This window comes from Sinohyriopsis cumingii, chromosome 6 (assembly GCF_028554795.1).
Source record: "Sinohyriopsis cumingii isolate HCF-2022 chromosome 6, ASM2855479v2, whole genome shotgun sequence".
In the NCBI taxonomy this organism is placed as follows: domain Eukaryota; kingdom Metazoa; phylum Mollusca; class Bivalvia; order Unionida; family Unionidae; genus Sinohyriopsis; species Sinohyriopsis cumingii.
Window position 1 is genome coordinate 109216838 of NC_142966.1, and position 144179 is coordinate 109361016.

General features: G+C 35.9%; 3 protein-coding genes across 7 annotated transcripts; 2 read left to right on the plus strand and 1 right to left on the minus strand.

Annotated features, from left to right (window-relative positions):
* Positions 1–5241: 5241 nt before the first annotated feature.
* LOC149797691 (uncharacterized) lies at positions 5242–58461 on the minus strand. 2 transcript variants are annotated; one of them, XM_089962613.1, is made up of 17 exons: positions 58395–58461; positions 54734–54770; positions 51489–51543; positions 46991–47112; positions 42759–42817; positions 38986–39129; positions 37565–37680; positions 33897–33954; positions 31107–31284; positions 29135–29262; positions 28444–28503; positions 26386–26431; positions 23314–23409; positions 18224–18298; positions 15953–16018; positions 8715–8849; positions 5242–7179 (listed from the first exon to the last, which is right to left on the minus strand). In XM_089962613.1, the coding sequence occupies exons 1-17, from the start codon at positions 58450–58452 to the stop codon at positions 7035–7037; spliced, it is 1578 nt and encodes a 525-aa protein (XP_089818739.1). In that variant the 5' UTR covers positions 58453–58461; the 3' UTR covers positions 5242–7034. The 2 variants fall into 2 exon arrangements, with proteins under 2 accessions (XP_089818739.1, XP_089818740.1); XM_089962614.1 differs by lacking the exon at positions 15953–16018.
* An 11052-nt stretch (positions 58462–69513) lies between these two features.
* LOC149797692 (uncharacterized) lies at positions 69514–90107 on the plus strand. Of its 3 annotated transcripts, none has more exons than XM_089962616.1 (5): positions 69514–69623; positions 76760–76918; positions 77625–77826; positions 79412–79557; positions 81697–90107. In XM_089962616.1, exons 1-5 carry the CDS (start codon positions 69612–69614, stop codon positions 81718–81720), a joined length of 543 nt encoding a protein of 180 aa, XP_089818742.1. In that variant the 5' UTR covers positions 69514–69611; the 3' UTR covers positions 81721–90107. The 3 variants fall into 3 exon arrangements, with proteins under 3 accessions (XP_089818742.1, XP_089818744.1, XP_089818743.1); XM_089962617.1 differs by having other exon boundaries at positions 69515–69623; positions 77667–77826; XM_089962618.1 differs by lacking the exon at positions 79412–79557.
* Positions 90108–99188: 9081 nt separating this feature from the next.
* LOC149797693 (uncharacterized) lies at positions 99189–111210 on the plus strand. 2 transcript variants are annotated; one of them, XM_089962620.1, is made up of 3 exons: positions 99189–99278; positions 104735–105353; positions 110940–111210. In XM_089962620.1, exons 1-3 carry the CDS (start codon positions 99268–99270, stop codon positions 111096–111098), a joined length of 789 nt encoding a protein of 262 aa, XP_089818746.1. In that variant the 5' UTR covers positions 99189–99267; the 3' UTR covers positions 111099–111210. The 2 variants fall into 2 exon arrangements, with proteins under 2 accessions (XP_089818746.1, XP_089818745.1); XM_089962619.1 differs by lacking the exon at positions 99189–99278 and adding an exon at positions 99327–99611.
* Positions 111211–144179: the final 32969 nt, after the last annotated feature.

Below are 144179 nucleotides of genomic sequence, written 5' to 3' on the forward strand. Positions count from 1 at the left end.
AGCTCACGCTGTAATTGATTGCGATCATAAACAGCTCCATACCTACCACTCATCAGCTCCTTTACTTCTATGAACATTTTAAATTCAGCCTTCAGACCATTCTACACACTATTCTATAAGTGGACTATATGATCATAAGCAATCTGACCATGTAATTGACATCATTCTTTGACAAGGGATTACTATGGTCTGACCATGTAATTTATATCATTCTTTGACAAGGGATTACTATGGTCTGACCATGTAATTTATATCATTCTTTGACAAGGGATTACTATGGTCTGACCATGTAATTTATATCATTCTTTGACAAGGGATTACTATGGTCTGACCATGTAATTTATATCATTCTTTGACAAGGGATTACTATGGTCTGACCATGTAATCATTCTTTGAACAAGGGATTACTATGGTCTGACCATGTAATTTATATCCTTCTTTGACAAGGGATTACTATGGTCTGACCATGTAATCATTCTTTGAACAAGGGATTACTATGGTCTGACCATGTAATTTATATCCTTCTTTGACAAGGGATTACTATGGTCTGACCATGTATTTATATCCTTCTTTGACAAGGGATTACTATGGTCTGACCATGCATTTATATCCTTCTTTGACAAGGGATTACTATGGTCAGATCATTTAATTTAGATCATACTTTAACTAGAGATTACTATGACCATGTAACTCGTGTCATACATTGACTAAGAGTTACTATGATCACAGTGAATGTATGTGATTAAGCTGAACATCTTATTACAAAACAGAAAAACACTTAACATCCACATTAATTCTCAACAATAAATTATTTTCATGATAACTCAGATGAGAAAGTGTTTAATGCAGATGTCACTAACTTCTGCATCTTACAGGTGGTGCATAATGTAGAAGTCACTACCCTTTGTAGCATACAGGTGGTGCATAATGTAGATATCACTACCCTTTCCATCTTACAGGTGGTGCATAATGTATATGTCACTATCCTTTGCAGCTCATAGGTGGTGCATTATGATGTCACTACCCTTTCCATCTTACAGGTGGTGCATAATGTAGATGTCACTATCCTTTGCAGTTTATAGGTGGTGCATTATGATGTCACTACCCTTTCCATCTTACAGGTGTGCATAATGTAGATGTCACCATCCTTTGCAGCTTATAGGTGGTGCATTATGATGTCACTACCCTTTCCATCTTACAGGTGGTGCATAATGTAGATGTCACTATCCTTTGCAGCTTATAGGTGGTGCATTATGATGTCACTACCTTTTCCATCTTACAGGTGGCGCATAATGTAGATGTCACCATCCTTTGCAGCTTATAGGTGGTGCATTATGATGTCACTACCCTTTCCATCTTACAGGTGGTGCATAATGTAGATGTCACCATCCTTTGCATCTTATATGTGGTGCATGATGTACATGTCACTATCCTTTGCATCTTATGGGTGGTGCATAATGTAGACATCACTATCATTTCCATCTTACAGGTGGTACATGGTGTATATGTCACTGCTCTTTGAGTCTTATAGATGTGCATAGTATGTCAATACCCTCTGAATCTTAGAGTATTGATGTGCTTTATATGTCACAGCCCTCTGGTTACTACAGGTGGAGTATAAGGTATGACACAATATCACCAACATCCTAGTCTTATATGTCGTGCATACTGCATCATACATCTCACTACCCTTCGTATCTTACAGGTGGTGCATAGTGCATTACATAAATCACTACCTTCACAGTCTTGCAGTTGGTGCATACCAGTAATGTTCATGTCACTACCTTTCAAGTCAATGGTGCTTAATATAGATGTCAATACCCTATAAGTCTTGCCGTTGGTGCATACTATATATGCCACTATCCAAAATCTTACAGTTGGTGCATAGTATATATACATCATACCCTCAGTCTTACAGTTGGTGCATAGTGTATATGTTACTACCCTCAGTCTTACAGTTGGTGCATAGTGTATATGTTACTACCCTCAGTCTTACAGTTGGTGCATAGTGTATGTCACTACCCTCAGTCTTACAGTTGGTGCACAGTGTATATGTCACTACCATCAGTCTTACAGCTGGTGCATAGTGTATATGTCACTACCATCAGTCTTACAGCTGCTGTAGTGTATATGTCACTACCCTCAGTCTTACAGTTGGTGCATAGTGCATGTCACTACCGGGGCCCCGAGTGGCCGAGTGGTCTAAAGCGCTCTCCGTTACGGATCACTGCCATCTCACCTCTGTCTGCGTGAGTTCGAGTCTCGGATTCAGCTAATGTGGGTATGTGAGAAAGCTTGCCAGTAGCTTCTCGTGGGTCGGTGGTTCTTTCCGGGGTTTTCCCGGGTTCTTCCTCCACCATTAATACTGGCCGCCATGTATAGCCAATCGCGTGCTGAAAAATGGCGTTAAGCCCTACAACAACAACAACAACAACAACATGTCACTACCCTCAGTCTTACAGTTGGTGCACAGTATGTGTCACTACCATCAGTCTTACAGCTGGTGCATAGTGTATATGTCACTACCCTCAGTCTTACAGTTGGTGCATAGTGTATATGTCACTACCCTCACTCTTACAGCTGGTGCATACAGCTGGTGCACAATGTATGTCACTACCATCAGTCTTACAGCTGGTGCACAGTGTATATGTCACTACCATCAGTCTTACAGCTGGTGCACAGTGTATATGTCACTACCATCAGTCTTACAGTTGGTGCACAGTGTATATGTCACTACCATCAGTCTTACAGTTGGTGCATAATATATATATCACTACCCTGTCTTACAGTTAGTGCATAGTATATGTCACTTTCCTCAGTCTTACAGCTAGTGCATAGTATATGTCACTACTTTTCAAGTCTTACTCAAAAGCATGATTTTAGTTCTCCTTGGAGAATCTGTTAACAAATATATATGGGGACTTGATGCAAGAGGCTGGCATAAACAAAAACTGAGGCTGTTTCTTATTGTTTACAAATGTGTGGAATGAGTGACATTGTAATCTTTTATAGAGATATACACAATCACTCAGAATGTAATCTTCCTTTTTTGAATTTTAATTTCACAAAATAAAGTAAATCTGCTCCAGTGGCCTAGTGGTTAGAATGTCTGTCTCAGATGAAGGGGGTTGCAGGTTCGAACCTTGGCCGAGTCATACCAAAGACTTATAAAAATGGTACTTAAGCTGTCTTGCTTGGCACTCAATATTAAGAGGTTAGTGTTAGGACTGGTTGGCCTGTTGTCAGTATAGTGTGACTGAGTGGGACATGTCTGTGGTGGTTAAACTGTTAAAGCTTCGTTAAAATCCAAATAGCACACACACACAAAATGAAGTACCCACATGTGCATTTTTCAACCCAACAAAAGAATGTTACACTCATGAAATTAAAGTGAATCACAGTAACAAGTTTGATCAAATTTGTATCAGAAATATAGTTACAAGGCTTGGTGAACATAGCCAACCACATGCAAGGTTTCATCATGTGAATGACTTATACTAAACCAAGATCTTGATTAATCGGACCTACTTATCAAGTTTAATCAAAATCAGATCAAGAACAGTCATTTGGGTTTTAATAAAAGACGATTTCATAAATATATACAAGTTTCATTCATAATAAAAATCATCCAATGTCTAGTGACATTAGCCCATGTACCAAATCAGAGTAAAACTCTATCAGAAATACAATCTCCCATGTGGTAATTAGCTCTACTAATTATATGCAAGATCACCATATTAATATGTGTAGATCATACTTAGAATAAAATGCATGTTGATGATATAAACATGCTTACTAGGTTGGATAAAAGAGATCAAAGAAAGAGTTTATAAAGTGCTGAATAGCTGGGCAAATCAAATGTAAGATCACTTCAACAGTGGCATACTAAGGGTAAAAGGATCCTCCTCCCACAAGCATGGGGATTTGGGAGATTGCTATGAGCTCCCCAAGTAAGGCTTAGGTGGAGCCTGGCCACCAATGATTTTCCTGCAATTTAATGTCATTTGGTGGCTTTTCCTGGCAACTAAATTCTAAGACCTCTGGCACCCGGGGCAACCACGCTGTTCACACATCCTCCCCCCACCCCCGTTAGTACACTACTGCACCTCCATGGATCTGGTTCATAACTGTACTCATCCAATATCTTGATAGTTTCAGCTTATTTACCAAGTCTGATCAAAACTGGATCAGAAATAGTTTCTAGATCAGTAACAATTTACACGTTACACGCAAGATCACCTGATACAAAATCTTAATCATGGCAACTATATCTGATGCCAGAGCAGAACACTGGTGCAGACTTCACAGACTTTATTCTAAGAAGCTTTCTTAGAAATTCTCTTTTTTTATTGAATGGCTTTGTGGAGTCATTTAATAAGAATGGCCATACTGAATAACGATTCAGCATCTTTTGTGCAAATATTGAATGTTGTTATGCCATGATGCTATCAGCCAAATTTTTGAAAATTATGTTGTACATTTCTTGAGAAGTCATTTTCTAAGTGGGTTTTTTTTAAAAGGAAATTTTCTGTAACTTGTCAAATGTAGTTATCATCAAACTTCTCTGTGTGTGGAGGGCTGAGTGGTCTAAAGCCCTTACCTTTACAGATCACTGCCATCTCAGCTTTGAGTGGGTGTTCTAGTGTTTACATGCCACTTGTCAAATTTGAATATCATCAAACTTTTCCATTATCTTGTTAAAATGAAGTTTCCTTGTTAAAATCAATGACAAGAATAAATGCTAGCGTTTACTGACAAGCCAATTCTACATCGACCAAATCTGTTCATCATTAACCTCATCCAAGATTTTTAGATGAAACTCTGATTGAAGATGAATGAAAATGCGAATGCAAGTGTTGACAGGTCACTGGGATGCCTATCATAATGGCAATAAATCTTGGACATACGAGTCGAATCTGCTCAACATCTGAACTCCTTCAGTGCTTCATGAGATGAAGCCTTGGAGCAAATATGGCTGAAATCAAATGATAAATGTGGATGCTAGAATGTTCACAAGCTTGTGCACAGATGGATGAATAGACAAATCGATGGATACTGACCACTTCCACATCTCCTTGCCTAAGTAGCCACATACAAGAAGGTTACTGAAATGTATGTACACAATAAACAGGTATACATAAGCATAGAAGAGGCCTAGCCATCTTTGTAGGGGCTTCAAAACTGTATATTTCAGACTGAAATATGACAGTACAAATTGGTACAAAAAACATGAGACATACACAGCTACTGATTTTTTTATATGTAGTCATGATGAAAATTACAGGTGTGGTTGATAACAATGATGACATTTATTCCTGCAAACTCACAAAGAGTAATAATACAAATGCTGTAATAAAATTATTGATCTCCATCAATTTTTCTGCAAAACAAATATTTTTCACAAAACATCTGATGAAATAATTAATGACCATTTAGTATGGCTGGTTAATTTTGTAATGATACTTCAGCACGATATAAGATTATTATCATGTTGATGAAACGGGAACTAAGTACATATCTCATGTACACACCAAGTCAGCTGATTCAGGGTAAATAAGCAGCAACCCTTGGATTACTAGTGTGGCACTCAATGGAATGTCGCTCCTATTGCTCTCTACATACAGAACATATAACAGATGGATGCTCATCTGGGAGAAAAATCTAACACAAATGTGGTTCCTGTTCAATACTGATACTGAGTGTGATCTATTCATAAGAATTCATTTTAAAACTTTTAAAATGCTGTCTGATAATTATAGCATTAAGCATTTTAATTAAATCAGATGAAGTTTAAATACCATACTCCATTCATTCGAAAAAGATTTAACACCCATACACACTTTTATATGTATCAAAAATTGATCATATCTCAATATTGTTTTAACCAAGTTTATTGAATGGACAAAACTCAACATCTACACAAGAAACATGCTTAAGTGCAGCTTCACTTCTTATTAAAGCTGACAGTACATACATGGCAAAAACATAGATCATTTTATTACAAGATATGCAAAGAGTTTGGATCCACAGTGTCCTCCAAATAAGACAAACATAAAACAAGCATACCTTGTACAAATAAATTCTCTTTTCTTTTGCACTATAATTAATTACATTTATATACAAGATTCTGGCAGAATTTACAGATTTCAAAATTTTAGTGCAATATATGTCAGACCATAGGAATACAAGAGTAACCAGAATTACCTGAACCTGAATTTTTCTGGAAATTTCACCCCGATCATTCTCATGTCCAAAACAAGTCAGGATAATTCAAGCTTTAATGTAATTAATCAAGTTACGCTTTTCTCTTTTAACAGGCTACAGTCTTCTGTTTTTAAAACTCTACAAGTTTTCATCATGGTCATGTTTCCCAATAAGACAGGATAATTCAAGCTTCAACAGGGTTCATACAGAATTCTGAATGATAAATTCAAAGACTTTTCCCAAACTTTTTAAGACCACAAACATAGATTTCCAAGACTTATTTTCGCTAACATTTGGATACAAGTTATATGATAAAACAACAAATGCAAAATCCTACAATATTGTTTAATGATGAAATTCAGACTAAATTAATCAAAAGAAAGAAACCAGGAAAACTTGACTACATCCAAATCTAACAAACTTGGACAATTTTATTTGTGATTATGGAAAGAAATTAAAATGTTTGGGTTTATTTCAGTTTACAAAGACTTTTAAAGACCTCTAGGGTAATCTGCTCGATTTTCCCAAACTTTCAAGACCTTGAAAATGCTACCTCATTTTACCCAAACTGTCAAAGAGCTTTAAAGACCGTAAGAACCCTGTTTAATGTAATTTATCCAGTTACGATATTCTGTTTTAACATGCTACAGCCTTCTGTTTTTAAAACTCTACAAGTTTTCATCATGGTCATGTTCCCCAACAAATTAAAATAACTAGTAGTCTTGTAATTTAACATATAACAACTTTCATTGTTGTAAAAGACTGTAAATATTTTAACAAAGTCACTATGTGTAGCAATTTAACTAAATAGAGATTTCAAAACAAATACATTAAGACCCAGTAGCTTCTGTGGCAGAGGAGGATTTGGCACCACTTTCTCTCTCATATGAATCATCCTCTTTTTCCTTCTTCACCTTCTTGCTCTTTTTGTGTTTTGACCTACGGTGATCAGAGTCCTCATCATCCTTATGTTTCCTAAAGAAAGAAATACAATATAATCAGTCACGTAAAAAATGTAAAAACCATACCTAGCTTCAAACTCCACGGACCCTTACTGAGTTTACACCATCAGTCAGTGTTTACTGAACAAAGAAATAACATTCACTCATGTAAAACATTCATCGAACTTCAAAACCCCACAAAACCCGAGTTTCCACTATCAGCCAGTGTTTATTAAACAAAGAAATAACATAATTATTCATGTAAAATCCACACCTGAGTTTCCACTATCAACAAAACAGAAATGGCCTAACAATAGCAACATTTGTGAAACAAAATCTCAAGTTCATGATTTTTATGATTTCCACACCATAAACAGATCTGATGAAGCAATGCCCTACATATCTACTGATCTGATGACATATTGATGTGTTCGTGTCTGCTGATATACTGATGCACTGATCTGCTCATGTATTGATTTGCTGATGTGTGCAAATATACTGATCTCCTGATGCACCGATTTGCTTATGTCTGTTGATATTCTGATCTCCTGATGCACTGATTTGCTTATGTCTGCTGATATACTGATCTCCTGATGCACCAATTTGCTTATGTCTGCTGATATACTGATCTCCTGATGCATCGATTTGCTTATGTCTGCTGATATACTGATCTCCTGATACACCAATTTGCTTATGTCTGCTGATATACTGATTGAATGATGCACCGATTTGCTTATGTCTGCTGATATACTGATCAAATGATACACCGATTTGCTTATGTCTGCTGATATATTGATCGTATGATGCACAGATTTACTTATGTCTGCTGATATACTGATCTCCTGATGCACCGATTTGCTTATGTCTGCTGATATACTGATCTCCTGATACACAGATTTGCTTATGTCTGCTGAAATACTGATCGAATGATGCACCGATTTGCTTATGTCTGCTGATATATTGATCTCCTGATGCACAGATTTGCTTATGTCTGCTGATATACTGATCTCCTGATGCACCGATTTGCTTATGTCTGCTGATATACTGATCTCCTGATACACCGATTTGCTTATGTCTGCTGAAATACTGATCGAATGATGCACAGATTTGCTTATATCTGCTGATCGCATGATGCAATGATCTCCTGATATACTGATCTCCTGATACACCGATCTGCTTATGTCTCCTGATATACTGATCTCCTGATACACCGATTTGCTTATGTTTGCTGATATACTGATCTCCTGATACACCGATTTGCTTATGTCTCCTGATATACTGCTCTATTGAAGCACTGACAAACTGATGCACTGATCTATTGATAAGCTCTGCTGATGCAATGGTCTCTACAGATAATCTCTGATAAGCAATCCATTAATTTCTGCACTACACTGGCTGAAGTCATGTATATGAACACCATATTTACAGTAAAGTGAGTACTTGTGGCAATATTTGAACTGTCCACCAAAATGGCCAAATTACTCACCTCTAACCCAAACTCTTGTTAAAAACAAGTGATATCTTGCCTCTTGAAATCATATGCATTATATTCTCTGACAAAATACTGACCTTCTTGAAGATTTATGTTTATCTTCTCGATGACGTCTCTCCCTGTCTCTGTCGCGGTCTCGATCTCTGTCTTCTCTAGAGTCTCTGGAGTCTTTGTCTCGATAATCCCTCTCTTTGTCTCTCCAATAATCACGGCTAGAAAATTAATAAAATACGGATCCTTTGTTATTTCATTGTGACAAGAACCATTAGCTGCAAGACACTGAAATTAATCAGAGGATTTCCTGTATCAAAACTAATTCATCAAAATTATTAGTCAGAATCCTGTGATTTTTTTGTTCTCCAATCCCAATGGTGTCTGAATAATTTATGGTGTACTGCACTGTTATTCCTTTGTACAGTAGTTACCCTAAGAACTAGTTTAATAAGTGGCCTTTTCAGAAAGAGTCACTTCACTAGAACACCTAATATGGGAACATCAATGCACTAAATTTTGTCAGAACATTTTTTACTGTAAAAAATTCAACCAAATTTGAACTTAATATATTAATTCCAACAAAAGTTAGAGAGTGGAAATAAAATTCACGATGTACACAAGTGAAACCTCAGACAGACACATTTAACACTAAATATCCCTCCACAGATATGATTAAGTATAAAAATCTCACAATGGTTTTCTAAAGATTTTTTTAATTCCACAATTCTTTAAGGCTTTAAATTCCCAACAAGACCTACAGAAATGAATGTGACTGTTATAAACGGGAAAGACATATATTTGGGACCATTTAAGATGGCCACTAACTACAATGAGCAAATATTATATAAAGGTTATTTCATTAGGGAGCGCTCACCATATAATATGTACTTTTGAGAGAGTGACGTATGTAAGGTGAAGTAGTTTGCATTTAAAACATGCACAATGGAGAGAATGTTGGCATACCTCTATGCTACATTAATGTAATGTGGATGATATTTCTTTTGGATATTGTACTTTTGGAAATTTTACATGATTTAAGCACACTGCTAACTAAAATGACTGCTCCCTTGTGTTACAAAATCAGCCTGAATTAGTCTAAAGTACACTATACATAGCAGCTAGTAAAATAGGGAAAATGAATTTTGCCAGACTAGAAAATACCAGCTTCTGAAAGTGCAATGAATGAAATACCAAATATATAAAATGTAAAAAATGTTATTGGCTCTTTTTTATACAATTTACCTCTGAAGTTCAGGAAGTGAAAATGACCAAGTAGAGCTAGCACTTTTTTGAAAGGTGCACATCTGAAGTAAGGCCAAGCTGTATACTCTATAATCCATAGTACACCCATCAATCATACACCAAAATAAAGGGAATTAAAGGTTCTTTGCATTATACCTAAGATATACAAGGTCTTTTTTAAATAGCCAGTATAACCAGTGAGGAAAGACAGGGAAATTCTTTTTCTTTAAAATCCTAACCCTATGCAAAATACGAAACTGTAGAGCGCCACCTTAGCAAAAATTTATGGGACCAAGTGAATCTGACCATTATCAGCAGACAATTCGGATATGGAAATGACTGCTTGTAGAAGTTTGACTGTACATACCTGACACCCTGCTACTTCTTTAGTATTACTATACTGTCATATGACACAATTATGTCATATGGTAATGCCCTTTGCCTTTTCCATCACAGGCAAGAAAAAGACCTCAGCTGTAAATAATAGCCACTCAGGTCGGTCAAGCCCATGATTGTTATTATGTTGCAACAACCTAAGCAACAATGCAACAACTCCATGATGAATCATCACTATTATTGATGTTGTAATGAGTTGATGTGTCATCATTAGTATCACTGATGTTGTGATCACCTGATGAAATTTCGTCAATAATATTATTGCTGTAATGATTTCATGTGTCCTCACTATTATTGACGTTGTAATGATTTGATGATGTTTCATCACTAGTGATGTAATGATTTGATGTTTCTTCACTGCTGACGTAATGATTTGATGTTTCATCACTAATGATGTAATGATTTGATGTGTCCTCACTATTATTGATGTTGTAATGATCTGATGATGTTTCATCACTACTGACGTAATGATTTGATGTTTCATCACTATTATTAATGTAATGATTTGATAATGTGCTAATGAATTAATGTTTCATCACTATTACTGATGCTGTAATGATCTGACGTGTCATCACTATTACTGATGTAATGATTTCATGATGTGTCATCACTAATATTGATGTAGTGAGTTGATGATGTGCCATCACTATTATTGATGCTGTAAGGAGTTAATGTGTTATCACTATTATTGATGCTGTAAGGAGTTAATGTGTTATCACTATTATTGATGCTGTAAGGAGTTAATGTGTTATCACTATTATTGATGTTGTACTGAGTTAATGTATTATCACTATTACTGATGTAATGATTTGATGATGTGTCATCACCATTATTAATGTTGTAATGATTTGATGATGTGTCATCACTATTATTAATGTTGTAATGATCTGATGATGTGCCATCACTATTATTAATGTTGTAATGATATGATGATGTGTCATCACTATTATTAATGTTGTAATGATATGATGATGTGTCATCACTATTATTAATGTTGTAATGATCTGATGATGTGCCATCACTATCATTAATGTTGTAATGATTTGATGATGTGTCATCACTAATACTGATGTAGTGAGTTGATGATGTGCCATCACTATTATTGATGCTGTAAGGAGTTAATGTGTTATCACTATTACTGATGTTGTACTGAGTTAATGTGTTATCACTATTACTGATGTAATGATTTGATGATGTGTCATCACTATTATTAATGTTGTAATGATTTGATGATATGCCATCACTATTATTAATGTAGTAATGATTTGATGATGTGCCATCACTATTATTAATGTTGTAATGATATGATGATGTGTCATCACTATTATTAATGTTGTAATGATATGATGATGTGTCATCACTATCACTGATGCTGCTGTAATGAGTTCATTATGTATTATCACTATTACTGATGCAACAATTTGATATCATCACTTTCATTGATGTTGTAAATATCTGACAATGTGTCATCACTATTATTAATGTTGTAATGATTTGATGATGTGCCATAACTATTATTAATGTTGTAATGATTTGATGATGTGTCATCACTATCACTGATGCTGCTGTAATGAGTTCATTATGTACCATCACTATTACTGATGTAACAATTTGATATCATCACTTTTATTGATGTTGTAAATATCTGACAATGTGTCATCACTATTATTAATGTTGTAATGATTTGATGATGTGCCATCACTATCACTGATGCTGCTGTAATGAGTTCATTATGTATTATCACTATTACTGATGTAACAATTTGATATCATCACTTTTATTGATGTTGTAAATATCTGACAATGTGTCATCACTATTATTAATGTTGTAATGATTTGATGATGTGCCATCACTATCACTGATGCTGCTGTAATGAGTTCATTATGTATTATCACTATTACTGATGTAACAATTTGATATCATCACTTTTATTGATGTTGTAAATATCTGACAATGTGTCATCACTATTATTAATGTTGTAATGATTTGATGATGTGCCATCACTATTATTAATGTTGTAATGATCTGATGATGTGCCATCACTATTATTAATGTTGTAATGATATGATGATGTGTCATCACTATCACTGATGCTGCTGTAATGAGTTCATTATGTATTATCACTATTACTGATGTAACAATTTGATATCATTACTTTTATTGATGTTGTAAATATCTGACAATGTGTCATCACTATTATTAATGTTGTAATGATTTGATGATGTGCCATCACTATTATTAATGTTGTAATGATCTGATGATGTGCCATCACTATTATTAATGTTGTAATGATTTGATGATGTGCCATCACTATTATTAATGTTGTAATGATCTGATGATGTGCCATCACTATTATTAATGTTGTAATGATATGATGATGTGTCATCACTATCACTGATGCTGCTGTAATGAGTTCATTATGTATTATCACTATTACTGATGTAACAATTTGATATCATCACTTTTATTGATGTTGTAAATATCTGACAATGTGTCATCACTATTATTAATGTTGTAATGATTTGATGATGTGTCATCACTATCACTGATGCTGCTGTAATGAGTTCATTATGTATTATCACTATTACTGATGTAACAATTTGATATCATCACTTTTATTAATGTTGTAATGATTTGATGATGTGCCATCACTATTATTAATGTTGTAATGATCTGATGATGTGCCATCACTATTATTAATGTTGTAATGATATGATGATGTGTCATCACTATTATTAATGTTGTAATGATTTGATGATGTGTCATCACTATTATTAATGTTGTAATGAACTGATGATGTGTCATCACTATTATTAATATTGTAATGATCTGATGATGTGTCATCACTATTATTAATGTTGTAATGATTTGATGATGTGTCATCACTATTATTAATGTTGTAATGATATGATGATGTGTCATCACTATTATTAATGTTGTAAAATGATATGATGATGTGTCATCACTATTATTAATGTTGTAATGATCTGATGATGTGCCATCACTATTATTAATGTTGTAATGATATGATGATGTGTCATCACTATTATTAATGTTGTAATGATTTGATGATGTGTCATCACTATTATTAATGTTGTAATGATCTGATGATGTGCCATCACTATTATTAATGTTGTAATGATCTGATGATGTGTCATCACTATTATTAATGTTGTAATGATATGATGATGTGCCATCACTATTATTAATGTTGTAATGATATGATGATGTGTCATCACTATCGCTGATGCTGCTGTAATGAGTTCATTATGTATTATCACTATTACTGATGTAACAATTTGATATCATCACTTTTATTGATGTTGTAAATATCTGACAATGTGTCATCACTATTACTAATGTTGTAATAATATGATGATGTGTCATCACTATTGGTAATGTAATCAATAGTTTGTGGATAAATAAACTGATTTTTTTTTTAAGGGGATGTAAAGTTAGTTAAAAGTTAAAACTTAATGAATGCTAAAACATTGTCAAATCTTATTTACAACACCTATCTATCATTAAGATAATCTATTCCTTGTGTATCCAGCCTGATATTCAACCACCAAAAACTTAGCAATCTGGGAAGAATCACAATGATTACCTATAAACCTCTTTCAAAGAGTCAAAATTAGTCAAACTGGTCTTAATGGTCACCTTTATATAACAGTCACCTGGTCACAGTGCACATTCTAGTTTCTCTCTGGCAAATTTCTTACATAAATGTATATAATGGACACCTGCTTTCCACTGTCAGTGCAAGATGTTTTTTCTAACCAAATTATGGCTTCTCTTCAATTACAATGAGTGCAACAACAGTGACTACTCTATCCAGGCAAATCAAACTTTTGTCCAATATGGAAGGCGTTGTTTTGATAAAGAAACATCAAGTGACTCAATATATAAATATTTTTTTATCTCTCCTGCAGTCATCATACTCCAGTAACAATGTCGTAATGTGTAACTTAAAGGCTTCACTAGGTCAAACTCGAAAAGCAAGGCTGCTTTTATCATTGTGAACTAACCATTTGATTTTATACTGGGGATGGGGTGAAAAGGAAATAGCTAAAAAAATTGTCTTCCTGTCACCCTAAATAGCTCAAAAACAAATATATACTACTGCTCTAATTTTAGGGGAAAAAAGGAACTATACCTACATCAGTTGAAAAAAACATCCATGTATCTTAAAACAAAACATATACATATATTCAGAGTGCGCATACAATCACAGGCCTACCCGTTCCCTTGAAAGTACAAGGGTCAGACCCATTGTTAAGATGGTAAAGCAAATCATCTGATGGAAGAGATATGCAGTCATGTAGTCACAGCAAAAACAGGAGTCACCTTTTGTGCCAGTGTGACAGATATAGTTTATCTCTTCATCTATTTTATTTGCTTGTGGCATGAAGCTATCTGTGATGAACAAAACATAATTTCTGGGAAGAAATGCAAGTTACATCCCTATTCATTGGGTCCGAGGTCATTCAACATTTATTAAACTTGCCTGTGAAGGAAATCAAAGTTTCAGTTCATGCATTACTAACATTAAGCTCCAGATTAATCACATAAGCCAACTCTCTTTTGATTTTGGCAAGTTGAGCAACTGGATAATCCAGACATTCTCTTAAGTGTGAGCAGTTGTTCTTAAGTCTATTTATATAAGTTGGCTGAACAAGTAGTGAGTCCACCTTTTTACAGTCATGTCTATTTTGTCGATTAGTTAATTAGTAGCAAAATTAGTATTCTGTCATGGTGTGCAGAAAAACTAAATTATCAGTGACTTTTCTTGCTGTTGTTGCAAGAGTCAGTGATGATCCCTCCCTATATTGGAAAGAGAACATATACATTTATTTTGTGACCCTGCTGAACAGTGCACTTTGCTAAATCTGCTGAAATAATAATAATAATAATAATAATACAGTCAAACCTGTCTGCATTAGCCACCTGTGGGAAAAGGTCTAAGTGGTCATTATAGACAGGTGATCTATGAAGGCTAGTTCAGTTCTCCAACTTAGTTTGTGGCAATGCATGTACTATGCACCAAACAGTATTAGCATTATCATTATTATTTTATATATATTATTACTTGCAGTAGATGCATGTATTCAGTGTAGCTATTTTACAAAAACAAAATAATAAAATAATAAATTGACTAAAGAAGATGGGTGACTGCTGATTTATGACATTTATATCTGAAATTTGCTGTCAGCAAATTAGAATGGCTGTTGTGACCAAATGACCATTAGGATAGGTTTGACTGAAAAATAATATTGGTTTATGTTGTTTGCTCAAAGAACAAGTCTGAATTGTGAGACTGCATACATGGGTGGCTGCTATTGACAGGTGAGACTAGGATGTTCCAACTGATAATACTGCACATCTGGAAAGCAATCATTGTTGAAGATAAGACATATCAACATTATTAGCAAAGTTATTAGACATTCCTGTCTATATAAATGTTATACAAGACTTTTACAAACAATTTTACTGTTATTCGTTGCCTATTGGATGCATGCAACACAAATCTAGTCCAAAGCGACTAAACTGTACTGCATTGAAAACTCCAAAATAATTGCATTTGTTTTACAATTTGATCCTAATGTACAGTATGTATCAGCTTTCTTCATGAAGAAAAAGAGAAGAAAAAAATGATCATTTTCAATCATAAGCAGTAACATACCTTTCATAATAATCCCTGCGTGAATCACGACTATCTCGAAATCTGTACCCTTTCTCACTGCCAGAGCTATACATAAACACAAAAGAAAGCCAAGTTCCACCTCAATCTATCATTCTAACACACATGCAAATGTAACATACTATCTGATTGGTCAACTGTGACATCATGATTTGTAGTGGTAAAATTCATGATAAACTGTCAGAAATTCTGAAGATAATATAAGCATATACATCTGCACACATACATCTGCACACATACACAGACACACACCATGACACTTTTGTTCATACAATGAAACAATGTCATTACCTAGCTAAAAATGCCAAATAAAGTGTTGAAATGACTAAATGATACAAGAAAGACTTACATCAATTTGACGTAAAATAATCAAGTTATTCTAACTTTTTAGCTTAGAGAGAAACAAAAAATGAGTCTCAGATCTGTTCAAAAGTTTAAGTTGAACTGGGACAATTTATCTTCCCAAATGACAGGGATTGTTGACAATAATGATTGCCTTAATTTCTGATAAATATTCCACACCAGGGTACAGGCTGCATTAGCTAAATTTTATAATTTTTTGCATATGAAGAATGTATTGTCCATAACATTAGTAGTACTGCACATGAAGGCTGGACAACTTTCACATTTAGGCCCAAGATGTCACCACCCTTCAGTGCCAAACTTACTTTAGCCAAGACAATCTTTGTTTGGTGCAGCAATGAGATTTGGCCCTATTTATGAATGTTTGTGATCTTGTGAAGTGCAAGCAAGGAGTCTAAATACAGTTCAAAATAAAAGTTTAAGAAATGGACACATCTGTTTCTTTACTAACCCTGGGTTGATAACACAGAATGTTGATACCTTTCATAATTTGTCATAACTATAAACTAATCAAAGGACATGCTTGATTAACTTGTCACCTAATCAAGACTTCAAGATGGGAGATAACTAAAAACCATTCAACACTGAAGAAGGGAAATAACTGTAAAGGCATGCTTTATTATCTTGTCACCTATTCAAGAGGGTATCATAAACTTATCAATACTGTTCCAAGAACTGAATAAGGAAAAGTTATTGAGATGTTTATTAAAGAAACATTTAATATCAGCTACCAGGCAAAACCCCATAATATCAGAGAATGTCATGAGACTGATGCAGTTATTTTAATCAAGTGGCTAGTGAAAAGATGTCTTCCTTTAGCCTCAGCCCAAAATTAAAGTGAAACTACAGAGTACCTGTGTTTAACTGTACAAACTAGTTGTTTAATTCAAGCCAATTTAATTAAATTTATGTCACCCCTATATGATGCAAATTAATTAATTTAAGTTTTTGCTAAAACGTATCTGGAAATAATCTTCGAAAAAAGAGTAATTTTCCTAAATGTGTAAGCTGCAAATGAGGATGCAGATGAACATGTGTGTACTGGTTGTTCCCAGAGCGTATACTGTACCACTTAAATCGTTTGTAAAATATATAGGCACATCTGGCAAAAATTAGGGCAATACAGATTTCATGTTGTACCCCTTAATCTCTTGTTAAAAAAAAATATTAGCATATTTTGCGCAAATTATGGTAATCCAGATTTCAACAATATCGAGATCTGTATCAAATTTGGTTTCAATCATCCAAATCTTTTCAAGTAACTGAGCATATATACTGACATACAAACAGACCAGAATATATCTGAAAACAAAAGATCCTACCACAGCATGTTATGGGCACAAGAAACTAACAGTTGTACAATAAAAGAATACCAATAATTTAACAGTACTTCATACACATGTCACAGTCTTAAGTAAACCCTAAGATGTAGAAGATTTGGTTTGGTTTGGTGCTTTATGGCACAGCAACACAAGTAGGTTATTTTAGTGCCAAGACCGTTGGAGTACAGTGCCTTGCCCAAAAGGACAAACAATGGTAGCTGACCCAGGATGGTCCAACGGTATCATTTGAACCCACACTCTTTACGTCACTAGTCCTACATGCTAACCACTGAGTCACCACAGCTTCCTAGAAGGAGGAGGAGAGGGATATTAATTTTTCTCCCTTCTTTTTTGGAGTCATTCAAACTTTTTAAGTGAACGTAGATTTTCCATGTCAACTGACTTATTACATTACTCTTATTGGACACAATGCTACCACAAACTGAAATGGGCTGACTAAATGAAGTACCTGTTTTATTCCACATGCATTCTACTGTGATACAGAAATGAAAATTCTGAATTGTTGTGTTGCTATATAGAAAGAATAAGTATTAATTCAAATACTCACCTGCTAAATTCAGATTCAGAGCGAGCAGGACTGCGCTCACGATTATAGTCCCATCTGTCCCTGTAGGAGTCACCCCTGTAAATACGCATCAAAATTAGATTTAGAACTATTCCAGAATTAAATGGAATGGTGGGTTTTACCACCTATCAAATTTTACTTGGACTCGTTAACATATCACACTTAGCACCCTTCTAAAAAACTCCAATACTACAAACTTAACTGAACAGTACTCCAACCCCATATCTGTAATAGCTAGAATATCTCTTACCAAAGATTTACACCTGTAAAATGTGTAACAACATAAAACTCAGGTGTTAGCAGTATCTAAAACTTAAAGGTACCTGCTACATGTAAGCAACTGCCATTTAGTCAAACTTACCTGCTACACATAAGAGACTGCTGTTTAACCCCAAATTTACCTGCTACACATTAGTGGCTGCTATTTAGTCAAACTTACTTGTGACACCTTAGTGATGGCTATTTATTCAAATCGATCCACACACAAGTGACTGCTATTTATTCAAATTTATCGGCTACATATAAGTGACTATATTCAAACTTACTTGCGTCGAAGTTAATGTCAGCTGTTACAGCTACTGGGGTTGGATTTTTATACATATATTTCAGATAATGGCCAATAAAGTCCTTTTATCATCTGAGGAAAACTGAGGCTTATCTAAGGTACATTACAACAAAAATATTCATAACAATACCATATTGAAATGTGTCCATGACATGGATTATCCATATCAACAAGATGTAATTCATGCACAAAGTTAAACGTAAATCACTTGCCATCAAATAATTTGCAAGAAAGTGTAAAAATTCTTACCTGACCTGGCTCTTATTAATGTAATACCTGATGCCAAATTTGGTTTCAGTCCTTCAAAAGCTATTAGCATAAATCCAGTATGGAAGAGAAGTGACAGAAATGATGGATATGGATAGCTCTATATATGATGCATAAAAAGCAACAATTGTTATGTATATCTATATTTTCTGTAACTTCTGATATATGATTTTAATTAATTTTCGTAATTTTTACTCATGGTCGTAAACTGTATAGAATATTTTTTGTTATAAATTGTGTGCAAAATTTGGCCCTACTGAAAACACAAAATTATGTAGGATCTATAAATAGATATTTATGTACATGTTGACAATTAGTTATAACTGTAACAATAAGACTTAAAATGGCACTTATGGTGTATTTTCTTAGTGACTGATGGGATATGGAAGTTTCAAGAAGCATTCTGTAGATCTGTAGATACCTACTGGTTGTGCAAGGTCATGCAAATATAGGTCATTTGTCATAAATCAATAGTGTATGTTGTCACATGGTGTCTATTGCAAACTACAGACACAATATATGGTGTATATAAGTAGAAAATTAAACATTTAGTTTCATTCCAATTTCTGAAGTCATTCACACTTTTAGTGTTCCTGTTGTAAGTCTGTGGATGTATTTTATGACGTACTTAAATATTTTCAAGAGTAAAAACATTTGTTTGGACTGTTCACTGGTGATAGACAGTTTCATTATTTGGAAAATAATATTATTCTGAACTGTTATAAATTATTCAAAAGAATTCTGGACAAAGCCATCTTGACGATGTCACGATTCTTGGAGGACCAGTTCATTTCCAGTACTGAAATTTACAAGGGACTTTTCTTTTGTTTAGGACTTTCATAAACCTTTATAAAAACAAATTTGGATTCACTTTATTACACTGTAAGTTCCTCTCACATTTTTCTTATATCATTTAATAACTAAATTGTTTGTTAAGTTATACAAAACTTGTTGGTTTTGCTTCTTTTCTGTTACTTAAGTTTATGACCACAGAGTCATAACATAGCAATCCAAATGACTTTTATTACTCTATCCTTTCAGTTAGAAATTTATCTCAACAGATGTTACAGGTTGACAATACTGTAATGGGACATGACAGGTGTATACCATAATGACAGTGAACTCCTAATTTTAGCTGATTCAAATGTCAAGTACATGCATTCCAACCTCTTGAAAGATACAAATGTAATTTAAATGGACAAACCCAAATCTGACATCCATACCTTTCAACTCAGTGTGATGTACAAGTGTAATCCATATGGACTGAACCAAATTTCAGATACCGTCCAACCCATACAAGTGTAATGTAAGTGGACTGATCCAAATGAGATCCATACCTTCCAACATAGATGTAAAAGCATTATCTAACTGGACAAAAAGCATAATCTAGCATAAGAACGTGTAATCTACATGTTATACTTCATAATTACAATAAACTGCATGAAAAATTTATATTTCATGTCTTTATTAATGTGACTCTGCAGCTGATTTAAATTTTCATCACAAATCAGCAAAATTCAAACACAAAACATGTACGTGTACAAGTCTATACACAATATACATACACTTTCTGTATGTAACTTCACACTGTGAATGTACATCATGTCAACTCCAGACACCTTGTTAGGTCCTAAACTTGAGTCATTGCATCCTTTATATATCCTTTTAAATTTCTGAGACACTCCTTTTCTAATCCATCACATTTTAAAAATATTTCAGTAATTTAATTTTAATGAGATAAAAACAAAAAAAAAATCACACATTTCCCGACATCTTGTGCCATTATCTATCTAACTGACTAATTCTCTAACCAATCATCTTCATTATGACAAATAATCTGAAGGACAGGTTTTCAGATAATAAAAAAAAAATTTTTCAAGGAAATTCATCATATTCAGCTATATATTTAGGAAAGTATATAAAAGATATGTTTAGTCTTTTAAATATGTAAGTGCTATTCAGGAACCTCTTTTTCTAGAATTGTCTAACATAAAAAATACATGAGGATAATAAATCAATAAATTACAAACAAATTCATTATATTTTGATCAATAAATAAATAAATCGCAAATTCACTTTATCTTTGATCACTATACCTAAAGTCTTAATGCATACACTGGGAAGTATAAGACAGCAATCAACATATAAAAACATGATGCTTACACCAAAATCATAATGGTTGGCAGGTATGGAGTTCCCAGATGTACCAAATTATCAAGTGTCTTTGAAAATATGTCATTACTGTATTTTTCATAATGTGCAAATGATGTTGACAATTCTCTACCTCAAACATCAACTATATATTGATTGTCAACAATCCTGTGTAATACATCAACTGTATATTGATTGTCAACAACCCTGTACCTCATATATCTACAGTATACTGATTGCCAACAATCCTCTACCTAATACATCAACTGTACACTGACTGTCAATAATCCTCTACCTAATACATCAACTGTACACTGACTTCAACAATCCTCTACCTAATACATCAACTGTATTCTGATTGTCAACAATTCTCTACCTAATACATCAACTGTATACTGAGTCTCAACAATCATCTACTTAATATATCAACTGTATATTATCAACAATTCTCTACTAATACATCAAGTGTATACTGATTGTCAACAATACTCTACCTACTACACCAACTGTATACTGACTGTCGACAATCCTCTATCTAATACATCAACTGTATACTGACTGTCAACAATTCTCTACCAAATACATCAACTGTATACTGATTGCCAACAATTCTAAACCTAATACGTCAACTGTATCCTGATTGTCAGCAATCCTCTACCTAATACATCAACTGTTTACTGTCAACAATCCTCTACCTAATAAATCAGCTGCTTACTGTCAACAATTCTCTACCTAATACATCAACTGTATACTGATTGTCAACAACTATGTACCTCATTTATCTACAGTATACTGATTGTCAACAATCCTCTACCTAATACATCAACTGTATATTGTCAACAATCCTCACCTAATAAATCAATTTTATAATGACTGTCAACAATTCTCTACCTAATACATCAACTGTATGTTGATTGTCAACAACTATGTACCTCATTTATCTACAGTATACTGATTGTCAACAATCCTCTACCTAATACATCAACTGTATATTGTCAACAATCCTCACCTAATAAATCAATTTTATACTGACTGTCAACAATTCTCTACCTAATAAATCAACTGTATACTGATTGTCAAAAATCCTGTATCTAATATATCAACTGTATACTATCAACAATTCTCTAATACATCGACCATATGCTGACTGTCAACAATCCTGTACCTAATACATCAACTGTATACTGATTGTCAACAATTCTCTACCTAATACATCACCTGCATATTGATTGTCAACAATTCTCTACCTAATATATCAACTGTATGTTGATTGTCAACAACCTTGTACCTCCTTTATCTACAGTATACTGATTGTCAACAATCCTCTACTTAATACATCAACTGTATATTGTCAACAATCCTCACCTAATAAATTAACTGTATACTGACTGTCAACAATCCTCTACCTGATACATCAACTGTATACTGACTGTCAACAATTCTCTACCTAATACATCACCTGCATACTGATTGTCAACAATTCTCTACCTAATACATCAACTGTATGTTGATTGTCAACAACCATGTACCTCATTTATCTACAGTATACTGATTGTCAACAATCCTCTACCTAATACATCAACTGTATATTGTCAACAATTCTCTACCTAATACATCAACCATATGCTGATTGTCAACAATTCTCTACCTAATACATCAACTGTATACTGTCAACAATCCTCTACCTAATACATCAACTGTATACTGATTGTCAACAATTCTCTACCTAATGCATCAACTGTATACTGATTATCAACAATCCTCTAATATATCAACTGTATGTTGTCACCCTCTACGTAATATATCCACTGCACTGTCAACAATCCTTTACCTCATACATCAACTGTATAATGATTGTCAACAATCCTCTGCCTATCAACTATATAATGATTGTCAACAATCCTGTGTAACACATCAACTGCATATTGTCAACAACCTGTACCTCGTATATCTTTAGCATACTGATTGTCAACAATCCTCTACCTAATACATCAAGTGTATATTAACTGTCTACAATCCTCTGCCTGATTCATTAATTATATAGCAACCTGTATGAAAATAGGTTAACTGAATAACCTGCCCAACTTACCTGGAATCCCATGGTGTGGTGTGAGGTTCTGAATAGTTGGAGCCATGTGTTGAATGTGTGGTGTCATAGCTGTATGTTGTACGGTTGTCATAGCCCCTGTCAAAGACATAACACTAATTTGAATAATGTACTGTATAATGCACAAACTATATTTTACTTATGTTGATCATAATATACTTACAAGGCACCAAATTTTGTGAACATTGTGGATGCTAGAACCCCAAACGTACTGACCAAAGAAATCCATGCAAGAAGATAAAAATGGCAGGTAAAAGAATTTAGAAAGCAACAAAAAGAAATATAATTTTATATCAAAATGCTAAATAATAATAAAACCCACAATAATAAATGAATTCACACTGGATCAATTGTACACTTATGCCAATAAATTTAAATATACTTTTGTAGAGTATTCTTTAATGTGATATGTAAACAAAATATATTCTAACCAAAGTCAAATACAAGCAAAAAGCAAAAGACTCCAGCTGTCTATTTTATTTTCATTTATACTGCAAATGTATTTAGTGGAAATTTATTATATTCATTATAAATTAATACTGTATTTATCTGTGACACAAGCAAACCACACCTGAATGCAGCAAAGACCTTTGCACTTTTTGGAAATTAGTAAGAAGAAACTAATTTTTTGTAGTCAAATATATTTTTTCAAGAATACTTACCCAATTATAATATGATAGGAGAATGCTCACTACCTCACATAATCCATTCCTCCTAAGTTAAATTTAGATTGAAAAAAGGCTAAAAGTTGTCTGCCCACACAGGTGGGAATCAGATGAGAGTGATTTTTCTTGGCACAGAGAGATTGGCACCAGAGTCACATCCATACTTCAGTATTACTGGAATGTGTACTCACTCCATACATGTTGTTGTTGTTGTAGGGTTTAATGCCATTTTTCAGCACATGATAGGCTATACATGGCAGCTAGTATTAATGGTGGAGGAAGAACCCAGAAAAACCCCGGAAAGAACCACCGACCGACAAGAAGCTACTGGCAAGCTTTCTCACATACCCACATCGGCTGAATCTGAGACTCAAACACACAGACAGAAGTGAGATGGCAGTGATCTGTAACGGAGAGCGCTTTAGACCACTCGGTCACTCGGGGCCCCACTCCATAGATGTGCGCATGTCTGATGTACAGCCTGAATCACACCCCCACATTCTGGACATGTAATATGATCATCTCCTGCCAGTTTGAAGCAAATGCCATCTCTACTGATAAAATTTAGTCCTGCCCATTGTGTTAACACCCACAAATCTACAGATGAAATAAGCAAAGTGTTATATGAACTTACATGAAATGGATGCAAAAAAAACCCCAATGCATTTGTCTCTAAAATTACATGTCACGGCTTCTAGTCTGTAAAATTAAACAGCAAGTTACAGAAATCATATGATAGGTCAAGTACACATTATTAGAATGGTAATACTTATAAACAAACCAGGCTGAAATAAGTCAAGCAACTTAATACCATGATAATGGAGATGCTAGCAAATAATATAAAAGTGTATAGATATAACCTGTATGACCATCTTGGTCTGTACAATTACATAGTCAGTAACCAAAAGTGTCACATAAGCATATTACATTGTTAGTGAACAAATAATTGTCACCAAAAATTATATGCACAGCCTTTCTGGTTTGTAATATTATCCAATCAGTGATAACAAACATATAATAGATCAAGCATACAATTTATTAAATGAACAAACTAGTGACCAGAGAAGGTATAACAAAATGGTACCAACCTGCAAGTTTTCTAATGTTATTAGAACAACAATAACAGTGTTGTATAATGTTATACAGCACAGTTGTTGTTCTAATAATGTTAGAAAACTTCATCTCAGACAATATGGACTGAGTACACTTTCCTTACTGGAAAAATTCTAACTTGTTCAGTAGTGAAAGAAATACTATTTGATCCAGTATTTTTGTGAGGTCTCTTAAGTGGAAGTAACAACTGCAGTTTGGATGGGATTTAGTACTAGTCTCTCCATCCAAGAGGAAATCACTCTTGTCTGACTTGCATCTATGTGGGCAGACAACTTTTAGTTTTATTGTAGCTAAAATTTACCTTGGGAGGACTGGATTTGCCAGGCAGTGGTCATACTGCTAAGGTACTATGATCATGCAACATATCTAAAGAAGCAACAATGGTGAATACCCTGATCTACATTATGTAAATGACAGATCTGGGTCTATGTTGATGTTCACAATAAGGTACTCATAAAACAGGCAGATAATGAACAACAGCAAAAAGCATTTCAACCTCTGCACTTTGTTATTTGATCAACTTATAATCTTCATACACAAATTTTTCACAAATCAATTAGATTTAATTATTTCCATTTATTAATCAAATTAAATTTTAATCTGCCAATTAATTTAATTATTAATTTTGACTTGTAGCTTTAATTCACAAATCTCCAAGGCACTACATGTATATATATTAAAGGGCATTTCAGTACCAATGAAGAACCTAAATGTACATGAAGAAACATACAAATATTTACAAAGTGGATCTCACAGAAGACCTCCCCCTTTTAAATTTACCAATGTGACATTCCATAATAATAAGAGAAGTTTACTGATTCAGTATAAAGTTACACAAGAGATGTTTGAATCTCTTAAAAGGTTAATTATACATCACAAAATCAGATTAAGTTTTTTGTTTGTTTGCTTTAAGGGCAGTTTACCATCTTATTCACTATATCATTTATAGGAAATGACATCTATTGCACATCAAAGTGCACAATTGCAAAAAAATTATGACAACATATAGCGTTTATTCTAGGTTGCCCATTTCATGATAATTTATAATTAATAATGTAAACAATTTAAATGATTGTGAGAAAATGACAATAGTATCTGTATCCATACATGTTTCTATTTTCTTAACTCTTTCATATAATACAAAGTTTTTCCCTTTTTCTTCAAATAGTTGTGGATGTGCTACCATACACTTTAAATTCTTCAATAGACCCTAAAATACTATTTAAAAAAAGAAAAAATTGGCATAAATTTTATAAAAGCAGAAGGCGACACTAACCTGTCTGGTGGAACACTGGTGTTGTGAGGTGGAGGATGATAGAAAGCTGAAATAAAAGGGAGATAAGTTATCTAAACTGACTAGATCTCTATATGACAGTAGCTGAACATAGCTGCCAACCCTCCAGGCTTGCAATTAGTGAAAATAGGGATACAAATTAGTTTTTGACATGAATTCATGAAGCAATCTTTGAGTATGGGAATATCTGTCGGAACAAATTTTGAGCATGGTCTCCAGCTGATAAAGGTAGATTGTGTTCAACAAACAAACAATGCTTCAGCGTTGGTAGCGTGCAGGTCTTCTGTCGATGTCTTAAAATATTCCAAAGCTGAAATCTGTTGTGAATTCTTAATTTGCATAACCTCTATGTACTTTTTGCTGTCAATATGCTTCCTCACATCGTCCCTGCTACCATGCCCAATACTAAAATTTGTAGCACACTGTGTGGAAAAAGCATGATGTATATTGGTGTTTGATGGCTGAAAGCACATCCGATTTTTGGTATATTCCGAACTAAACTTCAATTTTTGTGCAATACATTTCTTTTTCTTTGTTGGTGAAGACATTTTCTAGATGTGATGCCGAATGGTAATTCAAATCAGTGTTTGTGGCAAAAGCACGGAGCAAAATTCCCATTAGGCCCCAGTTTCTCTCAAAAGCATTTGTAAAACTACTCTTATACATATAAAAATACTCTAAAATGCTTGCTACTGGGCCAACTGTACCAATCAGCTATAGTTCCACTAATATTTCGACCAGCAGTACTGGACTGTTTTGGCAACTGCTGATATCACGACTAGCGCTTAACGGGAAATTGGTTATTTTATTTTTGCATGTGGTGTGAATCCATGAATCACTGACAAAGTTGTGAAATACATGCCAAAAATGTGGGGTTTGTGAAATTCATGCCAAAATTGTGAGGGTTGGCAGTTATGGTTAAACACTGCTGGAAACCATGTCTTGTATTCACTGATTTATCACTTTTATTCATATTCTTTTTTTTCTCTCTCTTCAAAACTAGAATTTAAAATTTACAAAAATTCAAACAATTAACAAATAATTATTTGTTTAACTGTTTTAAGTTTTACAAGTTGTATATATTTTACAAGTTACAATGGCAGTTCAATAAATCAGATTAGATAACTAGTGAGAAGAGATCAAAAGTAAAAAAAATATGGTGTTTGGTATTTTATGTTTTACAGCAAAGCAATACAATAGGTTCTTTATTAGGAAGGCAACTTGAGTAAACTGCCTTACACCACAGCAGCCAACCTGGGCTGACCCCATGGAAATTATCAACCACGTCCCTTTCCTATCCTTAATCCAACATGTTAAACCAATGAACCAATATGGTTTCTCCATGACTTGCCTTTTAGAATATGTATCTCTATACACAGTGCCTATTTTACATTTATCAAGCCTGCAGAAGGTTAAACAGATAATATTGTGTCTCCTCCATCACTTGCCTTTTAGGATGTGTATGAGGGTGGATAGTGCCTATTCTAATTTTACCAAGCCTGCAGAAGGTTAAGTACATAAGTGGCAGGCAAATCTTATCAGGTCATTTCGATATGCAAATAAACAGGCAAAATTTCTTTTTTCTAGGTCAATGGTTTCTGAGTTCCTGTGCTGACAAGGTTTTCACTAAATGCCCAAATAGTGCAAAAACCTTATTACAAATAGAAAACATTTTAAACAGCAATACAAATTAAAAGTAATGAACAAATATTTATAGCAATTCCTAGCCCAGATGAAGCTATTTGTAAGTAATTCTGATAACAAAGTTTTAAATGAAAAAGTATGAGTGAAAAATAAAATAACAACAATAAAATCAATAAAACAGCAAGAAATGTAATGCATTAATTTGATCCAAATACATTATTAAATTTTATTTGTCTAAATCAAATGAATAAGCTTCATTTTTAAATACATACATATTCCACTTCACCTTCTGAATGCACAATGTAAAACTGTTGCATCTAACCGTATAAAATTCAAAACAAGCTACACCAAAACCCTAAACTACCTGGATGATGTATCACATCTATGCATACTTACGATTGAAGTCAGGAGGTGGTGGATATGGAACTGGAGGAGGTACGCCAATTGGTGGAGGGGCTGAAAAACAATATAAGAAAAATACATGCACTGAATACAGAAAATTAAACATTAAATGCTGAAACTCTAAGTTTATTTCTAGCTGATTCAAAATATAACAATTAGTTTGATGGGATTTGAAAATTGAAATTTCTTGTTTGATAATACTGGTTATAACAGGAAACATCATGTGGCCCTTTCTAATGTAACGTGTTGAATGTTATGTATAATTATATGTAAGCTTAACTTTTGTCCATGGATGTAAACTGTAAACAACATAAAATCGATCCAAAAAGGTAAATCACAACATCAAAAAACAGATCCTGAGGAGACTAAATAATGGCATCCAATTAACTGCAAGGTTTGCAGAGCTATGGTGGTTACAAGATGCATGAATGTGAATGAGGGACTAACAAAGATGGATAAAAACCATGATTACTGTAGGATTCAGGGCCCCTAAAGAAAACCCAAAAACTTTTTAACTGACCTCAGACTCACTAAAGCGACACATAAAGGATAAAGACACTAATATACAAAGGTCTTTAATCAAACAGCCTTCATTTTCATAGTAATAACAGCATTTAGCCATTCTGATTACAGGATGGACATATCAATAGATGTAGGCAAATAATCCTTTGCCCACGGCACTGACCTCCATGTAATCCTGGTGGTGGTGGCATTCCTGGGGGAGGAATGCTGTAGTCAGGAGGTGGCACATGTGTAGGGAACCCTGGAGGGGGCAACCCTGGAGGTGGTGCTGAGGGGTAACGGTTCTTCCCACTGAAATTGCAAGATGAAAAAATGACAATCTATAAAGACAATTTATAATAAAGCATATCTATAAAGGACAGTCAAGAGACATGGCAAGTGATCTATCCAATTTGAAGTGAATGCTCTGCTATCTTCAGAGAACAACTACTTATTCTGAATCAACATTTTCTGCCTGAAAAAAATAAAATCATTTGTAATAACAAATTAAAGTGAATTGTAAAAGTTTCAAGAAAAGTAACAAATAACAGCAGACATGTAATTATTTGCACTTGTACGTTATACAGCCCAAAGTGATCCACTAAACTGGACAAACTCTTGTCTGACCAACAAACAAAACATGCTCAGACATGTTCAGGGCTTATGCCCCCTGGGCTACCTAAAATTGTGGGAACTTCTCCAATGAGTAAGAATTGCCTATGGAAGTAAGAGAGGGATACAACAGCAGAATCCGCCTGGAATCTCCAAAACCATTCAATGTGTCTGTAATATCTGTAATGTGTCTGTAAAATTGTGGGAATCTTCTCCAATGAGTAAGAATTGCCTATGAAAGTAAGAGACGGATACAACAGCAGAATCTGCCTGGAATCTCAAGAACCAGTCAATGTATATGTAATACAAAAGTAATGTGTTGCTAAGACAACACATGTTACTGATTGACTGAACTATATTCAGTGCAGACTAAAATGTGAATCACAACATGTATAATAACAGCATGTTGTACTGGGTGGTCTAAGTAGAAAAAGTCCAAAAATGTGTAAAATTCATGAAAATATTGACAAAATTCACAAATAAATATATACCACCTTTAGAGGAATGATTAATACACAAATCCAAATTTCTGGATGGATGGTTAAAATTCACATCAATACTGGCATGGATTTATAGGTGGTTTCTTGTACTATGTTCACTGTACAAAAGCAAAGCTCGAAAACTAGTGACACCTGATGGAAGGTTGAGGAGGTAAACTACAAGAGTTATTGCCCTTTCTGCGTGTGATATAGAAAAAACAAGTTGTTTTAGTAAGACTGGACATGTGAGGAAACAGGCTTATATTCCTATTGTTAATGTGATCGGGCAACATATTCAAAGAAGAAAGGTGTCTGTTACATGCAAGAGTCTTTCATTATGATGTTCAGATTATTCTGAGTGTCCATTATGAACAGATGTACTGTACTTTGAGATATCCTTGAATGCAGGCTTCATTGCATATTTCTCAAAAATAAGAATTACAACTGTACATATGTAGTTGACAAGATAATTTCACTGCAGTTAAATATGGAGGAATCTTCTAACCCTGCCAAGCAATAATTCCAAAACTGTCACATGTCTGCCAGATACATGGTTTGCTGACCACCTTCAATCAACAACTTGCCAGAATTTAGTAGTCAAGTTCCATTAATCAGCTTGCCTTCTTAATTAGTCTTTTTTTAATTATAATAAATTAGTGCTGTTCCAATTAAACACATATGGTACCAATGGAAGAAAAAAATGCATGCCAGGGTACTCTACCTGTTTAAAGAGTTTATATGAAAATACAAAATTCAAAATTTCATCTACAAGTAACTAATCCACATTAAAAGTGCTTTCCCTCTGTCCCAAGAATATTTTACTGGAACAGGCCTTAATCTCACTGGCAGATTCTATATCAATTATCCATTTACTAATGCAGTTGATGGACACTGTATTATAATTCATAGAGTGCCTCTTGAAAAAATTAAAAGTAATACTCTTGCTGCCCCAGATAAAAAATTATCATCATAAACACAAGATCAAAACCTTTCTTTAAAAAACACTCATCTTTTATCATAAGATTACGTTTCAAAATACAGCACTGAGATGATGTTCATACTCACTAGTCTGTACTGCCAGCTACTGGGATAGGTTGCTGATCCTGATCAGCAGTTGGTCGCCTAGAGTCACGAGCTGTACCACCAATCACATCTATAGTTCCACCCAATTTCCTTGGGGCTTGACTTGATGTTGTCACTGTCCTGTTAGTGAGAACCTTAACTGTCTGCGTTGGTTGAGTACCTAGGCAGAGTGGGCAAAATCGATCCTGATCAGCTGTTTTACTAAATTAAACTACAAATGACTATTTCAATTGGCATGTTCTCCAAAAAGTTAATGTAATGGCCAGAATCTGTGTTGTTCTAACATATCACATAATCCTTGTATGTCTCACCTAAGTCCATATGATTTTCAGTATAATCCTAGTATGTCTCACCTGTGCCCCATACAATTCTCAGTATAGCCCATGGATGTCTCACATGTATCTATATTATTGCCAGTATAATCTCTGAATGTTTCACCTGTGTCCATGATTTTCAGTATAATCCCTGTACACTCACCTGAGTCCATATGATTGTCAGGATAACCACTCTACATCTCATGTGTCCATACTGTTGTCACTAATAACTCCTGTATGTCTCACCTGTACCCATCTGATTATCAGTATAACCATTTATCAAATGTCCCAGGGAACCTACTGTCTTACCTGTGTCTGATTGTCAGTATAAACCCTCTATCTCAACTCTGTCCTATATGATTGTCAGTATAACCCCTGTATGTCTCACTGGTGTCAGTATAATTGTTATTACAACCCCTGTATGTCAGACTTGTATTACAACAATTGTCAGTATAAACCCTGTACATCTCAATGGTGTCTGTATGACTGTCAGTATAACCCGTCTATTCTTCACCTGTGTACATACTGTTGTCAGTATAACCCATTTATGTCTCACCTGTGTTGGTATGATCATCAGTATAAATCCTGTATCTGAATTTCATACATACAACTTTACAATGTTAACAACAGTGCAGATCTTCTCAGTGAGATGTCTGTTATTCTTCTATAAGCTGAACCAACTATCATTAAGCATAACAAAATATCCTAAACTCTAATTTTTGACTTGGAAAACATATTAGAAAAGCTTAAAGGTATGGCCTGATGCTACAAAGGCACAAAACATTAAACCAGAAAGTTCACTCCAGCCATAATAATTTCCACTTTAATTCATAACCCCACTCCATCCAATAAATGTAACTGTCACCATTCCTGCTTTTGCCAAGCATGGTCAAGTAAACAAATATTATTTTTATTCTTCTATGTTAAAGTTTGATTATTTGTGGTTTAAATGAACAATCATGGATCAAAGCATCTGCAGTAAGTTGTTGTTGTTGTTGTTGTTGTGGGGTTTAACGTCATTTTTCAGCACGATAGGCTATACATGGCAGCCAGTATTAATGGAGGAGGAAGAACTCGGAAAACCCCGGAAAGAACCAACGACCCACGAGAAGCTACTGGCAAGCTTTCTCACATGTTCTGCAGTAAGTAATGCAAACTTAGTTTTGGTTTCCTAACAACTCCACTGAGTCTAAAACCTGGATCTGGACCAAACAAAGACAAGCCAAGATTTTAGGTTCTGAATCACTTTCATATGATTTGCAAATGTTTCACAAGTAAAGAATTTAGGGGTCGTTTCAATAAGGCTTAAAATAAAATCATGGGGGATAACAGGTCTGATAATATTTAAGTAGGCAAGAAAAGCATAACAGTATCTCGCCACATATCTGGACCAACAGTAATATTATCCTATATTTTTAGCTGAATGCAACTGAGTTTTAATGCAAACTGGAATATATTATGTACAATGATGAAGAATGCTTTCTGTTTATGCAGGTCAGACAGGCATATCTGCATATATCCTTTAGGCTTACTGTAATATTATACCCAAATTTCAGTTAAATGCTGCAAAAAATGAAAAATAAATGTGACTTTCAAAAGCTTCAACACAATACTTGAATGCTGTTCACAATGACGAACAAAGTATTGCTTAAGCAGATGATCAAGAAAGGCAACAACTAAATTATAACATCTGATTGGCATCTTGTTTATTTCTCCACCCTTCTACATACATGAACCCCAACTACATCATTATAAGGAGGAAAAGCTGTATAAATCTTAACAAATGCAACATCAAACTTTAACATTGTTCACCATGATGCTGCAGGTAAGACTTGGTGTAACAGGATTTCCTAGTATGTTATGGCATAAATTATAGACCTATAGCAATATTATTAAGAGTTTTACTTGAATGAAGCAACTTGTGTAGAAAAGATCTGGCTTTAAAAAAACATTAAGATGTAAAACTTGAACATTGTTGTCACTGCTGCTGGAATAGTGATTACTGTATCTCACAATACTTATTATACAGGTGAAAGAGCAAACCTGTCCTGTCTCTCAGATATATTAGTTCTTAGCTTCTTGATATACCACTCCCAATGTCTGGTATATATTTATCATGTTGATATTTCTGCTATTTCACAAGAAGATCCATGGAATTATTTTGTCTTTTTAAGAAATTTGTCAAAAACATTTGGAAATGAAGCTGTGGTCAGATGTAACATGTAGCTTTGGGAAAATCAATTAATGAGGTAAGGGTCATACTCCTAAGGTATTATGATCAGGTAACATATCTGAAGAAAAAAGCATGGATACCTCATACAATTACATGAAAACAACCAAAAACACAAAACCTTAAAAAGGTATGATGAACAGACAGACAAAGGTAAGACTACATGGCCCTAATACTACCATGGTTGGGCTCCTAACTCAGCTATCTAAGCCAATGTTAATCACTAACCTGGTGGATGAAGTTCAGATTTGGTATCAGCAGTTGTTACTCTAGGAACTGTGGAAGTCTGGATAAAAAAAAGAAAGCTTATGGTTACAAATTGGCATATATCAATATTGTATATCAAATACTGGAATAAAGTATATATTTGTACACTTTTGAAGAAAAATGCATTTGTCAGTTCATCCTGGAGAGGCATCTGATGAGGAATGCTATTTATTTCCTTCACATATGAATCACTTTTATGCTGGATCTACATCAGTGGTTAGTAGCAACACTGAAATCCATACAAATTGGTATGCCAATTGTACAACTAAAGATAAAGTATTATTTTCATAAAGCCAAGAAACAGCATTAATTTTGAGTTGGAATATGTACCACTGCCAGATACATCCTTATTTAAAAAGTCCCAGAGGGTAATAATTTATGACGTGGCATAATGTTTGTTCTTGCTTTTAGGGTTTAACACCATTTTTCATCACAAGAGAGGCTATACATGGCAGACAGTATTAACAGTGGAGGAAGAACCCGGGAAAACACCAGAAAGAACCACCGACCTAAGAGAAGCTACCAACAAGCTTTCTCACATATCCACATTGGCTGAGCCTGAGACTCGAACCCACGCAGACAGAATGATGTGGCATAATAATTACTAAACAAGGTCACCAAACTTGTCATGCTGTCCAATCTAGAATAATTTTCATATTTGCCCTGAAATACAAATTTAAAGACCCAAAGAAAAATGAGCTGCACAGGCTAAATAACCATTCCAACTAACCCCGATTTCTTACTGTATTTTATTCCATGACATGAACAAACCTATTTCTGTAATCTGGGAATAAAATCTTAGCCTTTACATGTGTTCATTTTATTTTAACCATCTGACTAAAAAAGAATTATAATTAATTTTTATAATTTCAGTGCACACATATCAATACAGTGTCTGGTAGCTTTAACTTTTATTCACGATACTCTCTCCTTAAAACTGATATGTTGTGAATAACTAAGGATACAGAGAATACAAAAAAGCATTGGGTATTCAAATAGTAATACTGAAAATGAAAGGAAGAACAGCAAATGATATTACATGAAAATGAGATTTAATATTTATTCCAATAAATTCTTCATTAAATTAAAACTGTTGTTGAAATTTTTTAGATCTGCATGAAAGCATGACTGATTTTAGTCACGTGTGCCTAATCCCAATGAACAAAATGACTAAAATCCTACAACAATTGCTTGAAGCACAATTACTAATGAAACACTAGGTATATACATTCATTACAGCAAATTTCTGAAGCTCACACTTCACAGATTCTGGGACAAACCAGTGAATCTGGATCAAGTCAATCACGTCTACGGTACACTGCTGGTAAATAATCCTGACAGAATTGAATTATGCCAAGTCCAGCATTCTCAAAGCCAAGGATAATTACATCAGTTCTTTCACACCTTTTTGCACAAGTTGCAATTATCCATTCAGCTTAAATTAATATTGACTGATGAAGTTTTAAGTAAAATCTAGTGGCTTAAGTTTGTTTGCACATGAGGCAGGCTCAAACAAAGGAATGATTCCACCGATTTTTAATATATTTAGCATCTTCAGACTTCACTGGACTCTGAACACACAACAAATTTGTCCATCAATTGCCAAATGCAACGAAAAAGGAACAGCTCCTTACATGCTTCGCTTGTATGTGAAATTGTAACATTACCTGAGCCTAACAGTACCTGAACCAACATCTAAGTCGAATTCACCATTCTGAAGCCACTGTGTTAATGACATGGCTGTCAAAAATTAATTGATGGTGCTTTATGCCAGAGATGATACGCATTTTCTTTTAAAACCAATTAGCTTACAGTTGCTGGCCAAGTCAGTTCCTTGTGATGTTGAGTGTAAATGGTTGATCTTGTCAGGTGTTTCATTGTGCTCATACCAGTAGCATTATTGCTTTATCGATTGAAATTACTACCATTTGTTGTCCGTATACTCTTGTTCTTTTGTGTTCTTTTGGGAGCATTTTGGAAGTCAATCAACAAAATTAAATACCTACAAATATGCCAACTTTGATATACAAAACCACAAATTTAAGTAACCATGAAAATGACTTTTTCTCTCTCAAAAAACCACAAAAGCTAAGACCCATGAAAAATACAACAGGGCACTATTTGATGAATAAAAGTTAATTAACTGTTATTTAAAACAAGGTAACATTTTACATGCAATGTCTTCTGAATGGGACAAAATCTTGTGGGGAATAAAAGCCAATTGAATGTTACTTAAAACAAGGTAACATTCTACATGCAACGTCTTATGAATGGAACAAAATCTTGTGGGGAATAAAAGCCAAATGGAACGTCATTTAAAACAAGGTCACACCCTACTTGTTATGTCTTTTATCTAGAATACAATCTTGTTGGAAAAAAGCCAATGAACTGTTTCTAACAACAAGGTCAAAGTCTACTTGTCACGTCCTTAATTGATAATGCAATCTTGTAGGAATAAAAGCTAATGACCTGTTATCTAAAACAAGATTACACCCTGCATGTCATGTCTTCTATGTAGAAGCAATCCTTTTGGAATAAAAACCAATGAACTGTTATTTAAAAAAGGTAACCCCCACTTTCATGTCTTCAATCTAGAACACAATCTCGTAGGAAAAAAGCAAATGCAGTGTTATATAAAACAAGATTATATTCTACTTCTAAATCAAGGTCACAGCCTACTTGTCATGGCCTCTATGCAAAATACATTTGTAGGAATAAAAAAGAATGAACTGTTTTTTAAAATAAGACACACCCTACTTCTCATGTTTTCTATTTAGAAAACAATCTGGTAGCTATTTAAATGTTATATAAAACAAGTTCACAACCTATGTGTCATGTCTTCAATCTAGAATACAGCCTTGTAGAAATGAAAACAAGTGAACAAAACAAGGTCATACCCTACTTGGTGTGTCTGCTATCTACAATACAATCTTGAAGGAATAAAAACTAATTAATTGTTATGTAAAACAAGGTCACATGCTATTTGTCATGCCTTCTAGTCTTCCATGTAGACTAATTACTTGTTGGGAAAAAAACCCATCTAAAATATGATCTTGTAGGAATAAATGTCAATGAACTGCTTTAAAGAGAATTCTCAATGGAATGGAAATCATTTTTCTTTGAAAACTTGTAACTAAACCTTAAGTTAAAAATCCCAGCAATCATATACAACAACAAGAATTGGGAAGACATGGAAATGTAAAAGTACATAAAGTAACATGCTCACACAGACACACAAAAAAAAAACATTTCTAAGAGATTCTCTTGATGATTTTCTTTCAAATAACCTCCTACAAATGTCACATGTGAATCAAAGATAAACTGTTGTAGTCCACTGAGTGTCCTTTATGGACAGTCTTCACTATGTCTTCAAAATTAATAAACTGTAACATTAATAAGCATTCATTCTCATATGAACAAGACAGAAAAATACAAAGTTGTACCAGAACAATTGTAAATTGATGCCATTGCATTTTAATGATAATCATTACAGTTTATAAAAAAATAGCTAAATCTTTTGGACTTCTTTTTACAGTGAAAATCCTAACTAGTTCTTAAATGAAGTGGATTCTATTAACATAGAAAATAATAATGAATAGTGACAAAAAAAATGATAAGGACAAACTTACATATATCCTTGTGCCTCCTGAAGTAGCCATCTCTCTCATTCTTTTCTGTTTCTCACAGTACTGCTTCCAAGTCTCTTCATTAAAGCCATAGTTAAAGTAATCAGTTATGTCAGCACCTGCAAGACAAAATAGACACATTTATTTACTTACTGTACAAGGCAATCTGATCATGATACACTAATAAATTCAATTTGTATGTTTTTGTGGTGAATTTTAAGCATTTATTATGCATAAATACAATGAATGCATTTTCTTTGGTAATCAATTTTGTACTTTTGCCAGAACAAATTATCCAACATTTCTGCTAGTTCTTTAAATCACAATCATTTGTTATTGGGCCTTCAAATTTGCAATTTGTAACAACCAAAACATCTGCAAAAATGGGCACCCTACATATAAAATAGATTCCCAGTATTACTAAAATAATCAAACATAAAATATTAGAAACATGATGATTTTAATTAATACAACTACAACCATCTCAGATATTAATATAGTCTGTATATGCTGGCTATATGTGGCAGACAAACTAACATCACTGTATTATGATTGAGCAATAACCTGTTTACAACATAAACATTAAACCTTACTTGGTTGATATTAATGTTCAATCCCTCTTTTCATATTGCATACAGAGATGAGGACCCTCTTGGTGTTTTTGCTCATGTATGCATGTCTATTTTCTCATACTCACCAAAGGAAACCTCTGAATATTTAAATTTGTTTTGAATTTCATTCAAGCTGTGTAGATGAAAAATATTTGGAAATGGGAAAATAGGGTGTATGTAATAAATAGAAAACTGTATGTGTATTCTGTACCCATGAGTAGAAAAATAAAACTTGTTTCGTATGGCATATGAATACATATGAAGCCTGGAAGCATCAACAAATTCCTTCAAAACATATGTTTTCTCTGCCAATTCAGAACAAACATGTGCATATAATGCCACACAACTGTGAAGAATGCATACTTAAATTGGCTGTCACATAATGCCACAGCAGATGAATGTCTATGATGATCATTCTACTGATGATAATTGAGCAAACTGCATTATCCTAAAAAAAAGTTGTGCACTATACTGATTTCTGGGTCACGTTATTGCCGATATGGATGGATACTGCAAAAGTTCATATTTTTTCAGGATCAGAATAATTATTTTCAAATTTTTGCCTCTATTACTTATTCTTCAATTTAAAAATGTTCAGAGTATTTGAAAACACTACAAGCTGGAGGAATAAATTATGTAAAGTCACTATAATAATGATGGATAGTATAATATTTGTGTAACATTTAGCAATTTTCTGAGTGATTTTCTTCATGCATGGATTTTTTTCTAAAATTAAAATCTGGGTCTATGCCTTTTTCACAATTCAATGCACACAGTACAGAATACCCTGCCTGACATGAAATTTTTGCTCACCTGGTTTTCTCCAAGGTTTATCCTCTGACTGAAGGCTGTCAATGTCAAACTCATAGATAGACACCCCATTGATTGTTCCCACTCCATCCAGATCTATACCTTTCTGGGTCCCTGTCACACCACCTGAACTCTTCTGGTTTAAACCTAAATTGTGGACAGAGAAATACTTCAATTCTGTTGCAAAACTAAAAGATTATCCAAGTAAGTGCAATAGTTAGTAAAAATATAATTAAATGATAAAACAAATAAACAATCCAGTATAATTTAATCAATGAATTTAATAGGAAAATGAAGTTAATAATGGTTGAACCATAATTATATAGCTCCATGATATTTGTACAATCAAACCTGTGTCACCATGGGGATTGGCCTAAACTGACCATTACAGACTGAAGGCCCTTATAAAAAAGATAATCAAATGTGGGCAAAAAAAGAAAAAGAGCAAGAAAAAGAAATCCTTTTATAAATAAATTATGTCTCTCTGATTATACTTACCTGATCACATTATGTTAGGATACTCTCTTTGCTACCATCCGGTAAGATGAAAAACATCCTTCCATATATATATATATATATATATATATATATATATATATATATATATATATATATATATATATATATATACCCTACTACCCACCAGGTGGCCACCATTATACCATTATACCAGTTTTTACTTAAGTGAAACCATAAAGAATGCTTGCATTAAGGGGAGGAGTGGAGGGATTATTTGTGATGTGATCAGGTAAGTCTCATCGGAGAAACATAATTTACAACAACAAAAATGCTTTCTCCATCAAATACATTACCTGATTACATTACACTATAAAATAGGTAAGAGGAATAGGAAATGCTGATTATCCTACCTCTACCTGTGTCACCCAGTGGAAACTTAATTGCTCTATTAAAAGAATTAACTTCTCCTAATGTTAGCTTGGCACAACAATAGACAATATGTACATGTGAAAGGGAGACCGGTAAGATTCCACACTTGATTATTGTTTCATGATCAAAAATTTCCCAGGCAAAATCGGCAAAAATGGCAAATTCATATCTAAATCTAAGGTTGTGCTTTCATGAATGAGGAGTGCTCACTGTGCAAAAAACATTAACCCAACAAGAATCAGTTCTCTCCTAAGCAATGCCATGTCATGCAAATGGAAGCTAGAAAAGGCAGACTGGGCCCATGTGACTCCTGCCATGTTCCGAATTAAGACATTATGTTCAAGACCAGACTGATTAAGTCACTCAGAAAAATCAGATAAAAATATTAAAATAAATCTGTCCAATAAGAGTCATCTTTTTTAATATCACCATTTATCTCTCTTCAATTTAAATATATTACCAGCCTTGTGATATTATGTAATTAATAAATAAAAGGTCAAGGTGACCGTCTATATGTACATGTATTATTACAGAAAAAGATATTTAAGGATATGAGCCTCTGCATTTCTGAACCTGCATGTGTGCTAATTCTAGTAATGTATGTTCCAACTCAAGAGAGTTAAAGGACTTAAATTCCAACAATAAAACGTCTATTTTTTTCTTCTCAGTTACAACTAGGATAAGCTCTCAAAAGAGCCTTTTTCCTAAAATATAACTTACATTATTAACCAATCCTGATCAGCCAAACCCATATATACTCTATTTTAGGTTGACCAATTTCCAAACTGGTTCCCATTTTTCCATATAATTAGTACAGTGTCAGAGGTCTCACTAGGATTTTAAAACTAGGAGTCCAGGACTCCCATTTAGGCAAAAATAGGAGTCCCACAAGCAGAAGTTGTAGTCCCCTCCCAAAAAAGTATGCAAATTAGAAGAACTATTGGTTGCCACTGAGTTTAATTTCTACATTCTTTATAACACCAACATAGCTCTTGTTTGCCATCAGAGTGAGACTAAATATGGTCAGTCCAATCATTCCAAAGAATGTCTTATTCCAAGCACTAAGCTAGGCATCACACACTTTCTTACACTTAGCTACTGTCCCATCCGAACTATCAGTTCTTGCAATCTGAGTACTCTTCTGAATCTCATTACAGTCTTCGTCAGTTTGCCATTTAACCCCAAAATACTTATCTAAATTTGCGAATGGCATTTTGTTTAAGACTCAACATGTCTTGATTCTGAGGTCACATGCACTGCTTATTCTGCTATGCTCAGAAATTAACACAGTAATAAAATACAAATTTGTTTATTTGATCTACTCTTTTACATGACCACATGTACATCTCTGGGTCTTTCTGCCTCTGAATTCAATCACAGTAAATATCAATACATTGTCCCACCCAGCTGCCAGTCAAAGCCTTTGAACCTGCTACCCAGCTATTGCATGATGTTCTTTTGATGTACTCTTATAAAGGCAACATGTACATCAATGGGTCTTTCAGCCACTAAATTCTGTCATTGTAAATATCAGCACAGCTAATTAATCAACACATTTTCCCACTAAGCAGGTGGCTGAAGCAAGATGGACAAGTCTTTGAATTTTGCCACCCACCTATTACATGCGTATGGAGGACTCACACCTAAGTGATTTTCAGCGTCCAAATATGTGTGATTAAGTGTTTCCGAGACCTCTGAGTGTATCCAACAGTGGTTATCTAGTGGGTAGAAGCAGGAGTTACTTCCCTTAGACCATGATCATAAAATATATCAACAGAAAAAGAGAAAGCGATCATGAAATGTACTTGATTGGAAATAAGAGAAATTGCAGTTATTATTTTCAATTTTGAGCTTAAAGGAAATAGACCATATATATTTTTGTTTGTTTCAACATACAAGGGCTATTTCATTTAGATCTACCTTGAGGGGAGAGACACTTATATTTCCTTAGGGGGAACCATCAACACAAAAGAAACTTAATCTGCCAGTAAATGAGTGCTTATGGAATACCCCTATAAGACACAAAAAGTAAATACAATTTTCAAACAGTAGGGAGATAACTATAAAAGTGCCAATCTGACAAAGCCAAATCTTAATTGGGACACAAATTCTTGAGATAATTCAAATCTCGTCAAAAAACAGTCCTGGAGATATTAATTGGACAACTGTGGAAGAAAATGACTGACGAGTCCCAATTTGTAACAGAAATAAAGCCAGCTCTTAAAATGCTTACCAAGTAGACTTCATTATTAACAGGATACAATACCTGATCAAGATAAAGTTTTATGAAGATATCTCAAAGGATTCTGGAGATATTAAGCAAACAAATGTGTGATGCAGACAGCTGAAGATTCTGACTCAAGTATACATGCCCCTAACTTCCTTTGCAGAGGTATAATTAAAATATAAAGGCCAACACTGGAGGGAACCATCCAGAGCACTTACCACCTGCCCAATACTGGAGGGAGCCATCCTTTGTTCTTATCAGGCCACCATTAGAGCCATCCATAGTGTTTACAACCTGGGCAATATTTGAGGGAGCCATTAAAACTGCTTACCCAAAGGTCACACTGATGGAAGCCATCCAGAGTGCTTGCTAGTACCACCTACATCAGAGCTATCAAGAGTACTGGACCAGTTTCAGAGCAAACCATCCTTTGTCCTTACTACTAGGCCAATATTAGAGCCATCCATAGTGCTTACTACTAGGCCAGAGTATTTACTACTAGGTGGACATTGGAGTGAGCCACCAAGAGTGCTTACTAATAAGTCAACACTGGAGCCATACAGAGTACTTGATATAATTTATGAATTTTGATGGAGAATGGACAAAAAAAGAAAACTATTTTAAACTTAAAATTGTGTTGTATGTGTAAATGCTTAATTACCAGCTGGTGCTGTCTTTTGGTAGGATCCAGAACCTTTAAATAGGTTCCTGGGGGCCGCACTGCAAAGGAAAAATTTAAAGTCTATTATATTTTGGACATAAACAGTAACAGAGACTAAAAAATAGACAAAACATCAGCTTCAAAAGATTTTTTTTAACGAATATTTAATCTTCTCATAATTCTGGACTTGTTATGAAATGTATGCGATTCTACAGTTTACATAATGTAGAGATATCAGAATATTTCCAGATATCAACTTGTACACAAACTATCAACAATAAAACAACGAGGTAGAAGTATGTTCACACAATAAGGATGCTCCTCACAATAAATGCAGTAGAAGGGCAACAGATCCTAGTCAAACATGGGCATTTCACAAAAACAATGTCAGGAAAAAGGGAAGAATGAAACTTAATGTACATTTGGACTTTAATAGTTACTGTTAAGAAATCAAATCTGTGACATGTGACAGGGTGGACACGTCAATTCCACAATTATGCTAGCAGCCAAATACAAACCATAAAAGTTCTGTCAATTGTAGTTTCTCATCTATGTACCTTAATATTCCTCCTCTGGATCTGTCTTATAAAAATCTTAAGATGTCCACTTCTGTCAAAATAACACTTACTGCATATATCATTACATTATGTCATTGAAATTATGTCACTTGTTACCATTTTGTATCACAGCCTTATCAACTGTGAGAGAGATCATATATAAAATGATGTGATTGCAACTTCTACATCTTATTAAATAACGAAAAAAATAAATAACTGCAGTAAAAGCCCTACATACAAAAGTGGTAAAATAAATTAAAAAATTTGGAAAATCTTCAGTGATTTATGATCCAACAAACTGGCTGTGCATGATTTGTTTTTGAAAATCTACACAATCTCAAGAACTGTGTCAAACTGAAAAAATTCACTCATCAACATATACATTTCTCTGAATATTTGATAAAAGGAGTCTATGATTAGTCTTTAAATATTTATTCTGATATTTGACCACTGGAGGCCTAAGTGGTTCGAGTGTCAGTCTCAAATGTGGGAGGTCACGGGTTTGAATGGAATTAGCAGCTGCATCACATGTATGCAGCATGAAGCCCCACTGCTAGATATCACTATAAACTGCCACACTGCAGACATCGTTGTAGATAAATACACTATTACAAAATGAATCTGACTTTAGTTTTATTAAATATTACAAATCGATTCCAGCATAGTATTAGTTAATATTCCATTTGACTGTTAAATGTGTTTGTGGTAATAATCAGGTATGTTTGTTTGTCAGTGTTAAATTCAAACTTAAACTGTAGATCAGGTGCCTCAAACACATGACCCAGACAGCAAGCCATATCGTCATAACGTGTCATGAGAGATAACAAAGGTGATGCAGCCCTTGGGCTATCAAAAATGCCCTTATGAAGCCTTTTGGGTGGTTTGAGTTTGATATGCCTGCTGTAGATAAACCTTAACTTTTCTCATAAAATCTTTCATTGGCATAAAATAAATCCATGAAGTATCAACATACATTATTCTTTATTTAATTTTGCTCTTATTGGGGTCTTAAAAAATATTTATTTTCCATTCAAACTTAAATATTATGATCACATTTTTTTTCTCCTTGAAAAAGCAAAATATCTTGGGTCAATTTAAGTCTTTTTAAACACTAATTCACAAGTATGACATATACAAATATCTTCTAGGAAGGAATATAGTTTCTACTTTTAGAATACATATCAGTAATCAGTAATCACAAATTAACAGCCATGTTCAACACTTTCTTTGCTTTAAGTTTAAGATTTAGAATTAAAACTGGTTGCGAAAAATTTCTATTGAAACAAATGTGTGGTAAATCATTTACATGGAATTAAATAATTTACAGTAGTCATTAATTTCATATTAGTTATAGGAAAACAGTTTATATGTCTTGAAGATAATGAAATACTCTTTTTATCATACCAACTGTTAAAATTACGTTTTCTTTAGATCTTTTTTTTGCTTTTGTCTAATTTCCAAATAAATAATATAAGAAATAATTGAAGTTGTATTTGAACTTATTTCAGTAAAATACCAATAAAACTGCATTTAGTTCACAACTGCATATTCTATGTTACATGTGCAAACAACAACCAATTTGCCAGAAAAAGTCATGCACCTAAATGCATTAAGCAATCACAAATTTCCTGGATTGTTCTGAATTCCAGACAAACATCTGGACAACTGCCCTGAATCTAGTATGATCTACCTGAAAGGCTCAATAAAATAGCCTAGTAAAATATGTCTCTTCAATAATACAACTACTAGAACAATTGAAGACATTCAGGAATTCACAAGAATAATAACGTCATCTACAGCGTCATATCCTTTATCACATGGGCAAACTCTACCACACCCATCAAGGCATTATTTTTGCTTGGATATTGTTCCAGAGGGTTAGGGTCATCAACTGAATATTATTCACAAAGATCAGCCAAGAAGTTAGAGGGTCAAAATGGAAAGTTTCACGTCAGATCTGACCAAATCAACATTGCTATAAAAAAAAACAAAAAAACATTTAGATATAAAATATTACCATTAAAAAAAATGAATTTCCTGTATTTGAAAATAAATCTTTTTCACCTCTTGCTATAATTTATTTTACATCAATCATCTACCATCATAATAATAATAATGAGGACTTTGTATAGTGCCCAATCTTTAGAAGCTCTAAGCGCTTTACAATATTAGACAACACCTATAAGATAAAAAAACATATAATAAAATTATTACAAAAACAAACACCATGAAATTAGAAAAACATTAAAAAATAAAAAACATGCTGAAAATATTTCAGGTAGGAAACATTATTAGGTCTTTAAGTCGAAATAAGTAAGTTTTGAGAGCCCTCTTGAATGCGATCACTGTGTCTTTGTGTCTAAGTTCAGTGGGCAATTCATTCCACGTTGCTGGGCCCTGGTTTGCAAAAGAACGCTGTCCATATGACTTTGTTTTCATAGTGGGAATAATGAGTATACGATTGTCAGAAGAGTGTAAGTATCTTGCTGGTGTGTACACATGGGTGAGGTCGGATAGGTATGTTGGACTAGAATCCGACAGTGAAACGTAGCACAGAGAACAAATTTTGTGTTTGATTCTGGATCAAATGGATAGCCAGTGTAGGGTACAGAGCAGTGGGAAGGTGTGCTCTGATCGTGGTACTCTAAGTATGATCTGAGCAGCTGTGTTTTGAACTTTTTGAAGTTTCTGGAGTAGATATTGAGATGAACCAGCCAGAATTGAGTTACAATAGTCCAGTCTTGAAAGTACTAATGAACACACAAGTGAAAGATATTTGCGAATTGAGCTGATGTGTCTCAGCTTAAGATATGCAGTCTTGCATATGTTCATGACATGTTGGTAATTTTCAAAATATCCTATTTTCACGACTTTTTGTTCAAACCACATTTATTATTTAATACTAAATGACTCATTTATGGAAATTGTTTTGTTCAGAAATTGAACACTTATGTCATCAATACAACCTTGAAAATATGTTACACAATCTTTGACAGTGACTACAGTGACACTGACTGAAAATTCAGGATAATATTGTACATTTTTATTTGACAAATTTATTGTTTGTAAAAAAAATGCCATCCAAACATTAATGACAGAGCAATGGACTATGAAATTCTCGAGAATTATCAGCTACAGAACTAGATATACAAAAGTGCACAAGTCTTTTATCCTTAAATAGGTAAATTCTGAATTAAGTTTTCATTAATACATTACAAATTTTTATGTCATATACTTTCTTCACAGCTGATTGTCACAAGTAGCTCTTTCTGTTAATAGGGTAGTCTCTTGACATGAAAGCAATGCATTTTCAATAAACAAATCAATGCTGAGTTTACTTGTACTTCAGCCAGTGAAAATGTATCTTTCAAGACCACGAGAGAGGTTAACTCATGTATTTAATCTGCAGATGTGATCTACCTACTAATTACACTCAATTAGGATATCAATGATTAACAATGGGGAGCCTAAACATTGGTTGCCCTCAGACAGTGATTAGCAGTGATCAACAATGTTGATTTCCATGGTTTCACATTTGACTGACAAAATGAAATTTCAAGGGTCCATCAGCACAAAATGCACCATTGTGGTGTAAATATTGCTTAAAATGCACCATTGTGGTGTAAATATTGCTTAAATGAAAGCTGTGCATAGGAATGAGAAAAAAATAATTACTCATTCAGAGGGAAAGCTTTGATGTCTCCAATGGTCACCTGTACATCATCATCATCGTCATCATCATCATCGTCATCATCATCTTCCTCCTGATTCTTTTCCTGTGATCCTTCATCTCCACTCTGAAAGTATCACAAAGGACATAATATAAAAACAGTATTATATAACACTAAATCTCAATAGGTCTGCTCCAAGCTGTCTAATTCAGAGTAGCAATGAGTGACGAAGATGTAAATCGATCCTAAAGACAATTTCCATACAGTAAACGAGAGTATAGTAAATGAAATGGTGAGCTGACCATTTTCTATTTGGTAATAAAAACTCTTATTTATACAATATAAATATGGACTGTGTTATACCTTATTTGACTGGAATAAACACAATAACGAAGCCACAAGTCAAGCAGTTACATTTCCACTTCCATCACTGAATTAACATGTTTTCGCTTTGCTGTTTATGTTAAGCAAGTAATATACACCTATGACATTTTAAGTGTAGTTTATGAGCCCACTTCAAGTGACATCCTTGCATATTTTAGTGTAAATCTTTATTATTCACAGCACTGTGTACATTAGCGGTGTTCTCTGCATCTCTGATTGTTTCCAAGGAGCCATGCTAGTTGCCTCCTGATTCATTGCTTAACATGCATCTTCACCAGCAACTGGCTCTCAGTGGCTGTTAGGGCTGTAGAGGTGCATGCCTTGATAAAAATACCATTGCATTTGGGAGAGCTTCCTGTAGAGCTTTCCAAATATAACCACTCCACCTCTGTATAGTTCAGTGAAGTTGACCAGCAACATCAGACGAACAGATATGCTAAATGCAACACAGTTCAGTATGCATACGATGTTGATTGAACATTCAATGCTGCATTCGTTTTCCAGCATCTAAGCTTTGCTTACTAAATTCCACTTTGTAACATTACCAAATTTTACAGAGCTCACAGAAAACTCAATCAAGTAATACTTAATAATTTATCTACCCATGTTGGGAAGCCTTATTATAATTACAGGGCATGTTTGTTGCAATATAATTACTTTCATTAGCTTTAACATGTTTGGGGTTCAGTGTATATGAGTAATGTAGCAGTAGGAAAATTCCATCCTGATCAAGTTTAACTGAACTCCATCATACATGTATGTTGCGCTATACTAGTGTGTCCCAATGGTGTAGGTGAAATCTCCATTCTATTAGTAGAACTCAGATGTATTTTTCCATTGACTAAAGTGGATTCATGTTTTTTTTTCCATGTAGTAAACTTGTTCTTTGATAAGTAATCTTCCACGTATCGAAACTTTGAGTCAAAGCAATCTAATTTGAAAGAAATACATAAACAAAGAAGTCAATTAACCTTATTTCAATCTTCATTGGTATCACTCGGGCACAATGTTCAGTCAATGTTACAATGTTATTATTTTTGCAGCATCATCTCCAGAATGGGTTTTGGGGTCTATATGTCCCATTTTTGACAAAAACATCTATTGTTTCAAGGTTTTAATGCCTAATGTCAAGGATCGTCCTGGGCTTCACCAATGTTGCAAATTGCGATTTTTTTTCCTTACTGGCGACAAAAATATCCCATCTGGTGATTTTTTTGGCGACAGACTTTTTGGTTATTTAATTTGTACATACAATCATGGATTTTGACTGGATAAATTAAAAGGGAGAATGAAAGGAAGCCACAAACTTGACTAAGCAATGCATTGGAATCAATCTGTTACACAAACGATCCTTTGTTCGTATTGACAACCCCATCTTTAGAGTGCATTGTTACATCATAACTGACCGACTTCTGAAGACGCGAATAGAACAGATACAATTAACTGAATGGCTAATCCTTCTGTTTTTTTTGGTTTTTTTTATTACATATACCAATACAATAGTTTTGCTAAACCTTCATAGAAAACTGATAACCTTTGAAGTACCGACTATTGCATATAAATACAAAGCAAATGGAAAAAATCTCAATCACAATTATATCTGTCGCCAGTGCAGCATTTTACTCATTGATCTTTTCCTTTTGCCATCAGCCCGTGTTATGGCTGCAGAGACTTAAACTCTGCAACAAGAAATAGCAAAAAAAAAGAAAAAACAGTTTTGCATAATTAATAATAATTATTTATTTCTCAAAATACAGGAGTGAAAGAATCCCTAAATTGGGTGTGAATTTATGCTTATATATACGGTCCAATATTGCCAGGTGTTGATTCGTGTAAGTTTCATTCGTGGGAATGGAGATCCTAGTTTGCTGGTCGAGAAAATTTATACAGCATTCAGTGATCATTCTTGGGATTTAGGAAGCAATTCACCTCAAGCTTTGTGAAGCTAGCCATAAGGGGAGGGGGAGGGGGAGCTGCCGAGAGACTACTGGTGTCACCTGTCAGCACTGTAGACTGTGAACGTGGATTCAGTAAGATGAACTTCATAAAAACTGACATCAGAAATAAACTCTGCATCTCATCTCTTGAGAATTTAATGAGAATCAGCATGTACAGATGTGAAAAATTAGACTTTGAAATTGCATTCAACAAGTTGGCAGCCCTAAGATCGCGACGGATCTTCATATAACACTTTGTAACATTTTGTTAATGCTTATTGTACTTAGAGTATTAACTAACCCATCTTTTGTAATTTTCATTGCCTGTTACATTAATAGACTAAATTAACACTCCAAAAAATGTACACTACTTGTTCTGGCGACACTTTTTGAAAATTGGCGACAAAATATTGAGGTTGGCGATTTTTTTGGCGACAGCTTTTTAAAAGCCAGGACCATCCCTGTTAATGTACTATATAAACTATACATTATATGCCTGACATCTGTAAAAATTGTATTAGTATATATTGGGGGGAGGGGGCAAAAACTTCTCTCATCCATCAAATGCAAAAGCATTAAAAGACATAATATTCATTTAACCATTTGTAATCTTGACACTATTGGAACATAACTTTTTACCAACAAGATAAAGCCATGATATTTTTGGAACATAACTTTTTACCAGCACCACAAAGCCAGACTTGAACTGTTAAACCTGATGCATAATACTATGTCAATGTTACTAAAGCAACACCACTTGACATTACAAATTAAAAAAGCTATTTCACTGGTCAATGACATCCAACAGGCAATTTGACCAACATGTCAAACAAGGATGTGCTGGACTTGTGGCAATCATGGAATTATCAGAAAGATTTGCATGTTCCTTAATGGAATGTCTGATTCTGAACTTCATAATTTAATTCCAGTTATTTGCAGAAACCACTGAGCCATTCATGCAGTCCCTCTGACCATGACAACCAACCCCTTTTCACCCAACAATTAACAGGCATATTAGTTACTGTGATCCTTGTTCAGTTTAAATCTAACAATGACAAAAATCCATAAAAATTTGTTTGGTTTGGTTTCCTGCTTCATGGCAAGCAATACAAGTAATTTATTTAGTGCAGAGGCATTTGGATTAAAGTGCCTTGCCCAAAGATGCAGCAGCCTGATCCAGGCTGGTCTGATGGTAGGACTCGCACCACTTTGGTCATGAGTGTGGCACTTTAACCACTAAGCCACTGTGGTTCCTCACATAAATTGGTACCCAATGAATACAGTACAGTTATTACTCAATTGTAAGTCAAATCCAACTGCAAACAATGTAAACCCAGCTCTTCTGATGTATAATGTGCTTGCAGATCAGATTCTATGTTGTTTGTTTACCAAATACTCTTAATAAACTTCACACACCCAGATGAGCTGCTGCATCCTGCAATTTTGCAGCTGGACTGGACTTTTGAGTGAGTACATACAATATTCACAGTACATGTATTAAGAACTGCTTGACCAATCAAATGTTTCTGTGCATGTCACAGAGTTCTTGACACTGACCAAGATCTAATGTCACATAATGCTCTGACATCACAGGGTCTATACTGTGCATTTCATATACAGTACTCAACAAAGACCAGGGTCTATGTCACATAAATCTACGATGGTACAGGGTCTACACTCTGCATTTCACATACAGCACTCTACACAAACTCAGATTCAATGTCACACGATTCTCTGGAAGTACACACTGTCTACACTTTGCATCCTATATGCAGTACTCCACAGAGACCCAGATTTAATACCACTTAATTATAATTATCTGCCAGTACACCATTTACACTGTGCATTCTACATACAGTACTCCACACAGAATAAAATCTTAAGTTGCATAATTCTCTGGCATTATATTGTTTACACATTGCATTCTGCACACAATACTTCTCACTATTCAAAGAAAACTGGCCACCATATAATACAGGTCACCTAATATTAAGTTATTTGATACATAACACAAATAGCTGTATCTTACTGGTTTTAAATCAAAAATAATTTTTTTAAATAATAAAAATAATGCATAAAATCATGTATAAGTATTATCTCTCACTCTGCAATAAATTTAGGCTGTACACACCTTGGGTTTATCATATAAAGAAAGAAAAAATACATTAACTGGGGACTTACCAGCTCTCCTGCCTCTTTCTCCTTCTTGGTAAAATTATCCAAGTTGATATCTGGGCTGAAAGAAATTTTAAAAGTTGTTATTCAACACCCTATCATAAATGTCCTTCAATTCTTTCTTCCAATAAAATTATGTTTTATGATCTACTAACCCCCTTGAGCCTCAACAGCGAATGAAACACACATGTACACAGTACTGTGGTCTCTCACAAGGAGTCATTACAATATAATGCTGCTACTCTCATAACACTATATGGTACTGAATCACACTGAATCAATTAATTTTGTGTTTTAGTGCTACTTTATTTATTTATTTTGTACTTTATTTCCCATCATTAAATACTGTTTTTTTAATGCACTACACTATTATGGTTATGTCCTTGTTTGAATACCTGCCACAAACAGCACTGCAATAAAGGAGTACTATTTGACAGATGACAACCGGCTAGGACTCTGACAATAATGCTGCTCTCTTTGAAGATGTGAAGAAAGTTACACATTTTGAGTCTATAATTAATAAGCTGCATAACATTTACCCATATTGTCAGATACACTCAACAAAAACGTGTCTTACAAAACTGAATCTTCTCACAAACGAGGTAAATAACACTCAACAAATGAAATAATTGCAAGCTGAGCAAGGTATGCCATGCACATAGTCAATGCTTTGCATAGAAATAAACAGTAAGGTATGCGATGCACGTAGTCAATGCTTTGCAAAGAAATAACTAGCACGGTATGCCATGCACATAGTCAATGCTTTGCATAGAAATAAATAGCAAGGTATGTCAGGCAGTGTCAATGCTTTGTATAGAAATAAATAGCAAGGTATGCCATGCCCAGTGTCAATACTCCGCATAGAAATAAACAGCAAGGTATGTCATGCACACTGTTAATGCTTTGCACAGCAATAAAGAGCAAGGAATATCATGCAAATTGTCAATGCTTTGCATAGAAATAATAGGCAAGTATGCCATGCAAAATGTCAATGTGTTGCACAGAAATAAAGAGCAAGGTACAGCATACACAGTGACAAGAAAAAATGTTTCCTATTACACTATTTAGGCAAGACATTTTTTCAAACATTATAATGTATTTTTGTTTAATTTTTTTTGTCATTTTATATTTTTTTCAGAGTAGGGGAAAAAGAAGTAATAAGGCCAGCAATTAGAAACAGGGATGGTTGGCCAACTGGAAACACATATTCTTTTGTTTGGTCTCACCTTGAACAACTCTTCAACATACAATAAAACCTGTCTTGAGAGACTACGGCTAAAGAAAGACCAAATATTCTGAGAGACCAGGATCACCATGCACTGATTTATTGATTACATATTTTTTTAATCTGTTATGAGAGACCACCTGTCTTGAGAGACCATTATTTCTGGCAGACAGGGTGGTCTTTCAAGACAGGTTCTACTGTACAGCTGAAAAACATTCTTTCAAAACAAATAAGACTAAAATACTGAAAGGAGGAAATATTTATATTTTCTCTATATTTTCTTTTTTGCATCAAAATTCATACAAAATAATCCAACATCGCTGGAGTGAATCCCCATACTGTGGACAAAGTAGCAATGCCATCTGCTTATCAATGAAGCTGATACAAGAATCCTATCATATTGTGGTACACACTTCAGTCATATGTCGGGTGAACTCACTTCATCTGATCAATCGCACACTTATAAATGTTATTGCGTATATAACATAAGCTACCTTAAATTAACTGACTCTTTCATAACTGTGATCAAAGATAACAAGGCAGCCAAGTGAAATGGATACTTCGTTAAATAAAGAGTTTGATTTCACAGATACGGTCCATTGTGGGCAAGCGAGTTTCAGAGAATTCTTGAACTGGCACTTAGAGATATCCTCAAGGATGATAAGAAGTTTCATTAATAATTCCAATTAATTAATTCACTACATCAATATTGTACTAATTGAGCAATACAAAAACTGAGTTTCAACATGGACAATTGTCTCACGAAAAGTGTCACATGTTTTTTAAAAAGAAAAAAGGAATCTTGTTGTATGATGTATCAACAGTCTAGTTCTCTGCACTGTGGACTCTCGATTTGGCAGGATAATATTAAACACTACTACGGGAACTAGACTCATCAAGAAAACAAAAAACATTCACATAATACACAGATTTTTTTCCCTACATGTGATGGTTGTTGAAACCAGTTGGAATGATCTTTCAAATGTTGGACGTCTTGAAAGTAAGTGTTATTTAAACAGAATAACAAACAACTTCAGTAGAAAAAGCACGTTCTTAAATTTTTTTAGCGACATGATTGTAAAATGGGGATTCAGTCAATAAACAGCCCAGTTCCCTAATGCCACCTCCCCCCCAACGGTTCCTATATGTCAAAGCGATATTTTTTTCATTTTTGGAGGTCCCTCAGTAACTCGCGCTTCGCTTATAGTGCAGTCTATGTTTGTGGACCCCATTGTGTGCGAGTTATCAAGGGAGAGGTGTATTGGGAAATGATGCAATAAAAACCAGTACATGTAAAATGTTTCTTTGATAATACTTCCCCAATCAAAATCCTTGGGAGAACAGTTACCTCACAAATCCAGCCATCCCAGATTAAAACTCTAGCTAAAATGCTAAAAGTTATCTGCCAACCTGAGTGGTAGTTAGGGTTATCCCCCCTTGATACACATACTGGTGCCAAATCCCATCAATATTTCAGTTACTACTGGAGCAGATGGTACGCTCTCTATACGGATGTAACTGCATGGAGGCTGGTAGATTGTATGTCGATTATGATCACATATTATTAAAGAAGCATATTTTACTAGAAAAACTGGTTTCTTATTCAAATATTTTACCTGATCATTATACCTTAGGAAAATAGGATAAGGGATTGAAATACATCTCCTTACCCTGGAGAGACCATCTCCAGTCCCCTATGACAGTTCAAGTATAGTGACCTTTGAAGATGAAACTCCTCCAACTTTGTTTTAAAGTAGAAAACTTCCAAACTACTCCTATCGATTCTCCTAGGCCACTTTGTAGGGAGCACGTTACTCGGCATTAGTGGAAGTAGTAACTGAATAGTACGATTAGTTGTTCTCCTAAATGATTGGGTAATGTATTTGAAGAAGAAAGAGAACCTCCATTTAATTTTTTAAAACTATAATGAAGGCAAGACTAAAATAAAAATAACTAATGATATTATCATAGCTCTGGGTGTGACGGGTGTGTTTAAAGCCATGCACAATGCCTACAAATTACTTACCCAGTGCCTGGTGCTGCTGGCTCCTTGTTTTCTGAGTCTGTAATAAAAAAGCATAAATTAATAAATCAGCAGAAACCACATAGATAACAACTGGTGTGCACATAAAGTAATACCCTTTTAACTGCATCTCATTACTGTCTCATTGATATATCAAGCAATGTAATGTAATTACTTTCGTCTTTTGTTTTGTTCAGGATGCAGATCTTTACTTTTTTACATTTAAATTTATATTTAGTCTGGTTTGGTCATTATATATTCTGAATACTTCATACATTACAACATAATTTCAACATGAAAATATTTAAACCTGAGATATTTTTGAGAATAAAATCACCATCCACTTATTTGTACAATTTTATTTACTTGTCCTATTCCAAACAATACTGCAATCTTATTTTAATGTTTAAGATTTTTAAAATTATGGATCAAATTTAGATTTAATATATATTAATTTCCAATTTATATTTAGTTTAACTATTACAATCAGCACCTCTAGTTAAAAAATTTAATAATGCTAAAATACTTCTCATAGATGTACATACATTAATACATTAACAAATTTCAGATTGTAATTTAAATATCCTTTTCTCTATATAAAAAGGATCAAACTAATTTGAGCCAAATTATATCTGCTAATAAACCACTAATGTAATAAAATATTTTAAAAGAATATACTTAAATTAAATGATGCAAAAATCAATAAAGAAAACCATTTCAACACAATTTTTTTTTTAAATTTGGATTCTGGCACACAAAAAATGCTAATTGGTAAATATTTTTAAACCTAAAATGTCAAATATTTTTCAGTCCCAATCCCAGTCCTGCTATGCCTGTTAATTTTGACCAGCAAACACCAAAAAAAAGGTGATGCTTGCACAATTCCACATTTTCAAAGCTATATTTACAGTCTGTTTGCTAGCCACAGACTACCATAAACCTGTATCAAAATTTCAGCTGAATAATAAGTAGATACTTTGGCATATAAATTTTATAATTTTTAAATTTCAAACTTAATAATTTTTAAATTAAAGTTAATAATTTTGTTCTCTATTATCATCCTATTTATATGTCTCTAACTCAACTCATTGTCAATATGGAAGACATGTCCTAAACATTCAACAAGATTTTGAACAAGAGAACTACAGAAAATGCATAACAAAATTGGTACTTTTTCATATGCAAACTGAGTGCAAGTTTTTGTAATATCATTTGAAAGTAAGCAAAATTCTGAGAAATGTAATGTATTGTTTTGTTTACAAATAAGCTTCAAAGATAGAAAACTACTCATATTTGGCTTGTACACTACCAACATATCAACATACATCAACTTGGTTTTGGCCAGGATTCGCTCAGAGAATCCAGCAGAAGTTTGAACACCAGGACCATCCAGTCTCTAGTGAGTGTTGTGATGAACACCTATGACACCTGCATTACCTTCAAACCCCCTAAGGATCTCTACTGAATTTATATTTGAATTATAGCAAGTGCAAAAATGTGTCACAAATAATATTAAAAAAGGGGAAACTAGGCATATGGAAATGGGGGGGGGGCCTTATTACGTTTATTTTAAAGTCAGCAGCCCTGGGCCTGTGTCTACAGAACAAATTTCTTTGAACACTGCTCTAATTCAAATATTCCAAATTTTGGTTAGCTGATTCAGTGAATAACGCTGAGCTATTCTGAATACAATGTAACATGTTAATTCTGGATTATTGCTGATAAACATTCACTACATAGTGAAGTGATAACTGAAAAGCCATGGAAGTTCTTGTAAGGTGAAAAGTTATCAATGAAATGTCTGAAATGATGGCTATAAAGAATATGACTGTAAATACGATCAGGACAGAAGAGTAAGAAAGCACACAAAAATCCTAGAAAATTTAATATAAATGGCTGAAAGATGATCCAGGAAAGGATGTGATGTACTGCATTAAGTATTCAGAGAAATATGAAAGAGCATGGATCAGCGAAAATTTAGGCATCATAATTACAAAATATTTTATGCTGATTCTCTGCGTCATTGAAAGAAAATCCCTAATTTCAAGCTCTGACTGACACGACACATTGTTATAGAGTTTTTTCACCATACAGCACATTTCAATTCATCAGCAAAAATAATTTTTTATCTTCTTGTAAGAGACTTTTCTCTCAATTAAAAATGTTATCCTAATACATAGTGGTGAAGCAAAAAGCTGCTTGTATTATTCAAACATTCATATCTGTATTTGATTCATATTTGAATGTTTGATGTGATGCCTTTTTTTCCCCTGACATTACTAGTGGTGGACAACAAATGTAGAAAGCATGATGCACTGGAGTGTCAGAAATTTAGAATGATAATGCATGCGTGGAAGGCAGTGTCAACCCAAAGTAATAACGATGCATGGAAACTGTCTAAACAGTGAGAACTATACCATTTGCTTGGGGCAGAGATGATATTACTCTTTTTGGGGTGATGCTGTCTTCCACACATATATTAGCAATTTCAATTTTAGGTCAATAAGCAAGTTCTGCCAGGGATTAATACTAATAACGTGAGCGTTTAAAGGATTTAATGTCATGGTTGAAAAGAAGAGGGTTTTAATTACTGTCAGCATACAGCGGTCAGTCAAAATATAAATAAATGTAATAATTACTAGCAATATTTTTGTTCTGGGGGGTGATGGATCTTACTGCCTAACTAATGGAGCTCAGTAGCATGTTTTAATGTTGACTAACAGTGTAACGAAAATCAAATTTTCAGAGATATCACACAATCTGGCAACCAATAACGATGCTTTTCTACAATGTAAAGTTATAATGTTTTTGTCAGACTTCACTTACCCTGATGTCTTTTCTCTAATAAATTCAAATTCTCACAAAATAAATGGACCGGATTTCAGGTATCATTGGCCTACATTTCATTTGGCTAAAAAGCGATGAAAGCTGGGAATGGCTAAAATCAGGTTAAGTTCAAATATTATTCTTTACCGAAATGAATAATATATTATGCCTATTGGAACTATAAGCAATGTTTTGTTTTGTTCAAGAAACATATCCCCCTTTGGCATACCTTGACTACCATCATATTGCAACAAATTCAAATGTATGTAAACAGAATATGAAAATATGTCCATTTACTAGTGTCATATTTTCATTCTGCCAGGATAAGGACAGCACAGTAAGTATATTAATTACACATAAATTAGTGGAAGAGTGTTGATATTGGCTGCCAAGTGTGTAAGATATTCCTGAAAGTTTGACTACTCATTCCGATGTCAACCGACATCGGAACACGCTATACAAGGCCGTTATTTGGGTAGCAAGACATAGGACTAAAACAAAAAATATGTGATATGTCTTACATTGTAAGACTAAGGTTGATCCAGAAGCCACTTAGACAAAATTTTCAACAAATTCTGTAAACACGTGACCCTTCTATGATTAAAATTGAGCAATTAATAAAAACATTTAAAACATATTTAATTTGCTGAAATACGAAAAAGTAATACCCGTTTATAACAGACACCACCCCACCTCAATTTTGCTTCGTGGAAACATACAACTATATAGGTAACTAATCAAATTAGACGTTAAAAAACTTTAATGCATTTTGCCAAGTTTTCCAAATAATGCTTAATTTATTTGGATGTCGGCATTATTTTGTCAATTTATCAACTACCTCCATATAACCATGCTTCGTCGTCTTCCACAGACACGACCGTTTCGGCCGCCGCCATTTTTCTTTGCTTAATATGAAACCCAAATGATGGATTCAAAATACAAACCCGAATAATTTCTTAAACCTAAATTTGTCCGATACACGGAAATTATTATTATTATTATTATTATTATTATTATTATCCAGTTTAAAATAGATAAAAACATAGGATTTACTTGGGTCTTAACTGTAAACCTCTCGTAAAATTCTCAAATTTAGTTGTTTGTTTAAACACAGTTTACTGCCATAACATTGTTAAATGCAATCAGGCTACAAGTTCCAAAAACCTAGAATAAGCCATTATCACATTATCGAATAGCAATCTACATGGACAGCGTACAAACGTAATATGGCCTAACACAAATAAGTGTGTGTGTGTGTGTGTGTGTGTGTGTGTGTGTGTGTCTATATATATTTGTATAGCGCTTAATCTTTAGAAGCTCTAAGCGCTTTACAACATTAGACAACACATATAAGATTAAAAAAAACATATAATGATATGATTACAAAAACAAACACCATGAAATTAGAAAACACATAAAAAAAACATGCTGAGAATATTTAAGGTAGGAAACATTATTAGGTCTTTAAGTTTGTTCTTGCAGTCGAAATAAGTGAGTTTTGATAGCACTCTTGAATGGGATCACTGTGTCTTTGTGTCTAGGTTCAGTGGGCGATTCATTCCACGTTGCTGGGCCCTGGTATGCAAAAGAACGCTGTATGACTTTTTTTTTTCATGGTGGGAATAATGAGTATACGATTATCAGAAGAGGAACGTAAGTATCTTGCTGGTGTGTACACATGGGTGAGGTCGGATAGGTATGTTGGACTAGAGTCCGACAGTGAAACGTAGCACAGAGAACTAATTTTGTGTTTGATTCTGGATCGAATGGATATATAAGATTAATGCACAAGAAGAAGTTGGAGGGGGTAGATTATATAAGTACCAATGTATCAGTAGTCACAGGTATAGTGTGACAATTTTAAACCTTAAAAAAATTTCCTACGTTGTGCCGTATAGAGAGACAAATTAGAATTTAAATCAATTTCATCCGTTGTGCTTTATAGTATTTTCAAATAATTATGTAATCATATATGATCTGAAGTGATGTAGAATTGTTGTGAGAGAAAAGAAAGCGTAATGAAGCGTAATGATATTTGAATACGAGATGATTTGAATTCATATGGTTGTAGAGATGTTTAAACTAACGCTTTACATAACTTTTCTAACACAATTCAACAGTAAGATAGGCCTGTAATGTGAAGTATAACATGTACTAACCTTTTTTGTGTGTATATACTGGCATTACTTTTGCTGTTTTACATGAAGTTGAAAATATTTTATCTTGAATGTATGAATGCAGACTATAGTGGTTCACTATGCACCAAACCGTTTCCGTTAGCATCTGGTGACTTACTGTATCTGTACCAAATGCATGCTGGTTAATTACACTATCTGTACCAAATGAATGTTGTTTACTTACTGTATCTGTACCAAATGCATGCTGGTGACTTACTGTATCTGTACCAAGTGCATGCTGATTACTTACTGTATCTGTACCAAGTGCATGCTGATTACTTACTGTATCTGTACCAAATAAATGCTGTTTACTTACTGTATCTGTACCAAATGCATGCTGGTGAACCAGTTTTTGATTACATTAAGTACGTCTTATTCTGGTATTGCTATAAGTTCATCATTAGTTCTGAAGTGTAAATCTAGTACAGTGACCACCATCTTGAAGTATCGCAGTGAAAAGATTTAATACATTCTGTTTGTTCGATACGTTTAACGTGGCTGTATTATTCAGTGGTGGTATTGTGGTTGACAGCTTTTCTTTGACAAAATGAAGCATCAGTTATCATTACTTTTTCTAGTTTGCACCATTAGAAACAAGTATTCTCCAAGCTGCGGTTATTTTAAGGATTATTGGCTTTATAGAAAGGGGTGTAGTGCTGTGGACACGTCGCTCCGTTACTTTTTTTGCGCTTTCCCTTACTTGTATGCGCGCGCCATTGTCCACCCCTACCCACCTGCATCTGAGAAATATGCGTTCCCCCACTTCTTTATTGCGTTCTCTCACTTCTTTATTTAGAAGCACACCAGAATCTATAGCGCATATTTTTCATATTTCTCCCATTGAACCAGATTATTAATAGCAATAGCTAATATTACATTTGGTCACACTTTCTGGTTGTTCGGATGCTGTGCTTTCACCCACCCACCCCAATTGTGGCCATTTTGCCAAAGTCACAAACTGGACATTTTTATGAATTCCTGCACAGCTGGAAATCAATAGAACAAACAGCATACAGATCAATTTTATGAGTCCGGATTCATTTGTAGTCCCAAGAGCATGAAATGTTAAAAGCAATTAAACACCGGCAATATATAATACCTGTTGTTCCACAAGTATTGTTCGATTGTCTAGCAAACAGTTATATTTCGTATCAGTGTCCTGTGACGTAAATGCTAGCTGAGTCAAAAAGGTAAGGTAAATATAACGAGAATGTTCTTTGCAATAATGACATTTCTAATTAATCAAAAGAGAAAGGACTGCTTTTCATGGCAATAACTGAACGGAACATATGGATTCGTTAACCAATAACCGTACGTAGAATATTAAGTAATTCTGTCAAGATCGAACTGAGAGTAATTTGTGGCAGTAGCACAGTATATAGTCAAACCAACTCTAAAATCAATTGTCAAAGCTTCAATTTTTTTAATACGTATTCTACTTTTGGCAAGTTCTACCGCTCTGGTGGTCTAAGTGGTTAAAACGTCCGCATCGGATGCGGGAGGTCGTGGGTTCGAACTCCGGCACAGACATACTATAAGACTTATAAAAATAGAACTAACAGCTACATCGCCAGGTGTTCAGCATTAAGAGGTTAGCGTTATGACTGGTCGGAATGGTGTCAGGATGCTATGACTAGGTGGAACATGATGCTACACGTCTAGACATAGTTGTTAGTGTTTTTTTTAGGGTTTAACGTCATTTTTCAGCAAGATAGGCTATACATGGCAGCCAGTATAAATGGTGGAGGATGAACCCGGGAAAACTCCGGAAGGAACCACCGACTCTCGAGAAGCTACTGGAAAGCTTTCTCACATACTCATTTTGGCCGAACCCGAGACTTGAACCCACGCAGACAGAGGTGTCTATACATAGTAGCGATATGACTGAATTTTAACAAAAAGCTACGTTAAAATACACACACACACACACACACACACACACACACACACACACAGGTCGCAAGCTTTCTTTAGTCGAACCGAGACCCGAACCCACTGGGTCATCTGAACGTACATCACAGTCTGACGGATATAAACAAATGCGAATAATTAGTACAGGAATAATTAGGACTGAAATATCGGTCCATGATATAGCAATAAATTATCACATCTTTTACTGTTTATATTCCAGTATAAGGTAATTATGATAGCATTTTGGGACTAAGTAATGTTATTTGCTTTTAGCTGCATCATTGATGTTTTAGTTGTTGTTGTTGTTGGGTTTAACGCTATTTTTCAGCACAAGATAGTCTATACATGGCGGCCAGTTTAAATGGTGAAGGAGGAACACGGGAAAACCCCGAAAAGAACAACCGACCCACGAGAGGCTACTAGCAAGTGTTCTCACATACCTACAATGGCCGAACCTGAGAATCGAACCTACACAGACAGAGGTGAGATGACACTGGTCCATAACGGTGAGCGCTTTAGACCACTCGGCCAATCGGGGCCCCCTAGCTGCACCATGAAGTTGCTCTAAATTATTGTCATCATCAATGTTTGCTAAGTCATGCAACTTAAATTATCAATTACAAATTTTAATTATTATATGAATCTGACTAAGATTAATAAATGGCTTCATCTATTTAAATGTATCGTTGACATAATTATTTTCTCTACACGAGTTTATGTTGATGATCAAGTTAAAATGATAGGTGGCTAGCTTTTCTTCCAATGCTTTGTTTAGAACTGATATATGCGTTCTGCCAGAGAAAAGCAAACTCAGATGCCAAAAGTAGGCCACAGCAGCATTCTTTTCGTTCCCTATTTATCATACCATATTTCTGTAGCTAGGTCCATATCTATACACAGTAATGAATTGTTAGATAAAAATTACACAAAAGTCAATTGGCTCGGTGTACAGTGCTTTACTCAAGCTCCGCTACCAAACACCATTGAGAACATAATTAGTATTTATATGAAAGAATACGATATGCCTTTCGCTGAAAATGGCACCGCAGAGGTATCAGAAAAAGCCGACGATGTTGTCAATGATCAAAGCGATTGCTGTTTATGAACCTGATATTATTCTTTAAAAATATATTGCTAAATAAGTAATTAGACTATAATTTTCCATTATATACGGGCAAGTCGATGTCAATCAACTAATGCAATTCGCGTGAGACAGTAGAATAAGGATTCACAACGGTATAAGAAAGCAAGTATTCTTATACTATTAGGAAATCTTCCACATGAGCCACGGATGGCCGTGAGAAAACTTTCCCCAGATGTACCACTGTTGTTTGCAACAGCTGCGCCAAAATGTAAATCAGCTCAAACAATCCGCGCGCGAACGTGGAATGAGGATACCAAGACGCACAGTAAAATCAGTATACTTCTACTTTTATGACTTCCTCCTGAAGAGCCAAGTACGACGGTGAGAAAGCTTTGTGCAACATCAGCACAGTCACGTCAAGGTTCCTTCACGAGCCAAGCGGGCCAAACCGTACGAGTTGTTAATGATGAGGAAAAACGCCACAGCTGAGGTCGAGTCCAAGTCAGAGAGTTTACTTTGTACAGGTGCCCACGTGATTTACAAAATTGTCGTGCAATTATTCCAATCGATCAAACAAAATCTTCGTATGCTGATTGCCGACACGATATTCTAGTCACGTACGCTATTTAGTGGTGGACTCGCTGATGTCGCAACTCATTTACGTTGGTGCGTCCTTGTAGGCTCTGTCAATGCTGCACATGTACGAGTCCTACTACGACTCGAACAGTGCACGGCACGGTGACAACATTAACATGCAGTACATTGATGCGTTCTCGTTGTTGATGCACATTGCTAACAATAACGTCTCGAGGTCAATTCACAAAGGAATTCGACAACATCGAGTAAGCTATGGGCCATCCACTGTTCAGCAACGTCAAAAAAAGTCGCTAGGAATACATGAGACTGCCACCGAAAATATACTCGATTGTGGCAGGAGCTTCCATTTCCATCGGTGGATCCAGAACATAACGAAGGCAAGAGGGGTTCACCCCGACGTGGCCGCGAAAGTTCTCAAGGACAACATGCACGTGGAGTGTCTTCAGCTACGACCTGAATTTGCACACGCTGAAAAAATCTTGATCAGTAGAAACATCGCATGGTTGTCTACCGTTGCACCAAGCTAACCTTGTACCTGCTGAATAGTAAGTGATGAATTTTCAATGATGAGATCACTACGTATGCATACTGACACCATCAAATTGACGTCCAAGGATTTTCGCAACAATTAATATTGGCGGTAATTGTGTATTCGCGGGAATGACTTGTAAATTCTTCTCGCATGAAATACACTAATGGGAGGCTATGTTATTCGAACAGTGATTTTATCAACAACTGCGTCAGATAGTAGCGCTTTGGTTACCCGGTAATGTCGATTCGGTCTAAGATCGTAAACATAAAGACAGGTAATACCGGGTCCGTAGCACGACGTTGTCAATGTTCGAAGTCCCTTGTGTGATAAAGAATCAAATAGTTTTCGATTGATTCTAACTCAGGTGTCTGCAGAGGCAAATCACCTCTTGGAACGGCTACTGTTTTTTGCCGAATCGCGTCAGCGGGTCTCAAACATATCCTACGTGTGGTTTCGTTATTCAGTGCTGTTGTGACCAATTGTAGCAGCGTCACCCATCACGAGACCAATATCATGAATCAAACGTTTCTGCGCGGAATGATACATGAATGATCGCTACGCAAGTGTGCAGTTCCATACTGGTCTGATCTCGATTCATGTTAACATGTCCAAAACGAACCTGCACACGATGTTCCGCCAACGCAACAACGGCTGAGTGAAATTCTTCGCCTCAATACATCTTCAGATGATGAAGCCATATTAGCACTCCAAGTGCATAGATAGGTTTGGTCGTGTCTGATACACTTGTTAAATCTTTGTATGTCAACAGCTCAGCTTCTTTGCGACTGTTCGTGACACCTACAAGGTTAATACATATTTATATGTGTCCGCGAACCTTATCACGTAGAAGAAATATGTGAGCCTGCCGATTCTCATATCAATCCACCCACGATAAATCTTCTTTGGTGCTGTAAATAAGTCTGTCGCAATGCTTGTTTGGCAAGCCACGTGGGCTTTTTGACGCGTGCGGATATCGTTTAGCATTTTGTACACGAGATCATGTTGGTAACATGCAGTACTGGCGCGATTTACGAGGTCTTCTCTGTGTTGTGGTACGTTATTGTTGCCCAGTCCGTGTTCTATGCACTCAGTAATTGTATAGTGCCTTGGAGGGATCCAAATACTCTTTCACTAGGATATGTACTCCACGGTACATTGGATAGCTTTCTTAACTCAGCAGCAATATCACCGCGCTCTTTACTTTTAAACTCGCAGGTCCAGATGTGATTTATATGATCCAACGACACGCACACATGACTAAAGTGATCCGGGACAACTACAACATGTTGATTATATTTTGTGTTATAAGAAGTTACAGCTCACAGGCAGCAAAAAATCTGTATGAGAAAGCCCTCGTTGAAGAGTTTCCCACATGCTGGATTCGAAACAGGTCTATGCACCTGTAGACAACCTGGAAACACTCTTTGGGTCAGTTCGTGCCGGCATCAATGCGCCAGAAGTAAATGCGGATGCGTCGATTTGTCACAAACAGCATTATTGACCCGGCAATGTTTTTCGCCTTAATACACGAATTCTATGAAGACATCAAAGAAGTGTCAACAGTCAATGAAATACCTGTACATTTAATGTTATTCCTGCAATATTGTAATGTCAAAATTGAAGAATTAGTTTGGTTTACAACTATAGCTGGCGTTGATACTGATCTTGATTAGTTCGGTGCTACATCATAATGTATTTTATTTTCACCGCGCAGTCAACCTTTACAAGAACTTATTTTAGAAAAAACAGTGTGTCCGTATTAATTTTGAAAAGTTTTCAGTTTGGTTTCTGAGGATTCGGCAGTTATGATTAATATCTGTGGTAATGAATACAAGTCTTTGCTTGATTGGGGGACAATGCTACATTTTTAACTCTCAGTTCGTGCGTATAGCATCGTATTCGTATTGTTATGTTGATTTCTACTGGTCCCTTTTGGTGTGGTGATTTTCAGGCCTTTGTGAAAAAAGTATTAATCAGTTGTCCAGTGTTTAAAAAAAAATGGATTCCAAGACAACTCATTAAATTTGGAGACCATATTTCCCGGAATATAATCACAATCAGATGGCTGCTCGATTCTGGATGTTTTTTCGACTTCAGAAACCTATGAATGACGTGTCCCAAACAGTACAAGCACACTCAAAAATAGGTGTAGCTAAACCCTTGTGTTCCAATTCTTTCGCGTTATGTGACCAAGATGACAGGTTACGTATTAAATTTGAAAGGCTATAGTGCGATTTGCTGTGGTGCATAATTCTTGAAGTTGAAGATTACGTTTGAGATCACTAGTGATTGTGACCACACAGAATATAAAGTACTATCCCTGGATCCTACACGCCTCCTGACATTTTTCAGTGCAAATAAACTTGTTTTACTTACTCAATAAATTTATCAGGGGTTCAGCAATTATACAGAAAATGGAACAAAATGTCCGATAGTATCCAGCCATACCTAAAAATCGCATCAGTTACTTTTTATTTACAGGCACAGAGAATTCAGAGATATTCTTGACCTTAGCATCTATAGGTTTAACTTGTCCATGTCCCACGATATGTTCTAGAAAAGTTACACTAGCACGGGAGAACTCACATTTGGAAAAATTAATTGTCAAACTCGCATCTGCGAGTCTGTCAAAGAATTTCCGAATTGTTGCTAAATGTTCTTTCCACGTGTCGTTGTAGATGATGACAGCATCGATGTAAGCATCACAATTGTCTATACCAGAGGTGATCATATTCATGAGACGATGAAAAGTACTTGGCGACCCTTTCGTCCCAAACGGCATAACGTTATATTGATAAAGTCCATCTGGAGTCACGAATGCCGAAATTTCCTTTGGTCTTTCCGTTAGTGGAATTTTGCCAAAATTCTTTCAGAAGGTCACATTTGGTGACATACTTGGCATTTCCCATCTCATCAAAACAGTCATCGATTCTTGGTAATGGAAATGAATCTGTTTTTGGCACACTATTCACCTTCCTATAATCAGCGCACATACGAAACGTTTCATCTGGATTTGGAATAAGAATGCATGGTGAACTACAAATCACTTTTACTCGCCTCTATAAATCATTCTGCAGCAAAAACTGAATTTCTTTTTTCAAGTATTCCTGTTTGAGAGGGATCATCCTATACGGGTGTTGTTTCACAGGATTGGAATTTACAATTTCAACGTCACAGAAAATGTTTTTGGTTCTTGTAGGAAAATCTGGAAATAAGTGCTCATATCCATCTAATAACTGTTTAAGTTCATTTCTTTCTTGCTCTTGCAAATGTGAAAGTTTCTAGTCCAGATATTTCATAATTTCTGGATTCCGAAGATTTGTCACTCCAATACCAGTAGAATCCGATGATATTCCTTCACTTAAATCTTCAATGAGTGGAATAGATGCAACTAAATTAATTGCATATTTAACCTGGCTATCTCTTTCAATAATAATAATAATAATAATGAGGACTTTGTATACCGCCTAATCTTTAGAAGCTCTAAGCGCTTCACAACATTAGACAACACCTATAAGATAAAAAACATATAATGATATGATTACAAAAACAAACACCATGAAATTAGAAAACATTAAAAAACTTGCTGAAAATATTTAAGATAGGAAACATTATTAGGTCTTTAAGTTTGTTCTTACAGTGTGTCTTTGTGTCTAAGTTCAGTGGGCAATTCATTCCACGTTGCTGGGCCCTGGTTTGCAAAAGAACGCTGTCCATATGACTTTTTTCATAGTGGGAATAATGAGTATACGATTGTCAGAAGAGGAGCGTAAGTATCTTGCTGGTGTGTACACGTGGGTGAGGTCGGATAGGTATGTTGGACTAGAGTTCGATAGTGAAACGTAACACAGGGAACAAATTTTGTGTTTGATTCTGGATCGAATGGATAGCCAGTGTAGGGTACAGAGCAGCGGAAAGGTGTGCTCTGATCGTGGTACTCTAAGTATGATTCGAGCAGCTGTGTTTTGAACTTTTTGAAGTTTCTGGAGCAGATATTGAGATGAACCAGACATAATTGAGTTACAATAGTTCAGTCTTGAAAATACTAATGAACAGACAAGTGTTTTAGTGGCATCAACTGAAAGAAATTTGCGAACTGAGCTGATGCGTCTCAACTCAAGATATGCAGCCTTGCATATGTTCATGACATGTGGTGCAATGTGAGAGTATTGTCCAGAGTAACACCTAGGTTTCGTACTGATTGTGTGAATTTAATGTTGGTTTTGCTGATATTAATTCTTTGAGGTAAAGGATGTGAATGAGAAAGTCTTTGTGTTGTGATCAGAATGGCCTCAGTTTTATCATCATTCATCTGTAGCTTGTTACATGTCATCCATGATTTCACATCAGAAATGCACCTCTCTACACCTTGGATGGTAGCATCAACTTCAGTTGGGTGGCTAGATTTGTATATTTGGGTGTCATCAGCGTACAATTCGTGAGACACTGGATGATGATTTATGACACTTGAGAGCGACTGAGTGTACAGAATGAAGAGAACAGGTCCAAGAACAGACCCCCTGTGGAACACCACAACATATATCAACTGGGCTGGAGTGTATTCCATTTGCAGATACAATCTGTGTCCTGTTGAACCACAGTAAGGCTTATCATGAATGCCAAATACATGCTGGAGACGGTGAAGTAATATATCATGGTCTATTGTGTGAAATACTGCTCACAAATCAAAGATGGTGAGGACTGCAATCTTTCCGCTATCCAACGCAGAGAGAATGTCATTAACTACTTTTAGAAGAGTAGTTTCAGTACTGTGGCAAGGGCGATATGCAGATTGTACATTGCTAAAAAAGACTGTTTGAATTTAGATGAGATATAAGCTGGGATAGAACGACGTTTTCTAAGATTTTTGATATGAATGGGAGATTAGAAACTGGGCGGTAGCTCTTTAAATCGTTATGGTTTAGTGTTGGTTTCTTCAGCAGAGGCTTTACAATGGCAGTTTTGAAAAATGATGGGAATTCCCCGGATGAGAGAGAGGTATTAATAACATCAATTAGTGAAGGCAATACTGGATCTAAGCACTCAAGCAGCAGCGATGTTGGAACTGGATCAAATTCACATGACTTTGGTGCACTCTTCATCACGATTGTACGTACGAAATCCACAGAGACAGGTTCAAATACTGCTAATGTTTGCCGCTCAAATTCTGTATCCCAACTGTATGGTGACGACGAGTCAATTGAAATTGTGGTGTCAAGCTTATCTCTAATGCTTTGTACCTTGTCACGGAAGAAATTTGCAAACATGCCTGGACGGTCGACTGGAGAGAAGGTAGTTGGAAGTGGTGTTGATATGTTCCTTGACATTAACTTGTTAGTAATCTCGAAGAGCTCTTTGCAGCTGGAACTATCCATGATCTTGGTAGTGTAGTGGGTTGATTTCGCTGCATGGAGGACTATATATAGCATCTCAAAAAAAAGCAGGTCAACCTTTAACAAGAACTTCACCGTAGAGTCATCTTTGAATGTAGTTTGGATTAACATATGATTTGTATTGATTGTCACACAGTGGAAAGGTCAGTACTAAGAAAGAAATGTAGAGAGTAAAATTAATTGTGTTCTATGGTCACCCTGGGTCGTCGGTAGTCTGGTTCCCTTACTTCGAACCACTCTGTTCCTCTTCATTTTGAAGAGTAATGGATATAAGTAAGATCAGGGAACCAGACTAGATTGTCAGTAGAAACAGCAACCACGGCAAGGCAGCCCAAATGGCGGAATCAAGCAAGCAAGCAAAATGGCGATCATGGTATGATTTGCTATAAAATGCAACATTTCAGTATGTTTTACTAGAGATATAATGTTATCATTTTCAGTATGGCAAAACGTGCCTCAAATAAAGTTTTCTTTGTTTTAAAGAGAAAATCGTTGAGTTAGTTTAAGTGTTTAGAACACTTGTTAGGCTGCGTGATGGCTCACTAAGTTCAATAACAATAATGCCAAGATGTCAGAAAGTACACACGAATCACCATGGGTTGGTTAAGATTATTGCATATGATCATGACAGCAGAGTTACCTCCAAGCATGTGATACTTTTTATTTAAGGAACGTCTGTCATTCCCACTGACACTCTATATAAATTTGTATTCCATTTAATATCAACCATTTGTCATCAAGCACTGTTTAAGTTTCGATAGACAGCCAGAGCCCATACCAAGTTTCATGGGCTATCAACAGAGTTTCAGGATGAGGAGTTCTGGACTCTTCACTCATGGAACTCAGGAGTCTTCAGTCCGTTTCTGTGAGTCCCTTGCTCTCAAAAGAATAGAAAGAAGAATGAGAAATTTTAATACATATCAGGTTTAAATTTTTAGCCATTTATAATATCTCATTAAAGAGTAAATATATTTAAATAAATACAATTTTAAGTTTTGACAACGTACATGTAAATATATTATTTGTAACAGCAAATTATAAACCACAATAAATTCATGAACAATTAAAGCATATGTCAGTGTGCTGATGTAGGTGCAATTACTCATCATAAATTAAATATTGACAGTTGTCCTAAAATTTAATACCAGTATAGTATAACGGGTATATTCAGTCCTGATTATTGAATGCTCTGTACCTTAATTGTCATCAACAAACTTCCAAATGAAAATTATTTAGAACTTTGGATTTGTAAAACTGTTAATCTGGGTCAAGAAAAAGAGCATGTCAGGTCTTATTATCACAGTATAGGGTAGTACAATTTAATTTTTTTTCCACATGCAAATCTTTCATTGTGACTTCACACAGACAGTGTGACATTCAATCCAGTTTGTACTGGATCGCATCTTTGGGTTGACATCATCCAAAAATGTTCATGTACTTTAACATTGAGTTTTGTCATATGTATTATGTGGGGTGTGTAAAGAATAGATGGAAAGATGATAGATGGAAGGATGGATGTGGATCAAGTAACGTGAATAATCTTCATTTAAAGGTATGTGTAATCAAAGTTAAAAGGTATGTGTAATCATTACAGAATGAATACATGACCATTATGACTTTTATTATAGGTACAATACCAAGAATGATCATTGAGAATGTTGTTTAGTTGTTAATTAATAAACAGTATTAAGTGCCTTAAGAGTTGGTCCAAAGGAATAAAGGTGGGATGTAATGTGGACATTGTAGAAAAGATGAATTGATCTTGGTACAGGTATGGTACCTAAATGTAGCTTTAACAAATTTAGTCATATCACTATGATGTTTGCAGTGTGGCAGTTATATAGTGATATCTAGCACTGGGGCATCATGCTGCAGACATGTAGCATCATGTCCCACCAGGCCAACTAGTCCTAATACTGACCGATAAGCACCAAGCGAGGCATCAGGTAGTACCATAAGTCTTCGGTATGACTCAGCTATGGTTCAAACTTACAACCTCTCACATCCGAGGCATATGCTCTAACTACCTAGGCCACTGGAGCAGTCACAGTACCTACAATATATGTACAATGTAGCTGATAGTTTGAAACTTTGAATTTGAATTCACACAAGCTTTAGGTACTGATTCTCAAATATCACCAGTCAAGTGGAACTTGTCCCACATTTGGTTCCTTGCGTTGGCATTATTGACTTTGTCATTTTCATCACATGTCCTTTTCTAGAAAAATACAAAACAGATTTTGTTGGCTCATTTTCATACTTTTTTATATTGATACTGTTGTGCCTTATAGAAATCAGACATACATGTATTTAAATAGCATTTATTAATATTATTATGGCATACAAGTGAGTTCTCAGAGCTTTGATTACTTTAATGAGATACATTTGTGTTGTCACATATTTAAAATGTAAACATCATTGCAACAAAATAGGGCATTATATATTTGGGAATCAATCATGAGTCACAGTTCTCGGAAACTTAATCACACATATTTGGATGCCAATTTTGTATCTGGGATGCAGAAAATCACTGAGGCGGGAGTCCTCTGTACACATGTAATAAGTGTGATGCAAAATTCAAAGACTTGCCAGTCGTGCTTCAGCCACCTACTTTGTGGGAAAATGTGTTGATCAGTTAGCTGTGCTGATATTTACAATGACAGAATTCAGTGACTGAAAGACCCATTGGTGTACATGTTGCTATTATAAGAGTACGTCAAAAGAACATCATGCAATAGCTTGACGGCAAGTTCAAAGGCTTTGACTGGTGTCCAGGTGGAAAAATGTACTGATATCTACAGTGATTCAGTTCAGAGGCAGAAAGACTCAGAGATGAACATGTGATCATTTAAAAGAGTACATGAAATAAATAACTTTTGCTTTCCTTATTGTGTTCATTTCCGAATGTAGCACCTTTAAGCAGTGCACATGACCTCAGAATCAAGACGTGTAGAGCTAGACAAAATGCCATTCGCAAATTTGGATAAGTATTTGGGGGTTAAATGGCAAACTTACGAGGATTGTAATGAGATTCAGAAGAATGCTAAAGCTGCTGATAATGATAGTTCTGATGGGACAGTAGCTAAGTGTAAGAAAGTGTGTGATGCCTAGCTTAGTGTTTAGAATAAGTCCTTACTGGGATTGACAAAATTCAGTCTCACTCCGATGGACAAACAAGAGTTATGTCTGTGTTATAAAGAATATAGAAATTAAACTCAATGGCAACCAATGGTTGTTGTAATTTTCATAGTTTTTTGGGAGAGCCAGGGGTCACGCTGCCAAGCGAAGTTGACTTCTAAGTCGCCTAAAAAAATGTAAACATCACCTTCTGCTACGAAAGCGACAACGGCTTCATCCTGTCATTTTTTAAGAGGTACATTGACTGACCATACTTTTTGAGATGCCCCCTCTCCTTAGCCCAGTTATAGTATTCTAGCGAAATGTATTCGTCAAGACATCAGTAGCTAGGCCTAGTTTTGATATCAGTTACATTGACATACAAACTCTTGCCCATTCACAAGCGTGTGTTTTGATAGCTGATTCACCAATAACCCTTTTTTATCACTGCCCAATTTCCACTTGCTATCCTTTGATGATAAAAACATACAAACTTGTGTTTGGAAACTTTAACAATAGTGTGTAAATAACAATTTGTGTTTTAAGATCAGAATCAGTAATCTGGAAATATATTAACTGCCTCTTGTACACTGTTTTGTCATAAAATTAGTTTGAAACTAAGTGAACGAGTAGGCCTAATGGGAAATAATGGTGGACATCGCTAAGTCTGGGATATACCAGTTTATTATAGATTGTCTATTTTTGTAAATCATCAGGCAAATATATTCAGAAAAATATAAAATTCATTGAAAGCAAAGCCTGGGTATTATTTTATTAAAGATTTAACTTTAAAATGCAGAAACGTATGGGACAATGTTATGTAGTATGTTGTGGAATCTGCAAGATGCGTTTTATGGTCTAAATTGTTTTCTGACTTAACACATATTTGTGAAAATATGGAAAAAAAGCAGCAAAGCAGATCTATACTATTTAACCATTGCTTAAAATTACATTGAGTATGTAGACAAATAAATAAACCATAAATTTGCAATCCTGTCAATGGACTGTTGTAATGAAATTAAATTGAGTGGTTACATTATGGAAACCTTTCTTTATAAAAATAGATGCACTCATGTCCATCTTGATTTTTTAGGAAAGAAGGGTTTAGTTCATATACCAACTATAAAGGAGACATGTCTGTAAACTTTTGCATTTCAATGTGTTGTGTATCAATAGTTACGGTAATGTTTCAACTGCAACAAAGAAATGTTTTATCTGCAATGAAGAAATGAGGATGAACAGAATGATTGCAAGACATGTGCATTTACCCTCATGTACACGGGACAGGGTTTGTTTCAAACACATTAGAAATCTTTGAAAATGCCATTAATATGAACTTTTACAAAGTATATATAAATAAAAGAAGTTTAAAAACTTGCACTGTAATTTGTGTTATTCTCTTTTAGAGTCATATGGCCAAAGAAACTCAGAAAATTGTCTACTTTAAAATAAAGGATCTCTTAAATCCAGAGTTAAATGCAAATATGAATACTGTGAAATAGAGGGCTTAATTGAAATAAGAGAACACACACACAGATATATATATATATATATATATATATATATATATATATATATATATATATATATATATATATTTGTGTTTCTAGCCTTGTGCCCACTAATTGTTCTGACCAAAAAGAGAAGTCACTTCTCCATAAAATTCAAGTCTAACTTGACCCCTGGAGGGGACTGCAACTTTTGCTGCTGGGACTCCTATTTTTACCAAAATGGGAGTCCTGGACTCCTAGTTTTAAATCCTAGAGAAACCTCTGAGTGATTAAACATGCACTGAAAGAACATTGTTTTTTTAATATGTCAGAGTAGCCTTCAAGATAATAATACACCACTCCCTCGATAACTCGCGCACATCGGGGTCCAGAAACATCGACCGCACTATAAGTGAGGCGCGAGTTATCGAGGGACCTATAAAATAGGCCCAAAACCAATAAAGTGATTGACGACATAACGGAGAAATGGGGGGGGTTAGGCAGATTATACTGTTGAATACTCACTTTATAATCGTTCTGAGACTAAATGTTAATAAATATCTCTTCTTAATGGTGTACTTTATTATTTCCTCATAGGACAACATTAATTTCAGGATAAATTACAGTATATTGAGGCGATCATCAAAAACATTATTCCACGTGGTTTCCATTCCCTTAACATGTGTACCACTTCACACATTGTGTACTATGTCACTAATTTTTATGTTGAATTGGATACATTCTAGTTTTATTGTTTGATCCAAATTAGACGTTTTTTATATACAAAAGATCGACTCTTTTCGAGAAACAGTGTCGATCAAACGATAGATAAATATTTTTGAATGTGATAGAAGTAATTGGTCTACAAATTTAAAACAACGTAAATTAGAACACGTTAATACTTGCTGTTTGTGCCACGCTTGACAAATATCAATTCACTTTTTGAAAAAAATCAGTTATTTTTTGTGTGTGTGTTACTTCTTGGTTTCTCTGCTGCCGAGCAAGATCCCTCAGATTTCTCAACTGCATGAGCTTTACGTAGTCAACATTTTGGGTCTCCAGCCACCTTATGGCAATATCAAAATATTTGATTGCTTCCTGTGCAGAGGGGTGGGGGGTGCAACATCTGCATCTGCATCACTTTCAACACTTGTGTTACTCCAGTTAGAATTGTCTTCTGCTGCAAATTTGTTCGCTATAGAAATAATTATAGTTTCATCTGACATGTATTCGGCTGTGGGGCAATCATTGTCAGCACAAATCCACTCCTCCATATCATCAAGAGAAACGCCCATCTCAGGACCATGAGTCTGTACGAATTTCTCCCAAACAGCCTCGGCATTAGTGACATCAGTTTCACTGAAACATTCGAAGTCACTATCATCGTCGTTGTCTCTGTTACTGTTTTGCTTTACATCAAAGGCAGCTCCAAGACCCTTAATCCAGCACCCGAGGTCTCTTGTAATCGATCTTTTTAAATGCAACAAACACTTCCCCAAGTTGTTGATCAAAACAAAGCCGGCATGTACATGTAATTAGGTTCTCACAGAAGTACTCACGGGTTTCGATGTGACGGTCGATTGACTCTTTTCATGTTTTAGATGAATAGAATATGTTGTGATTATAATGTTTACACTGAAACGGAATTAAAGGATTAGAACGTGACTTTCACACAGGAAGATGTTTAATTAGTGTTTATTTCATTCTCAGTTGCCACCTGTTGGCATTTACCAGAAGTTTTCATTGATCGCTATTTCACCAGACTGTTTATTTACAGTATACTGACAACTATTTATCATAAAAACTTACATAATATATGATATCTTTAAACAGAGGTCTCGCTAGGATTTTAAAACTGGGTCTTTCTGCCTCTGAAGTCAATCACTAAATATCAGTACATTTTCTCACTCAGCTGCTAGTCAAAGCCTTTGAACTAGCCCCCTAGCTGTTGCATCATGTTCTTTTTTTTTTTTTAATGTACTCTTATAAAATGGGAACAGTACATCAGAGAGTCTTTCAGTCACTGAATTCTGCCATTGTAAATATCAGCACAGTTAACTGATCAACACATTTTCCCACAAAGCAGGTGGCTGAAACAGGACCGGCAAATCTTTGAATTTTCCCGCGCACCTATTACATGCATACGGAGGACTCCCGCCTCAGTGATTTTCTGCGTCCCAGATAAAAAATTGGCATCCAAATATGCGTAATTAAGCGTTTTCGAGATCTCTGAAATTAATTCTTCTTTAGAACTTGCAAATTTCAAAATATGGATTATATTTTTACGGGCATTAATCACCATTTTCAATGATAAAATGAGCAATGTATCAAGGTTTAATTTATCAATTCGTATCGTAATTTTTTCATGTTCAGCATATTTTAAAGATATTTTAAATACATTTAAACTGGAAAAAATTGGGAGCCAAGATGGACACCGCGTTATAAGCGGGATCACGAGTTATCCGGGCACGAGTTATCGAGGGAGCAGTGTAGTGAGAATGAATAACAGTTAATTAGTCACACTGGCTTTGTGCTTGTTTATGTAAGTCAAACCTTTGGCTATTCTGAAGATTGGCCATGGCTGACCAAAATATGTAAAGGGGGAGCATCCAACGGAAAAAAAAAGTGAGTCACGGGGAAATTTTAAGATGAGAAACGGTGCGTCCTTTGAGATTTCATGTGTATTTGATCCTAAAGCTCGGTTCCCTGAGAGTACTGCATATGCATATAATTCCTCTTTTATCAATGTCCTCAGGAGTACAACAAATTCAAAATATTTTCTCATCATTTGTCTTATTTATTTAAGGGCTAAGGTTTATTAGAAGCATGAAAACCAGCCAATATTGCCTTCAGAGATTAATATAGAATTATCATTTCTCATATTATTTCTTTTTCTCTGTAGATTTACCATAGCTATTGTAAGAAAAGAAAGAACATATTGAACATGGCGCCATTGGTTCTCCAAGTCTCCGACCATACTTACTCCATAATAGGGACAAAGAAGAGAAAGCCCCCAGCTGCTGACACTCAATATGTTATGTCAGAATGTTCTACATATCAGGTATACTTCCATGGAACATTTTTCTGCATTCTAATAATTGAAACCTTGACTGTTCATTGCATGAAAGTGGTTACCAAATTTTATATATGTTATTATATATGGATACTCATGTCATGGTAAATTGGTCTTTATAAAGATGGAATTTATACTTTAACAAGATTTAATTAGTATGAATCCTTACTCAAACGTGTGCTTCATTCAATTACTGCATGTGAAGTGATTGAACAGAAAAACACAATGTTGTGAGACCCACCCATGGGAAAGGCAAATGATTCCTGAATAAAGCTGGTCTTTTTTATTCAGTTCAGTTTGAACTTATTTGCATATTTTGGACCAGATGGCCTTTCAATCGTGTTGTGATGTAAATGGGTTTGGATTTAAAGTTAGGTAATGTAAAATCTGCATAATTTTGGCCTAAAATAGTTAGGGCTATTCCATTAAAACATAATCAAGGGCGGGGATGGAGGGCAGTTTGAAATTATACCACCCTCACATAGAAGTAATTTACACCAGTTTTACAGCCACCCATAAAAAAGGACACTTATGCATAGATTTTTAAAAACTGTCACCTGCCCCTCCCCCAGTGTGTTTTAATGGATTAGCCCTTATGAAATGTATTCATCATGTCTGTTTTTTATTGCGTTAAGCAATTTGTAAAGTTTTCAGAAGTCTGTTATTATATGTTGTTTTTTTTTCTTTCTATAAGACACCACCAACATGCCAAGATCATGTTAAAATTATGTTGCAGAATGAGAATTTATTACTTGGACTGGGAATCAAAAGCAAATGGAGTGAATCAGAAACAAAATTACTGCTTCAGATAACAGCTGAAACAAAACTTCATTCCAAAAGATTCTGGGAGAAGTGTGCAGAAGAACTAAATAACAAATTTTCAACATCAAGAACAGGTAAATGCTTCTTCAAGACAAAATTAGTTACATATTGTGGTGTTATACAGAAGCTTAACAAATTGTATGTCCTTATAAATAATATTATAACCGATGCTTGTATGATATGGTATGAATCTTATCTTCATTATCCTAAACATGACACTGATAATTGTATGATATGGTATGAATTGTATCTTCATTATCCTAAAAATGACTCAAAATTCCACCTGCAGTATTTGACAGTGCATGGAAACAAAATATTCTTGTGTGCATCAAATAGGTGTAGCAACGGATTGTCACCCGTCTCCAGCCTGTACCCCATACAGGTGCAAGTCATAGCATTGAATAACTTATGCAGTTTTATTCAACTTGTTACATCTGTAGCGTAGGAACTATTGATGTTCACATATGTCCTTCCAAAACATGATGAAATGAAATCATATGGTTTGTGATAATGGTCTGGGGGGCTAGAATCTCACCTTCTAGCAATATATACATGTACTGGGCATATATATGATCTGACATGAATGATATTTATATTTTTCCTTAAGTTCCTTACTGTAGTTTCATACTGTCCAGTGTGTACTGTCCATCCATAGGGAGGAGGTAGTCATTGCAGGAATTCAAATTGGTCATATGAATATAACCCACTCCCACATACTAAAAGGTGAAGAACCACCAGAGCATGTATCGCGCAATGAACCATTCACTGTTAAGCACTTTATGATATAGTGTTTTGACCTGCAACCTATGCGCTATCAGTATTACAATGTGCATGACATGAAGGAACTTTCTGATATAATAAACATCACTTGTATAATAGAATTCCTGAAAGAAGTAAACATTTACTCTAAGTTATAACTTTTATGCCATCATCTTGAGCATTTTTATATAATATCTATACTATCCCTTATTTTCAATACCATTTCATCTAACTTCATTGATATAAACCTTTTACATTCCCTGTTGATCAGGAAGCTTTATTTCTTACCGTTACCATCTTATCATTTTGCCTTCAACTCTTTGGTTTTACATCACTGGTCGATATAAAACCTTGTACCACTTTTAAATGATCCTACATATAATCTTTTGTATGGCACTAAATAGCCTAACAGTGCTGGTGTGCCACAAAAATATAATCAATCAATCAGTGTGTACTGTCTATACCACCTTTACATGTAGCCATGGGGGGGGGCCAGAGTGGCCGAGTTTTCTAAGGCGTTCGCTGTTACATATCACTGCCATCTCACCTCTGTCTGCGTGAGTTCGAGTCTCATGCTTGGCTAACATTGGTGCATGAGAAAGCCTGCTAGGAGCTTCTTGTGGGTCGGTGGTTCTTCCCGGGGTTTTCCAGGGTTTTTCCTCCACTAATTATACTGGCCGCCATGTATAGCCTATCTTGTGCTTATAAATGGCGTTAAACCCTACAACAACAACAACAACAACATGTAGCCATGGTATTTATATTCTTATAGTACTCATCTAATGAGGGTTTGGATAAAAAAATTATGCAAAAATATTAAAATTACAATTATGTAAGCAGCTAGCAGTATTTGCAACAATATCCTTGCACTTTCTAAGAAAGAATTAATCTAAATTTTAGGTGCCTCTTGCCGTCTTTATTTCAAGAGAATAAAATCAGGACAACCCAGTAGTCCCCAGTCACAAGATGTAGACTGTGCAGGTTTAGTGAAGATCAACAAAGATACTTCTTTCCCAAACAAAGATCTTGATTTCAGTCTTAGAGAGGTTTGCAGCTATTTATGATTATGATGTACTACAGTAAAACTTCAATTATCCGGCCAATGTACATTTTCTATTATCCGTCTATTCTCATATCCATCATGGTCTTGGTCCCGCACCCAGAAGGATAATCGAAGTTCTGCTGTACATTTAAACTAAAACTCACATTGCTGTATAATGTACCAGGATAAAGAGGAGTGCAGATTAAGTGCATCAATTTATGAGAAGTGCTGTATTTAGTACAGTGTGATAAAAGAGAGTTTTTATTACAAATTAAATCAATTCTGTTTTTATAGGTTACTGCATTTGTATGGGAAAATATGAACAAGTTTGAGATGGAAATACTGCACGACCTTTGGAGTGCAGTATATCGATCTGACAAAACAAGTTCATATTTTCCCATACAAATGCAGTAACCTTTTTATTATATGCTCATTTTCTTACTCTACCTAAGGCTTAATTATAGAAACAAAATTACACTGCAAGAAACAAAGTAATTGAATGTTTGCCATATATTCCAAACTAAATATACATGCACAGATTAATCATTACACAAAAACAACATTATTAATGTGCACATAACTCTGCCCAGATAAATTTGAACTTGTCATGCACTGGACATAACTTTCAAAAGAAAATGGCATTTTGTTCTACTTAAAATTGAAATTTGGAGTTGTATAATTGTGAATGAATGCGTATTGCAACAACTTTTCCATTTGATCTGGAATTAATAAATTTTGGTATTTTTGTTGATTCTACAAAATTGTGATTATGGACTGTATTTATCTGTGCCAATTCTACATGAAGTACATCAGATTTCAGCAGCGTGTTGACATCTGCAAGTTTATTTCTGTTCTGTCATTGAATATTTGACAAAAATGAACATATTATAAATTGCTTTATAACATCAGTAATAATTATGTATTTGATTTCCTTAGCATTGACTAAATCTAGATTTAAATTTATAAAACATAGGTAAACTGTGACAGAATAATACTTTTAAAGCCATAAAAATCTATAAAATTTATTTTAAATAGTACAAGAACATGTATATATCAGGTTTCTTCAGGATACTGAAATCCACATAAAATTATATGTACTTTTCAATTTTGGATGCATGAAAATTTAAGTAGCTGAGTCCTTGGTAGACAAGTCTTTAAATGAGCAAAATTCTGTTTTAATTGATCTGTTTCCACAAAGAGAGTATCAATCATGTAATGTATGCACTATCAAACAAACTTCAAGTGATTTTAATGAGATTAGGTGAAGCCACATTGGTCAGACCTAGCAGACATGGAGATTATGACACCTGTTAATTGAGCAAAAGACTAATTAAACAGGTGTGTGCTTTGACACCTCTCTTTGGTATGCTAACTCAGCAGTTTTAATCCATCATATTAGAAATCCTAAACACAATATTTGGAACACTTGCATGTTGTCATATTACTGTAATTAGATAAATAGTGCCAAGATTTTAGGATTTATTTTGTATTTTGGAATTATCCAACCTGCCATGTTAATTATCATAAAATCGGCGGTTATTTGGTGTCATGTACAGTTCCCTTTTCAAGTGATTATCATGTGTACTATTACGATGGCAACTTTCCTTGATGCATCAAGGCTGTAGATGAGAGCAACTCTTGTGAGACTTGCCAAAAGATATCAGTAGCTACATCTAGTTTTGATAATGAGAACAGAAAACCAAAGAAACTGAGACATTCACAGAATCATTGATGGAGTAAGGACATTCCTATGGACAGAAAGAAAGAAAGCAATGAAATGTTATAATGCAATGGCAACCCAAGGAATGCTGAATGTGGAAAGCACTGGAGAAATTTGTTAAAGTTTGTTTAAATAAAAATGGAATGTTGTATGGTGTGTTTTTTAAAGATGAAATGAAAAAAGGGAGTGGAATATGGTCATATACTTATTTAAGTGTAATGGGACATATTTTTATATTTGAAATGGAACTGAGCTAATGAAATAAATTAATATTGAAAAGAATGTGTAATTCCTTGATTCCTTCAAGTTGCACACAAAATTAAAGGATGGTATAGTTAAGACATTTTCTTTATCTCGAATGTTATTAACTGTGGTTAGAGACATTTTCAAAAAATAATTCTACTTGGATGCATTATCTTACAGACAAACCAACAGAGTACAAGATGAATATGGTGCCATACATCTTCCAGACAAGCTGGCACAGTAGTACAGGATGAGTGCAGCGCTGTAAAGTGAACCATGCCTATAAGCATCCAGGACTGCAGCAGTATTAATAAATTTGAGCCAAGATACGTACTTGAAGAAATTGGATTCTGAGCTGTCGTCAGAATGCATCACAGATACTGTCAGATATTTGCATTTCATGAGGTGTAAGTGAAACTGTAAGGATCAAATGTTTATTAATGAACCTGTATGAAAATACAAGAAGCATGTGTGAAATGAGGAAAAAGTACTTGTATAGTAAGAACTGTGAGGTGAGGAATTAGTCAATGTTAATTCAAAGCTAAACTAGATATTCCTTGCCTACATGCTTCCTAAGTATAAACTTGGACACAGTCATATTAAGTCCCTTGTTTACATGCTAGGATTTGTGTATTGCTCCCAGATGAAGGTCAGCTGAAAAGTGAGTATAATATCTTTGCATGTAATGTGTAACCGTTTATTTTGCATTTTATGGTTAATGTCATTTTTAACCTAAATATCTAAAGAAATAATTGTTATATATTGTCTTTTGACAATCCGTACACAATTATGTATGATAGCATAAAGCTTAATAGAGTAGTAGCATATACAAACTTGTTAAGTTATTGAACAGACTATTTACTTTTCAGATATTTTCAAAAGTTTGTTTTCAAGTTGGTTTCTTTGGTCCATCTTTCAGGTGATGAACAAGAATTATTTTCTTGAAGATAACCCAATAACATAGCTTTGCATTACAAAATGGAAAAAGCAAGTTTGTATTCTAATTTCAAAGAAGTGATTTGATTTTCGTGCAACAAATAAATGTGTTGTTGTGTAATTTATTCTAGTAATTTGTTTCGTAACCGAAAAATATAAGGCAAACATTGATTCTTTTTCAAAAATGCACATATATTCATATAATTTACTAATCATTTTCCAAAAGTCATCTGCACTGTAATTGAAATTATACTTAGAAAGAAAAAAAATTGCTTGCTACATGTAACAGATGTATTTCACTGAGTGGGTGAAACACTGAAGTATTTTCACCCACTTGATGAAATATATCCATTATTGACTCGTTTCAAGCAAATTTCCCCTATTTTCTATAAAATAATTATGAATATTGAGAGTGGGAAATCATGTCACCATATTTTGTTGAATAAAACTTGAATTATTAATTTTTGCCTCCAATCTGGAGCTTGCCTGTTTTTGTGTTTGTTTATGCTTATATGTTTAAAGATGTATCAGTTTTAAGAATTTACCCTATTAACCTTTGAATATGACATTAAAGAAACTTTTAAAAATGACTAACAAGAGTACTTATCCTTAAGTCGAATCCTGCATCTTCTTAAAGAGAAATCCATTGATGACAGTGGCATCCTTTGTCAGTAATTTTAGTTTCACTTTTAAATTGAGCTGAGAAGTATTACATTTGCTTAGGCCTCCTGTAAAATATTTCTGTAGAATAATGAATTTCAGAATCTTCTATTTAACATGTCAATATGTCCAAGTGAACACATTTTCAACAGCACTTTTCCGTGAAACTGTTGTTTATTTCTTCCTTTTATCAGTGGAGCATGAAACAGAACCACCTAGCATACACTGTTCCACTCAAACCCAGAAAAATAGTTCCTAAAGCAAGTATTTATGACAAACCGACCTGGTTCTGACTGCCAGAAAAGTACACAATACACATTGTCAGAGGAAATTCTTGTTCCTATACTACAAGGGCAATAACAAGTGTCTGTATTAAAATAAGCAACTGATGGAGGCCTTGTACCAATGATGAGATATGTATCACCTGTTGAGATGTACCAATGATGAGATATGTATCACCTGTTGAGATGTACCAATGATCAGATATGTATCACCTATTGAGATGTACCAATGATCAGATATGTATCACCTGTTGAGATGTACCAATGATCAAAGATGTATTGCCTGTTAAGTCCAAAACCAACTAAAAATATTCCATTCCAACCTTTTGTGCAACTTTTCACTGTCAGCTGCTAGATAGGGAGCAGGCACAGACAAAAACATTGCCTCTGGGAAGTCCATCTTTGCTAGCTGATGTTCTGATATGTTAACCGTATATACATTTTGGTGGATCGAACAGATATTTCAGTGGATGCCAGTGTTTCCCTTTACGCATGTTTGTGCGTCAGGGACACACGCTGGAGAAAATTGACGCAGACATTTTGTTACCATGCGTTTTTTTTTACGCAAAGGATTTTCATAATGTGATCAGAATTTATTTAATACCCAGTGCATTGGACGATTGATGGCATCGTACATACTTCGAGTACTGGCATTGACTGGTCCCCCGCTTTGTTTACTCCCTGCCTTGCACTCCTCTATTTGTATAGCAGGTTGTAACGCGGGGAACATACGATACAGTGAACCAGACTAGCATAGGCAATGTTATGATGGAGTAGCTTCCCCTAATCTTGTCAGCTTCTTGCGATTTCCCTCGAGCTCAGCAAGCTGTCATCTAGATGTTTAACCTCAATGCTTGTTGCACTAGAAAGTGATCTCCGGATTCAAACGTTGTGCACTAAAAATCATTAGCGAAGAAAGTGAAAGAAGCAGAACACAAAAGAGTAACTGTGGATCTAACTTTAATGAAAAATGGAGAAAATAATTCCCTTGACTGATCGTGTGATTGCAAAGACTGCAAAAGTGAATAATCCTTTCGTGACAGGTTTTATAATTTTTAAAAATCTGCCCTCGTTCGCCACAAGATATCTGGAGAACACATTATAACCTAAGACATTCTTTCACAACAAAGAAATCAGTAAACTTGCAGAGACAAATGCGCTATTTGAATTAGTCAGCAGGTCATTGCAGATTTTGTTGGTTTTTAACTTTGCAGCAGTAAAAGAGAGATCTTAAAGTTCAAGTGTAACTTATAGAAAGAAGATGAATCATTATCCTCCTTGATATTTGGATAAATGTGTTATAGGACAAAGTAAAAAGAAACCTATGATAGTACACATTTTATGAAAGGCAGTAAATTAACTCCCATTTGGTAAAAGAGATTTATTTGGGTTTTTGTATTGGCTTGTATGTAATGTGTTGGGCTATAATATTGCTTCAGGAGACTGTTAAAAGTATGACTTTAAAAGAAAAATGACCTAATAAAAGTATTCTTTGAATGGAGAATGCATTTGTTTGTTAATTGTACATGTTTGGTTTATTTGTATGTTTAGAGAGAGAGAGAGAGAGAGAGTGAGAGAGAGAGAATTTTGTGCAAGTTGCAATATCCTATTTCAATCTAAAAAAGTACGAGTCATATGAAAATTTGTCAGTACATATTTGACCCTCACATTTTTTATTTGACCCCCCAGTATTGACACCAAGGTTTTTTTTTTACCCTCAATTTTACACCTCTGGGGGATACACTGGGATGCAGTGGCAAGCCAATGCATCTAATCAAAATCAAGTTGTTCACATTTGAACATTGTTCCTATTTGACCAAGACAAGGCAAGCACACAGCTGGAATGGACTCCTGAATAAGCAATTTTCAACTGACGGTCCATGTTTGTTCAAATACATCCTTTCTATTACACCTGTAATGGCTTCTGTCTGGTATGCCACGCTGCCTGCGCCAGTTTATTAGTGCCAAATCTTGGAGCCAAGCTGAAGCCTGTACAATCGATGGCATGCTGCATATCTGTTATCTGGACTCATACGACTTTGTAAAGCTCGAGAACAAGGTTGCCAGTTTTCATGGAGTTTCATATTATTGAGTTTTCAGCTGGTGATTCATTGACCCTGTGTTTTCATTAGTCTATATCTCACCTTTTGCTTTCTATACAGTGGTTTCCAATTTTCAGTATTACATATTTTTTGTAATATTCAAGAAAGTCTTCATGGTTATTTCTTAATTTTTCCTTGAACATGTCATTTCTGACATTGAACTCTAGTCTCGTAATGAAGACTTCAACCCTGATATTTAAGTTTTTGGGTGACCCCCCAAAAAATATCAGGGTTGATGTCCTACATTGTAGGACTAACTGAACTCCATGCCGTCATTTGCATATACTACTCCTGATGAACCAAATATTTCGTTTTCAGTTTCTTCTTTCTAAATTTGTTTGGTTGGTATTTTTTCAGTCATGTGCTGTTATGTTGACCTTTGTATGTTTAGTAGAGTTTCCTCTTTGCCATGGGAATGTTATATCATTGCCATTTGTGATGGATTTCTTATCATTAGTACAAATCAGCAATTCTATTTTAGTCAATTCCAGTCCTAATTTCCCTTCAGGTGTGCAAAAAATCTGTAGTAAGAAGACATCTTACTATTCTAATGTAAAAAAGGCCCCAGCATTATTAGTGGTTCCCAGATGCTCTTCCAATAGTCTTGTCCTTATTTAAAAAATAAAACTATTTCTAAAAATTAAATATCATAGAAGGCAAAATATTCTGTTTTTAAACTAAGTAATAGAAAAGAGCGAAAATCAACAAGTTTTGTAAAATTCAACAAATAATTTATTTCCTTAGAAGACAAAGGGAAGCTTTCAAAAGAACTTAAAGAAATGCGAATTAAGTCCCAAATAGTCGATGAAGTTTTACCACAAGTCCTAATGAATATAGTTCTAATAAAATTCCAGTGGTACTTCAAATAAAATCCAATGCTGAAGGTGTTGATTTGCCTGTAGTCTTGAATGTACTAATGTACCAATGGCTTGAAGTATAATAATGTGCCATCGTTCTTTTGCTGAATCATAGTAATATAATCCAAGATATTTTTGTCAGAATTCTATAATTTCAAATTATTGTCTCTGTCCAAGAATATTATGGAGCATTTTATAATTCCAGAGGATAATAATTTGAATTAATAATTCTAACCCAATTCAAAATACTGAACACAACAATATGACCAATTCTGCTTCAAGATCTTAAAGCATGAATGAGTAATTTCTCAGGTAAACAAGGTTATAAAGCCGTCTACATAAACTCTGTGACAAGTTTCATTTTCTAAAAACTTGTTCCTTAATGAAAACATCCATTCTAGAAGATTGATAATATTGTTTGAGGTTTTTACTATCAGAACTATCATGTTGTTTGAAGCTTTTTTTGCCACATAAATAATGTTGTTTGAAGATTTCTATTTCCAGTTGAATAATGTTGCTTGAAGCTTTTTATTGAAGAGATGAATAATGTTGTTCAAAGTTTTTATTGCCAGATGATTATTGCTGTTTGAATATTTTTATTGCCAGATGAATAATATTGTTTGAAGCTCTTTATGCCGGCCGAGTTGTCTAAAGCACTCAAGCACTCACCATTATGGATCACTGCCATCTCACCTCTGTCTGCGTGGGTTCAAGTCTTGGGCTCGGCCAGTGTAGGTATGTGAGAAAGCTTGCTGGTAGCTTCTTGTGGGTCAGTGGGTTATTCCTGGGTTTTCTCTGGTTCTTTCTCCACCATTTATACTGGCCGTCATGTATAGCCTGTCTTGTGCTTAAAATGGTGTTAAACCCTATAACAACAACAACTTTATTGCCAGATGAATAATGCTGTTTGAAGCTCTTTATTGCCAAATGAATGTTGTTTGAAACTCTTTATTGCCAATTGAATAGTAATGTTTGAAGTTCTATATTGCCTTTGAAGCTCTTTATTGCCAGGTGAATAATGTTGTTTGAAGCTCTTTATTGCCAGTTGAATAATGTTGTTTGAAGCTCTTTATTGCCAGGTGAATACAGTGTGACCCTGCTATAACACTGTAGTTAGGAGCCATAAAATCCAACCACATTATATAGCGAACCGTGTTATATGCAACCAAGTCAGTTAACTGAAGAAAATGTACCCCCCAAAAAAACAAAATTGGGTGTGTGTGTGGGTAATAAATGCAGGCGGTAAAATACGTGCTTCGTCGGCACAGTTACCATTATGAATTAATATATATTAAATGAGAAATATACCTGTAGTGAAAACAGAGAAGACATAATATAATAGTTTATTTAGAGAACCATGAATTGGTACATATACGTGAATCCTGTTTATATATAAATGTCTAATGTATAGCATGAATAGAGTATCAGCACTGTGTACTCACCTGCGAACCTCATCATATACATTGAATCCACAATACAAGTGATTCCATCGAAAATATGCACACGCACAGCTTTAAAATATTCATTAATTTTGTAACAGGTCATATTGGTCTGAATTCAGTGGAAAAATATAGCACAATCACGTAACAAATGACGAAGCACATTTACTTTAAAGTACGTTCCAAGTCGGTAAAGGTTAGTTTGCACTTTAAGCCGCCGTTAGCATAAACTTTTTCCCTACAAAAATGAAACTTTCACAGCACAGTTAACGTGTTCCAGTCACGTTGGAAAATGCAAAAATCCATCAGATTCCATCACTTTTATTTAAGTTTGGTACATGTACTGACTTCCCTTGAAGAAAAGTTCCTTGCTGTTATTGAAAGGTTGTTGTCGGCTTTCTTTGATGAAGGGTGCATGCGCTATTGAAGTCACCGCTAAAGGACAGCTTTGGAGAACCAAACAAATGCCCATTTCTTATTGTGGCGGCAACATCAAATAACTGCATTGCATGATTGAGACTGGTATTTTTCCATTTGCTGAGTACGTTTTCATAGCAGTCGGTGCTTCAGCGGTAATCTGTTTCCTTTGAAATTTCAGCAAACTATTTTATCTGGGTACATTTTTAAAAAGGAATTGGCCGTCGTTTAGACTATTCTAGTTACTGTCCCTCCATGCCTACTGAATAAATCAATAAGTAAGATGTATTTTTTATATATTTTTTTTTTAACATTTGTGGTAGCAGCGTGATGCTGCCTTTCACGTATGCGTCTGAAAATTAACAAAGGGTCAATGGAGACACAGGTGTCCTGATGACAGGGATTATTACAGAAAACGTGAGCGTTCTGAAGGATTTAATTCTGAGTGAAACGAAGAGGAGTTTTACTTACCATCCACATACAAATGTCAGTCTTTGTAAATATATTAATTACTAGCGAGTGGCTGAAAATCCAATGAAAGATAGATTATGAGACAATGCCTCGACCGGTTGATCTCCATTACCAGAAATGTTAACAGAAAAAAAGCGGATATTTCACAGCATACAGAACTCATACTAGATGTCAGGATAAGCAGATTATGATATCACAATGCACTGTTTAGATGGTTTGTCAGTATGGACAAAGAATTTGTTTATGTAACAATATATAAATTTCAGTGCATTTTGTATTCAGTTTGCGGCTTCCTTTCATAGGGCCTCTGAATTTCTGCACTCCAAAGCAATGGTTGTATATAAAAGTTTAAACAGCCAACAATGTTGCCAACAAATAAAAAAAAAGCCACATGGTATGTTTTGCAGCCAATAAGGAAAATCAATCCAAGTTTGCGATATTGGCGAAGACCTACGCGATTCCAGAATAAACTTTTTATGCATTTTTTTCTTCTTACTTTTAAGAAGAAAAAAATACTTTTTCGTGTACGAGAAAAATAGATATAAAATTTCAGGAGCCAGGCCATGATCGTCTTGTATTATTCATACACGATCTCTTCCCCAAAATGATAAACAGCTTTTTACGGTTTTTTCATACTTTTTAAGACTTTTTTTCTTCACAAGAAAAAGGATTTGTATATGAAATTTCTGGAGCCATGCCATGACCGTGTTATATCCGAATTCGCGTTATAACGGAGTGCGCTATAGCGGGGTCACACTGTAATGTTGTTTGAATCTCTTTATTGCTAGGTGAATAATGTTGTTTGAAGCTCTATATTACCAGGTGAATAATGTTGTTTGATTTTAAAGGCATGCCTCTAACAGCGGGTCAGAGAACGCATGTTCTATTGATTTTGATCATGATAATGTGCAATCATCATGGCCACCAATAACATGATGATTAATATATATAAAAAATCCGAATTTTTTTAAATGCTTTTTAAAATAATAATAAATTTAAAACATTAATGTTATTTTAGCAAGATTATATTGTATTTTGTGAAATGCAACACTTGTGAATATTCAATTGATTATTATGTGACCAGTCCTAACAATATTTAATTCATAAAAATTTTTTTTTTTTTTTTAGAATACCTACAGGAAAAAATAATTGTGGAATAGATAGTTTTGTCACATTGTTATTAAATGTACCTTATTTCATGTAATTTTTTATACAAAAAAATAATATTAATTTTTGTTTACAAAAAAGTATATGCAAAATAAATAATTATAATTTGGTGGTATTGACCGTGTATGAAAAATAAAGGGATTGTACCTAAACAAGTTCTTTGGAACACACGCTACTCAACAACCTAATGGTACAAACATACAAAGTAAACGTATATTTATGTCTCATTCTAATTACAATAAAAATAAAAGTACTCAGCAAGATATTTGTTATTAGTGAGAGAGAGAGAGAGTTTTATGTCTCAGTGTGCAAGTTCGTCTGCATTTAGAGCATATGTATTGTAGCTGTTATGTTGTGTAATGTTGGCAAAAAGATTAAGATGGTTTGAACATGTACTAGTTATAGGTATTATTTATTAGTAAATTGTACGCAACGATACGAGTCCACATTGTCAAGAAATTAAGTGCAACTTGTATTTTTACAGTGTGAGAGAGAGAGATGAAACAAAATTTTGTCAGTTTTATTCAGGGTGGTTTTTATGTGTAGCTTTTGCAAAGAGAAAAAAGACTATTTTCAGTTACCTGACGATTGGGATAATCCTCATGTATTACAACTCTACTATATTCCATTATCAATAAACACCGCTAAATCAACAATTCTTCCTTTTATTAATTGCGATGTGCACTGTCACAACAACCATATGGCTATGCAGTGTTATTTGCACAGTAATTAAACATTCTTAACGCTTTGGTTATCCGGTTGAAACCAGTTTGAGGGCAAGAATGGACAGAAGCGGTCAAATCAGTGAGGCTGCCAGTAGGGAATAGAGGCTCTATTTAGGGAAATGAAAATCTGTCAGTGTTCTATTGAAGCCGTTGTGCATACAGCAGATGTTATAAGGACAAGTGATCATACACATTACTTGTTATTCGAACTCGCCAATAAAGATAATAGTAGGGTATATTACTCGACGCTATATCAAAATGAACATCACCACCTCATAAAGTCGTGCACGAGTATACAAGTAGCCGTTAAGCGTTTTAAACAGATCTTAAAGTATAATGGTAGATATTTATGGAAGATCTTCTATTAATGACAAGAAAAAGAAGATGATATTGATTTGTCAACTTACGCAACTAAAGATGAACTTGTCAGTATTATGAACCTATCTGGATTTTACCGAGAAGTTGTTATTTTTCAGGATAAATACAGTGTTTTAAAGACGAGTAACATTAAATGGAAATATATAGTTCGTAGAGTTCTCGGTGCTACTGAGGATAACATTCCAGTATTTACTTACAGAGGTAGAATCAGATTCAAGTTTATCAATAGCAACTATTAGAAATGAAATTGCGAAAAGTGTTGCTAATCGTTTGCGATCTATCGATGATATAATGTCAGGTGAACTCAGCATGAATGGAAATAAAATAGTTGCTTTAAGAGATCCAACATCTGATGAAAATACCGCAACAAAACATATGTAGACAATAACTATAATACAGTAAATTAACAACGCTGCGAGCTGAGTATGAGTTCACGTAAATATGTTTATAAATCTTCGTAGACATTTTTGAAAAAATAATGAAATCGCAGAGGAATTCTTTGGAAATCCGTTGACTGCTGACCTAAAACTGTCTGCAATTAACAAAAAAATCGGCAATATTAAAACAGCTATGGCAGACATTGAAACGATTAATAAACGATTAGATGTTATCAGAGATCCTAAATCATTATCAGAGTTAATCACGATAGCGCAGAGTAATATCAATGATATTGGAACAAGATACAAATCAAAATAAACAAATCCACGTGGATCAAACGCATATGCAGCCAGTGAGTACTAGGCCCAAAACTATTATCAAGATTAATACGTCCTGTTTCAGTATTGTTTTGTTGTTTGGGTAATTGATGGTGTATAAAAAAATCTGAAATTTTTTTATATTTAATTTTATTAGCAGCATGAAGTAAATCACAATTTGACATTGGAAAGATTAACGAAGTGTTCCTGACAGTCTCAGACCTTTTCCGTATCGATAAGGAGTTCCTGGTTGTTATGTATATTTTATTTAATTATTTGATTTAATTGTATCTGATTTAATATATATTTATTTCAATTTAAATGTGTGTCAGTTTTTTAAAAATTATTTTTCATTACATGATATTGTAATGTAAATTTATTCACTAGAGATGATACTTTTTTCAGAAAATAGTTTGACCTTGACTGTTTGTTTTATAAACACCAGGTGTTGATCTAGATCCTGACCTTGATTAAAAATTTGTAGGAACCACGTAAACAAGTTCTTTTTTATTTTAAAATGATTGGTTGTTGACGAGGTCATGATGGGACCTCGTGTTTAAGATGTAAACAATTTCTTTTATTTTTTATTTCTTAGAGTAAAATGATTGGTTGTCGTCAGGGTCACACTGGGTAGACGTGATCTTTAACAGGTACTTGGCTTCTACAACCTTCGATAAGATGATCACGTGACTCCTTGTTTACATTTTAGGAGACGATATGACCTCTGTTTTGTAGAGTTATTCTCAGTAGAAGCTGTGTTGTTACACTGGAAGTTGTATGTCGTGCTGTTTGGAGTTATTTATAATTACTTGGATTGGAATTATTTCAAATTACTTGGATTCAAAATGATTAATTCTGTCATTTTTTCTGGAAAATACGTCTAGCTGTGTAAAATTGTTGAACAAAGACAGCTTTTTATAAAAAATATATTCAAATATCCAAAACCGGAGTGATAATCCTTGTTTCTACACGGATCTATAGACTTCAAACTACAGGTTACAGCATGCGTCATCGTCTTCCATCTTCGATTCTTCGTCAGGATTCGATTTTGAAATCAGTAGAACATTTTGTTATTATGAATTTATTCGTGGATTATTCTTGGATTATTTTTGGACTTGATTCCATAAAACTGTAAGTTCATAATTTTTCATTTTTACAGAATTTTTCCAGAGAAATGAATTATTGTATTTTTTTCAAAGCTTCTTGTTTTCACCCTTTCTTGTGTTACTGTTTATTCCAGCCTAAACACGTGACATAAGACTGGTCACCTTAGACCCCTTCCCCTTTTTTAAATCCTTATTCTGTTGCTTTCTTTAATGCCAATGCCAGCAGCAGTTCCATCAGCACCAAGTGCAGCTGCTTTTGCTACAGCTGGAACTGCAGCGGCTATGAACGCTTGGTAGAGATGCAAGAAGTGGAAATATACCGCCTGGTTTAATCGAGCCTTTAACCGCACCAGCAGAAAGATTGAGTTTTAGTCCTGATTTTAATTGTTTGGGGCTGATGAAATGTTTAAATTGACGTTCAGTTAGCGATAATTTATTTTTAACACCTATGATCTAATCTTGTTTTTATTCAGCAGTTCTTTGCTGAACTTGATTGAAGCTTTTAAATCTGACCGGGAGTCAGACTAACACTAACATGATGATATGACATTATAAATATCGTGAGCGATTTAATTGCATGTTTTCTACTGAAACATCAACAACTCTAATTCGTCCAACAACACCTTCAAGTAACATTGCTTTATCCTGAGTATAACAGCGATTGCTCTGTAAGCACCATGAATAATTGGTGGACCAACTACGGCAACAGGAGGTTGTGTTACTTGAGCTCGAAAGTGAATATCAATGACGGATTGTCTGGATAAATCAAGATGCTCCAGCGAAAAGTGATAGATCGGATACAGACTTGCAAAATTTAGCCTGTGATATTTGCAAACCAGTATCTACATTTTGATCGCGTCCCATAAATGTGATCAAACGATGATATGCACGTGCTACATATTTTGATCAAAATTCAATAATATATCCTCAGCTGGTTCTTGATGTCCGTTTATTCTTAAGGAAACGTCACTAACTCTAAGTCTTTCAAATAACATATGACTACGTGTTTATGCTTTTACTCATGTAAAATCTTGAAAAGCAACAAATATATGTCGTGGTGCAGAAACACTCTGATGTGATGCTATATGCCATGTAAATAAACCATTAATGCTAGTTTGAACACTGTCCGGTCCGTGGTCACTGTTAAACTGATTTACCACCTGAATCCACAAAAGAAAGTAGTTTTCGTTCTTCGGCGATCGTTGGAGTCATTACCGGCATCCACAACGAACATTTTTGTTAGTATTACTTTACTGGCATCACCAGCAGGTCGCCAAATTGTATCAACGTCGGTAGTCTTACAAATGCGATTGTACGTTTAGCCCCAAAAATAACTTTTCTAACGTTTCTATAAAATCCAAAGATGTTAGATAGTGGAATTGAGCATGAAAATCTTCTACGATCACCCTGCAACATAAATGGTCGTCTCATAATATACTGTCTGCTGTCAGGGTGGTCAGAAACGTGTTTGTAAAACATCATTGTCGGGTCGGCTGATCTTGTATAATCATCTGAATATATTGCTAGATCTATTATTGTCGTGGCAACGTAGACGTCCTTATGAACTGATTCAATATTTCTTCCGTCGATGACATATGTAGTACTCTCAAATAGCGCTCTGATGCCGTTATTGACAAAACCAACTCAAACATCGGCTTCATATATTCAGTATTATCTGTTTTTGTAATTTCACCTTCTACTTCAATAAATACTTCAGCGGGTAAGAAATTTCTGCTTGTTTCTTGAAAATGTATTTCAACTCGTCCACGCTGATTTGGTTGTCGTGCGTCGTAAGAGTAATACTGATAATCACGTACAGATTCATTCTTGAGAACTGGCGCATCCATATCGAACGCGGGATCGGACATACGCTTGAACATTTGTATTATAATTGTTATCGTCTAACGCGAAAACATCCTCCTGAAATAAAACTCGTATTTCTCGGCATAATTTCATTAGTCAACTTTGCAGGGACAACTTCTTCGCTGGACAACTCTGCTGATTTTTTTAATTAAAAGCCAATACTGCTAATCTTTCATTTGCAGCTCGATTAATTGTTTTACTGATATATGCAGGCATAACCTCAGTGCTGGGTAATTTCACTATTGGTGGGGTATTTTCATACTATTCTAGCTAATCTTTCTTTAACCGATGAAAATGCTTTACCGGCAACATTACCAGCAGCACCAATAGCTTTATCACGAACAGCTTCAATAGCTTTCATACCTAGTTGTTTTGCAATCGGTATTGCCGTCGGAGCTATCCTCGCAAATAAACCATGAACAACATCGCCGAGTCCATCACCGTAGATCGCTTTACAGGCTGGTAGTCGCGAATTTAACACTCTGACCATGATCGGTCCACGTTGAGCATTATGTATACTCATCTTATTTGTTATTTATTTATTTGATCGCTGTGGTAATCATCAACAATTTCATCGATAAGAGACCGATACACATTAATGTACATAATACCGCCTGTAAATAATCTTCGACAAATATCAGAGATTTCATTAATTCATTCATTCTGGCGAATTATTTCCAGCTCGTTTTCCTCCAATTGTAATTTCTAATCTATCTACGTCAGAAAGAATATTGTTTGGACAAGCAATAAAACCACTTCCTCCTGGCGAAGTCAGGGAAGAAAAACCACTTCCAGTAGCGCCTGGGCTAAACAAGTCATGAAATTCTTCTTCTTTTCGTCTCTTTTTCAGTTCTACATCACGTTTAAAATCATGATAATACGGGTCACCATCTTCTGCATGTCTATTACTATATATGAAATATATACATCTTTAATCCAATCATCGTCATTATTCCAATGAAGAAAATATTTAGATTTTACATATTTGACGATGTTCACGTGCTGCAATACTTACTACTTTTTCACGTGGCAAATTTGTAATAAGGTTAATACTTCTAAACGTAAATTTATTTCTAAGATTAGTTATGTCTGGTAATTGTTGTCGATGAGGTTGTAGTTGTTTTTGTCTTTCTATTTGTTGCTGCGGTGGAGGAAGTCGATAGGAAGGTTCTTGCTGGGGAGATTGTGGTTGTTGCTGTTGAAGTTGTGACTCCAAACAAAATGTATTCATGTCGTCAATGTATTTATTATACACTACATCATTACTTTTAACCTGGGGTTTGTCATAATACAAAAGATATAGCCATTTCAAATAACTATCATTATTTATTTTAACATACTTAGGTTTTAAAATTTCAGACTTTCGAAAATGACTTATCAAATGCAAAACGAGTAAAATCTTTCGCTTTAACTTTTTTAAGTTCTACAATAGAACCTTCTTTAAACTTATTTATCAATTCCACATTTTCCTTTCTTACATTAGATTTAGGTGCAAGATCTTTTTGTTTTTACATCGGCTATTTCAGTACTAACTTTGCCAATGCCTTCAAGTATGTCTTCCTCCATAGGGGAGGTTGAGCAGCATCTATATCAATTGGAAGATCTCTTAAAATCTGTTTTGTTTGTTTAGTTCTTCTTGGTTTCGTTTCAGTTTGCTCAGCAGTTTGTTTTACTTCTGGAAGAATGCCGTCAGTAGCTTCTGCAACTCTTTCAGCAACTTTTGTAATAGGTTTAAACAATTCGTATGTACCTTGTGCATATTCAACTTGTGATTCTTGACGTTCTTGAAGTTTTTGTCTAAGAGAATCACAAACAGGCAAAAGCATTTTGATTGCTTCTAATCTTTCTCTAGCTAATCTAGCCGTGTAAGACTCCGTACCCGGTGTCATTACTGATAAAATAATGATTTAATTATAGCAGGAGAGAGGATGCGACCTCAGTGAAATGTCCGGTGGGTAAACAAAACAAACATACAAATTTTGAAAAACAGGCTTTGCGTTAGTGACCTTATTATTTTCGTTTTCGTAGGAAGCTTTGCTTTTCAAAAAAGACGTTTCAGCAAAAGGTTTCTTCACCCTCTCTGCTGCTGCAATATATATATATATATATATATATATATATATATATATATATATATATATATATATATATATATATATATATATACAATGCTTTCGGGCTTTCCGTCTTCAATATTAAAGCAAAAACTGATTGACGAAAATAAAATACAGCAATGTTTACCATTTGAAAAGAGGCAATTATCACCAGAATATTTTGTTCAAAATAATAATAATTTTGGACACAGGGGATATATCCGCCTGTTCTGCGCACAGCGTTGAAAAGATGTAATATTCATTAATCGGGCAATAGAAATGAAATGCATTACTTTGGACTGTTTCTGTCAGCATTTCAGTCGAGTAATTATGTCAGGTTTATAGCTAGTTTTACAAAATTCATCGTAATAATGCCAATCAATGGCAAGATATATTAAGCAAACAAAACCGATCTTGTAAAAGAGATAGTAAAGTTCAACATTTTATAAATAAAATAATCTATTATGTGGAAGAGAAACAACAATGAATAGGATGTAATGTATTTACAAAGTCTTGCTGATGGGGAAAAATTTACTAAAGAATTTATAAACAGATTATAGGCCGGTGAATTTCTTGTGTGATTTGTGTGTGATTTGGATTTTTAACGTAGCTTTAAAAAAATTTCAGTCATATTGCTACGATGTCTGCAGTTTGACAGTTTATAGTGATGTCTAGCATTGAGGCATCATAACGCATAGATGTTTCATGATGTCCCACCCAATCACATTATCCTGACACCAGGCCGACCAGTCCTAACACTAACCTCATAATGTTGAACGCCAAGCGAGGCAGCTGTTTGTACCATTTTTGTAAGTCTTTAATATGACTCGGCCGGTGATCGAACACACGACCGCTTCCGGGGCGGACGCTCTAACCACTAGGCCACCGGAGTAGTTAGTGAATTTATTAAGAATTTATATTGTAGCGGCAGGTTGGCACGTTGGGTAGCAGACGATTTTGTAAGTGTGGAACAACTTCTTGCAAAAATGGAAACTTGGATTAAGATGCAGAATTTTTTAAGGTATACATTTCCATCTTTTATATAATGTATTTATTTTTTGTATGATTCTGTCATATATATAGTAAATAGGATTTTCAGGGTTACCGGTTCAAAAAGGTCGCAGAGTGGGCCTTCAGGTTCACATTTAGAAATCACATTTTCATATGCATTTCGAGTCGAAATGCCGGATATTTTGATACACTTTATGAATATCCCTTTTCTTAATTAAATTGCGATCGTTCTTTCTTGATACCAAATGTTGTGTTTTTTTTTTTTTTTTTTTAACCTAAAATAACACGTGATCCAATGTCTACAGAAATGACGTATCGTTGCGCAGAATTACCAGACGCGCAGAATTGGCCGACATGGTAGTATATAAATGCAGTGCCAAGTTAAACTTATCCCCCCCCCCCGAGAGTATTCATGTGCATTATATTTGGGAGGATAACAAAATAAAAAAGATTATGCCAAGCAATGAAAATAAATTTGAACTCGCTAATTTCAGTTATTTCAAACGAGAATTTCAGTTATGTCACTACTTGATAGATTACTGTGATCGGTGATATTGTCCAAACTTTAGCACAAATTTGTTGCTGCGGCTGGCAGTCTACATACAAATGGTTTGGCGGTCCGGATAATATTACAGTTTGTGTCTACAGTTTGAGTACCAGGGAGTTAGAGGCGACAAAAGTTGTAGTTAACATCAGAATTGGTCACTGGAGACGACAGACTTAATAAAGTAACAGTTTCATCTGCTTTTAACCCGTTATTAAAAGATCGCCGAATTTCTAGTTGATTTGAGTGGCTAAACATTTGTAATAGTTTCAACCGTGTTATGGTCAATACTGAGTAAAACGAAGAAAATGGCAATATTTTTCGATTTGAACGACTGGAAAAGATAAGTTCGTAATTAGAGAGGGAGCGGTACCTTTGACAATACGGTATATTTGACCCTGTGCAATAATGGGTACGATCTGACCATCACCTTGGGTACGAAACGACCAATTTCTGCTCGATACGAAACGGCTTGGCTATGGATTAACCATAATCCCCAGAGGTCACGTCTATATGTTAAGAGTAACAAATAGTTCAACACCCGCCCACCCAACTTTGTTTATTTTTATGACTTAATGTCATCTAATATATGCCCTGATTATAATTTGAACTAAGTAATATTCTTCGTAAAACGAATTAGCAAGTGTTTTTGCACATGCTTTTCGGAACTTGTCGTTGTCAAATCATGGGCAGATAGCAAGACTGGTTTTGAAAAACATCGAAACTTGTTAAATTGGAAGTCGTACGTTCTGCCTGAGGCGAATCACCAAACCCGTAAAATCGACGTGTATTCCTACAAGAACTTCCGAGGTTAATTCAAACTCTGGAGGCTCTGATGGAAATAGTCGAGATCAGTTCCGATTGCGAAAACAAGTCGGAGACGTTGCGTGACGTTAATCTGTAATGTTTTGTTCCGAATGCTGAGAACAAGACACCAGTCAGTATTTCAAGATGTCGGCGTCAGTGTGATGGTATATCCAAATAAGAGAATTTGCAAGAAAAGCAAATGATAATCAAGTACTTTCTCTTGCATTTAAATTTATAGTAGATGAAATTACAGTTCTTGATCTGTTTATGCACTCCTCCTTTTTTATATACATGTCAGTGGCCCAAGTGTTCTATTAGCGTCACCCCACCTGTCAGATTTTGATCCCGATACTGCTAATAGATGTGCTATATAGACAAGATAATTATGTTGCATTCATTTATTTTAATCAAGTGTCCAAATGATAGTGAAAGTGTGACTCACAAGGATACTTCCAGTCTAATTTACATCTTGTTTTCTTCCAACTGAAGCAGAATTTAAGCCACGAACATGCATCAAAGCGAAAAATTTCAACAGTTGCCCAGGTAAAGCACATACACCGCTAAAGTTTCTATCACTAGTATTGGCGCAAAACGCATACCAAATTCGACGGATTAACGAAAATAAAATATGGCATCGCTTACCATTTGAGAAGCGGAAATTGTCACCAGATCATTCTGTTCAAAATAATGCTAATTTTGGACACAAGGGGATACTGTCCCTGTGTTTTCATGACTCGCGATATGTCGGCTTACGCTGCGCATGGCTTTGAAAAGATGTAATGTTAATGCATTGGGCTATGGAAATGAAACACATTACTTTGGACTCTTTCTGTCAGCATTTCAGCCGAGGAAGTAGGTTAGTTTCACATCTGGTTTTACAAAATTCAGTGTTACAATGCCATTAAATAGCAAGAGATATTAAGTAAACTAAACTGATCTGGTAAAAAAAAATGAGTTCAACATTTTATAAAAATAAGCTATTTTGAAGAGAAACTACAGCAAACATGATGTAATGTGTTTACAACATCTCATTTATGGAAAATAAATTACTAAAGAATTTATAAATAGACTGTAAACCTGGGAATTTCTTGAGAAGTGTTTTTACTTGTAATTTGCATAACAGGATGGAAAAATAAATGTTTAGCTAATGATTTCTTTTATTATCTGGATAATAATTAACATACATCTATTACAACTACTTAATGAATATAAGCAGCATCTGTATGATTCAGATGTATATAAAATGTCTCCATTTATCATGTACTCATAATCCATCAAGTAACAACTTCAAACATTACATTAGGAATTTACACTATTTGTATTTTGTAAGATGTTAGTAACCATTTGCAATTATCACAAAACAACAAAAGATACATAATTGTTAATGTTCCATTAAATTGGTATTAAAACTTTATTAGGATAGAAAATGAAACCCATGTAACAAAGACAGATAAACAAAATTTTATTTTTCTTTTTTAAAATTCATATAATATTTGGGATCTAGCAGTGGACAAGTTTGGTGCCGGAAGTAGTTGCACCACACAACTTTCCAAGACAATAGACAAGAATCATGTTACTATGACTAACAATTCTGTTCCATAAATGTTACTCATAACACACATATGTTAATTAGAAGTAATCAAATTATGCAAAATCCTTAACTGGAAATGTGGTATTCATTTCAGTTTATGTGCATGTGAGTGCTATCATCCTGAAATATAAATACTCAAGAATCACTAAACAGTAATCAAGTTTTATGACTGCCAGTTTTCTTCCATTAATGTTGCATGATTTTTATTCAGGTTTGTCAGAAATTAAAAGTTTGATTGTATTGCAAAAAAGACCAAATGTGAATATTAAGGCCACCATCAGGCATGTCAATAGGATACATTGGAATTTAATTTCAGCTATGTTTATTAACATTACAGCTGTTTATGACCAGAAACGTAACATGGCTGAACACTTCCAGACAGTAAATGTTACATGAGGCTGGTTTTGATGTCAGTCATAAATAACCAGCTTGCAGGTAAACAACCTCTGATAGGTTACATGATAGTTTTTGATAACAGGAGAGCATGTGTGCTGCGTGCAAACTGAAGTCATATGCAACAGTTTGGGTTTTCAGTAAAAGTAGAACCCAGAATTTCACTCACATAACGGCAAAAGTGGATGGACATGGACAGTTTGTTTATGAATTTGTAAATTTGTCGAATGTTGAATATATAAAGGTATTTAAGTATTCTTTATTCAAACAAAATATAATATAACCCCACATTGTAGATCTTTTATTTAATTTACTGAAGTATTATGACAGGGCAAATAGTTGAACATCACATGACCGGTTGACAGATGCATCACATATAAAAGTGGAGTGATAAAAATGAAATTTTTAAAATTATATTTACAAACAGAAAGACAGTTTATACAGGTTTGAAATCAGAAGACACTAGTTTGTCTCAGACATCCATAGTTTTATGACGAAAAAAAAGCTATTTCAATTTGTTTTATATGAAAAGTAATACCACATTTTGATCTGTCATGAATGTAAAGTTTTCAGAAATGACAGGAAATTAAAAATTAACAGACATTATTTTATGTCAAATCTGTCTTTATTTTCAAAAGAGCATATGAACATATATAATAAGTAATATTTATGAGCAATTAAAGTCAGAAATGCTTTTCACAGCCTCTTTTCAACAAACACTAGCTTCTGGCAGTAGACTGTATGCACAGCCAATAACAAATTGGTTTTGTTACAGCAGCTGTGAAATGGGGGAAATGTTAAATTATTTCTTTGTTGGAAACATTTAATTTTTTTTAAACTATGCTAAAAATGGAAGACAATTTACCAGTATTTGAACAGTTCTTTAATATAGTATCAGGTTGTATTTTTAAATGAAAAATGTTTCTTCATTGTTTAGCGTTACTTAAAATCTTGGTTGAAAATGAGATGTAACTGAAGGCAACATTTTCAATCATGTAATGCCATACAGACAATTGTTTGCCATTAAACAAAACCCACTTACTCACTTTACCTAAAATAAGTCATCTTCCCATGTGTGCACTTTGACTTGTACTTGTGTGATGCAGTATTTTCAAGTACGATACTAATGTCATAAAATAGTGCTGATTAAAATCGATATTGCTGTCAATAATTTTATATAGTGAACACTTTTACATCATAAGGCAACAGGAGATCATTTTCATATCAGTCATGTGTGTCCCGAAAATTCATAAATGAGCATCACAATGCCATTTATACAAAAAGTGAGTCATTGCTGTTGCACACATTGTATTTCCTGCAGCTGTATGATATTAAATCTTGTGTTCTTACTGGCAAGATGAAGTAACTTTCCTACAGCAAGATTTCCTCAAACTTAGAATGGGCTGCAGCACATGGAGTATTCGGCAACTTAAGTACAATTCAGAGCTCTCAGGGACCCAAATGTCTGTGTCAGAAAGACATGAAATTTGTAAAAGGATGCGCTATTTCTCCCTGTAACACGTGCCTATGATATGCCTCATTAAATGCAGGGGTTTGGTGATAGATGCCTGGTACAGCTACTAAGATATACAGGACTGTATTTAATAAGGTCATATCTTTGTAGGTGCACCATTGTTGCAACAGTTGCTATTGCAAGATACTAATCATGACGGAAGTTTGGTTAGGGTGGTACTTATTGTATGGTTATGGGCTACATTCCTTTGGATCTATTCAAATCTACTTGATCTGGGTTTAGTTTTGTTATTTGGGGTTCCAGATGGTGGGTGCATATTCCTGCTTTGGTCTTACTAAGCTGAAGTAGGTCCTGTCTTTTATTTTGGATGTATGATTCTGTAATTTACATTTAAGTAATTCCAGCCGACTTGGAACTATGTTGATGTTAATATGTAGGTTATTTTTTATGCTGTCACATAATTCTTCTCCAAGGTTTGGATTGTGTTGCACATCATAATTATAACAACCAACAGCAAACATAATAATAATAATAATAATAATAATAATAATGATAATAACAATAATTTGTATGAATCAAACCAACCATACATTTTTTCTGTTCTGAATTTTGTTTTGTTCATCTTTCAACATGTCATTGATTGTTTTAATTTGATTTTTTATTTAAATTGGAGAGATAAAATTCAAACACTTTTATGGTATGTACTTCTAAGTCAAGTCCAGCTGTAGACTGCACAGACCTTGATCTGCCAGTGAATTATGTGATGGCAGATTAGGGTCTTTGTTTGCAGTTCATCTTGACTTATAAGCAAGTATATGTGGTAAGTTTGTAGAATATATTATACTCCAACATGTAGAACAGAATACTTTTTCATATCAAATCGTTTTATTAGCATAAGTACAAATTCTTTTCAATACAAGAACATAATAGTACGAGTAAGTGGGTATTTGGTACTCTGGTGTATATGGAGTACAGTGTACTCCACCTGCACTGGCAACCACTCTAGTTATCTAGTGGTTAGAGTGTCCGCCTCAGATATGGGAGGTTGTGGGTTTGATCCCTGGCCGAGTCATACCAGAGACTTATAAAAATAGTTCTAACATTTGCCTCGCTAAGCGCTCAGCATTAAGAGGTTAGTGTTAGGACTATTCGGCCTGGTGTCAGGATAATATATCTGGGTGGGACATCATGCTACATTTCTGCAGCATGATGCCCAAGTGCTAGACATCACTATAAACTGCCACACTGCAGACATTGTAGCGATATGACTTAAAAATTGTTAAAGCTATGTTAAAAATCCAAATCACACACACACACCACCTGCACTGGAACTAATATTATGATGTTGGTATCCAATGGTTATTCAAGTTTCTGGTATCTTGAAGCTGTTTTAACCCAACTGTATACATTGGCTGTTTTTAATTAAACTGTATACATTGGCTGTTTTTAATCAACCCTGTATGTATTGGCTGTTTATAATCATCCCTGTAATCATTGGTTGTTTTAATCAACCCTGTATACATTGGCTGTTTATAATCAAACCTGTATACATTGGTTTTAAAAAAAATCACACTATTTAGATTGTTTTTAATCAACGTGTATAGATTGGTGGTTGTTAATCAGACTATACATTGGCATTTTTTAATCAAACTGTATACAGATGCCTGTTTTAATCTAGCAGTATACATTGGTTGGACATAATTAAATGTGCTTCACATTGATTTTTTGTCAAAGATCAAAATCTTGATAAGTGAACATTTTATTTTTGTATCTGCGTAAATTAATTCATGATTCTTAAAGCCACTTTCAAACCTCATAGATGGGGCCCCGAGTTGCCGAGTGGTCTAAAGTGCTCACTGTTACAGATCACTGCGATCTCACCTCTGTTTGTGTCGGTTCGAGTCTTGGATTCGGCTAATGTGGTTATGTGAGAAAGCTTGCCAGTAGCTTCTCGTGGGTCAGTGGTTCTTTCCGGGGGTTTTCCGGGTTCTTCCTCCACCATTAATACTGGCCGCCATGTATAGCCTATCTTGTGGTGAAAAATGGCATTAAACCCTACAACAACAACAACAATAAACCTAATAGATGGGCTGCATTTCAGTAACGACAGAACCCTATATTTAATAGTTGCACAATAACAGTTAGGCTAATTTGGAATTGCCAAAAGTTCCATTTATGTGTGCTGTCATCAGTATCTTTTATTTTCAGGATGAGACAAGCCATTGTAACGAACCCACTTTGGACAGCACTGAAACACAAGCGACATATGATACCACTTGTTATCCCTTTTTTAGGATGCAGATTTATGTTTCTTGGGACCTCAGAAAGAGTTTTGCTGGCCAAAATATGGAGTACCAAAGAAGTCACATACAAAATCAATCATTGGCAAACCTTTGTTACCTCTGAAATTCATTTGAAGAGACCGAAATCTGATGAAGAAGAAGCTGTGGAAGTAATAAAAACACCATTAAAAGTCTCAGTGGTGCAGGTTTTCGATCCTCAAGGATTATTCATTGGTAAAATGCCAATAACTAAAGCCCGAAAATTTGCAGAAGAGAAGAAGATGGTCCTTTTCCAAATGAAGTCTACAGTTGATGATCCAAACATTAATCAAAGACTTGCATGCTATAAAATGACTGCCCCTGAGGACTTACTGGAGGAAAGAAAGAAAGACAAACAGAGCAAATCAAAGGACAAAAGTGAAAAAGTATTTGTAATAAAAGACAAAATAAATGACCATGATTTGTCTGTAAAGGTAAACAAAATTAAACAGGAGTTGGAAGATGGATGTGTAGTGAAAATTACAATCAAAGCAACTGGTTCACAGGTGAGTTGAGGAAATTTTTTTCCTTCTCTTTTGACATTTGTTAAATTATATTTTGGAAAATATTATTTCACTTTTTTAAAATAGATTTGAGTTGACAGTTTATGGGGCTTGGATCAGGGGTGGGTGGGGTCTTGTGAGGAGAGAGTTGAGGAATCAGTAGATGAAAAGCATGGTGAGTTTAGACGGAAAGCCATCAAAGTTACTCTAATATAATGTTGTCTTCCATAACAGTCTCCCTTCTCAAATGACAGTATTGTATATTTTGGAACTGATTTTCCCCATCTCCATTGCATCTTTATAGCTTTTCACTTCTAAACGGCAGCCATCAACCTAACCCACCCAAAATTTACACTACCATCATCAGATACTAACTGTATTCATATATTATCTTGAATGTGTTATATTCCTTATTGAAATAGTAGACATTTACATGTTTCTTAGTGCAAATACAGTGTGACCCCACTATAACACGGTACTTGGGAGCCATAGAACCCGACCGCGTTATAGACCCAACTGTGTTATAGACCCAACTGTGTTATAAGCAACCAGGTCAGTTAGGTGAAGAAATTGTACTCCCCCCCCAACAAAAAAAAAATGGAGGTGGGTGTGTGTAGGTAATAAATGTGGGCGGTACAATACGTGCTTCATTGGCATAGTTAGCATCTTAAATTGATGCATATTAAATGAGAGATACACCTGTAGTGAAAACAGAGAAGACATATATAATAGAGAACCACAAATTGGTACATATATGTGAATCCAGTTTATATATAAATGTCTAAAATATAGCATGAAGAGTATCAACACCATGTACTCACCTGCGAACCTCATCATATACATTGAATCCACAATACACGTGCTTCCATCGAAAATATGGACGACCACACAGCTTTAAAATATTCACTAATTTTGTAACAGGTCATATTGGTTTGATTTCAGTGGACAACTGTAGCACAATCATGTCACAAATGACGGAGCACATTTACTTATCTGCATGTGCCAAGTTGGTAAAAGTTAGTTTGCGTTTTAAGTCGCCATTTGTAGCGTTTGTAAACATACACTTTTTCCCTACAAGAAAGAAACTTTCACAGCACAGTTATCGTGTTCAGTCACGTTGGAAAATGCAAAAATCTATCAGATTCCATCATTTTTATTTAAGTTTGGTACTGACTTCTTTCTTTGGAAAAAAGTTCTTTGGTCTTATTTGAAAGATTGTAGTCAGCTTTCTTTGATGAAGGGTGCATACGCTATTGAAGTCACCGCTAAAGAACAGCTTTGGAGAATGTTTCCTTTGAAATTTCAACAACTAATTGTATCTGGGTACATTTTTAAAATGGAATTGGCCATCGTTTGAACTATTCTAGTTACTGTCCCTCCAAGCCTATTGAATAAACCAATAAATAAGATGTATTTTTAAATAATTTTTTTCATACATTTGTGATAGCAGCATGATGTTGCCTTCCACGCATGCGTCTGAAAATTAACAATGGTTAGCGGATGATAGAGACACAGGTGTTCTGATGACAGGGATTATTAAAGAAAATGTGAGTGTTCTGAAGGATCTATTTTTGAGTGAAAAGAAGAGGAATTTTACTTACCATCCACATACAAATGTCAGTCTTTGTAAATATATTAATTACTAGCAAGCAGCCAAAAATCCATTGAGAGATATATTACGAGACAATGCCTCGTCCGGCTGATCTCCATTACCAGAAATGTCAACAAAAAAGCGGGTATTTCACAACATACAGAACTCATTGCTAGATGTCAAGATAGGTGGATTATGATTATAACAATGCACTGTTTAGATGGTTTGTCAATATAGACAAAGAATTTGTTTATGTAACAATAGATACATTTCAGTGCATTTTATATCCAGTTTGCGGCTTCCTTTCATGGGGCCTCTGAATTTCTGCACTCCAAACCAATGGTTATATATAAAAAGTTTAAACAGTCAACAATGTCACCAATGAAAGAAAAATCACCACAATGTATGTTTTGCAATCAATAAGGAAAAACAATCCAAGTTTGCGACATTGGCGAAGAACTGTGCGATCCCAGAATAAACTTTTTATGCAGTATTTTTTGTACTTTTATGAAGAAAAAAATACTTTTCCGTGTATGAGTAAAAATACATATAAAATTTCATTAGCCAAGCCATGATCGTCTTGTATTATTCCAACGTGATCTCTTCCCCAAAATGATAATAAACTTTTTACATTTTTTTTCTTACTTTTTAAGAAAGATTTTTTCTTGTGCACAAGAAAAATACACGTATATTAAATTTTTGGAAGCCACACCACGACTGTGTTATATCCAAATTCATGTTATAACGGAGCGCGCTATAGTGGGGTCACACTGTACATGTATTCTCTTCTTAAAAGTGATTTAGGTTGGCAAAAACTTGACATTGGAATCTGTGTGTTTCTGCCCATCAGTTCCTCTCTCCACACCTTAATTTAGCTCAGTCTTAAAGGTTTTTAAGGGGGGATCTCTTGTTTATTTTGAGATACTTTCATCAACCAAGCATGCAGTGGGTATCATCAAATGACATCTCAGCTGTGTTAATATAAATGACCAATTTCACGTACCTTCCAGTGTTGAAACAAATGAAAACTGTTTCAGAGTTGACGAATAGATGTTTACTGGTTAGATACCAGAACAGATTATGGGATGACCTGTTGTCTGATTCTCTTAGTGTTATACTGTTTCTAAACTACTGGAATGTAACTTTACATACACTTTCATCTCATGGTTTAGTTGGTCATAAATGAAAATGGTGATGTGCAGATATTCAGTATGACTGCCACAGCTGCCTTCTTGACACTGTTGATAATACCACTTCTGCTGAATGGATGGGCATATCACAATGATGGTTTCACTGAAAGATTGTTTTTATGATGTCTAGTTAATCTTAAACGAAAATGTTGCTGTTCTGATGTGCAATATGGCTGCTATGGCAGGCATCTTGAAAATCTTATTATTGCTATTCCTCCTGAACAGAGAACCATATTGACATTGGGTTTTGCCAGCAGCCTTTTTATGGTGTCTAGTTAGTGCTAAATGAAAATGGTTTGGCCTGGACATCCAATATGGCTGTCACAGTGGCCATCTTGAAATCTTGTTATGCTTATCATGAAATCTGCTTATTGTTCCTTTTTCTGCACAGAAAGTCATATCTGCATGGTTATTTCACTGTAAGACTTTTTATGGTGACTTGTTTGTCTTAAATAACAAATTTGATACAGTATCTAGAATTGCCACCGCAGCTGCTATCTGGAAAATCTTAGTGCTACTTCTTCTACATGGAAGGTCATATCACCATCTGGCTATCACCAGAAGACTTCGTGTGATGTCTAGTTGGTACTAAACGAATGTGGTGCTGATCTGATATCATGTATGGCCACCATGGCAGCCATCTTGAAAATCTTGTTATTGCTACTCCTAAATATGAAGCCAAAGTGACCTGGGGTTTTCACAAAAACACTAATTATGATATCTAGCTAGTCTTGAATGAAAATGATGCTGATCTGACCACAGATATATCCACCATGGCAGTAATCTTGAAAATCTTTATCACTACTCCTCCTGAATACAAGATTCATATGATGTCTAGAAAGTCTGAAGAAAGTATTGGGGGGGGGAGTGCTTTTACCAGACCAGGAAAAATATCTAAAATAAAGATTTTGCTCATTGGTTTTTTGTTTTATATCTTTTGAAATTATGAGATGTTTGGTTTTGTTTTCATCTGTTAGCACAAGTTTCTTATCACCATTCCTTCTTAACTTCTTGGGGGATTGCCATGAAACCTTTGCACACACATTCATCCAATGGTCTAATAGCCATCTTGAAAATTTTGTTATCGCTACCCCTCCTGAATCAATGGTTATATCAACAGGTTGTTTTCACTATGAGTCTTCTACTGATGTCTCGTTGGTACTACATCATAATGGTGCCAATCTGACATCTAATTTGGCTACCTTTTTGAAAATCCAGTTTGTCACTCCTCTTCTTGATATATCAACATCAAGTTTTCACTAGAAAGGCTTCTTGTGATGTCTGGATGGTAATGAATGAAAAGAGTGCTGATCTGATGTACTGTATGACCGCCACAGCAGCCATCTTGAGATCTTGTTATCACTACTTTTCCAGAACACATAAAGTTATGTTGATATTGAGCTTTTATCAGAAGACGTCTTATGATGTTTAGTCGGTCCTAAATGAAAATGGAGCCATTTGTACATCCAACATGACTGCCTCAGTGGCCATCTTGAGAATCTTGTTATCACTATTCCAGGATGAAAGATTGTGACAGCATGAGGTTTTCATTGAAAGACTTATGATGTCTAGTTGGTCCTGAATGAAAATGTTGCTGATCTAATGTCAGATATGGCCACTACAGCAGCCATCTTGATAATAATGTTATTGCTGATAATAATGTTATTGCTGCACCTTCAGAACCAAAATGTCATATTAATGTTGAGTTTTCACCATTAGATATCTTATGATATTTATTTGTTCTAAATAAAAACATTGCCAAAGTTACATGTCCAATATGGCTGCCACATTGACCATCTTGAGAAACTTGTTATCACTATTATAGATTGAAAGATTATATCAAAATGGGGTTTTCACTGGAAGACTTCTTATGGTATCTGTTTGGTTGTTAATGAAAATGATGCCAATCTGGACCCAATGTGGCCACCACAATGGTCATCTTAAATTTTGTACTATGAATAGTCCAAAACAGCTGGCCATATCAACACCATGCCTTTGTTTGAAGGCTTATGATGTGTAGTTGTTCAGAACTGGATGAATCTGATCTCAAATATGAAAATCTTATTTTCATAACTCTTCCAAATTGGAAAGTTGTATCAAAATGTGGTTTTCACCATAATATTTCTTTTAATATCTTGTTGGTCCTACATTATAATGGTGCTGATCTGATGCCCATTGAGGCCATCTTTAAATTTTCTTATCACTGTTCCTCTTAAATGGAAAGTCATTTTGACATGCATTTTCATCAGAGTTCTTATGGTGCCTAGTTTGTCCATTAAAATATGGAAGATGTATGTATCACTCGATGGCAGCAGTATCAATAATAACATAGGTTTTACCTGAAACTCATCTGTATGCATGTAAGTTGCAAAGGTTTGGAAGGATAGCTGTCATAGATGATATGTAGAATCAGGAAGGACTGCCCTTAAATTTCATGGCACCTCAGTTCTCCTTCTGCTTGAATATTAAAAACTATAATCTCTATAATAAAAAAGGCAGGCAAAAAATAAGATTCCATTTATTTTTGGGTAATGAAGTATATTTCCTTCTTAACAATACAATGACCATACATTTTGAGTAAATAATTAAGATCTTTCTTGAATGAATATGTAATGGAGACCAATCTTTTATGAGTGTATAATTGAGACCTATCTTTATGAGTATATAATTGAGACCAATATTGTATGAATCTAAAATAGAGATCTATCATTTATGAGTATATAATGGAAACAAAGATGAATTAAGATCTTGAATTTAAACTTGTATGTCATTGATTACAGATTTGCAAATTTTCTTATCTCTTTTCAGGGACAAGAAGGAAATTTAATGACTAAGGTTTTCAAAAAGATAACTGATGATACTAAAGATCTTGCAATAGTAACCAAGGCTGGTGCAGATTTAGCCACAGAAATTAAATTTGCTTTGAAGAGAAAAGAAGAAAAGAAAGAACAAACAGTGAATGTTTGATTGCACTTCTGTCTTATTCATTTTATGAAATTGAGAACTCAGTTGTGGAGGCTGTCTTCAATTGAATGTTGGCTATGGCTATCTTCCATATATATATATATATATATATATATATATAAAATTTTCAAAATGGAATCGTGGGGACACTTTTGTCTTAAACTGAGGAACACATATGCAAAACTGTTGACCAAAGTTTAGATATATACAGCAGTCCCATATCTGACTTTTAATCATTTCATAATGAAGGGCCTTCCTGTAAGGGAGTTTATATATATATATATACATATATGAATGAAAATGTCATTTTTCTTTTTGTCAGTCTTTGTCCCTCTTTAATTTTGAAACATTGTTAAAGCTGCATTAAAAATCCAAATCACACACACACACAATTTAATTTTGTCTTGATCTGTCTTTTTGTCTGTTTTTCATTATTCAGATTTATAGGAATTGTATTTTACTAATCAGAGAGCCACATCAAATTTGATGGTTTTGTTTATAAATTTAATTCATGGATAACAATGCCTCACAAAATTACAGAAAGAACACTGTTTCCTGGGTCTTCAGATTTATTCTTTGTAGCAATATTAAAATTCCCCAAAATTGGTATCCATTGAAAAATGGTGAATTAACTTTTTTTTATAGGGTTCGGATGCAGTCCTAATAACAGTACAAATTTTGCACTGGCAAAAATGTGCCAGCATCTTGTTTGATAGGTGAATAATTTTTTTTAGTTCTACTGGTCATAGACCAGATCGTATGGGCTTATTTCAGTGGTCCATTATTCAGTCTCCATCTGTTCATTTAGCAAAAGTTTGTTATCACTACTCCTCGTAAGCTACTTGAAGGATTGCCGTGAAAGTTTGTTGACACATTCATCCCAAGGTCTATTTTGGTCATAATGAAAAAGGTGCTGCTGAGACATCCAATATGGCCAGCACATTAGCCATCATGAAAATCTTGTAACTGTGACTTCTGCTGTATAGATTGTCATATCAACGCTGGGTTTTTCGTTGAAAGACTTCTTATGAGGCCTTATGAAATGTTATTTGTTATTTAATAATAATTCCTGTATCGTATATACTCCTGTATAAGCCAGATATTTTAAGAGAGAAAAAAAAGCCCTGGAGGACGAGAGGTCGGCTTATCCAAGGTCCATTGTCTAAACTTGTTGTTTTGTTGACTTCTGTAATGGCCGTAAATCTTGGGACATGAAAAAATATTTTTTCTGTGTCCTAAGGCATATGCATGTAAAAAAATCATTTTCGGTGTCCCAACACTTATTAAACTGTTATAAAATACAATAATTAATTTTGTTATTATGTTGCATGTGCATATTTTCTGATTTCTCCAACGCAAAATTAAATAAAGTAAATATAGACTTCATAATTTGCGGTCCAGTTGAAGTTACCTGGGAGACCAGGCTGAACTACAATGTATAGTACTTACACAGTGCAAAGCATGCATAGCGTCACTTAAATCCTTATTTATTTCCAAACATATTAGATGCAAATTTTGCTTTATTCATTGTTTCGACCAAATTGCATTCTTCCAGATAACATTTCAGCTAGTCCTTAATAGCTGTTTCTTTTATGTTGAATAATGTGCTCACAAGTTACTCATTTTCAATTTTCAATTAAATAAGCGATCCTACAAACTGAGGTAATATCTATGAAAATGTACGCACATTGTACAAGGCACATAATCAGCATAACTTGTATGTTCACAAAGAGTGGTAATAATATGGGGTAAAATTCACATTAAAATCAACTAATCATCATCAATCTGTTTTTGTGTTTCGGTGTCTCCTTTGTTGATAGTTGGTCTGATTTGTTTTCAGACAGCAATACAGGCTAGTTATTATTAAAACTCAGAAACTGGTTTGTGTTAAGGGGGTATTTAGACTGGCAACTTATACCAGTACATTGATGTGTAATTGCCTTTCATTCCATAATAATAGTGTGATTACCGTAGTTTTGTAAAATGGGTTGTAAAACATACATGTAAACTTTTCAAAATCCAAGTAGGGAGACTGAATAAAAAAATAGGGAGGTTGGGACCAAAAATCAGGAGGTTTTTGGTGGCATTTTTAAAACCTTGTTTCACTAAATATTGACCAATCTTATGGGTCCAATATGCATGAAATTTGCAAAGGATGTGTCATTTTCCCCTGTGACGCCCCTTATTTTCCTCCAGGACATGCCTTATTTTCATATTCAGGTCAACTGTGACCAAACTGCACAATAGCTAAAGGTTAGTCTTATGTAAACAAGCAACTAATTAAAAGTTAATCCTGCTTATCGATGCATGCAACTGTTTTGTGAAAACAACTGGCCCTCTGTCATAATTCAGAGAAACCCATGTTCTACACTACTGTGTGTTATGCAAGCATCAGCAATTGATCGGCAAATAAAGGATTCCCAATTTTGGTGAACCAAAATGCACCTAAATAGACAGCCTCATGGTACTGTACATGTGGCAACTATTTTCCCCCTTGTATATCCAACCTTATTTCCTTATTGTCACTTGTAAAGCATTTAGTATTGTTTACAATAAACATATTTAGTCTGAATTAGTCTTTTGATGACACATATGGTGCGAGTTATGTATTTAATGATGGTAATTAACGTTTGTGTAAACAGTATAAAAATGCCAGTTGTTCACTCGTGAAAGTTTCTTTGGTGTAAATGGCACTATAGCATATGGAGTTAAAGCATTCATAGTGATCATTCTTGGGATTGAAATTAATTGTCGACAGTTTTATTGTTGTGGTTTATTTTTTGTTCTGGTTTATTTTCAGATTTTTGTATTCTTGTAATGATTAAACTTTACATTCTACTTTACTGAAGAAGCATATTCTTTCTAGTAAAGTAATTATTTCGTCACAACAATATTAACAGGTGATACAACAGAACATGGCTTCTATGGATATATCTATTTATATAGGACTTTTTTTTAAGGATAAATGAAAATCAAAGACATAATATAATAATCGAGAGTTCTATGCGAAAATCAGGAAATATGAAATTGGGAGCTAGTCATGAAACGACCCTAAAAATCTGTAGTTTTTTTTCTTCCCCTCCTGGCGTGAGAGTTGACAGGTATGGTGTAAGGTCACTTACATCAAAGCAAACTACAACGCAGCTTTTATGGCATTAACATAATTTTTGAAGCATTATTTCTGAATCTTCTTTTTAGTATTATGGAGATATTGTTTAAGTTTAGTGCAGTGGCGCCTATGATTTGACTCTAAGGGATGTACTTCATTCAGTGCATGTTTAAAGCTACAATGTACATGCGGTGGCACCATTACGTAAATACATTCTGTTGCCTAATTGAGAGCATTGAATCAAACCGTATTTTTGTTTGTTGTGTTGTCATACTGGGATCACATTTTAATACATTAGGTATTTACAGTTTCAAGGCAAAATAAAAATGTAATTACTGGTGCACTGATATAAAATGTCCAATGCAATAATGCATAAACAAACAGTAATAGAGTCAAAAGGGAGAAGTAGTGTGTACAGTAACTTGCCAATGCTTAATTCTTGTCATCCTTCGATAAAGTTATACACAATTCTAAATTAGGCAGAAACAATATGAAATCAGAAAATTAAATAAATTACTTTTCAAATAAGTGTATATCATTTCTTTTTAATAATTTTTGTTAATATAAGTTCGCCTGAATAAATGCATTTGGAACTTAACGCCTGATGTCACAGAGTTGTGGGTTTCCTTATACACGGGTCATGCACTTTTTAGTGTTTATACCTATTCAGTTTGGTGGGGGGTCTGCTTGTACAGGAACAGGCTTACACACGAGTATATATGGTATTTGATTTACGCTATCTATTAAATCCAAGACATCAGTTTGTTTTTGAAGGGGAGACACTAGTACCATGTAAGTATTTTTCTCACAGAATTTAAACAGAAAGATCAACCAGCTGTTGGTTATATCAGCTCAAATCCAGTGCAGTATGCCTGTTACGTTCACAGGTTAGTTATATTTAAAGGTAATTTGATTAAGGAATACATGTGACAGAACCAGGATCTCAGACCAGTGGATTTACAAATTTTGAATTAGCAGATTGGTTTCTAAACCAGATTTTTTATCAGAATAAATTTATTTGTGCTTTTCAGGGGATTAAAAACAAAACAAGTGCGTTTCTTTTACATAATATATATTTTGTTAATATTTTAATAAAGCAGGTTTTGAACATGAATCTGATTCGGATTCTGATGGAAAACTTTGTAATAATTAATATAAACAAGTATAATGTCAGATAATGAAATAGGAAAACTTGTTTGTCTTATAGTTCACCACAAAGAATTTTTCTATAAAATCCAATTGCATTTTCATTTTCCATTACAAGATCGCTGTTACAATCTGGTGACCATTGACAACATTCATTGTGATTATTGAGCTTCCCACTTAATATGCTGTCAATAGTTTTCTGGTCCAGATTTCCCCATGAATCACTTATTATTTTGCAACGAACGGAACGTGGCAATGAAAAGACAATGATGCTCAGCCTGCAAAGAAGTACAAACGTAAGTTTTCTTGTTACTGGTTTGTAAGGTTGTTGAATGCTTTCTAATGCTTGTAGAAGTTAAGTTCACCTTCATAAAAAACTTCCTGACCTGAACTTAACATCCAATCCTGAGCCCCATTCACATGGGCTTCATTCTCTTCATGGCTCAGATTCAGCAAGTTTTACCACTTTAAAATAATGAAAAATAACAATTGATTTAGACTTGAAATTAACTATGGAAAAATGCATTATGTATTTATGCTTTTATGAATAATTTATCCCAACTTTAAAATTAATTCTCTTGTAATATAGTTTTAACTGTTGTATTTCATCATGGAGTTGAACTTAATTTAATAAATGCATGAAAACTTCATATAGTTTATGAAATACTGTAGATGTATACCTTATAAACACACAATGCCAACTCAAGAATTGTTCCACTCTCCTGCAAACATTTAAAGTCTGATATCCAAATATTGCTGAACTTTCTAAGTCTGTGGTTTCTTAGCATTGGGAGAAAGTGCATGATTGGGTTGGGTATTTTGGCATGAATTTGAACAAATTATGTAAGTGCTATCCTTGCATATTCCTCTAAAAACATCTTGAACAAAACAGTAACAATTAAATAAGACAACATAATCAAAATACATAAGTGTTTCTGCCAAAATTATTTTTTTTTATGATCAGTTTCTTTGTTATCTTATCTCCTCTCCATCAAGAGTCCGCCAATTTCCATCAAAGACTTAGAAAACATCATGGACCACCTTTGATCCCTTTATTGCTTGTAATGCTTTAAAAAGAATCTGCATTAGGCCTTAAGCCCCCAAGATTACAAGAATAAGTTAATCATTTGCTGTGCACACATTAGCAGTTCTAATCCTATTACTGTGTCACAGCTTACTGCACTGATCATTGATAAAAAGTCATAGCAACATGGCGTTTTCTTCAGAAGGCTTCTTGATGATGTCTTATTGGTTCTAAGTAAATATTTGCTGACCTGACCTCCAGTAATGCCACCATAATTACTATCTTGAAAATGTTTTTATTGCTCCTCCTTCTAGGTGGATGGTTGTATTCACATGGGATTTTCCAGAAAGGACTTTTTATAATATCTAATTGAAAATTCTGCTTATCTTGCAACCATGGAAGCTATCTTGAAAATCATGTTATCTCTTCTTCTGAACAGAGAGTCATATTGATATTGGCTTTCCAATAGAACAGGTCTGTCTCTACTTCTCAATAAAAAGTTGTATCAACATTTGGTTTTCACTCGAAGAGATAATATCTAGTTGATTTTATCAGTAAATCAAATGGTGCTGATCTGACCCATCAGTGTTTAAGCTCTAGTGGTCATTTTTTAAAATCTGGTTAATGGTACTCCTAGATGGATGGTAATATGAACATGGGGCTTTCATTAGTAGAATTGTTATGATATTTGCTTGATCCTAAATGAAAATGGTGCTGAACTGAATTCAGTAGGGCAGTGACAGCAGCTGTATTGAAAATCTTGTTATCACTATTTCTCCCAAATGGTTGATACTGTATATTCGCATGGGACTTGCACAGATGTTTAATAATGTCTGGTTTGTCCTAAATGAAAATGGCACTGGACTTGTATCCAATATGGCTACCACAGCAGCTACTTTTAAACTGTTATTCCCAAAAAAATATTAGACGGTTTCAACGCAAAAGTTAAAAAAATTAGAAATAGTATTGTTTTGAATTCCTAAAATTCGTTTTGGCCAGTAGAGCACCAGTCCCTTTGAGTGACAGTAATTTCATATATGTATTATAATGCACTCACATCAATGAAGTGAAATATTTGTACAACAGCTTTGTACTAAAACAAAAGTCATTGCTACTTTTCACTGACAACAGAGTTTGCATATTCTGTAGCTAAATTTCTTAGAAAATCAGTTACATGAGGAAGTCATATTTCAGAACTAGGATGTGATGAATTTCCACTAATATTTTACATTTGCAAACACAAAATTGTGTTTATTTTTATAAATGTATATTTTAGATCATCTGTTGTTGAATATTTATAGAAAAATGTCACTTATGGTTGATTACCAGGTGAAATTCATGTATTAATGTAATGATTTATTGTGAAGTATGGTTAATAGCGCATCCATTAAATAGACATATACTGTATTTGAATGCGCGTACTTTCAGTGCAATGTAAAAACATAGTGTATATATGTCAAACAAGTTTTCATTGTAAAATTTTGCTGTATGAAGATTTCTATTGTTTTACTTGCCATAAGTGGTTTGGAGTAATATTGATATATTTACCTCATTCTGAGTAGAACTTTAGCTTGCATCAAAATTTGAACCATAGCATGACTGGAGTTAAAGATTTTGACTAAGTTTGTACAAACCAATATCAGGTCAGATCAATAAAGGTTGAGGTCATTTTTTTAAGTAAAAATACTTTAGTAGTACATACATGTATGTTATGGCTGTTAGTGGTGGGGGCATCAGCCATTTTTGTTATGTGTTTTTTGTTGAAATTAATAAAACACTTATTAAAACTGGCCTCCAAAGAGCAAAAGATAATCTTATATACAAGTATGTTAGATTTGTATTTGCAGTTTTTATATTTCATTAATTTTTTCCACACATAGATTTTCTGTATTATTTTACAACAGTATGAATTAAACATTTACAAGAAATGAATATTTTCACATACCTAATCCTTTTCTTGTTTGTGTCTTTGCCCTGTGAGAAAAACGTGTGACTGTAGTGAACTAATACTTTTATGTATCCCCAAAAGTACACAGTGTGAGGACATAGTATGGTGTAAGCTTATCATGGCTTAAAAATGGAAGATTCATTGTTTTTGATTGGATGATAATTGTATTCTAGATACAGTCAAACTTACGTTTCACCAGCCATCTCTAGCAAGTGAGAAGAGGCCTCCAAAGACATTTGTTTTTGTTTTATTAGAGATTAATTTCTTAGCTATTTGTTTTCATGGTACTTTGAAAATTAAACTCAAGACAGGTGATTGATTAATACAGGCTAAATTTAAGACAGGTGATTGCTTAATGCAGGCTACATTTCAGGCAGGTTAGATTGTTTAACTATTGATTTACCAGCTGTGTTTAAACCTCAGGCTTCTTGATCAAAACATTAATGTTTAGAATGAATATTGTTACCTGCTACAGCCATTTGCAGTCAATGAAACTAAGAATACAGTAGATACTTTTCTGTAGCAAAAAAGATTACTGGTATGACTCCTTTGCTTTTGACCTTATCACTAGTGTTGAGGAAGACTGGTTGTTGGAGGTTGATCATATTAAGAAGGCTTTGAGGGCCAACAGTTTCAAAGACTGGATGTTGATGTTTACTGCAAAAGGGAGGAACATCTGAAGGAGAAAGGAGACATATATAACTGTCCTTTTACCATACACTGGCGATCTCTCTGAAAGATTACAAAAAGTTTTCCGAATGCATGAAGCTAATGTGATCCACAAACCATATAACACCATCCACTCAATCTTAGTACATCCACAAACCATATAACACCATCCACTCAATCTTAGTACATCCAAACTCCTTTTAGTAAGAAGTGCTCAGTCATCTGTAAACTCCAGTGTGATAATCCAGTGTGATAATCATGATCTGTAAACTCCAGTATGATAATCCAGTGTGATAATCATGATCTGTAAACTCCAGTGTGATAATCATGGAAAAACCACATTGGGGGAAACCTAGGAGCTTGAAACATCAGTCAAAGAACACTTGTACACCAACAGAAAATCCCTGTCAGGAGTTGCAGAGAATCAGGGCATATTATATCTTGGGATGGCATCAGAGTACTCGGCAGAGAGAACAATACCCTGAGGAGGAAAATAAGAGAAGCTATTGAAATCATGGAGGGGGAGCCAGTATTGAACAATGATTCCAGAGTGAAACATTTGCCATTGTTCAGAAAGCGCTGATCTGACCTCCAATACAACCATCATTGCATTCATCTTGAAAATCTTTTTGGCACTACTTTACCAAGATGTTCAGTCATATGTACATGGTACTTTCACCGAAAGACTTCTTATGATATCTGCTTAGTCCTTAATATAAATAGTATCCTTATGACATCAAATAAGGCTGTCAATGCAACCATCTCAGAATTTTGCAATCTCCACTTTTCCTCAACAGAATGTCATATTGACATGGGATTTACAAAAGAGAGTCATATTGACATGGGATTTACAACAGACAGTCATATTGACATGGGATTTACAACAAAAAGTCATATTGACATGGGATTTACAACAGAAAGTCATATTGACATGGGATTTACAAAAGAGAGTCATATTGACATGGGATTTACAACAGACAGTCATATTGACATGGGATTTACAACAAAAAGTCATATTGACATGGGATTTACAACAGAAAGTCATATTGACATGGGATTTACAACAGACAGTCATATTGACATGGGATTTACAACAGACAGTCATATTGACATGGGATTTACAACATACAGTCATATTGACATGGGATTTACAACAAAAAGTCATATTGACATGGGATTTACAAAAGACAGTCATATTGACATGGGATTTACAACAGAAAGTCATATTGACATGGGGTTTACAACAGAAAGTCATATTGACATGGGATTTACAACAGAACGTCATATTGACATGGGATTTACAACAGACGGTCATATTGACATGGGATTTACAACAGAAAGTCATATTGACATGGGATTTACAACAGAAAGTCATATTTACATGGGATTTACAATAGACAGTCATACTGACATTGAATTTACAACAGAAAGTCATATTTACATGGGATTTACAACAGAGTCATATTGACATGGGATTTAAAACAGACAGTCATATTGACTGGATTTAAAACAGTCATATTGACATGGGATTTACAACATACAGTCATATTGACATGGGATTTAAAACAAAAGGTCATAATGACATGGAATTTACAAAAGACAGTCATATTCACATGGGATTTACAACAGAAAGTCATATTAACATGGGATTTACAACAGAAAGTCATATTGACATGGGATTTACAACAAAAAGTCATATTGACATGGGATTTACAACAGACAGTCATATTGACATGGGATTTACAACAGAAAGTCATATTGACATGGAATTTACAACAGACAGTCATATTGACATGGGATTTACAACAAAAAGTCATATTGACATGGGATTTACAGCAGACAGTTATATTGACATGGGATTTACAACAGAAAGTCATATTGACATGGGGTTTACAACAGACAATCATATTGACATGGGATTTACAACAAAAAGTCATATTGACATGGGATTTACAACAGACAGTTATATTGACATGGGATTTACAACATACAGTCATATTGACATGGGATTTACAACAGAAAGTCATATTGACATGGGATTTACAACATAGTCATATTGACATGGGATTTACAACAAAAAGTCGTATTGACATGGGATAGTAGTAAGTAGGGATACCCTAGCGTCAATGGGACTTATCATTAAAAACCACCCTGGGACACTCTAGCGTCAATGGGAAATTTAACATTACGGAAACCCCTGGGATACTCTAGCGTCAAGGGGAATTTAACATGGGAATAAATCGTGGGACTGTTGAGCGTCAAGGGGAATTGAACAGGGTGGGACGTCTAGCGTCAAGGGAAATTGAACAGGGTGGGACTGTCTAGCGTCAAGGGAAATTGAACATGGGATTTTTTTTTTTAAAATTAAAAAAAAAACGGGTAGGCAATTGAAAGTCTATCTCTTTTCGAGAGACGTGGGTGGCCCTCAAAAGGGCCTTTGGTTTTCTTCTTCTAACTCCTTAACTTCTTTATCCATCCCCTTATCTTTGCCAAAATGCCATTCTTTCTCTTTTCATTTTCCGGTATCCAGTCCGGGTGACCCATGGCTCGAACTTGTTCTGGATTTTCATCCAGTTAACGTTCAGTTTCTCTAGTTCTTCCTTTTTCTTTCTATTTTCTTCTTCTTTCCTCTCTTTTCTCCACCTCTCCTTTATTTTCTTCACTTCTTCATCTATCACCTTTCTCATCTCTTGTTCCCCTTTTTTCAATTGTTCAACACCCCTTTTGACAAAGGGCCATTCTGACCTTTGTTCTATCTCTTCCAAAAACCTTCTTACTTCTTGTACCTTCTCCATGGCCTCTTTTATTGTCCCCACTCTGACATAAGGGGGATTTATCAGCCCTCTCAATCTCTTCACTTCTTCTTCAGTTAATCCCTCTATCATCTCCCTGGCTAATTTTAGTTCGTTCACGTAGTGCAGACTTGTTCTTAACCTCCAATCTCTTTCAATCCTTTCAACTCCATATTCCCCATCCACCATCCAAAAATAAACATTCCTTAAATTGTTGAACAATTGGGACACTTCCATCTTCTTTTTGTTTATTCCGTGGAACGGTGCGAATAACGAACACTGAGGGTTCTTATAGTTAAAGTGCGGACGTGAAGGAAAACATCCCCCTAAGACACAAAATTTATTTGCCTAGATCATAACTTAAAACGTGCGTACGTGAAGGAAAACATCCCCTACTTTTCTCATTTCATATTATCTACTATCCACACACGCAAAGCATTAAAATGAAACCCAAATCTGCTATCCTTTCTGACGCTAGGTCTGCTTCTTCGGAAAGAGAAGAAGAACTCTTTGGTGTCGATACGACAGTCGACAAAGCCTCTGTCAGGATCAGGTTGCTGCTGCTGTTGTTGTTGCTGTTGCTGCTCTCTCTGCTGTTTCTGAAGTCTGTACTTCTCTGTCCATTCTTCTTTCTCCCTGTTCATTTCTTCTCTGAAGAGCTCTTCTATCAGGTCTTCAGTGACTTTTAACATTCTCACATTCTCTGTCTCTTCAGGCTTCGGTATCAGACTGTGTCTGACCCTATGCAAATTGACGTAGGCTTCGTTTAGCTTAGCTAGTTTGGAGCACATCTTCGTAGGAGGATGAGTCGACAATGGATGGTTAGACTGGAAATTACCCCGGTTTTTAAAGCCAAAGCGCGGACGTGAAGGAAAACATCCCTCTACGGTTTTCAAGCCGAAACGTTCAATGAGTGTCATGAGAGGGATAGTACGAAGTCAAAGAGCATGAATCGAAATTCTTATAGCCAAACAAAAGACAAAGGCATTGTTTCTTCAAAACAACATTTTTTTTAAATTCAAAATCACTTAACACTAACAAACAACTGTAACATTTTAACAATAATCCAACAATATAACATCCAACATTTTTTAAATCACAAACATTTTTTCAACTAACACATTATTTTGGACAAGACTGACAACGTTGTGAATGAAATTGTGATTTCCACTGTTGGAAGTCATTAGGCCATTGATGGACGCTACGTTTTCTAGCTTGAGACAAAAGATAAGCATAATGGTCACAAAACCATCGATCTACTTTCACATCGTTTCTAGAAGAAGAACGAGGATCAAAATGAGTCACTAAATGTTCTAAGGAATAGCCCAGGCTGCGATGATGCAGAAAATACACACAATATTGTCCACACACCAAGGAATCTATGCCTTGTAATTTCACATTATTGAATCGTGTGGTCTGAGCATTTCTTCTCATAAAGTCAATGATATTGTCTTCCAAAGGGGGCAATCCATACGAATCGAAATATTCCACACATCCTTCTTGAGGAAAGTAGACGACTACCCATTGGGTTCCTGGGAAATGACTGTCGTCTGTGTTGATCACATAAGCTTGATGGTCTTGAGGTTTGCGATGAGGGAGTTCATCTTTAGCACAGACGACAGGATTCCAAGAAGCTGTGTACGAACTGTGGTTCAAAAGGTAATAAAGTTCCCAGGTATCCATTGATTTGTTTGTTTTTTTTTTCACAGGTAATGATAAGTGATCAATTCGATCCTGACTTTTTGCTTGAAAATGTCGGACAAGTAAAAGGCGTTTGGCTCCGACTTTTTACTCTGGTCCAAGAGAGATTCGATGCGACGGCACTCAAGAGACGTTAATGGAGGAGAAGAATGTTTATCCAAGCCTTTATACCACTCATTCAACACGAATTCTATCTCGATGTGACCCCAAGCTTTGTCCAGATATTCGTCCAATTTTTCTTCTTGACTCAGCATCAGACATTTATCGTGTTGAATTTGACTGTGATGATCGTTGTGACATCCATATCACTCTTCCTTGATCAATTCTTTCATTATATCTGTCAGGACTGTAGCAAAACAGGAGACTAAATGGGCTTCTTGTTCTGGCCATCTCGACTTCATCATGATGGCTTCTTCGTCTTGAGATTCTTCTTCTTCCACGGTCTCTTCACATTCCATGTCCAAAGTTTCTCCACTAGGTAAAGAGGGATAACAGTCTTCCATAGCTTCTAATAATCTAGAATAACTTCTCTTAAACTGTTGATTTCTATCGTATTATCAAATTCTGTATACAGGATGACGTTCATTGTGTGATCTGGAGGTTGATTTGCAAACTGAAGTTCCACACAAATCTGACCCGATTTTATAGGGTGGAAATGTCCCTCGTCACTGCCTTGGTCTGGAGTGAAATCAAAACCCCACAAAGCATAGCCTCCTGCATAATCGTCGTACGAAATACCGTGACTGGTGTTGGTTCCTAACTGTCCCGTGGCTTCGTACAGGGACAAGTACGATCTCAAATAATTCTTCGCGACACTAAAGTTAGGCTCAAAGGGTCGGGTACACAAGGTCTTGCCGTCGCGACTGACTTCGATCTTGGACACTTTGTAATGTTGAAACTCAAAAGGATTTTGATCGTGGGTTCCGTTGAAGGCTGGATTCCTGACGATACCAACAATCAAACGCTTGGGTAACTGTCCTTGGAACAGATGATCTTCGATCATAGATCGCTGTCCAGCGGGAATGGTGAACGTTTTCACTTCTACGCGTCGTATAGGATACTCGGAGGTCGGTCTGCTCAACGTGTGACTGACGTCGTTTCCCACTTTAGGTAACACTTCCACACGACGCAGGTAAAGTCGGGCTTCTGAATGATAGTTTTGTATTCATTGGCATGGGCCATCAAATGGAAAGTGGCACTGCTACGATTCAGTCTCAGACGGATATCCACCCCGTTGAGCAAATACTTTTCTTGTAACCACATGTCCAAATGCAAACGATCCATCAGTTCTAAACTTCGCCCTTGCAGAATTTTCTTACGACGGTCGTTAAACCCCACATTGTGAGGATTGTCATCTTCTGTCATGACTGTGTCGTTGAACGTGGCTACACCTGTCGTGCCAGGTTTCCATACCACGCAAGCATCCAGATGAGTATTCTTGGCTTCTTTTCCGTACGTCAAGAGATTTTCCAGGTATGCACGATATGGGTAAGTATCTATGCTGCTGCTGACCAGTTTGTTATTTAAGTACAAGTCAACTTCGCTGAACAAGGAATGCATGAAATTGTTGACAGGAGCTACTCTAGCATCGCCTCCTGGATTGGTGTTGTCCGTTGTGATCACTTTCACTTTCAAGTACAGGTAACTGCTATTCAGATCGATGTAATCTTCGGCTGTACTTAGATTTCAAACTCGATGGGAGCGGAATCCGTCAAAGAGGAGACGGGATGAAATTCCACCCACTGGGATTCTTGCATCGTCATCATGGTGGGGGGCATGGCAAACAGATCCAGTTCCGACTTGGAACAGACGCAAGACTCTCGGTGCATCATTTTTTTCTGTTTCTCAATAATCAAAAACGTCTAAGTCTCGACCGGTTCTTCTTTTCTTTGTCTTTCTAGCTTTAGACGTGTGAAGTCTGGTGAAAGGGTGTTTTCTTCGTCGTCTCTTTCTGCCTTGTCCTTGCTGAATGCCTGACTCGGTAGCGTGCAGGGCATTTATAGGTGTTTCTCGTCGGCCCAAAAGGTCTTTGCCCGTTTGCTGCAAGACATTTTTGCCTGCCCTCATGAAGGCTTCTTTAGGGTTTTGTTTGTCGATGATGACATTTTGGAGAAATTCTTTGCCTTGCGTCAATGCCGCATCTTTCAAGGCGTGCAATCCTCAAGTCACCATCGGTTTCAACACCGGGGCCACCGAAAGAAAGGCCGATTTTAACATATCTCCTAAACCGTGTCCTCGCTGTCGAGCAACCCCTCGGTACACTGGATACATGACTTACGAGTCGTGAGAGAACCGTTTTCGAAAATGGAGTTTCACCGTGACTTTTCCTTTGGTGAATGGAATATTTTGTCCCAGATCTCCTTTTATAGCAATGTTGACCGTGTCCAAATAAGACTTACTGACAGGCAAATAGTGAGGATGTACAAATTCGCGGTGAACGTGGTAAGTGTTTCCACCTTCCTCGTCAGCGTTCGTGGCAGAATCCACTTTGAAAGGAATGACACGCAATAACGGCACAGAGGTGTGTCCCACCACGTTGTACTCCACCACATCGGAGTACACAAAGACCAAATTCAGTCCTTGGTTCAGTTCTACCGGAAATAACTTGCTAAAAGACTCGTTGTCGTAAATGATTGGTAATTCGTTTTTCTTGATTATGGCCATTCTCATGTCCATGTCTCCGCCCAAAATGTCAAACAATTCAGGACAAAATAAAAAAGACATGATTTTACTCCCGTCAAATTTCATCAAGAAGCGACGAGCTGCTTTGTGGTATTCCATGGTGACACTTTTTTTTTGACACTTTCCAAAGCTTTAAGAAACACGACTTTAAACCTGGAGGCTATGGTGCTTACCAAATGTTCATCACTAAAATAATAGCCTGGGGGAATGAACAAGTGATAGGTGGTGTACTTTTGATTTTGTGTGCCAGGGGGTTTTATGTTATATTTGCCATGGGTATCCAAATACTGTTGCATTTGCTCGTCATGAACTTCCACATCAAAAAAGGTTTGATTGGGAAGGACATTGAGGACTTGGGTTGGGTGAATGATTTCTACTAAAGCCACTTCCCAATGGGCTTCGTGATCTAATGGGATGGTCTGAGGTAATTTGGCCGTGTAACAGCACAACGTGTTCTTGGGAAACACCTCCATGGACTGTCACTGGGTAAGGTTAAGTAAAATTAGTTAGTGTGACTCATAATTCCAGAGTTCTGTGGCTGTCCGAGGGGTTACTGGACGTCAGAGGAGTGTCTCCGCTCAAAATGGGATTGTTGCTGTTGTTGGAGTGGTGGCTGACACTGGCACTGGACACAAGGTTCCCGTTGTTCCCGTTCGAAGAGAATTTCAAGGAGGGATTGGGAAGCAGGTAACCGATGCAACTGCTCAATAAAATGGCCCATAATTGTTTGTCTCCTTGTTGCAAACTCAACTTGGCAATGGCTGCCCCGATGACACAATACACCACGAAAATTTGGCAGAAAAAGACGATTTGCGTTTTAGGCACACGTTCTCCACACCACACCCACAAGGGTTGTTTTTGTAAATCTTGCAGAGAAGAACTGGGTGAAGGAGTGGTCGACGTAGCTGCGTCTGTGTGAAAGGACATGATGCTCACTTCTTCTTATAGTCGATGACTTGCGAAGCGTCGATCTAAGAATCAAAACTGGGTGGATATCCTTTCCAACGTACTTTGACTTCTTTGACACGTCGTTTGCCCACTTTACGGGTTCTACGTTCGAGAATGCTTTCGATGTCGTACACGTCATCTTCTTTTTTGGTGACACGTTGTAACTGGGGCAAATAAAACGTTCCTTTGGGCACTTCTCCGTTCATGTCTTCTAATTTATAGACGGCAGGATGACGGCCATGCACTCGTCCATGTCACGAAACAATTCGGTAGTCCAGTTAGGTAAGTAACCTTTGTCGAAAGTGCGTTTGGTTTTGCCAATGCGTACCCAATCTTCTACGGCCAACACTCCACTTTTCTTGGGGGCATCCCTCGTCGGGGACGTACCAAACAGGCGCTCAAACATCAACACTTCGTGGTCGGGAGTCACCTTTTGCAGGGCACGTCCGATGCTTCGATAGTAAGATTGGTTGTATGCTTGCACCAGGTGCGGTAAGATGTCGATGTACTTCAGAGTGTGGTGATGCGTAAAATATTTCCACATGCGTTCTTTCAAAGTGCGTTGAAAACGCTCCACGATGCTGGCTTTGGTTTCGGGATTCTCGGTGGTAAAAAAATGAATGTCACGTTTCTTTAATTCTTTTTGGAACGCTTGGTTCAGAAATCCGGTGCCTTTGTCCGTTTGCCATCGAAGAGGGTGACGACCGCTTTGTTTCAACACCCGTTGCAGGGCTCGCACTAACTCGCTGATCGATTTGGAAGTCAAGGGTACGACCCAGGCAAATTTGGAAAAGACGTCGATGACACAGAACAAATATTTGTAGCCACGATTGTAGCTGGCCAAATGAGAGACATCGGCTAAATCGGTTTGCCATTGATGATCGATGCCTTCCACCCGGGTGCGACTTCTGGAAGATCTGCGTCGAATGGGTTTGTGTAAAGTGTAGGTAGCTTGTTCTTGTAACCGTCGTTGCACTTGAGGTAAACGGAGACTTTTCAGTCAATTTCTGAACTCCTGCGTAACCTGCAGGATGGGAGGGATCGTAGTAAATGCTGGCTAACACTTTTTCCATTTTTTTGTGTTTGTTTGTTAGTAAGACCCACTCTTGGAGGATGCTACCCTTTTTCTCTTGGGATATTTTCTTGGATTGCAATGCTTTGCGTGTGCGACCGGCAATAGGTGTCGAGTAGGAGGATGTCGGAACAGGGGATATCGGTTCTTGTTTCACTTCTGTCATCACTTCTGTCTTCACTTTCTTTTTCTCTTGTGATGAAGAAGGGGTGGTCATCATCTTTTTAATCGATCCAATTCTGGAGGTAGGTGGTGTTGTTCACTTGCGTACTTTTTCTGGTGGAGTTTGAAACCCTTCTGCTTCTTCTCCTTTTTCTATCTTGGTCACTGGTAGTGGTGGTGGTGGTACTGGTGATGGTGCTGGACTTTTCATCAAGGTCTTAAAATCTTTTAGAGTGGGAAGAGCTGTTTCGTCTGAGGCTTTCTGGTGAAAGAGTTGCAGTCGTTGCAAGAGTTGACCGTACTTTTGCGATTTTTCTGTTTCGGACAAATCTTGGCGATCCATCAAGGACTGCAATTCGTGTTGTAACTGGGACATCTCGTGTTGTAACTGGGACATCTCGCTCAAATTGGGATTGGGAGGTAAATGCGGGGTGCGTTGTTCTTGCCAACGATGGTATTACATCCATCGTTTGTAAGACACTAAAGCTAGTTTTCGTCCTTCCATGGGGTTGTCAGGGGGTCGACTCTGAGATCTTGGGACTTCAGAGGTCCCTTTTATCTTGCTCCCACCAGTCGTCCCAACATGGTTCCCAAGACTCCTTTCAGCAATGGGCCTAACAAGAGGGGTAAAATGCCTCCACGTTGGACCAACATCTTCTTCTTTTGACAAATGGGGATTTTCTTTTGAAACATTTGGCGAAGAACGTGACGATGTTTGCCTAAGCATTGTTTCTGGTGTTTGGACAAAGGGATCGTGCCTTTCAAGACGTTCAAACAACATTCGCACACGGTATCGATGACCTCTTTGGAGGCTGATTGAATGAGTTTTTTTCGTAGGGGTGGATAAGCTTTAGAGACTACAGATAACATGTCCCCATGTTTGACTAAACGAGGAGGCAGTCCTTTCCTTTTCTTTCCTTGGATTTTAGAAGAGGGATGATTTTTGGAGGGTGACATCTTTGAGTCTTTAGCACCAAAAAACACTGATACCCCTACTTGGTCACAGGCCTTTTTTATACTGGAACGCGTCGCCACTGATTGTCTTTACGTCGTATCAACTTCAGGACAGGCATGACACGTCGTGCAGGGGTACGCAACGGACTAAATCGAACCAGTTCTTGCTTGGACAAATCCAGTAAACTTTGTAACATGCCCGATCTCTCTTGGACTTTGATTTTGGGAGAAGGTACTTTGTGAGCAGCGGCCACTGCCACTAAATTGGAGGGTCCTGCCACTGGGGAAGTTCTTGGGGTCATCAACGGAGAAGTTCTTGGTGTGATCTACGTCTCCAAGTACTCTTCAGTTCTTGGTGTCATCAACGGAGAAGTGAATGAACCTAAGGTTGCCGGAGACGCAGTCACCGTCGTTGCAGGTCGTGGTTTGCGAGTGTAAGGTTGCGTCCTGGCTGAAGTGCCTCTCTTGCGACTAGTTTTCTTCTGTGGACTTTTCTTTTTCTGGGGACTTTTTCTCTGCTTCTTTTTCTGGGGGCTTCTTTTCTTCTTCCGGGGTGGTGTCTGGTAAGAGGAGGGTCCCGCCACTGGAGAAGCTCTTGGAGACACGGGTCTCCTTGGGGACTTGGCCTTGGTACCGAGGCTCTTTTTCTTCTTCTTGGAGCTTCGTTTGACTTTTTTCTTGGGGAGAAGTTTGGGAGCATTAGGATCCCATCTTAAGAGAGAGCGAATGATGACCCCTCCTAGAGTACCGCTCCCTCCAGGTTTCAAAATGATTGGTTTTTTGGTTTGAGTGTCGATGCGGGGATCGGCCAGTTGGGTCAAAGCGACTTTGTTTCGATCAAAAAAGCGTTTGGTTTGATGAGGAATCTGAATGATCCCTTGTAGTAATTGACGTGCTGTCACCGTGAGCCATCGTAAGACTTCTTTGAGACTAGCTTCTAAGACACGAGCTCGTATTTGTGGATTTTTTTCTCGACTGATGCCATACAAGGCACGAATCAATTTGACGGGAAGATGCGACTGAAGGGACGTCATGTTCAAACTGTGTGAGACAGACGAAATGTGTCTGAGGTTTTTATAGATTTTTTTGTTGAGTGAAGTTAAGTCGAGGACAGACGTGTACAGGACAGGCCCTCCGTCTTGGCACCAGTGGTGAAACAAGTGGGTACGAAATCGCAAATCCTCGGAGGTTTCAAATCGACGAGTAAATCAGCGTGTTTAGTTTGAGTGTCATCGTCGTACGCCTGAGTCAGCCAAGGCGTTCCTAACTGTTTGGCTAAGACTTGCACTTGCGATTTATCTCGAGGGCTTTTAAACAAGACCACGTAATGCACATTGAGACTGATGGTACGATGGACTTTACTTTGTTGAAACAAATTTTGGGTGATGTAAACGACACTGGCATTACGGTGATGCCCTTTGCGCGTAAACCACAGTTTAATTTCTTCTTCGTCTTCTCCTAACATGTCGTCGAAAATGACCAAATTGGTTTGACAGGAGTCAGAGACGATGCCGTCGTCTTCTTTAGGAATGCCTTCCACAAACACGATGGAATCGCCTTGACTTTCTCGCAAGAGGCTGTACGCCGATTGCCACTCTTTGTAACACCACACGATGCGTTGAGGTGGCCGATCGATCAAATGATGTTTATGTTCGATCAAACGTTTGACGAATTCGGTTTTGCCTGAACCGCTAGGTCCAGCAATGAGCATGTTAAAGGGATGGCGAAGATACAAAGCCTCCCAACTGGCACGATCTAAGTGTTCGTCGATGACTTTGACAGTGGAGGAAGAGGGAGCAGAGACAGCAGAGGTAGCCATAGTGTCAGGAATGTCACTTGTGACACGAAAACAAACAAGACAAGAGTTTATATACTTTTTTCAGGACACGTTTATTGAATGTTTTAAATATGAACAACACGAAAGACAAAAATACATAAAAGCCAAAGGCTTAAGTACAACGATAAAAGGCACATCAAAATCATCAACGTGGAATAAACACAAGTGTCTGTACAACATGTTTTGGGTAATGTTCTGACCAGTTCTATAGGGGGTAAGGTCACACAAGTGTCCTCCCGAAAGGGTCTTTCAGGCATGTCCATGACAGTCCTGTCCTGGGTGACGGGTTCTTCTTCTTCTGGCACCGTCACTAACACAGGTTGAAAAGTAACATTTTTCTTTGGACGATGAAAGGAAGGATCACAACTCTCGTGCATACTGGGTCACTTCTTGGGTCCAAGCCTCAAAACCCCCATTTTTCCAGTCACGGACATCTGTCCAATGGGGGTGTAAGTCACAATCTACACACACATCGTCATACACGTCTTGGGTAGCTAAAAGTTGACGAATCTTTTTTTCCCGTAGAGGTCGAGAAGTATCCAGATGAAAACGTAAGACTTTGAGCAAAATGAGTCTCTCGTGAACATTTAAAGGCACCACTTTCATGTTGAATGGGGTGGTAAATACTGTTCGTAAAGAGTCCACAAGGAATCGGCTGGTAAACGAAATCCCAGAAAACAAGTCACTAAGAGACACACCACTTGTCGACCCAAATTGATTGGATACAGTTCTTGTAATAATTGATGGTAATGATCCACGGTTTGAATATTTTCATTGAGTTCCTTCCACGGAATCTGTTCAATTACATGTGATAAAAGTCGTGGCATGGCAGCCCGTTTTTATACTCTCTTTGTTTCGGAAACAATACACGTACTTTCTAGCCAGAGATCTTCGTTCTCCAGTTTGGAATCTAAATGCTCCAAACTGTTACCTAAACTTCAAACTTGGATTAGAAGTTTTCTCTTCCTCTAAGTAGATTCCACGTAAAATATGATGGCAATCCTTTAACTTGTCTTCCTCAATGCGTTGCACTAGGTGAATCTCGAAGTAACCAAAATGATCAACACGTGGGTCATCGGGGGACTGGAAGTATTGAACAAGGTCTGACCATTGAAACAATTTCTGACGAATCAGTTCTTTTATACCATTCAGGTACCATTGGTTAAAGATCTGGTGACGTAACGGATGCAACTGTTGTTTACGTTTCACTTGTATTTTGACCAGCTCTCGGTAAATGCGTTCTCTCAACTCCACAGGCAAAGCTTGTAAAGTATCCATGAATAGGTCATACTAAATCCTCTTTCTGACACAAGAAATGTACCGTTTGCACAGACATGGTTTTACTTCAGTGTCGAATTTAAATCGTTTCCTCACTAATTTACACATTACAATTCGTTCAGAAGTTTCCTCTTTCTTTAAGTTGACATTGTGTAAAAGATGTTGGTAATTCGCTAACTCTTCCTCTGGAATTCGATGCAGTAAGTTTACATTGTAGTAGATAGAATCATCAATAGCAAACCGATCCTTTTAAAAACTAGGGGATCGTTGATCAATGTCTGTCCAATGGAACACTTTCAACTAAATCAGTCCTTGTATAGCATTCAGGTACCAGTGGTTCAAACACCGGTGACGTAACGGATGCAATTGTTCTTTACGTTTGACTTGTATTTTGACCAGTTCTCGGTAAATGCGTTCTCTCAACTCCACAGGCAAAGCACGAATGTTGTCTTGTAAAGCATCCATGAATAGGTCAGACCGTACAATTCACAATCTTCTCCTAGAGCAAAAGTAATCCACATAGTGAGTAATTTCTGACCACTGCCACTCAGGGTAACGTCCAAGAATCTCATTGAACTCTTTTGATGTAAACGGTTTAGAGTGATATAATAGGATGAATGCACACTTGACCCAGATAAATCTAACACACTGGTTGACTTTTTTCACTTTCCTCTTGTGAATTTCTCGACATAAAAGTTCTACAGTCAGCCATTGAGATTTCACTCTGGCAAGCCCCTGCCAAACTTCTTTGTAAATCTTCTCTTGCAGTTCTTTAGGTAATGATTCAATTTCGTTTTTGAAATGAAGTTTAAATACTGGTCTCGGTGATGTCCAACATTTGACTCCTAGCCAGTCTGGTTTCTTCTTCTTCAACGACATGGTAAGTTTCTTTAATGTCTCGGTCCCACTAAGGGTAAGTAATGACAATTCGGTGACCATCGAGCATGTTCTAGGTAGGCCGAATCTTGCGGTTCCCAGTGGTGAAGTGACACACCGCAACTGAAGCACTTGACTTTATTCCCTCCGCCCAAGTAGAAAAATCCGGCTCTGGCTAATTCTTCGGGGGGTCGGTCCTCCCAGATACTTAGGCCATTTTCCTTTGAACGATTGAAGACGATTTTCAAAGTCGCAGTATTCCGACAAACGCACAGGAAACGAATATTCGTCTTTCACAGGTTCGTTTCGATGAGGGTTGGGTGACATGGACAGGAATTTGCTCAGGGCTTGGTGACATCCGTAGGGAGGTAGACGTGAAGGTGGACATTCACCTTTAAAACGAAACCCAGTAAAGTGTCCAAGAGGACGAGTGGCATCGCTTTCGCATCCCTCAGGTTTGACACGCACAGCATCACTTTCCATGATGGGGTAGTGAGAACAAAGTTCCCATGATGCTTTACGGCATCGCTAAGGTCACAGCGTACATCATCGTTCCCATCGCAAGGCTCACAATCGCATTCCACTTCAGAGGCCACAAACTTGAATTGTGCCTGTCTGAACTTGTTTTGTGTTTCCCTGAAAGTATTCACCTTGTTCGCTTGGTCTTGGTATTCACAATGAACTATCGATCTTGACCATAACCCCCTTTTTATACTAGTCGCAATGCAGTCTCAAGCTTGTAGTACATCGTTCCTTTTTTATGTCTTGTTTTGGAAGGTACCGTCTCTAAGGTACCGTCATAATTGTACCGTAGTGTAATGGGTGGAAAGGCCATAGAAAGGTAAGGGTAGTGCGGAGACCATCGAGTATGTTCCAGAATAGCTGAGTCTTTATAGATACATAGATCCATTCGTAAATTCAGGCCACAACTGAAACACTGTACTTCATATCCCAATCCAGTCTCAGGTCCCAAGTAGACAAATCCTGTTCTAGCTAAAACATGCGAAGAAGGTAATCCTTCCCTATCCGTAGGCCATGCTTGAAACGTGTCCAATCGACGGGCACAATCACAATAGTCAGGTAAGAAGACCGGAAAATGGTAGGGTTTGAACTTGGAGTTCTCATTGGATTTCTCACTTGATTCTTGCTGTGGCGAAGTCATAGTTCTGGTGAGTGGCTATCTTCTCACAACCAATGTTTTATACCAACATGTCCATACAGTAAGGTAAAATGATTGGGAAGTCGCACTCGCTTCTGGTGCACGATTTGATAGACTTTTTCCAAGGGTGGACTGACGATGTGGTGAGTGGGTAAACGTACAATCTTTTTGGGTTGATAGGTGGTCACTTTAAAGTGTTCATCTTCTCTAGACTGCAAAGTTTCTTTCAATACGCCAAAGTTCACCACTCGACTGGTATGATAATTCAGAGTCAATCCTTTCACTTTACACGTCGTGTGCACTTCTCCTTGTTTGTCCCGGTATTCGTAACCGTAATTTTTAGGACCACCACTGACGAAACTTAGAATCTTGTCGTCGGGGTGCTCGTCTGTCCAGGCTCTTAAACGGTCTTCTTCGATGTCAGGGTGCTGTTGACGCGGGTGATGGATGTAAATGCAACTGTCCGTGTCAAAGTACAGGACGCGTTCCCCTAACAGTTCTAAAGCTTCGTACAATTTTAAGCGAGCATGAGCTGTCACGTAAGCCGCAATGATGACATTTCCAAAGGGGTCGTCTTGTACAAAGTCCAGATCTTCTTCGTAATTGACCAAGATCAAATCCTCGCGAACGACGTCCACGTATTTGATGAATTTGGTTTTGTCGTGAATCATCTGGAAATAGCGGGAAGGTTCGGTCAAATATTCCGTCTTGGGTAAACAAGGTCGTTGTGCCATTTTACCCCACAAGCAATTTAACATCACTTTGGCAAACGATCGCCTGCCTTCGTTTTTCTAGATGTGGTCTAAAGTGATGCATTCTTGTGCCCAGTATTTCTCTTTGAATGTCTTTTGGTCTTCGGGAGGGTGACACCAGGAAGGATAGCCACTGGCTTCTTGCTTCAGTTTCAAAAAGGCATCCACGCAGTCTGCGAAAATGCCTTTCTGCGTGGGGTCACCTTTGTCGTATTGTTGTGTCTTGGGAAAGTGGCAAATTTCGTACACTTCTAACAGTTGATATCCCATGTCCAGAGCTTTGAACAATTCTACGCTGACCCAGGTTCCCGTCAAGGCCCGTTCTTCCTGGGTGTGCTGACAAGGCTGATCTTGGTTTTACGTTTCGGCACAAGTACGGCACAAAGGAAACATCAGTTTGCCTTGGCAATGGTGAAGTAAGACGGGATGGTACAAGTCCGTGGGAGGCAAAACTTTGCACTTGATCAAGCCTTCGTATTGTCGAATGTTTTTCAGGTTGATGTGTTCAGTGAACAACTGTCGGTGTCCTGCAGGAAAGCGACAATATTTGCATACGTAGGGATACAGCGAACACACGTCCAAGTATTTGATTTCTTCTCCTTTTTCTTCGTCGGCTTGGTACAGCAAACAGGTGGCATTGGTCCTTCCTCCGTACAAACTATCCCTCGGGTTCAGCGGGTCCATGAACTGGTAACTTTCCACGAGGCGTTTAAACTCGGGATCGGTTTTCAAACGGTGATCGTACTCGTGTTCCCACATTTCCACCACTCGGTATCCTTCCTGTTCTAACTTTAGGCGTCGCTGACAAGTGGCCTGGTACAAGTCTTCCATAGTTTGTTGTAAAAACTGATTTTTAGTGCCGCGGTCAGGGTAGCAGACGGGGATCCGTGAAATAAGCAACCGTTAAACTCGTACACGATCTTGGGGTTTTCTAAGTCCCATCCATCGACCGAATGCGTTCCGATGGTTTTTTCGTCCCCTCCGTTGCGGGCATGCTGAATCCATTTGTCTTCCTTGTCGCACAAGTAATGTAACCAGCGTAGGGCTTTGATCGAGTATTGACGTTTGACATAGTTGGTCGTTTGAGGACTGATGACAGCCACGGTGTTTTCAGGCATGAATCGTTGTCGGTAGACTAAGGAACACGCTTTGGCAATGGTGCAAGCTTCTTTCAAAGGATCGACCCCTCCGTGTTCCATGAACAGTTCTCGAAATTTTCCACAGCATCGCCGTAAAATGTCCACGTTGGAACGACAATACTTTGGCATTTCTTCCTGAAAGTCGAAAGGGTCGGAGGCGTGAGCCTGGTACCAAGGATAGAAAGCTTCTCGTTGTTCGGTACGCATGTTGTCGGGGTTGTAATAGTGAGCCTCAGGCAAATGGGGTAGAACGGCGTGTTGATTGGCTTCCGTATTGAAAAAGTGTGGAAAGTACCCTTTAGCCATTTCTGTCATTCCAAACGTTTTAGGCATTCGACTCAAAGGCATGGCCAAGTAACTCATCGAATCTTTCAACTGCACTTGTCCCACTTGCATGAAAATGATTTTGGCTCCGTTAAAAGTGACTTTAGGGCGTTCGGTGCCATGTTCCGTATAGTATCTGAGAAGAAACTGTCCATCGTATCCGGAGAAACTGTGAGCCATCAACGTGGCATGGCGATGACAATCTACGTAACGTTCGATGTCCTCTTGGCTCCACGTCTTGTCGATGGGGTCTAAGACCCATTGGGCGAAATCGGCTAGCGTGTTCGGTCCTTGAAAGATTTTTTCACGCCCTCCAGGAATCTTACTGCAATGAAGGCAATGACTCACGATAGGTTCTTGAATGCACTTCTCGCACGCTCGATGAGCCACGCAGAAATTAGGAATGTGAATGCCGGTCTCTTGCATGCATTCGAAATCGAAAAAGATGAAATTGCCTTTCTTCTTCTTGTAGCCATCCTCTTTCTCTGGCTTGGGTTGGTATTTTTGCACGTAGTATTGGTGTTCCAAGTCCACGATGTGGTGACAAATGTGAAATTTTTTCTTTCTTCGACATACGTGTGCCTTGGCAGTATTGGTACATAGGCCGTGTCCACAGGTAGGGCACAATCTCAGCAGTTGACAAGCACATTTCTGCTGTGAACCTTGCGTCTTCAGATGTTGTTGGTAACAGGCAGGGTTGACAAACGGGCGCAGACAAGCAGGACAATGTACTCTTTCTTGTCCTTCGCTCAGACAGGGTGGAGAGGCCAAACATCCTGAGCATTTCGATCCACAATGCTTGTGTTGCTCTCGATTGTTATAGCCATAGTCACAGTTCTCACAGTAATAACCGTATCCCAGGAATGCGTTGAAAGTGTTAATGGTATCGAAATGGTCATCGTGATGATAAAGGTGAATGTATTTTCCATCGTTAAAGTCTGTCCCTCGAAACAACAGAGGCCCACGCACTTCTTGAGGGTGCACTTTCAAGGTGTAGAGTGGAGCTAGGACATCTTGCAATTTTTTCATTTCAGGAATGCCACAGGGTTTGTCTTTGGGCAAGCCGGCTTGTTGTAACAGGAGTTCTGCTTTGTTTCGTTGTTTGGCTCGATCCCATTGTTGAATAGTTTTCCAGGCTCTTTTCCATTCTGCCGTGTCGTTTTTGTTTGCATAGGTTCGTCCCACCACGATGGCCCTGGCTAAACACATCTGGTCTTGAGGGTTGTTAATTCGGACGAGACTTGTTTTGGTGTTGCGAAGATTGTCTACCAATAACACCTTATTGCGTCCAGTCCCTTGAGGAGGAGAGACGTGGGTCATGTCCAGTGTGGCTTTTCCATCGGTGATGTCAAACTGGTCATTGGATTGTTGTACGTGTTGAATCTTGTCCATGACTTTGGAAGTGGTCAATTCTGCAGGGCTGCTAAACTCGATCCAAACCGGGGATTTCAAGCCGTCGTGTTGTATGGAAAGTCTCAAGCGATCGTCTTCTTTGGGTTGACATTGTCGCTTGAGTGTGGTGAGCAAAGAATCCCACATTTCGGTGATGAACCCTTCTGCTTTCTCCAAGGGTACTTCGGACTTGAAATCTTTAAACTTCACCGTGTATTTGTAAGCCGTGGTTCTAAATTTTCTAGTGGGACGCTTTTCGGTCTCTCGAATGGAATAGTACTTTTCAGGGTTGACTAAGGGTGGTGAACTTCGTTTAGAGGGTTTGGATTCTGGTTCACTCATGTCCTCTTCAAAATCACTGGCATGAATTTGTGCCAAGACTTCAGCCCTGGTACGAGGCGATAGATCACGTTTCTGCCTCTTACTTTCGTCTTCTTTCTTCTCAAATGAATTGGATCGTTTCATCTTGAAAGCAAAACGTCAAATGACTAAAGTTTAAACACCATGGACTAATTTATAGTCATGGCAAACCAGCGTATGTAAAAGGGTGTGTGTCTTGTCCTTTCACTATTCATTTCACTCTCAAACCGAGCACAACGATGGAAGAGACTACCCAGATGGAACGTTTCATCAGAGCTTTGCGAGGGGTCATTAGAAAATTCTCTTCAGACCAGCCGACGGACTACTCTCCTTCCTTTCGAGATAAAAGTCAAGATACTTGCTATATCTGTCAGAAGAAAGGGCATTGGTCTTCAGAGTGTCCAGACCGTAAAAAAAGATAAAAAGGGGTTAGAAAAGACAAAAGTCAAGATGCCTGTTATTATTGTCAAGAAAAAGGACATTGGTCTCCAGATTGCCCAAAAAAGAAACAAGAGGAGTCAGAAGAGAGGGATTCTTCAGAGGAAGAAGAGGAGGAAGAAAGCAGACAGGTGAAGAAAAAGAAACAGGAGAAGAAAAGAAGAAGGGAAGAAAGTAAGGAGGAAGAGGAGGAAAAGACTGTTAAGAAATTGAAGAAAAAGAGAGACTAAACAATGAGAAAGAAGAAGTCTATGAACTTTTTTAAGTGCTCTATTGTGAATTATGAATTGGATTGTAAACATTTATAAAAGAATAAATTAGGTATAAAAAGGTAAGAGTCTTTGAGTTTTGATTTTAAAATAAGAACGTACACTCACACACTCATACACACGTACTATAGGGGTAAAATGGTTCTTTTGAGTTATTGGCAATTGAAAGTCTATCTCTTTTCGAGAGACGTGGGTGGCCCTGAAAAGGGCCTTTTTTTGGTGTAGGGGTGAGTTTAAGCAATCAACTTTAACTGTCTTAAGCCTTTGCCACGGCCAAGGCCTACTTCTGGACTGCGTACTGTTGATGATGATGATAATGATTTGGTTGAAATCACTAAGGGTGGTATGGTAGGCCTAGTCACAGGGTTGGCGTGTTTAGCTCGGGAAGGTCGTATTCTCTTCGGTCGTAATAAAGAAGTCTGATACATTTGTTTCAGACTTCTTAACTCCGCTAAAATGTCTAACAGTACCGTGACCGTTTGATTTTCACACCCTTGTTTCTTTGCTGCTGCTTCTTCTTCTTCTTGTTTTTTTTTCTTACATCTTCTTCTTGCTGCTGTTGCTGTAGGAGAAAAGCTTGTTCCGCTTCCTTTTGCTGTTGTATAAATTTCTCCAATTCTTCTTTCTGTCTCTGTCTAAAATTCTCCACGTGCGGTAATGAAGGTGACGAAGGTTCCGGAACAAATTCTTGCGAGGTAAGAAAATCCACAAAATCCCAATTCACCTCTTCTGAAATAAGTCCGGGTTCCCTTGGGTAGTCTCCACCGCCGGTACACGCCAATTAATCGTTTTCTGAGTTTCCGTCATGTTGAAAAACTGTCGCATGGATTGACTGTGCACAGGCGATAGCGAATCTATATAGACTACGTGACGTCACAGACTGCTCTCTTCGGATTGGATGTGGGCTGACTGAATTTTGTAACGCGTGTTTGGATTGGTCAACGAACTCAATCCGTTTCAATCCTTTCTCTTCCTACAAATAGGTGCAGTTCACTGCATACCTTCACCTGTTACTCGGCACCTCAAGATGTGGACCGATGTGCAATCTTCTACGCTTGTGTCAATGATGATGTTCAGGACGGACATACCCATATATGTCCGATCCAAGTGGACAGTTGTCCATAGGATCGACACGAACCTATGGATACGTAGGATTGACGTGGAGAGGCAAGGATGCCTCAAAAGAGTGCTAATCTATGGACCTACCATTAGACGAAGTTTAAGACGAAGATGTCGCAGATGCCCTTTATGTTAAGGGCATATTAACATAAACCCAAAGGCCCTTTTCAGGGCCACTCCAGTCTCTCGAAAAGAGATAGACTTTCAATTGCCTACCCCTTTTTATATTATTTTTTTAATTTTAAAAAAAAATAGAGACCCCTCCCTGTTTCAATTTTTTCGCCTGTTCCATTTCCATTGACCCATCAGGTCGGGACCATATTAAAATAGGGTCCCGACCCTGTTCCATTTTCCCTTGACGCTAGACAGTCCCACCCTGTTAAATTCCCCTTGACGCTCAACAGTCCCACGATTTATTCCCATGTTAAATTCCCCTTGACGCTAGAGTAGCCCAGGGGTTTCCGTAATGTTAAATTTCCCATTGACGCTAGAATGTCCCAGGGTGGTTTTTAATGATAAGTCCCATTGACGCAAGTGTATCCCTACTTACTACTTGGGATTTACAACAGAAAGTCATACTGACATGGGATTTACAACAAAACGTCATATTGACATGGGATTTACAACAGACAGTCATATTGACATGGGATTTACAACAGAAAGTCATATTGACATGGGATTTACAACAGACAGTCATATTGACATGGGATTTACAACAGACAGTCATATTGACATTGGATTTACAACAGAAAGTCATATTGACATTGGATTTACAACAGAAAGTCATAATGACATGGGATTTACAACATAGTCATATTGACATGGGATTTAAAACAGAGAGTCATATTGACTGTGGATTTAAAACAGACAGTCATATTGACATGGGATTTACAACAGAAAGTCATATTGACATGGGATTTACAACAGACAGTCATATTGACATGGGATTTACAACAGAAAGTCATATTGACATGGGATTTACAACAGAAAGTCATATTTACATGGGATTTACAACAGAAAGTCATATTGACATGGGATTTACAACAGACAGTCATAAGACAGTCATAATGACATTGGATTTACAACAGAAAGTCATATTGACATGGGATTTGCAACAGAGTCATATTGACATGGGATTTACAACAGACAGTCACACTGACATGGGGTTTACAACAGAAAGTCATACTGACTTGGGATTTACAAGAGAAGTCATATTGACATGGGATTTACAACAGAAAGTCATATTGTTATGGGATTTACAACAGAAGTCTTCTTATGCTGTGTTGTCTTGTACCAGATTAAAATAATTTGGACCTAACATTCAGTTTACTCACATGGTGGCCATGGGGCCCCGAGTGGACAAGTGGTCTAAAGCGCTCTCCATTATGGATTACTGCCATCTCACCTCTGTCTGCGTAGGTTCGAGTCTCGGATTCGGCCAATGTGGGTATGTGAGAAAGCTTGCCAGTAGCTTCTCGAGGGCCGGTGGTTCTTTCCGGGGATTTCCCGGGTTCTTTCTCCACCATTAATACTGGCTGTCATGTTTGGCCTATCGTGTGCTGAAAAATGGCGTTAAACCCTAGAACAACAAAAACATGGTGGCCATCTTGGAAATTTTGTTATCAATACTGTTGTGAATGGATGGTTATGCTGCTTGGTCCTGATTGAAAATAGTGCTGATTGGATCCAGTATCATTGCAACAGCAGCCAGTTTGAAGTTTCTTTTTATTGCTCATGAATAAAAGATGATTTCATCACTAGGTAGTTAAACTAAAGACCTAGTCATAGCTTAGATTCTTGGAGATTCTTTTTTTTAGCCAGTAGAGTGCTTGTCCCAATATTTATCTGACCATTTTGTCATTATAGTAGTAATTGAAAAATTTGCCTCTTTCTAAATGAAATGAGACCATGGATAGTGTCAAAATTGCAGAAGAGACCAGTTTATTTGGGTGAAATTTGATTTTCTTACTGCTCAAGATTGTCAGGTTATTCCAGGATCTGACAGTATCCTCTCATGGGTCAGCTGTCAACTTGTTACATAACAGGGTGTCAGTCTTCCAAAGAATTGCAGGATTTTGAACTTTGATCTTTTTATTTTCTTTGGGTCATTAAAAATATTCTTGAATTCTCAAATATTGCTCAAGGAAGATTGCTGGACATTGTATGTTGTTTTGACACACCAGTAGAGGGATACCTTATGGTGGATTCGGCTAATGTGGGTATGTGAGAAAGCTTGCCAGTAGCTTCTCGTGTTTCGGTGGTTCTTTCCGGGGTTTTCCCGGGTTCTTCCTCCACCATTAATACTGGCCGCCATATATAGCCTATCGTGTGCTGAAAAATGGCGTTAGACCCTACAATGACAACAACCTTATGGTGAATTTATATGGTCAAACCTGGTTTATGTAGCCACCCCTGGGAAGTAAAATATTGGTCTCTAATGAATCTGGTAATTTAGCTTTTACAAGATCTTGAAAGATGGTTAATACAGGGTGCTTTTAAGGCAGGTTTGACTATACCTGTGGCCACACAAAATATCTTATCAAACAACAATTTAAAAAATTGCCCACTGCTTCCTTCCGGATTCACTGATACCACACTTAAACTTACAAGTAATAGAACATTCAAGGACCTAGAAGGCTACCGTGTGTGAGAGTACAGTAATATATACTTTCTTACAAGTCAAGTCCGAATGCAAACAACACAGACCCAGATATGTTGTTGCATGATGCACCTGCAGATCAGAGTCTTTGTTGTTTGTGCAACTGGTTACTCCCAGCAATTAGTTCAGGCCATATCTGCCAGTAAATAATGCAACAGAAGGTCTGGGAGTGTGCAGTTTGCAGTAGGATTTGTAAGCGAGTATATATGGTATATGTTTAGTTCAACTATTTGTCCAGTATTTTATTTCATTGGTCAGTTCAAGCTTTCTTGATAAGTCACTAGAGCTCGACCTTTAATGGGATGGTGTCAAATCCGGCAATAGTATGACCTTCCATGTGATTATGTCAACTCTGGCAATAACATGACCTTCACTGGGTTGACGTCAAATCTGGAAATAGTGTGTAAATGGAATTGAAAGGAAAAAGAGCTGCTGATATTTTTTTACTAACTGTAAAATGTTTAGAAAATTCAACTTTACCAATGTTTTGAACCCTTGTCAGAGATAATTGTACTCCTGTATGGTATTATATCTTCCTTTCTTTGCCTCAGTTGATTACATTAAATGCAGCCATATTTGTAAGAATGTAATATCTGTGCTGTGATGATGCTTAATCCATTCTTGTTATGTAACAAGTTGACAGTTGACTAATATCTGTGCCATGATGTTGCATCATCCATTTTTGTTATTTGACAAGCTGACAGTTGCTTGTTATATCTGTAACATGATGTTGCTTATCCATTCTTATGTGACAAGTTGACAGTAATATTTATATCATGATATTGCATAATCCATTCTTGTTATGAGACAAGTTGACTGTAATATATGATACCACGTGTTGCTTTATCCATTCTTGTTATGTAACAAGTTGACAGTTGATTGTAATATCTGTGCCATGATGTTGCATCATCCATTTTTGTTATGTGACAAGTTGACAGTTGGCTGTAATATATGTACCATGGTATTGCTTAATCCATTTTTGTTATATGACAAGCTGACAGTTGCTTGTAATATCTGTAACATGATGTTGCCTATCCATTCTTATGTGACAAGTTGACAGTAATATTTATACCATGATATTGCATAATCCATTCTTGTTATGTGACAAGTTGACAGTTGACTGTAATAGCTGTACCATGTTGTTGCATAATCCATTTTTGTTATATGACAAGCTGACAGTTGCTTGTAATATCTGTAACATGATGTTGCTTATCCATTCTTATGTGACAAGTTGACAGTTGATTGTGATATCTGATACCATGATATTACTCAATC

What these genes read in the sequence shown, in the direction of transcription:
- LOC149797691 (XM_089962613.1), bottom strand. Translation starts at nt 58,452, where the DNA reads ATGGCGGCGGCCGAAACGGTCGTGTCTGTGGAAGACGACGAAGCATGG. An exon ending in CCAGCAGCACCAGGCACTGG is followed by an intron (nt 51,544 to 54,733) that starts GTAAGTAATTTG and finishes AATTTCTTTCAG; the next exon opens with CCCAGATATCAACTTGGATA. An exon ending in CAGGAGGCACAAGGATATAT is followed by an intron (nt 33,955 to 37,564) that starts GTAAGTTTGTCC and finishes TTTTTTATCCAG; the next exon opens with ACTTCCACAGTTCCTAGAGT.
- LOC149797692 (XM_089962616.1), top strand. An exon ending in ATTTTCAACATCAAGAACAG is followed by an intron (nt 77,827 to 79,411) that starts GTAAATGCTTCT and finishes TCTAAATTTTAG; the next exon opens with GTGCCTCTTGCCGTCTTTAT. An exon ending in TTGATTTCAGTCTTAGAGAG is followed by an intron (nt 79,558 to 81,696) that starts GTTTGCAGCTAT and finishes ATTATCTTACAG; the next exon opens with ACAAACCAACAGAGTACAAG.
- LOC149797693 (XM_089962619.1), top strand. Translation starts at nt 99,577, where the DNA reads ATGCATCAAAGCGAAAAATTTCAACAGTTGCCCAG. An exon ending in AAATTTCAACAGTTGCCCAG is followed by an intron (nt 99,612 to 104,734) that starts GTAAAGCACATA and finishes TTTTATTTTCAG; the next exon opens with GATGAGACAAGCCATTGTAA. An exon ending in TCAAAGCAACTGGTTCACAG is followed by an intron (nt 105,354 to 110,939) that starts GTGAGTTGAGGA and finishes ATCTCTTTTCAG; the next exon opens with GGACAAGAAGGAAATTTAAT.